The sequence below is a fragment of the Vicugna pacos genome, chromosome 11, assembly GCF_048564905.1.
Source record: "Vicugna pacos chromosome 11, VicPac4, whole genome shotgun sequence".
In the NCBI taxonomy this organism is placed as follows: domain Eukaryota; kingdom Metazoa; phylum Chordata; class Mammalia; order Artiodactyla; family Camelidae; genus Vicugna; species Vicugna pacos.
Genome location: NC_132997.1, coordinates 98350521 through 98494699, shown reverse-complemented (window position 1 = coordinate 98494699; position 144179 = coordinate 98350521). Strand labels below are relative to the sequence as shown.

The 144179-nt window shown below is 47.8% G+C and overlaps 1 long non-coding RNA gene across 1 annotated transcript; it reads right to left on the bottom strand.

Annotated features, from left to right (window-relative positions):
* Positions 1–35863: 35863 nt before the first annotated feature.
* On the bottom strand, positions 35864–93552 carry LOC140699871 (uncharacterized). Its single transcript, XR_012078133.1, has 3 exons — positions 93456–93552; positions 36786–36987; positions 35864–36286 (listed from the first exon to the last, which is right to left on the bottom strand). It is a non-coding gene; the product is annotated as an uncharacterized lncRNA (long non-coding RNA).
* Positions 93553–144179: the final 50627 nt, after the last annotated feature.

Here is a 144179-nt window from a genome sequence, read left to right as displayed (position 1 = left end):
AGCTGAAAAGTCCCGAGGCCCGCTTGCCTGTATCCTGGAACAGAAGGGGAGGGACACGTCTAAACTGGCCCAAGCTTCAGCCATAAAAAATGAGGACTGAAGCATATTCACTGCCTTCAGAACAGCAAAGCCATCACTTCTAAGGGGTCTCCTTGGTTGCACTAAGTTGTCTTTTACTCAGATAAGTCATCTTAAATTAAATATTAAAGATTAATAAATATAATGCCCATAATAAATGACATACACTAATTTAATTAAAAATGGATGGTGAATTTTACAAATGGGGCATTACAGTAATGATATAGAATGGACTTGTTATGCTAAAAATGCGCAGTATTGAAAATGTGCAATCTCCCTGCACATTTCACCCTTATTGTGTCTCATTAAAATTTTAAAAATAGCTATTTTAATTGTCAAGCATTTGACAGACTGCTATAAAAACTTGACACTTAAGTTTCAATTTTACAATATGCATTTTAATGACTCCTTTCGCTGCATGTTCTGTTATCCATAATCCAGTTTTTCAAAAAAAAATTAAAATGTCATTTTCCAGTAGTTTTTAGAGAACAGAGTTAAGCTTGCTGCAGGGCTGCAGGAAAACAAGTTTAAATCTTTATAAATAAATATGAAAATTAGAACTATATTTTATTTCCCCTGCCATCTGTGGTTTCGCAGTTGATTTCAAAGCTTTCAGGGGGACCAGGAAAGGAAGGGGGGGCTCCTGGGAGCTAGAACAGAGCGGGTGGGGGCTGTCAGAGGAGTTTAGCCCCAGCTCTTTGAAAGGATTTCCCATTTCCTCCACTTGGGATGTCAGACAAGGTGACAGATGTGACTCACAGCAGCCATTGCAAGCAGATCTTCGATTAGGAAAAAGGACATGAAGGAGAGGGACCACAGATGCCACTGCAGAGAGCGCCTGGCGTTACCCGCAAGAGCCGCGTGGGTCCTGGAGGGCGTTCAACTCCTGGGCATGTTCCAGGGGGAAGACCCGGGGGTCAGGGCTCATTTGAGAAATGTTTTGTCTCCTAAGCTCTCACCTGATAATATCCTTGCAAACTGTCTGTTGTCCAACCAGAAGTTGCTTTGGATTAAAAAAAAAAGGACAAGCAAAGGAGGAAAATATTCCACGGACGTGGGCACGTGGCTGATACTGATGACAATTTGATTAGTGTCCCGGGGTCCCAGTGGGTCTTCGTGTTCCGTCTCTGTGGATGGCAACTCTGTGCTCACAGAGGTGGAGTGACTCACCCAACGATGATACCCACGTGATGCGCAAGAGGATCCACGTGGGACCAGACCCTCCTCCACCTGGGAGATCTTCTGAAGGTCCGACGGCTTGTGAGCAAAGGTCGAGTCTGTGAGCTTCTTCAGTGAGGTTTTCAGACGCTTGTGTCTCGTTAAGGTCTTGGGGGGGGGGACTTCCCTTTTTCTTTAACTGCTGCCTCACCATATCCCTTTCCCAGCAAAATGACAAGCTCCAACTTACAGCCCCAGCATCCTCCAGGTCTTGGGGTGGATCTGATGCTGGAAGCAGAGCCCAGGCCCAGAAAGGGGTCTGTTGTTTTCACTCACTGGCCACGTGCTGGCTGCCAGGTACCTCCTGCTCTCGTATAAAGGCCAACCAAAGGGGCTTCTCAGAAAGAAAGCATCATCTTAGACCAGCACAGGTCTCACCTGTTTGCAGCCGGACACGGAGGGGACCTTGTGCAGAACTACAATAAAAGGAAGCAGGGGTCATGACGATGAACTCAAGTCAGCTCTGAAGAATTCCTTGCAGGCCTCTGTTTGCAGAGTCTGCTATGAACCGTGAGAGAATCAGGGCTGTTTTGCAGACACTGGGGAGTGTAATGCAATGGCTGGTTTTAGGGGTTCCTGTGTTGAGGTGTCTTCATTCTATGTCGAAGCAGGCGCTACAGAAGGCGCCAAACAGCAAGGTGCTGTGCTCCTGGTGGGGTGTGGGAGGCAGACACCGCCCCGCACAAGAGCCAGCACCACCCTCATCCTTTGTTTCAGGCCATGAGAGGACCGGCCTTGCAAACAGAATGTGCAGTAAGCCAGCCACACAGCCGAGACTGCTCCCCAGGCAAGGAGGTGGCACCACTCAGTGCCGCAGACAAAGGGGGTCCTTCCGACACCGCCATGGTGCCCGGGAGCCCAGGGGCTGCTCCGCACACTGAGATCCAGCCAGCCGCCCAGGGCTGCTCCACTCTGCAACCCAGGGATCCCAGGAGAAAAACAGCTGTCAGACGCTCACCTTGAATGCTCAGGAATGAAGGCAAGGGCCACCGGAGGCGCCAGGACTCCCATCCTTCTGCCTGCGGTCCTTTCCTGGGAAGCGCTCACTCCCTTCCCTCTCAGCCCCCCCGCCCCCCCTCCCGGTGCAGATGCCCCTCCCCGGGAGGCTCTGCTGACAGCCTCACTGGCCCGAATCCTCTGCCGCACTGGCAGGACAAGGCGCCATCTCTCTGTATGGTGCTCATCACAGGGATGGCTTGGTAGGTAGGTAGGCAGGTAGATAGAAGGAGACAGACAGGTAGAAGAAAGACAGACAGACAGAATGATCGGTAACTCTTCATGTCAGCTTGCCTGGTGCCCAGCTCTTTGGGTAAACGTTATTCCGGGTGCATCTGTGAAGGTGTTTCTGGACGTGACTAACCTTTGAATTGGTAGGTCGGGTAAAGCCCTCATTGTAGGTGGGACGCATCCAACCCACTGAAGGTCTGAATAGAAGGAAAAGGCGGAGGAAGAGAGAACGCCCTCTCTGCCTGCCTGTCTCACGGCCAAGATGGTGGTCCTCCCCCGCCTTTGGACTTGGGTTGGACTTGGACTGGAGCCATCTGTGCTCAGGCCTTCACACTCAGAGTGTGTGCTCCACGGGTCTACAGCTTCCCGACTGCAGGTCCCGGGACCTCTGCCAGTTCCCTACCTGCCGTGCGGATGTCCATGACACGTACATTTTATAAACTCTGTGTTAACAGTGGTTTTCGCTTACATTTGTTGGGGTTCTCCAAGTCTGTGCTGTGCCCATCCCGGGCCACGGGACGAGCTTCTCTGAGTTCTGTACAGAAGTGGGCCTTCCTGGCCACCGCCTCCCCTCTGCATGTATCATCAACAGGGCTACCTGCTGCCACATTTTTCTTCCCTGTGGCTGTAACAATTTACACTGCCCCGGGGCCTCCTTCACTCCCTGCCTCCCCAACACTCCGCGCTATGACTCGGTGCCCACAGTGTCTCAGCGTTTCCCTTCGCATCACCCACTTTCCAGCCTAACACCTTCCACAGGTGTGTTCGTGATTTGTATTTCTTTGCAACAAATGATCTCTTCAGGCCACTTGCCCATTTTACGATTGGGTTGTTCATATTTTTGTAATTGTTTTTAGATATTCTTTAAGCATTCTGGTATATACATTACAAGTGTTTGCTCCTAGTCTTTGTCTTAGCTTTTATTTTCTTTATAGTGCAGTATCCTACTCTTTCAAAAACATTGGTCAAATGGATGTGTCAATCGTTGCTTTCTTTCTGGCCTGTGGTTTCCATATTTTGCTTAAGAAATCCTTTCCTGCTCCAAAGCCATGAAAACATGTCCCAAGATTTTCTTCCAGAAGTTACCAAGTTTCAGTTTTTGTATGGGAGTCTTTAATTCTGCTGGAATTTATCTTTGTATGTGTCTAAAGGACGGATCTAATTTCATTTTTGTTTTCCCTGGGAAGAGCCAATGGACACAGCTCCAGGTATGCAGCCATCTCTTTAGCTAGTTCACAGCACCCCACTCCAGTGGAAGGTCCCCAGGACAGGGGGGGCTCTGGGCTCTCCGCACGGACCCTCAGGACCTGCCTCCGAGCCTTAGTTACCAAAACTTCATCAGCAGTCTCAAAGCAGGCAGAGGGAGTCCTACATTGCTCTTCTTCAACACTACCTTGCCGTTTCTCTTTATAAACATTAGGATCAGGTTAACCGGCTCCCACAAACTATCATACCAGAATTTTTCTCAGAAATAATTTGGGTAGACTTGCTGCCTTTAAGATACTGGGTTTTCCCATCTACGAATATGGAATATTTAGTTCTATTTTTATGCCTTCCAATAAGTTTGATTATTTTCTTCATTAAGACTGAGTTTTCTTTTCCTATCAGTTTTATGTCCTTTTCTCTAAGTCTTTCATTTCCAATTTTTCTAAAAATACAGAAAAACTGAAAAAAATAGTATAACGGATACTCACATAGTCTCCACCCAAATTCATCAATTATCAGAATTTGACCATATATTCACTTTTAACGAACAATCAGAAAGCAAGTTGCAGAAATCATGACCCGTCTTTCCCCAGATGATCTGCACTTATTTCCTATGAAAGCGAACCTTCTTCTACATATTCACAGCACTGTTATCAAAACCGAGACATTGAACCTAATTAAATATTACCTGATATGTAGTTCGTGGTGACATTTCTCTATTGTCCACAACACGCCCTCAAGAGCTGCTTTCCTTCATCCTGCATCTAATCAAGTATTACTCATTGCATTTGGGTTAACATGGTATTTGCTTATTTCAAACTACAACGTTCCGGTACTAGTATTTCCCTTTTGCCATTCGTGGCACTAATGCTTTCCGTGTGTCCCCGTCCAGGCCAGTGGTACTGCTGAGTGTCCCACAATCTATGATGATTTCCTCATGATTAGCTTAAACTTTGTTGGCTGGAAAATGACACAGAAAGAGCCACAAAGAGTCAGCCTGCTTTGTTATTAGTGATGCTAAGTTTGACCACTTGTTTAAGTTAGTTTGCTAGTTCTAGTTCTTGGAAAGAAGCGTCGTCCTCTTTTTAATTAGGAAGCAACGTGTGGGATGATATTCTAAGCCACCTGACCGTACACCTGTACCCAAACCCTCTGGTATACGTTCACGGTCTTCGCCCGCGTCGGTTGCATTGGTGGTTGCAAAACACTGTGCTTAGTTTTAAGGTTCTTCCTGCCATTATTAGCTGGCCATCGTTGGTGCTGAGGAACTTGGATCCTTTCCTAACTTGCCTCTTTTTCTTACTTATCATCATGAACACATGAGTTTCTTTTTTGACCCAACTGTTACAATCCATTCCCATCTTTACAAAAAGTAAGTAAAGATGATACTTTTTGAAAGTAAAAATGGCACATTTGGTGACCTTCAAACTGACCCACATTTGTACAACTTTAAATCTAAGCTCCCTCCCATTTCTGCTGATCTGTCCTAATAATTTTGACCATTTATATGATTTCTGACAACAACACACTCTTCTAGGCTTTTCTTGTATTTGTTCTAACCATCTGCTCCTCAGACTAAGAAATGGCAATTTTTCAAAGAAGCCTAGCTCATTTTAGTGGGTAACATTTAATCAATAAGGTTTTTTACTTTTCTGTTCTGCCGACTTCACTATAGTTTTGTGCTATTAATAAATGTTACCTTGAAAATTACATTCTTGGTTGCTTATTGCTGGTGTGTAGGAAAGAACTGATTTATGTACATTGATCTTATTTCTAGTAAATTTGCCATGGTTTTTATTCTAATTATTTGTCTATAGAGTTTTTGGGGTTTCTATGTATACAATCATACCATCTGCAAATAATGACGGTTTTGTTTCTTCCTTTCCGATTCTTATGTCTCCTGGCCTCATACTTTTCTGTTTGATTGTGTTAGTTGCAACGTTTAGTGGAAATTAGGACGGTGGCATGTTTCTCTTACTCGTGTTTCTGAAAGAACGGTTACCTGTTAAACATGAAGTTTACTGTATGATTTTGATAGGTGCCATTTTCTAGTTGAATCCTTTTTTGTTACCAGTTTGATAAAACATCTTTATCATTAGTTTTTATCAAAACGTTCTCTGCATTTATTGAAATTGTTATGCATTCTTACTTTTTAATCTGTCAATATAGGGAAATACACAAATCAGTGTCCTAAAGTCAAAGCATTTTTATAAGGATGTAGTGGAGCAACCTGGATGGTATGTATCCTTTCAACATATCCAAACTAGAAGACTCAGATTTTATTCTTGGAAATGATCAGATCAGTTTAATCAGATTGTCACCTCAAGGCCAATTCTTTTATATTTAAGAACCTTAGAACAGAAAAGGTCCCAGAAACAGAAAATCATCGCAACTAGGCACCTGGAAGATGAAACTCAATTCAGGTAACAGAGGCGCAAACTCTAAAATATACAATTTTATAAAGCATGTTTATAATATTTCTTTTATTTAATCTCAGAAACTTTGCTTAAAAATCACACATGAAAGCAACAACGGAAATCCTTCCCTCGGGAAAAAAAAAAAAAAAAGCCCTAGAAGACTGGGCAAAATGGATGAAACAACTGGTTCAGACCCTGGGTAACAGACGTCTCAGAACCGTGAACCCTGAGAGAAAGGAAGAAGGTAGTCCCCACAAACCCCTGAATTCCTACCTTGAGGCTCTTTTCAGTTTGATATAGAAAAGGGGATGCTAATCAGGGAAGAGCCATCCAAGATCAGAGTCTCATGCGGCTGAGGCAGCTGGCAAGTGTGGGCAAGGAACCAGAGACCAAGGGGCTGAGAAAGCCTCCAGAACTCTGCACAGCAGGGCCCTTGCATGTGTCGCTCCATTAGGTAGGTAGACAGAGAGAGACAGATAGACAGACAGACAGACATATAGCTAGATAGACAGACAGACATATAGCTAGACAGACAGACATACATATAGACAGATAGACAGACAGACAGACAGACAGACAGATTCCACAATGACAGTCAAGGACTGACTGAGAAGCCATGAGCTGAACTGTGCCCAGAACTCACACATGCCTGGCAGATGTTAGAGCTGCAAGGACAGAGATTGGAAAGTCTCAGAGTATTCAGAGAAGACTCCAGAAGCGTCACACCTATGGAGCAGAGATAAGGCAGAACAGACGCTAAAACAACTCTAGTAAAGTTTAGAAACAAGCCTTGTAATAATCAAACTGATTCTTAAGTAACTTAACTTCTTGTGAGAAAAAAAGAAAAAGTTCAAACATTCTTTAAAAGAAGACAACAAAACCCAGTATGCAGCGACACCAAATTTACAGTGAGCAAATGTAAACAAAAGATGGCCAGACTTGGGAAGAAGCAGAGAAATGCAGTCCATGCTCAGAAGAGAAATCAGAAAATGGAAGCAGAGTTAATTAGAGACAAAAATGTTTCTGCCTGTAAAATCACCCAAGCAGATGTTTTTTCAGATCTACTTTAAACTAATAATTCAAATTATTTAATAGCCATAGGTCTATTAAATTATTTTAAGTCAGGGCTGTTATAATGTTTTCTAGGAAATCACTTCTGTTGTCTGGGTTTTCAAATGTATTGCCATGAACTCGTTTAATAATATTTCTCTTTCTTCCTCTTGATACTGTTTTTTGTGCTTTTTCTTTCTTTCAGTCATCAGAATTTTCTCTATTTTGTCTTCTCAAAGAAACAGCTTTGGTTTTTACTAAGCTTCTCTACTTTTCTATTTCTATTTCAGAAGTTTCTATTCCTTACGTTGCTTCTTTCCTTGTATTTTATTTGGATTTATTTGGCTGTTCTTTCCCTAACCTTTTTAAACAGCTTCATTGATATGTCATTGACATAGAATAAGTTGGACATGTTAGAATGTACTGTTTAATAAGTTTTAACACAATGTAAATACTGTGAAGCAATCACCGCAATCAAGATAACATATTTTTCCATCATCCCTAAAAATTTCCCTATGTCCTTTGATCTCCTTTCTCCTAGCTTTTCTCTACTCCATCCTTAGGCAAACTTGATCTACATTCTGTCACTGGAAATTAGTTCCATTTTCTAGAATTTTACACGACTGAAATTGTAGCTTAGGTATACCCTTTTTGTCTGGCCTTTTTTACTCTGCTTGAGTACTTTAAGACTATTCACCCATGTAATTATCAATCTATGTTTTTGCACGTACCAATAACTCTTTCCCTTTTATTTGCCGAGTAGTATCCCATGGTGTGGCGTGTTGCTTTTCCTTTATCCACTCACCTGATGATGAGCATTTTAGTTGTTTCCAGTTTTTGGCTGTCACCACAGAGGTTCTGTGATCATTCACATATGAGTCTTTGTACTGACATGCACTTTTATTTCTGTTAGGTGAATACCAAAGAATTATGTAGAAGGAAGGTATATGTTTAATTTCTAAGCAACTACCAAAATATTTTCCAAGAATTAAACTATTCTTTTATACCAACAGTGTGAGAGTTCCAGTTGCGCCAAACCTTCATCAGTACTGAGTTGGACAGTCTTTTTAATCATAGACATTCTAATAAATACGTAGTACCTCACTGTGGTTTTAATTTACATTTCCCCATTGACTAGTATTGCTGAACATTTTTTTCAAGTGCATTTCAGACATCTGTATATATAATTTGGTGAAGTGTTTGTATGAATCTTTTGCTTATTTGAAAAATTAGGTTGTTTTCTTATCATTAAGTTTTGACAGTTCTTAATATAAAGTACATGACTTTATATTATATGTATATAAATAAAGTATATGACTTGCAAATATTTTTCCCACTTGTGACCTATCTTTTCATCCTATTTTGAAGAGCCAGTGTTCTCAGTATTGAGTCCTATTTATCAGTCATTTTTCTTTAATGGAACATATATCGAAGGAAGCTTGCCCTAACCCAAAATTGCAAAGATGTTTCTCCATGTCATCTTCTAGAATTTTTACAGCTTTAGGTTTTATGTTTAGGCCTATGAGTGCTTTGAGTTAACTTTTGTCTACGTGCGAGGTAGAGATCAAAGTTCCTTCCAAATACTGGTATTTTTGTCTTCTAGTTTTCTGCCAGGGAGTAATAAATTTTATAAAAATTTTCAAAGAACCAACTTGTGGCTTTGTTGTTTCTCTGTCATACTTTGTGTCCTAATCCTTAATTTTGCCTTTAAATTTATTATTTTCCTATTTCCTAATTTCTTTATTTTCCTACTTTCTGTTTCTTTCGTTGGATACTTGGTGGCTCATGGCCAGTTTCTCTTCTTTTATCATACAAGACATTAAGGCTGCAAATTTCCTCCCAATCATGGCTTTGTATGTATCCCACAAGCTTTCATATGTAGATTTTTCATTATTATTTAGTTTGAAATATTTCCTAATTTCTACTGTTATTTTTTTTCTTTGACATATCAGCAGTTTAAAAGCATATCCCTTAATTTGCCAACCCGTGGGGTTTCCTCCAGCCAGAGAACATTCTCTGTCTGAATTTAATCAGCAGACATTTATTGACTTACTTTACTACCCACTATGTAAATTTTAAATGTGCCTTGATTACTTGAAAAGATACGTATTTCGCAGTTCTTCGGCGCAGTGTTACCTATTTATCTGTCTGTCTGACCATCTGTATCTTCATAGAAAATATTTTGAGATTTGTAACTTGAAATACATCAATTAGATCTAATTTACAAATCATGTTATTCAAATCACCAAACTTATTTTTTGTCTATTTACCCAATTATTTACTGAAAAATGTGTGTTAAATCTTCCACTCATTTTACATTTGACTATTTCTCCTTTATGCCAAATTTTGAACTTATTTGATACATACAATTTTTAAATTTTTTATCTTCCTGGCGGAGTGACTCATCTATTATTTCAATTCCCAATTTATCTCTGACAATGCCTTACTATCTACTTTGTCTCCTGTTACCATAACCGCCAGTCTTCTTTGATTTGTATTTTCATTGACTATTTTACCATCAGATTACTTTCCAAATTTCTGTGTCCTTGCATATAAGGGTGTCTCTTCCAAACAGCACATAATTAACAATTTTTTATACAACCTGATAATCTTTGTCTTCAACGAAGAGTATTTAACCCAGTTACATTTAAGCAATTACTGATCTATTGCTTCCGACTATGACATCTTATTACAAGAGTTTTGTTGCCTACATTAGCTCCGACCTTCAATTTTCTTTCCCTTCCTGTCCTGCTTGCTTTGGGATTAAGTATTTTTATTTTTTCATTTGTTCGTTTTTTTCATTCTAGTATTTTGTCAGTTCTCATTCATTCACTGCTCCTTTTTGACACTATGTAGTGGTTACTCTACTACGTGCACCATTGTGTTACTAACACCTCCTTTTCTGGATGAGGAAAGATCTTAATCATTTTGGCTTCATCTACCCTGCTGCCTATGTAACTGGATTTTTAAACAGCACCTGAATGATAACGTACTATGTAACAACACACTCTACACAAAGTTGTTCCCTCCACCCAGGTCTTCTCCGTTTATGATGGATTCCTTCGAGGAACTTACCGTAACTTGTATTCATTTCTTTGCTTACCTGTGAGCCTCTCCCCTCCCCGCTAGAGCACAAGTCCCATGTGGATGAGGACTGCCCGTCTCACTCCCTGCCGGTGCCTGGGACCTAGATCGGCACCTGTGCGCAGCACTTCCCCGTCAGGCTCCTGCTGAAGGTGGAAGAGACTCCGCACTTTCCCCAGGACCCACACCCCCGTCTTCCTCCTGTAACGGTCACTTCCTCCTGCATTCTACCTGGGGCCCCGGCCTCCCGGCCGCAGCCTGCTCTCCCCCGCTTGACCCACACAGGTGTGGTGACCTGGCTGTGCTTGAGCCACTGAGAAGTGAGGGGAGCAGCTTCCTGATGACAGTTTCATAAGGAAATTGCTGCTTGTAATTACTTGCCCTTCTCCTCTTTCCTGGGGCCTGGTGGTAGACACGGTGGGGGATCTGGGTCCCACCTGCAGCCTGGGGCCACACCGTAGGCTAGAGTAGCAGGGTGGAAACACCTGGGACTCTGAACAGCTCACGGAGTGGTACAGCCTGCCCACTCTGGGGCGCCCAGTGACTTTGCACCGTCTTGTGAGAAAGTAATATTCTCTTGCTTGTCTGAGCCATTAAAACTTCAGCCCTCCTCTGTATAGCCCCCATGCCCTAGTTGAACAAGGAAGATAAAGAGCTTTGTCACTGTCCCTTCTTCTGACTGTAGAGTAGTGGTTCTCAGTCAGGGACATTTGGCAATGTCCCTTGGCAATTTCTGGATGTATTTTTGTCATAACTTGGGGGCTGGGGGTTGCCACCAGCATGTCCTACATAGAGGCCTCAGATATGGCAAAACAGCAACACAAAGGACAGCTCTCCCCAGTGCAGATCTCCCCACCCCAGATGCCAGCAGCGCCCAGGCTGAGGACCCCTGCTATAGAGGGCTGGTTACCTTACACTTAACGCTGGAAAGGTAGGTGTTTTCAGTGCTGCCTTTGTGACGGACGGTTCACATATCAGTCAGCACGTATCTCCAGTGACCTCCTTGAGAAAAGAGGTTAATCTTTTCTCTCCAAATCCTCAAACTTATTACCAGGATGTAACACAGAGTAGGTGCATAATGAAAGTCAGTCTCTCATTCCTTTAAACCTGTGAGTCTCTGCCGTGATCACCCTTCAGAGCCGTCTGCACCCGGCCAGCTCCCGGCCTCTGGCAGTCGCCTGCCCTCATGTCTCTCCAGCGGCTTACTAGGTACCACTCCTCTATGCTCCCAGAGCCTTCTGTACCTTCTGCCACCAAGACCCTCATCATGGAGTTTTAGAATTATGTTTGCACAGCTAGTAAGACAGGAAACAAGACTTATTTCATGTCAAATAAATGCAGACATGAATATGTATGATTTTAAAAGAATACATCAAGAAAGAAGCTACAATCTGTTTGCGTAGCCCGTGGATACTGGTGCATTTACTTCTTGCTCCAGGCAGGGCAGCTGCCCCATCACACCTCTTCCTCATCAGGTAAGGCTGACCCTGGAGAGTCAAGTTTGAAGACAGGCTGGCACATGAAAGGGGAGGTGGGGAGTTTGGAACTGGAAGGGAATTAGGATCCTGTGCGGCTAGTGGCAGATGAAAGGACCTAGGACACGGCAGGAGACAGCCAGCTGTCTTTGCAGAAGGACTTGACCCTCTGATTCAGGGAAGCTGGAGGATACACGGAACCCACATTTACCGTTCAAGAATCACGTATCTCTGTGGCCTCACTTGAAAATTCAGGAGACATCCAGCAAGTCTGTAAGAACTAAAACTGACTCGCATCATGAACAGATGTGTCCCCGTTCCTTTAAGCAGACAGCTCTTAGTAATGCTCTTTCCTTCAACACTGAGAATAATTACATTAAGTCAGGGACATCTAGTTTCCAAGTAAACGCACAAGACAAAAACATCAAGCCCCGCAAGGTGCAGAACGGAGGACCTGGCGGCTTTCTGTTGCTGGGGAGCGCAGCACCAGTGTACAACACAACACAACGGATTCTCTTTAAGTTCCAGTCACCTTCTCCGTGAGCTGGAGCAGCAGCCGCAAGCAGAGCCATCAGAACCCCGGCTCCGCCCGCCAGTGGCACGGGGGACCTTCACCAGGCTGGGCTGGCACTGTTAATTGCTTTAGAACTTCTCTAAAACCCCCAACATCCTGGGAGGTGGCTCATTACCAAGATTCCTCTGGAACAGACGATGAGTTCAGAATTTCCAAGCTTCCACAAATCATTTGTTGGTGAACGTGTTATCAAAATATGAGGCAGCCCCTTCAAATATATTCTAAACACTGTTAATGTATTTCCGCATGTCACCGTCTGACAGCTCCACCGTCCTCAACTTTGCCACCGGGGAAATTTACATGCATTTGAATTCACTGGGCCAAGCACGCGCTCCCCGCACTGACAGCCCGTTTAGCTCTGTGATAAGTTAATCTGCGCGGTGTTTGATAGATTTCTGTCTTTTACCCAAAACAGAGTTTGTGAAGATGATTCAGAAGCAAGATTTGCAAAAGAGTTGGGCTCCAGCCTCCAGTCACAGCGGAAGTTGGAACCATTTGGAAACGCCGGATTCTGCGTGGCCCGCGGGCTCCAGCTGGGGGTGACCGCCCTCGGCTGTCCCACAAGCGGTGTTGCAAGCGCCTCACCTTTGTTTATTAAAAACAGCCTTCATGTATCTGTTCAGTTAGTCAACAGTAAGACGGACCGGGCAATGGGTCCAAATGCAATAAAATTTTAAAGAATTAAATACTCTGCTTATTTATTTTATGCTAATGAATCCCATGCTGCTAAACCCCTTGATTTCCCGGCCGTTGTCTCAGTTTCCACCCCAGCACAATGTGGGTGGCTGGAAACAAGAGACACGTGTGCACTCACAGTCTGGAGACCAGAAGTCCAAAATCCAGGTGTGGGCAGTGCTGGCTCCTCCTGGGGCTCGGAGGGAGAAACCTCCCCAGACTTCCTCCCCGCTCCCAGCGGCAGCTGGCCACCCCTGCCGCTCCTGGCTCCATTCCAGCCTCTGCCTGTCTCCCCCGCCACTCCTGCCTCTCTCCATCCCTTTGGTCAGTTTTCCTTCTTCACTTTCTCTAATGGCAAATGAACTGGCAATTCATGAAGCTGATGGGGAATCCGAGGTACCTGGAGAACTTCTACCTGACCAGCTGCAGCCCATCCATCCCTGTGCCCTAGAGACATTCTGTGACTTCTGAAGTTAGGTGATAAAGGGCCGTGCAGCTGCTGCCTTGTTCTTCTGGGACGCCTGCCCTGGGCTACATGGAGGCACTGGTCACAGTCCCCACTAAGCCCAGCCTTCTGCCCATCCCTGCCAAAAAGCCAGGTGTGTGAATGAAACCCTTCTGGACCCTCCAACTGAATATCACTGGGTAACATTGTTCAACACCATAGAAGAGGAGACTCAACTAGCCAATCCCTGCCCAAATTCCTACCCACAAAACCATGGTGGGCAATAGAATGGTTGTCATTTATGCCACAAGCGTTCCTGAGCTGCTCAAAGCCATCCCTCTGCAGGCTTCTAGGAACCTCTGTAGACCTATCACTATGTCACTATTATAGGAACCAGGCTTGTGGCTTTGCCTTGCTCATAGAGAGATGGAGAGGCAGCGAGGGCAGAGGACATGTGCACAGGTCAAACGAAGAACTGTCACCAAATGACCCACTGGGGACAGTGCCCTCCGGAGAGAGGAGAGGAGGAAGAGGCACGAGCCAGGTGGTCGCCCTTCTTCCTTCAGGCGGGGAGCTCATCCACCCTGCCCCCCGCCCAGGCCAACCTCCTGAGGAGCCTCTGGCCTCCAGACAGCCACGCAGCCACCGTTCCCCGCCTGGAATGGTCATGTCCTGCCAGGCCTCACGTGGCACCATGGCCAGGAAGCATTTTCTGACGGCCTCGCTCGAGCACCCCTCCTGCCGAGAGCCCCTGGGCCCCGCTTCCATCGCTGTCAGTGAGCTTGAAGCTCAAGGGCAGAATCTACAGCTGATCAGCTCACCACTGTGCTGCTGCGTCCAGTGTGGCTCTCAGCACACAGTAGGTGCTCAATAAATGAACATTTATTCTATCCTTTGTGGTACCTGATGCACCTAGAAGGACGTCACTGGACTTGTTGAGTGTGTGAACCATCAGGACAAGCTCATGGCGCGCTGAGGCCATCACACCTTCCAGCAGCCCGTGGAACCTCCCTTACCAAAGTGGCCGAAGCTCTGTGCACTAGGGATGGCGTTTCTCTCGTCAGGAAGCCAGACCACGGCCAGCAGCTGCGTGGAGCTCAGGGGTGCCCAGAGGGAACACTGACGGCCAATTAGAGGAGGGGATGCCGCCCCAGGCCCCTGACAGCCCCGTCCAGCGCCTGGGGCCTGATCCAGGTGTGTCGAGCTGGACCGCTGCCCAGGAAACTAGGGCACACAGAGAAACCTTGAGAACTCAGGCATCATCCTTAGAAATATAAGCGGGGCTGCCAGATTTAACAGCAAGCAGAGCAAAGATGTAGGACACACAGAAAACGTGTGGGCGCGCGTGTGGAGAGGACGGTGCTCTAGCCGGTTAGCACCCAGTCCTCCGCCACCTGCGGGGGCCCTCAAGGGACCGAGGCGCACGAAACAGGCCAGCGTGGGTACACCTTCCACAGGGGCCGAGGCTCGGGCTTTAACGGGAGATTTAGACCCTTGGAGTGTCTTGTTGATTATTCCACAAAAGCCAGAAATCTAGATTTAATAGGTGAACCTTCTTAACATCTAATGTCAGTAATGATCGCCAATATTTTTTAAATTATGTCCATGGGCCAGATGTGGCCACAGGCCTGTCTCTCCTCAGCTGTCTGCTCTCTGGACCAGATGCTGCTTGTGGAACGAGCCCTGGCTCCCCATTTTCCACCAGATAAGCCTCCACCAGCAGCAGGCCCACCTGAGTGCCCAAGGGGCGCCATCCCCTCAACGCCTCCAGATTCTGCTCTCCCCTCCCTTCCTGGGACTCCAAGAGCCAAGAGGGCCCAACGTGACAGATCTCCTCCGAGCCCTGTGTAAACACTGAGTGTAGATGGGGTGTCGGCGTCGGTGAGGACAAATGCACGCTGGAAGCAGATCTGTCAGCACAGACCTCCGAACCCCAGCCTCGCCGGCTCATGCCGTGCACACCTGCGGCTTGTTGACGGCACAGAAATGAGAAATTCCGAGGCAACTGAACACCCCGTGAATTCGCACACCCGACCCACACAAAGGTATTTAGCACAGGTGTTTCTGTAATTGTGATGCATTAGGACACTTCCTGGTGTTCAGTGGGCCTCGACTCTCACCCCTCCACCTGCAGGGGAGGCTGGGGGGCAGATTCGGGCCCACGCCGGCGGCCAGACGAGATGCAAGTTTTTGCCAGCAGAGCCCCAACACCCCCACTGGGGCACGTTCTTGCTCGTGTTTCACCTTTGGGGATTCTTGTCAGCCAAACAGCACTTAAATGTCAGCTCAGCAAGCTGCCGGCCTTGCTCCCCCTCAGATGACAGAGGGTCTGCAGAGTGACTTGCTGGAAATGCCCTGGAAGCAACGGCGGCAGACAAGGGAGGCAGGAGAAAAATGATCAAGCTGGCGCGTGGAGCCGTGATAAACTTGGGAGACTTAAAAGGAGGTCAGTCAAGTGAGCTGTCAACTGGTAACAAGGGCCCCGGGGTGGGGAGTTCAAAGTCACGCATCAGCCTGGCCCTGGACTGGGGCGCCAGGGACTGGGAGCCCCGACATAAATGGATGGGGCTGGAGGTGTGAGCAGCAGACAGGAATGGAGCAGAAGAGGCAGGGGGAGAAGGATGAAGCCGGGTGCCGGCGGGAAGGCTCCTCCTCGCGGCACGGAGAGAAGGCCTGGGGTGCTCTCCTGCACCGCAGCCTCCCGCCCAGCGGGTTGTAGCAGGACAGACGACGCGGTGCAGAATGCAGGCGGCAGGGCGGAAAGCCACGCCGGGCGCCTCCTGCTCTAGGCTCTTAAAGGTGGTGCAGTGTGTGTACATTATTTCTCAGGAAACCTGGGGGGAAAACATGGCTCAGAGACTGAAGTCCTCCTGCCCTTCCGCCCTGACACCTGTGTCAGCAAAGAGGGAGTGAGGAGAAACACAGAGCTGACACGAGCCGCCCCTGCACACGCAAACCCGGACCCCGGGAGGCGGGTCGGGCTCTGCAGAGTGGTGATGGGGCAGGGGAACACCCAAGAATGCAGTTCGAGTCCCACGTTCGGTGTGCTCAGGGCCTGTGCACGTGGGGGGTGCCAGCAGCGAGGGGGCACGTGCCACCCAGAACCCCACTTGGCACTTCCTCCAGTTTTTAATTGGTTTGTTCTCCTTCACTGCGTGGTGGACTCTGTCCTCCTGAGAGCGGAAGGCGCACATGGCGTGCTCACCATAACGGGTCAAAGCGTTGCAGAAAAAATGTTACAGCTCAGTATTACAGAGCAGTTGTGGCAGCAACCTGGATCCCGGCGAGAGACCAAGCAGCACTCAGAGTTGGAGAACTCAGGTTCATTATGCCAGCGGGCCCAGAACAGTTAACACTCCAAGCGCTGGACCCCATCTGTAGGTTTACACAGGCTTTTATAAGCTGCCAGTTTACACTTTGCAACATCATTTGCAAATAAGGTGTAACAAAAGTTGACTAATTAGGAACAAGCTTTGTAGAAATGGACCAATCAGGAGTGAAGGAAATAACCAATCAGAAGTGAGCTCAGGGAACCAATAGAATTTTAGGGGTAAGTAAGCCATTTCAGAGGCAAAAAGTGAGACAGAGCCTCTGCGCTAGGGAACCGGATGGTGCCGGCAGGAGAGTAGTGGCCCTGCCTGGGGGTCCTGCCTGTCTTTTTATGGGGCTTCCCACCTCAAAAGCAGGTGATTTCCTAGCATTGGGAGCCCAGTGGCCAGGAGCCACCTTCCCTGGGAAGGACTGGAGCCTGGCTTATGGCTCCAAGGGGGCACCCAGGTGGGCACTGAGGCCCACGGCCACTCACCTGAGAAGCGAGTTGGGATCCCCCAGGCCTCTCCGTGCTAGTGGCCCCTGCTGCTGGCAGTGGTGAAGACAAAAAGGTCTGGCACGGCACAGGCGTACACAGGCACGTGTATGCACTCACATACACGCACACACTCGCACCATCACCCCGAGAGACATACAACATTCTTCTGATTTTCTTCCTTGGTGGGATGGCTTTTGGGGAGGGGGAAATCCACCCAGTTGTTGCAGCAGGAAAGGCGCCCATTTGATTTTTTGGTGGTCGTATTTAACCATTTCCCTATTTCTATTAGTTTTAAATTATGATGACTTTGGATTTTCTAGTTAAATACTTCTGTCATCTACAAACAATCCCCTTCTGTTTGTTTTCTTCCATTTTCACTATTTGTTTCTTACTTTTCATGTCATAAATCTAGGCTGAACTGTCACAGCCGTTTGAAGCATGCAGTTCAGGACGTGTCTGGAAGCCAGAATGGCAGAACCCACCTGCCGTCGTCCAAACTGGGTCCCCCGGATTCCCACACTGAAGCCTCAGCTCCCAAGGTGGCTAGGAGATGGCGTCTCTGGGACGTGACTGGATGTGGATGAGGCGGGGAGGACGGGGCCCTCCTGCTGGGATGGGTGCCCTTATAAGAAGGGACACCAGGCAGCTCAGTCTGTCTCCACGTGAGGACACAGTGAATGTCGGCCTTCTGTGGGCCTGGAGGAGAGAGCTCTCCCCAGAACCTGCCCACGCTGGCACCTCGATCTCAGGCTTCCAGCCTCCAGGACTGTGAGGAGAGGAAGTCTGTTCAAGGCCCCAGCCTGCGGCCCTTTGCTGTGGCAGCCCAACCTGACTATCGCCACACACTCAAGGGTGAAATCTAGAGTTGGCCCATTGTGACATTTAAGAAAGATTACAGGCTGACATCAGGAGGGTTCCCTTCTGCTCCAGGGTGGAAGATGACAGACACTCTTAACAACATCAAATATTCCCTTCTCCAAACTCAGCTATCTGAGCTGACCCCACGTACAGCTGGAACACACCTGCCCAGACACATACCTTCTGCTCCTTCTGGAACCAGGGATGGCGCTGGCCCCCGAAAGAACCCGCACCCAAGTATCAGGACCTGCGACCCGCCCACATCCAACTGAGAAAGACCCCCAAACCGTGAGCCCTGCAGAAGCTGGGAGCCCCAGTCCAGGTCTCGGAAGAAACAACAGAGCAGAGAAGCCTCCAAAAACTAGTTTATTATTATTTATCCCCTCCTTTCATTTCTAACGTGGTGTGTGTTTGCCTCCCTTTCCGCTTTGGCCAGGCTTGCCAGTGATGTGTAAATGCTGTTGTTTTTGCTCTTACTTTCAAAGAACTAGCTCTTGGACGTATTTCTCATTTCTAGCATTTCTGAGTTCTTTTTTTTCCTCTGTCTACTAAAGAATAAGGTCTCTGAAAGCTTCTGTTCTTTGAAGTTCATTTAGATTTTCTTTGGGGCTTTGTTTAGTGTCCATCTGCTTTTATACTTGGATCAAAGGGTAATCTTTTAATTGGATGATTTTACCATTTTTATTTATATCCTCCCTTGTTACAGAAAATTGTTCATACATACGAGTAATTCCTGTTTGGTAAAAGAGGCCTGCATGTCTGTTTGCTCTTATTATTTATTTTAACAACTTTCCCTCTGCCCTCGTTTTATCTGTTTTTCCCACTAATAGTAAATTAATGTCTCTCCTTGTAATTGCGGTTTTTTATTACCCAACCATCTCCACTGCCTTTTTTAAAATAGATTTTATTTAAAATACCCTGATGCTATATTATCTGACCCTGTTCAAGAAGTTTAATTAATGTCATGTATTCATTCTTTTTAATATTTTATCAAGATAAATTGATCTTTTATCTAATTTTTAAAAAATTAAGCATGCTTTATCTGTCTTCCTTGTCTATTTTTAATTCTTTCTTTTTGTATAAGAGGATGTCTAGTAGGCAATGTCTTGTTAGTTTTTAATCCACGCAGGACTTGACTGTTTTGATGGGTGAATTTATTAAACTGCTGTCACTGATGTAATCACGACCACAGTCTGCTGCTGGCCTTTTGAGAAGCTTTATCACTTATGGTTTTTGATGCATTAACCATAATCTACCTGGATCTAACACTAAATTATCTGGAAAGCAAATGTTCCATTCTTACTACTACTGTGATCTCAAAACACCATACGTAGATTTTTAGCCAGTTAACATTTTACTTACTACCATCCCATTGACGCTGTCTTTTTGACTTCTTCATGGAAGACCAGGGTGCTGTTCTCTTCTAGACATCCTTCTTTTCCCTTACTTTAGCCTCAAATCCTGGGAATTTATTTCCGGTGTCTGGTACTTGGCATTGTGACTTTGTTCATCCATTGGGTAAATATGTATTCAGCCGACACTCGGCAAACACTGTTCTAGGCACGGTAGATACAGCCCAGAGAAGAACCCCCGAGTGTCCAGTCTGAGCTCCACTATCCGAGCAGAGGAAGGCAGGCAATAGTGGAGAACAAGAGATGGCAGTGAGTCCCACGGAGAAAAGTAAAGTGGGAGCTGAGGGCAGGAGAGATGCCAGCAGACAGCTGTTTTCTGTGGTGGTCAGGGAAGCTGACGAGTTAAGCTGGCATTTGAAGCAAGACCTGAATGCACAGAGGGAACAAGTCACATGACTAGCTGGCAGGAAGAGAGTTGGGCAGGGCCAGCAGACAGTGCAAAGGCCCTGGGGCACGTGTGGCTTGTCAGGCTCCACAAGGAAGTGAATAGGGCTGGAGAAGGGAGAGAGGGGGGTTGATGAGATCAGTGAGGTCAGGTGTGTGTGTTGGGGAGCAAAAGGGCTGGAAGAGAAAAGGAAGCTTGGAGAAGTTTCTAGAAGTTTTTGAGCAGAGAAGTAATTTGAATTTTAAGTGGTCTGATTAAATTTTTAAAGGATCCCTCTGGCCACTGAGTGGAGGTCAGGCTGCAAGGAGAGCAGGCAGGAGGCTGTGGCTCCGTCCAGGCCCTTTGGCAGCTGGTGGCGCAGGAGGTGGCGAGGCATCGGCAGGCCCTGGAGATGTTTCCAAGCTAGCTTCCAAATTGCTAACAATTTGCTGATGTGCTGGATGTGAGGAGAGAGAAAGATGAAGTTGAGGTACTTGAGTCCTCTTTGGTGGCTCCAGAGACTAACAGTCAGTCAGACATACTGATAAGCCAGCCCCCCATTGAGTGGGTTGTTCACTTTTGCTCTATCGGTAACAGTCGAAGATCTTATTTTTCTCTTAAATTGCTCATTTCACAGGTCAGCAAACGTGTTTTCTCACAATTATTTATTTACTTAAGGTTTCTTTATTTCAGGCATATCTAAGCCTTCTGTCATCTCAGAAGAAAAGATAAGCTGGAGGTAAGTCCTGGGAAGGGCCAGTCTTACGAGGTCCTTCTGCTGCCTTCCCGGGAGAGAGATGGTGTGGCTTATGTCATGGGCTGAATCCTACCCCTCAAATTCACAGGCTGAAGCTCCAACCCACAACACCTCAAAATGTGACTGTATTTGGAGACAAAGCCCAGAAAGAGATGATAAAGTTAAAACAAAGCCACTAGGGTGGACCTTAATCCAACCTGACTGGTGTCCTTGTAAGAAGAGAAAATTTAAACCCGAAGAGACACACCAGGGGTGCATTCAAACAGTGGAAAGGCCATGTGAGGTCACAGGGAGGAGAAGGCCGTGGGCAAGCTAAGGAAGAGGCCTCAGGAGAACCAGTCCTGCGACACTCTGACCTTGGACTTCCAGCCTCCATAACTGCACCAGAGTAAGCATCTGTTATCCCACCAGCCAGCCTGCACTACTGGGTATAATGGCCCCACCAAGCTGCCGCAGTTTACGCCCGTCTTCGTTAAGAATTATGGGACCATTATTTGACTCCCTTCCTTCTTTGTTACAGCTGAGAAGTTGAAATTGGCTTGGTTTTAGTCCCTGTGAATGTGTTCCGTTTTTCCTTTGGAGAACCTGGAGAATTCTTTTTCGTTTTTTTCCTGGCACTTGAAGAATGTTACCGTCATTCAGGATAATCCAGCATATGGCTAGCAAGCCCTTTTCCCCTATCCGCAGCTTTCTGCAAAGTGTAACTGTTGTAAAGGGAAACAGACATGGCCCTGTGGAGAAGCTCATGGTCTGGTGGGGGTCAGATGTGGGAACACACAGTGAGGGAAGCTCCCTCGCAGGGGAAGGTCCCGGTACCCAGGGATGCAGAGACAGAGCTGGGCATCCGACTTAAGGAGTGAGAACCTGGGGAGATCTTTGTCTGGACATACGGGAAGGATTCCCTGGTACCTCCAACAGGGTGGGGTGAGGATAAAGAGGGTGTCTAAGAACAGGAACCTTTCACAAACGCTCAAGTTATGAAAAAAAACAAACCAAAGCGAGGCTTGGCCTAGGCGGGGTCGTGGGACATGGTAGGCCCCGGGCCTGGCCAGGCAGCTAGAGCAGGTTGGCAGCTGGGGTGGACGGTGGTCAGACTTGCATTTCAGACACAGAAACACTGGTCCTGCCAAACACCGGCTGCCGTGGGGAGGAATGGATCGGGAGGGTTTCCTTCTTGGCAGATCTGTAGCCAAGCTCCCCTGGCTTCGGCGAGAAGGAGCTGTGCTTGTGCTGGTGGGGCAGGGCCAGGAGCAGCCTTCTCCCTGTTTACCTCCTCTGCCCTTGGCCCCACCCTCCCCTGGGCGGAGCCTCATGGTTAGGTGAGGAGCTCCAGGCCTGAGGGTCACCTGGCAGACTCCTTTGCCCCATGCCCACTGCTGACCGTGGTCGGAGGTGGAGTGTGCCTTCTGCCTGCAGTCATCCAGGTGGCCCTGGGGGCTGGGCCAGGCGGCTTCCAGCGAAAGCTAAGGACCGCGGGAGCGAGCAGACACCGACCTGCACAGAAGGAGGGAGAACGCCAACATGGAGGTCAGAGGGCAGGGGGAGCACCAGGGTCTTCTGGAGGAGGACCAGTCGGACTCAAGAACATAAAAGACACCGAATCAGCAAGATTTAGAGCAGGTCTCAGGACCTTGGCTGCATTTTTTGTCAGATCTACCTGGATTATTACTCTTTCTTTTTCAAATTTTTCTTTGATGAACAGTTGCTCAGTTTTTATTTTATCTTAGTAAGTTTAGAACTGAATAGTTTCCCCTGATAATAAATTCTTCTCTTTCCTCTCTCCCAGGACATCGGAGTTCTCTTCTCCACGTCTGTATTTTCTCACGTTTTAATCTCTTTGTTCATTCCTTCTGTGTTCTGGAGGCAGAGCCTCCCGCTTGAAGTTTAGAATGACCTGCGTTCAGCCCCAGCCCCACCACTCCCTAGCCTGTGACACTGGCGGTTTATTCAATCTCTCTAAACCTCAGTTTTCTCATCTGTGGAGCTGGGATAATAATGGCATTGACCTTGTAGGGTTGCTGTGAGAACGAAATGAAATAATGTACATAAAATGCCAACAACAGCAGCTGCTTAACGAAACCTCGCCGTCCTCACTTTCAGTTTCACTCGCGTCCGACCCTCACTGCCCGCACGGTTAGGGGTGTTTTGGACCGTCTCCTGCTGGCCAGCACCAGCCAGCCATGACTTCGTGTTCCTGAGCCCAGCAGGACGGCTCCGGCCCGGCAAGTTCTCAACTCTCTCCTCCCTTCCTGGGAGTGGAGCAGAGCCCTTTGCCAAAATCTTCTTAGGCTTCGTAAGGGATATCAATTCTGGGATGAGATCAGCCTTTGCACTTTTTCTGTTTTTTTTTTTTCTTTGAACAAGGAGAGTTTTGCGATTGGATCATCTATTTTTTCCAACTTGTAAGGAAGCAGGTTGTCGGGGGGGGGGGGCTGTGAAGTTTCCTGTTGCTCAGTCAACACGGTGAGCTGCCAAGGAAGGCTCCCCGGTGCAGTGAGGCGGTGACACTGCTGAAGGGACAGTTCCAGGGCTTCTGCGGCCCAAAGAAAGGGCCAGGCGTGATGCCCACATCACCTGGAAGAGGTGCTTTCTCTCCCTAATGCCGCTGGACCAGCCATCCAGCCCCTGGCCAGCAGCCCCCAGAACTGGGCTGGCCCGCGGACCAGGTGCAGATATGCTCCCAGGGACCTGCAACAGCATCATCTCGGAGCAATGCACTCAGTACATTTTTACTGAGCGCCTACTCTCCTGCCCCCATTCTAGGAGCCGGGCTGTCACCAGTGAACAGAGCCCACAAAACCCCCTGCTGTCGCACACCTCCACGTAACTAGCTGGGGTCTCGTGCTGAAGCCACACTGGGATCCAGTGGCTTGCACCCTACGCTGGCCCAAGGCCCACACCTGGCCAGTACCTGGCCATTTGTCCGTATCCAGGACACACCTGTAGTGACACACTTCCCTGGTCACACACTTCTCACGTCACAGCCTGGACCACTGGTTTGCACTAGTGCCAATTCTTCAGCTCAGTCACAGGTATCAAGTCTTTCTGGAATATTCTGGGATCCTAGTTTCTGTAGGAGGCGGCTCTTATTGAGAATTTCTTTTTTTTTTCCCCTGCCCCTGACATGACTTCATGAGTAGTTTAATGGGAAACAGAAACTGGGCCCAGAGGGACAGCTCTAATATTTTTGCCCCCCTCCTCTGTCATCTTCTTGGATGCCTCTCTCCCGTGCTCTTTTAAACTCTCCATTTTCAGTAAATTTAAGGTTGTCCCACTCAGCACCATGTGTCCTTTTAATGACATTTTTTGCTGGATTGTGTGCACAACTTTTTTTATATAAGAGGTGTTCCTTTGAGATGCTGCCAATCTGATCTCATCGGAAGTTTATGAGAAAAGCCAATATGCTCTGGTCCTACTGCCGCGCGGGCGCGAGCCAGCTAGCCAGATTTTCCCGCAGCTCCAGCGCAAACACGGCTGAGCAGCCTCCAGCTCCGGCCTGCGCTGGCTGGCTCCAGAGTGGTCTCTGGGGCTCCTCGCTTCTGCCAGAATGCTCATGACATCACTCATATTATTAATAATTACAGGTTATTCACAGATGGACGGGCAGATGGACACACGGTGACAGAGATTTGTTTAATCTCAGCAAGGCCATTTCCCTACACATTTCCCTTTGCCCACTCTTGCTGCCTCCCTGGAGAAAACGATTAATGAAAAAACGAAATGTCTATGAAAGAAAAATGAAAATCCTGTTGGACGTTTTGTTGTATTTTTCCCCATCAGGCGGAAAAAATGACCCATTTCCCTTCCCTTTCTCGGCCTGGACTGCGTAACCTGCTTCTTTGTGAGTCTTTGAACGGTAAACGTTCCTGAAGAAAGACACATCTCTGTTACTCCTCCGGTGCTCAGATTGCTGCAGGCTTGACCTCGGATCCAAATTCACGGGCGGGAAGGAAGAGCTGGTTTCATATCTATCACTGCCTGGCCCCAGTCACTTCCCAGGTTTTCTGGGAGGAAAATGAGGCTTCGTGCTGCCTCTGGGGCTGGACCCCTGGACACCTCTCCTTGGTCAGCCTTAGAAGTGAACAGCCCCACTTGTTCAAGAGTTGAGGTTATTCAGCCAGACCAAAGGGGTCCTTGGCACAGACTCAAGGAAGCTTGGGTGGGGAGAGCTGCCAACCAACTGACCCTACAAACTCCCGAGGGAGCTCTCGGGCCCATGCGACGGGATGGTCCGCAGCACGGTGCAGCCCTCACCTCGTTACTACTTGTGCTCAGTTTTTAAACTCCAGTTGGGGTCCGTTCTCCTCACTCATTCAGACTCAGTCTAAGGCAGTGCTACCCATCACCCTTCAGTCTCCCCGCTCCTCCCTGCTCCTTCATCTCACCCAACAGCTCCAAACAAGGGGCCTCACCTCCCAGACACTGCCCAGTAGTGAGCCAAGTTCCAGCAAAAAGGTGACAAACTCTTCTCCCTTTGCCTGATAACACGATGTCTCTTCTGCCCAGTTCTGGTTAATCGCTTCACCTAAATATGAAATACTTACATGGTCTTTTCTAGGATCTTAAAGGACAGTCTTAAGACCTTGGTGTGTCACTGAGCCAGGCTTGCATACCCAGACTACTTGTATATGCGGCTGGATTAAGAAACACACCTGGTTTATTTGTAGTTGGAATAAGCAAGACATAATTGTAGCCCCATCCAATTGGAGCAAAGACATTTTCAGGAAACAGCTCACCTTCTGCATATCTCTCTGCACAAAAGGTGCTGAGCCGAGAGTCACTGGCTGTCTTTTAAACACTCAGGCGTTTGACCGCGTCGCCTGCTTTGCGCTGCTTTCCTGCCAAGGCTCTGCGTGTGTGCAGTCACCACCTGGGCTTTGACACAACTTGGGGGAACCGCGTCTAAAACTGCCAAACATTTCTCCATCGCCCAAACTCAGAAGCGTTGTGTCTTCCGTGGGTTCATCACAGTCCCTGAATATCAACCCTGAATCTGTGTTTTTTCTTGGTAAGACCCAACCCATATAAAATGCTGGAAAGGTTGCCAAAGTAACTGTTGTTTTTTTAGATTTTACCAATTTTCAACTGTTGAGGCCTTTATTCACATAGGATGCCTGCTGCATAGTTAACTGCTTAATAAACACATTCCTCTTCAGTAAAAAGCTGCGTAAATATAAAAATGTCCACTCCATCCCCTAAATGAAATCTCCTCCATCCCAGCGCAAAGGGCAGGGTCATTTTGAAATAAGTTAATGGTAGTGAGAGAAAGCCATCAGGCTGTCCTGTTGATACACCCTGCACACAGCTTATTAAATATTGAAACTCTTTAGAAAGGTCTACTGACCACAGAGTCCAAATCATCAGTGGTGAGTGAAAATACATGCTTTCTACAAATCACACCCAGCCACACCTGCCTGCCCCACGAAGGCACCAGCCACCAGCATCGGGTCATTTCTCCGACGGCGCAAACAGATTTATGCCGACGCCTGTCCGCTGTTCTCAACCAGCAGAGACGCACGCACAGGCCAGTCAGCCAGGCCGGGGCTCTAGGCCCAGCTAACTGGCCCACCTGGGGCTCCCACCTTTGACCCCGGCTTCATTAGCACAGTGCTTTCATCCCGAGCCAACTAGGCTGCTGAAATATAAATCAGCTGCCGCCTCCCAACTCCCCATCACGCCAGCAGAGGTGCTAATGAACAGGGCAGTGGCCGAAGAGAGCAGTGGGGGAAGAAATAGATTTGGGGAAGCCACAAATTGGATAATCTACCTCTGGGCAACAGTGAAGTGGATCGTGATGCTTTCTGTGCAAAGCCCGTCGGCCCAACAGGCCCCCTGATCCTCCACCGCCAGCACACCCAGGCTTCTCAGTCTCCGGGGACTTCCTTCACCCCTCTGTCCTCACCTCCACGCCCAGCCCCCCGACGCTACCCTTGTGGGTGCCAGGACCTGAAAACAAGGTAGTGTTCCACCCTTTCCAGATCCCCTTTGCGTTGAAAAAAGAAAAAGTAGAACACACATGTGCGGACATAAAACTTCACGATGCTTCCACATTTCCTAAAACGCATCTAGAAGGATTCATAAGCTCATCAGAGCTGAAGTCTGTCTGCTGCTGTGCCCCCAGCTCTGCGGTGCCTGGAGCCTGGGCCGGTCTGCCCGTGGGTACCTGCACCGCACCCCCAGCTCCGGCCCCACTGGAGAGTGTGCAGAGCCTGCGCTGACCACCTGCTCCTCCCCACTCTGGTCACGTTGCCCCCTCTGCCTGGTCTCTTCCAGTCCCAGAGAAGTCTGATTCCTCTCCATAAACCAGAAATTCTACTCCCTTCTGAAACCTGCATGTGTTTTGGACTCATAACCTTGACCGCCCTTCTTGGAGGGGTATTTTCAACATCACCACGCTGCACACGAGGAGCTTCATTTACCTGGCGATGCTGGGGCTGGCGTGGCAATTCCATTTTTCTCAGCAGCACTGAGCAATCATCATTTATCTTAAAAATTGGCACATTCCTCCAAATACATTCATGAGAAGGTTGGGTGTCTACTCCAATGAGAGTCAGAATCTTAAAGAAAGCATCTCCACCTACTTTTCCACATCCTAAAGCTAATATGGAAAAAAGAAAGATAGGGATGATACAGTCAACAGAAGCAGAGATTTGGGGGAAATAGATATTGAAATGCATGAGGTGAGAGATATCTGAAAATATAAGCTCAAAATTTCATTCCGTAATGAAACAAATACAAGGTAGAGGGAGGAATTCTAATCGCGTACACAGAGGTCAAGAACATATTGCATTTCTATGTAAAGCAAACTGATTTCCCCCAACTCAGGAAGAAATCAGAATTATTCATTCGTAACTTCATACATGAGGCTTCGCCTCCAACATCCCGCTAATCCCTGTTTTCATCACGACTGGGAAGGAAGAAGTCGTCAAGCTTTTTACTTTGGGGACATCTGAGCTCCTCAGAGGGAGGAAAGAGATGGCTTCTGCCTCTTTGCTTTAAGTGTGTCATCAGTAACTCGGGGCTGAGGCTCTGTGCCCCAGGTCCCCCCAGGGAGGCAGTGGGATGGAGGCCCACTGCACCGCTGCCCAGGGCGTCGGGCACACCCGACCCTGCTCCAGAGTGGGAAGGCCCCCGAGGGTGTGAACATCCAGACGGAAGTTGACTCTTGGCTTCAGCCAGTAGACACCTTCTCCAGGATGAGTGGAACTGAACCACACGAGCTGATGGCTCCTGGCTTAGAGAAAATGGTCTGCTCTTCAGACAGTGAGGGCCTGTCCACACTCACTGCCAAAACAAATGCCACCACCTGCAGGAGCACTGGTGGCACGAAGCCGCTGCCTGTTTGTGGGGCTGTCAGAGGTCTCTGTGTCCAGTGCGAAGTGTCAGGAACCCCCTGCCTGGAAGAGCCACCCCCCTGAATCTGTCAAGGAGACATCACTTACCCGAGCTGAGAAAATGCTGTCGGCAGAAGCCCGTGGTCCTGGCGTGATGGTAAATGTGGCTTGTCTAGATCCTCCTATTGCTTCACTTAAGCTTCTGATGCAAGTTTAAATCAGCAAAGACGTTGTGTGTGTGTGCGTGCACGCACACGTGTGTAAACACGCCTGCACGTATGGTCATGTACTTGCATTTGTACGTACATATGCCAGCAGGGAGGAGGTGGTTGAAGACAGTTTTGACTGTCCCGGGATCTTTGCCTGGGTTCTGACCCTGGAAGTACCCATGGCTTCCTCCCCGGGGTGGGGGGGCAGTGGGGAACTCTGGTAGGAGGTGGCTTCTCTCTGAGGTCTCTGCTTCTCTTTACAATTGCTCTAAAATCAACTGGCAAGGCAGGGTTCCGCCATTCCTGGGAGGCAATTCATGGGGTGGTTCTAAATCTAGGGTGTGTGTCACTCAGTCACAAGGACCAGTTTCCTGGAGCGGGAGGACACAGGGAAAGCCGCTGCCCGGGCCTGCTGCTCTTTGTAAGGACCGGGGAGACCCCGCGGATAGGAAATCAGCCGCCTCCTAGTTCAGTGTCCTCAGGAGTCACGACTGTGACCGTTTGTCATGGTCACCCACAAATCACTCTAAAGGAAGGGAAGAGGGAGTCTAGCTCTTACTGGTGCAGTTTCAGACAGTCCTGAAGAAGTCAGCAGGCTTAGAACTGAGTGTCATCTGTAGAGACAAAATTTTCTTAAAAAAAAAAAACCAGGCTCCAACTAGACAGAACTTCCTTTGGGTGTGTCATGGGCTGAATGATGTCCCCCCTAAGTACTAACCCCTAGAATCTACAAATGTGACCTTACTGAGGAAGAGGGTCAAGTGAGGATGAGGTCATTGGATGGGCCCTGACCACTTATGAAGAGGGGAAACATGGACAGAGAAAGAGACGTGCACAGAGGGAAGACAACGTGAAGGCACGGGGAGAAGACAGCCAGCCACACGCCAGGGACCCCGGAGGACCCCAGAAGCCAGGATAGAGGCCTGGGGCAGAGTCTCCCTCAGCGTCAGGAGGAACCCACCCCCTGACATCTTGATTGTGAACTTCTGGCCTCCAGCCAGTGAGACGACACGTTTCGGCTGTGTGAGCCCCCAGTCTGTGGTATTTGTTACGGCAGCTGAGCTGACTAATACAAGGTACTTGAAGGGTCTACCCCCTTGTCACAGCCTCGCCTTTGGCAGGTCCTGGTTGCTTCTATATCCTGTGTGCGGGCCTCTCTCCTGTGTCCTCAAGGCCCCTGAACTTCTGTGGGATAATCATTAGGTGATTAGTCTCAGAAGACTGACTATACAAACAGACAATGGCCAGACCGAGGATGACAGTGGACTCTGACCCACAAGCTCAGCAGTGCCAGCCCAGGAAGTCAAACCACAGCCCCTGCCATAATCAGCCCAGAGCGGTCAGGACGGGCCAGGAGCAGCCAGCTTCCCTCATCTTTGCAGGGCCAACTACAGAAAGCCAAATCGACTCTCTAAACACATCACACCGGATGCTCAGCTTCCAGCCAGCTGCCTCTAGTTTCCCCGGGTCAGCGGCCTCCAATCAGAGCACAGCTGGACCCTCCCCTTTTTCCACCATGAAGCATTCCCACCCCTCTGCCTGCCTTTGAGTCTCTGCCAAATGCAGCTGATGGAGGCCAAGGCCCTCTGCTGGAGCAGCCTCTGAACCAGGAGCCTCCATGTGCTCTCCTTTGGGTGGTCTCCATTTACTTCCACAGTCTGACCCCCACATTAAGTCACATGTTCCACAAGGTGGGGAAGCACGTTATAGGTTTCAGAAAATACTTTTCTGAATGGTTTAAAAAAAAAGAATGAACGTTGTCATGACAACAAATAAATATTTTTAAATGAATGAATGGGTTTTGCACAACTTGTATATCTGGGAGAAGAAAGAATTATTGAAGAATATGAAACACTACCATGAAATGTGTTACTGAGGTTATAGTCGGGAGCTCTGAGCTTTGGTCAAACTGGGGGAAATGGCCAGATTGTGAGTTTCCAGTTTCCAATATAACATGCATTATTTTTTCAGCCTTATTTATTGTGGTATTTTTCAAATTATAATAAATTTGCTTTCTTCTGAATATTCAGATGCTTCAAAAGGTGCCCAAAGGATGCAATTAGCCCCTCGGGAAACACGCTATTATGTGCACATATCATGTTTTCCATAGGCTTTGCATCAGCTACATAATTTATGTGCTTCTGCATAATTTTGCCTCTTTTTATGTTTTCTATGTGTTTGTGAGATAATCTAGAAGTCAGTTTCCTACCATCACACACACACAAAGAACTCAAGTCAGTTTCTTCACCCAGTCTGCTTTACTTCCCATGAACCCACTTGCAGAGCCCTCAGGAGACAGATGCCTTTCATAGGCACCAAACATCACGGCAGGAAAAAAGTGGACGGTTCAGGGAGCTTTCAGGAATGAAACGGAACCTTGTCCATTTTCACATTCTTCTGGGTATTCACTGGGGTCTCAGATGGATGGTGCTAGCCTTTTCAAGCTCTTTAAACTGTTTATAACCCTCACTTTGGTTTTGAAACAGAAAAATAATGCCAAAATTAATGGCTTTTTAAAGATTCTGACGTGAGCTGGTTGCATACAAATGTCCCTAAAACCGAGAAAGCCCCTCATCTAGGGACCAGGTAAGTTGTGTATAGCTCTGGTTGGACTTCAATGGACTTCTCTCTCAGCAGCCTTTTCTATTTTCCGTATGTTTAATTCTCTTTCTCTCGCGCCTTCTTACTGCTCAGATCTCCTTACAGTGCTCTTGTCACACATGGGAGGGAGCTGCCTCGCTGAGCGGTGACCCCAAGCAGAGAGCTGGCTTTGTCAACAGGCAGCCCTCAGCCAGCCTTGCCGGACACACCGCACTCTACCACTTTCCTCTTTTTTATAGATGAAGAAAAGGAAACCAAGAGAGGTATGGGAGGCCTCCCGCCAAGGCCAAGCCGTGGAGCGTGTCAGGATGAGTCCCTGTACCTTCTGCCTCTCTGTCTAGACCCACCTGGGAGCGGGAGGGCCACTGACCCACGCACACCTGGGGCTGGGCTGCGGCACGCACTGCGAGAAAGCAGCCAGCCACGGAAGAGGGCATGCCCCATGGGCTGGAGACGTGAACGTGATGCGTCTATGCACCGCTCGCCAGTCTGGGTTGTGAGGGCCTCTGAGCACTCTGACCCGACCTGAGAGACCACCAGGGCTGCCCCTTGGACCACCCTGCCCTCTCTCTCTCCACGATCCTTGCAAAGGCGCACCCAGCAGCCACCCAGGGAAGGCCAGGCAGACAGCACCAGAAAAACAGCAGATACACAGACTCCAGGACAAGTTTTTATTTTTTCCCCCCAAACATTCTTAGCAAACAAGATTTCCCATTAAAGTGCAATGAATACTTAGCACATTGAATTGGAGCTCACTGGGTTAAAAGAAATGTTGGTTCAAAATTCATAGTTTCTACAGAATAAATATCAACATCTACGAGAGTCAAGAAAACGCTCACGGAACCGACAAGAGTAAGGAGTCCAAGCGGAAAGCACGCCCTCCCCGTCCCGGCGCACAGCGCTGCCCGCCAAGCGCCGAGCAAGGCGGTGGGGGGGGCGCACACGCACGCTGGCATGGCTCGCACTGGGCCCCCGGCAGTCACGCCAGAAACAGGAACCGGGGGTGCGGAGGCGCCCGCCTTCAGAACGGGGAGCTATGGGGTCTTTGTTCCACGCTCCATGCAAAGCCGGCCAGGTACGTGAGCTGGAGGGCCGCTGTTTGCTTTGCAAGCCCTTCCGTGTGGCACTGCCCCCGGACCGCCGTTCACCTGCCACGTGCTGCCGACGGCTTCTGCTCATCGCGTCTCCTGCCCCCTCTCACGTTTCTCCGTCCTCTGGTGGCGCTCTTCCTCTCCAGCTCTCCCAGAATGGCACCTTCATTCTGATAGAAGCTCTTCTCACATAACTTACAGAGCATCCAAGACCCCTTCTAGCCCTAATGCCCAGATCCACGGTCCTTCTTGTATGAGTGAGCAAACCAAGACCCAAGGAGAAGAGATACAGAGCCAGTGCAGGAAGGCGGGGGAGTCAGAGTCCACAGTTAGCTCCGCTACACAACGCCGAGGCATCTCCAGTGGAAGAGCCTTGTCTTTTAGTAACACTGAAGACAGTGCCTGCAGGTCCCCAAGCTTTAAAAACCTCAGCAAACCTCAGTAAAGCAGTGAACTCGGCACAGGTTGTCTAACTACTCATCTCACCAAAACGCTAACAAAAGTACAGAAGGAAACCAAACACAGCTAAGAAAACACTGGGGGGGGTTACCCTCCCACGCCCCCCCGCCCCCGGCCAGGGGGCTCGGGCGCGGACCGCGGGCCCACAGGGAGCGTCCCATCCGGGAGGCGCCTCTCCTCCTGGGAACAAAACTGGAGCGACACCCCCCACTGGAAGGCCCCCTGGTTCATTCAGCCACTCACCAAGCAAGATTCCACGGAGGGGGGGGGCTCCCACCTGAAGTAGCAGGCAGAATGTAAGTGGCACCCTGTCGGCACTGAGGGCATCCTGTTTCCGTCGAGAACTCACACCTTGTCCAGCGGCAGAAGCCAGCGGGGAGGGAAGACCCAGGCCCCGGGGCTGCCCTGCAGCTCTCATGAGGCTGAGCTGGGGAACTGAACTCTGGGGTTAGTTGTGGGTGTTTGTTTCTCCTCCTGTGATACAGGTCCACACGGGCAGGAGCCACAACTGCCTTATTTCCAAGCTCCGCACCACGTGCAGCCGCTGCGCAGAGAGGGTGCAGGGTCCACACTGGTGAGGGCACAGGTACAGGGATGAGCAGCGTGGGGGGATCTGCAAGGGAGGGGCCTGTCCGCCGGGAAGGCCCGCACCCCCCTCCACCCCTCTGGGTGGGGTGCGGACCTCCTAGAACACGGCTGGTCCTCTGATGCTCTGGCCAGCAGATGAGGGGAGCGTCAGTGTCACAGGGAGGGTGGGGGCCCCCAGTCTTTTCACGGCCACGCACCAGCCCTGGAGAGACCTGTCCTCATTCAGTCATAAGAGGGGAGAACAAACCCCAGCGATTTCGTGACATTAAAAAACAAGGAATACTTACAATACAGAAAAAGCGCTTTTGAAAATATGTTTTAAAAAAGTACAAAATAAACTTCAGGAAAGTTGAATAGCATTGATTGGAACCCTCAAAAGCATGTTTAAAAAACAGAAGAACTTTCAGAAACAAGAGATGAAGGGTGAACAAATAACAAACAGGGTGAAAGGCGGTAAAGAATTCAAAGGGAGCCAATGAAGAACAAATTAAAGAAAAAATGAGGTTGACACTGAGTAAAGCAGGGCCGGAGGCTCTAAACGAGGCAAGAGATCCCACGAGAAAACATCAGATCAAGACATGACTCATGACCTTCCAAGGCCTGAGAGGAGGAGAGCAAAACAGTTAACATCCATTGTGAGACAGAACACGACCAGTAAGAGCAGAGAACGAGACTGGGGCACGTAGACGCTCGCTTTCCATGAAGAAGGGCCCAGGATAAATGGAACAGAAGCCAGACACATCTTCCTAAAGATGGAGGAGGCAGGAAACCTTGAGTCTCAAGTCTGAAACGGGCTCAGCACTAGTAAAAACTGGGTTTGCACTAAATAAACCTCATAGACATACACTGACTGACGTCTCAAGTTTTGAGAATTAGTAACAAAAAAATGGCCAGCATCCATGCAGGAAACAAAAACAAAAGCGAAAATGAAAAGAAGTTGCTTACAAAGTCAGGCTGGCTTCAGATTTCTCCTTTGCAACGTTAAATGTCTGTATTTTTTGAGGGGTTTGAAATCCCAGGAGTACAGAAAAGATTCTACAATTAATTGACATCTTATTATTACACAACTGGAAATCAAGAGGCAGTGTTTTATGCTTTAAATATGCATTTTAAAATTAATTAAATTAAATTTAAATTTAAATATAAAAATTTAATTAAACATTTTCATTTGAAATTTGAAAAACATAGCCCCTTCCAGAACCTAAAGTCTATCAGTCAACAGGGAAGGTCCTGTACCAAGGATGGCAGCTGTATTACTGGGACTAGCTCCGACTGAAAACAATAAAAAATGCTTCACAAAGTAGCCATCCCCTTGAAAGAAGAGAAGGATTGAAAAGGTAATGGAGGTCCCAGATCATGTTCTGGAATTACCCAGAGAAGTAGGAATTATGAACCCTGAGGACCTCGGCGGAGCCTGCCCTTCTGGGCGTGGGCTGCTTTTGACGGTGTGAGGCAAACACCAACACAGCCCTTCCCTTCCTCATCTCAGGGGACCACAGAAGAGGCACCCTGGGGACAGGAATAGCGTCCTGTCCCTCAGAGGTTGTGACCCCAGAGCAGCCAAGTGCGTGGCTGTGCCCCAGACCTAGGTGAGACAGGGAAGCTCAGACATGAACGTGGGCCCCAGCTGGCACCTGTCCCAGGAGGGCACGGTCCCACAGACTGCTGAGTAAATGTTCGCGGGCCACACGGGGCATTAGGCAAGAAAGAACAGGGACCATCAACAGCAGAACCCACCCTGGCAGACCTGGCTGTTGAACTTCAGACAGGCACGAGAAATAAGCCACAGGCTTGAAATCTGCAGAGAATGAAAAACAAGAAGAGGTGACGTGGCAGGTTCAAGACAGGACCACAGAGTTTCTAGAAATGGAAGCCACAGTGACTGAAAGTTTAACAAAACCGACGGACACACTTGGCAGAAGAACGGACAATGACCGAGAAAGCCCGTGAGCCAGCAGAAAACGAGACCCCAACGTCCAGAGCTCAGCACAGACCCAGGAAAGACACACAGAGCTCGGAAGGGAGGGTCCGGCGCGTGGGGAACAAAGTTCGACAGCCGCACGTGTATGTGGTCAGAACCCCAGAGAGAGGAGAAGGCAGAGTAGGAAATATTTATTTGACCAGATCATGAGCGAGAATTTTCCAGAACCAGTAGAAACCCTAATCCACAGAGTCAGGAGGTCAAGATAATCCCAAAGAGGTAAAATAAAGAGAAATCTCTAGAAAAGCCAGCAAAACTGCAGGTCTTCAAAGGCACCACACGGAGCCTTTCGCTCCAACAGGCCCTCCGGACAGCTCTCCGAGTGGGTCTAAATGCAGACAAGTAATTAAAACGCTCTTTGGTTAGCCGTCTCCCTCAGGTTTGTTTCAACTGGTTCTCTCAAGTCGACATGCAAAGGTTTGAGAAGGAAAGGATCAGATGCTCTGAAGTCACAGAAGGTGGGCCTGCCAGCGCACGGAGGAAGGAGCTCCAGGGGCTCCTGGCGCAAGGGAGCTGGTGCCCTGGGCCCTGGCAACCCGGCCCGCCCTCCTGCGGCCCTCGTCCCTGGGCTGGGCAGGTGAGTGCCTCCTCTCTTCCAGACAAGCAAGCTCTCTTCCCAAGTACGTCCCTTCCCCTCGACCTCAGCGTTGCCTGGGAATCTGTCTGGGTTCCAGCTGGCCAGGGAGTGGCAGGGACACCCCCATCTCCCCAGACTTCCCAGGACAAAGCGCCACATACTTGGCGGACCTTTCAGAGACAACGCCCCGGCAGGGTCGCCGTGCAGAGCCTGTAATCTGGCCTAGTGGCAGCCAAAACGCTGCAGCCGTTTAAAGGATCAGGTTATTTGCGGGACCTGGGAGGGGACACCTGCTGCTTCTCTTCTCTTCTATTCATCACAGTTAGCATGTTTAACTCATGCGCCTTGCAGATGTGTGAAACAAATAGCTGAGAAAACAATGAGTATGTTTTATTAAAAAGGTCAGATGAAGCTGAAAAAATTAGAGGGTCAACTAATCGCCCTGGTGTCTAGTTACATAAGAGCATGTAGACAGATGCTTGAAATTCAGTTTCAAAACAACCAGCAAAGCATCTAGTTACGATCTACATTTTTCCCGTGGTCTACTTGTGGTTCAACCTGGACAACGCTGTAAGCCAAAAATCAACTTGTTCACAGTTCTCTTTACATATCCTAAAACATAAATGTTATGATCTCTATAAATCTGACATTATTAGAATTGTGCGCAGTGAGATTAATGGTTGAAATAACATTTCTCATAATAGCGTCCAAGGCCGGAGGTTCACAGATGTATTTCAGGGAGTTTTGTAAGTTACTTGAAGATTTTTAATTTTTTTCTGTTGTCATTTGGCTGCAAACCTAAAAAAAATTATTTTTGTAATATAAAAACCTCTCTTTTACCACAAGTTCCCATCAAAAGCCATGTCTATGGAATAAAATTTCAGTTTCTGAGGTGACTGTTTCTCTTACTGAAGCCAGTGGAAACCCCAGGGGGGTCTCAAATATACTTTGGGGATTTTTGCATGGCTCTTTTTCTTAGGGAAACATAATTGGATTCTGATGCCACAACTTAGGGAAATAATGTACTTCAAACCAACAGGCCCTGCATGCAACTGAAATCCTTACATGCCTCTCCTTTTTTGAAGAAAAAAGAGAAGATCTAGACACACACACACATAAAAGCTTATATTGGGTGTTCAGTTTTTGTTTTGTGTTTGTTTGTTTGTTTTTAATGACAACCCTTGGCGTGTGTCTTGGGGCCTGTGGTGGGCAGACTCCACGGTTCTCCCTGATGGTGTTCACACCCTTGTGTAGGACCCCTCCCCACCCCTGGGATGTGGGGGAACCTGTGACTTACTTGCAGCCAGCAGAACACGGCAAAGCGACCGGAAACCTGGGCTTATGAACACACGACTATGTTGCATATCGTTGCAGCCTTGGCCTTGCTGGGACACGCTCTCCCTTGCTGGCTTTGTGAGATGACCTACAGAGAGAGCCACACTGCAAGTCTCCGAGGGTGGTCTCCAGCCAGCCAGAAACTTAGGGTCTCAGTCCTTCCACTGCAAGAGAATGAATGCTACCAACAAACATGATTTTGGAAGCAGAAACGTCCCCAGCTGAGCCTTCGGATGAGAACACAGTCCTGGCACCAACACCCGCAGTAGAGCCCAGCTAAGCTCTGTCTCACTTTGGACGAACAGAACCTGTGAGGTTTAATAAACCATTTTGAGCTGTTAAGATTGTAGTAATACTGTCACACAGCACTAGGTAACGAATACAAGACCCACCCACTCCCACCTTCTCAGCATTGACAGTGGAAACAGATCATCACAACCACCTTTCACTGAGTTTCTTTCCACTTCAAGGCCCTTTCCTGTTCTCGCCACTGGCAGGGCTGAGCCCCGCCTCCTGCTGCTCAGCTCTGCAGCGTCTCCCTGGGCTGCAAGGCAGAGTGTGAACTCCCCCGAGGCTCAGCGCCCGCTGCCCTCTGATCAGGCCTCTTGTTCCCTCCCCATCACGCCAGCCTCATTCCTCCTCCCCCACCCCACCCCCTGCCCGGTGCCCGGGAGGCAGACCAGCCTGGATGCATCCCGGGCTCCTTCAGCTCCTAGTGGGGCTCACCAAGGAGGAGCCCTGCAGGAGACTCAGAGGTGCAGGAGGAGTGGGGCCCCCAGCCTCCCCGCTGTCAGGTCGCCATGGAGGGAGGCCTCCCTCCACCATCAGCCACAGCTTCTGTCGGGCCGCCCTCTCCGTGACACTCTCTCTCCAGTTCTGTTGGCCACTTTCCCTGCACTCCAGTCTAAGGGTGGCCATGGCCCTGGCGACCAGCCCAGAGGTACGTCGCTGTCCCTAGGTTCCCTGATGTCCCACCCACAACAGGCAAACAGTCCCATTGTTAAACTCTGCTCAGTCTCCCCAGACTGAATGTGTCCCCACCAAGCCCCATACGGGGCTCTTGATGGGCCAGCTCAGCATCCCTCTCTTGCCTGGAAGGGTGGCCTGGGTTCCTCAGGGTCTTCCCAGAAAGAGCAGCAGCCCCTTCCACTGGAGCCCTTCCCTCCAGGGTGCTCCCCGTGGTGTCCAGCCCCGGTGCTGCACAACTTGGTACCACCTGCTGCCAGGGCACCTGCATCTTCTCCCGAGCATCGCTGAATGCCTCCCAGTGGTGCAGGACTGCTGTCAGCATGGCTGTATGCCTGTGTGTGCGTGCAGGGCCACCTGCCTCTTCCTCTTCACCATAGAAGCACCGTGTTCTTCTCCTAAATTATGAAAGAGCTGTTTCATGCATTACTGTCTGCCGAAGTACACTTAACATAATTCCAGCGGATCCCTGGAAATGCGCCCTTGAAGAAGAGCTTGCACAGTAATTAAATGTTGTATTGAGAACATTGTTAAAGTCAATGACCCAGTCCATTAGCAGTTTAAACACATTCTACCTTACGTGATTATGTTCAATGGAATTCGGATGATGTTAGACAAGTAGGAACACAGACAGAGTCAGGTAGCGCTGTGGTACTTGCCGTCTCAGCCGTAATCAGTCGGCTGGGCGATGTCACACGGGGGGCCGTTGGCGGACCTCCAGAGGCAAGCCACAGGCAGCAAGACCCCAAGCCCAGCTGCGTCCCCATGCATGCAACCAATATTTTAAAATAAACCCAAGTAGATTCAACAAATACAGTGATTCCTGTTGCTCTGTAAAGACACCTGTTCATGGAATCACTGGATAGAAAGTCAAGCACTGATGACTGTCAGCTAGTATGAGAAGAAGTTTGTACTCCACGAAGTGGATTTATGGTCAAGTGGCTCCTCTGACAGGCCAGATGGGCTCTGGTGTGGACCACGGGGAGTGGCTGGAGTCGGCGACATGGTGCTGAGTCCCTGCAGATTCCAGGAGCCCTACACCAGCCCTGCACACTGGCATTGGCAGGGGTGACCACAGGATCGAGGAGGCGTCGCCCTCTGCTTGCCCGGATGTGGATGAGGCGCCCCAGAGGGCAGAGGTGGCGCTCAGTCTCTGGGGGTGCATTTGCTCTTGGGAAGTGATGACCGCTTCATGTGGAATGTGGCTTTCGTGAGCAGACACATGGCCTGGTTCCAACGGGAACGTGCTCATCCTAATCTCGGCAGCATTCTTGATGATTCCATGTTCTGTCTGTCTGCCGTGAATGGTCCAGCTCACTATTTTCCTAGACAAGCAGGGAAGAAAGAAATGATTCCAGAATAGCCTGTGACTTTGATGAAGCCCTTTCGGTCCAGGTGCCCCTCACAAGGCTCCAATATTGCCCCTTCTTTGGCACATTTGAGGCTACATTTCCCGGCCCCTCTTACACGTCGGTGCAGCCATGTGACTCTGTGTCTGCTGTGGAACATGAGCCCAGCGGGCGACATCTGGGCTTGGCAATAAACCTGTGTTCTGTGTTCCTCTGCGCTTGGCTCCTTCCGGTCGGATGTGACCTCCGTGCCCAGACATGGAGCTGCCGAGGTACAGCCCTCCCCTAGAGGTCACATCTGGCTATCCAGGGCACCCTCTCAGGACTGTCACATGGGCAAGAAGCCAACTTCCACTGTCATGAGCTGATCAGTTTCAGCTATTTGTCACTCCGAACTAGCTCACTGGCCCAATGCAGCTTCCTTCACTCAAGACTGAGATTAAGGAGCTCAGGTGTTTAACTGAATGCATCTCTGGAGGGGTGGGGGGGTCTCAAGTTCAGCCCATCTCCCCTGGCAGCACATCCTCTTACCCACTGAGCTCTCAGAGCTCATGCTGGCCACAAAATCTGCCGAAAGTCTGACAGGGCAGGGACAAGGGGACACATAAGACCAGCTGTGACCCTCAGGGCCCCTCCCCACTTGAAAGTGCACTGTGATCTGGGGTCATTTTTCCTGCCACCCTTCGCCCTGCAGGAGGCTGGCTTTATTGTCTTAAGCGTCTGCTCTTGGGACCCAGTGCCCCACAGGCACTCGAGCAAAGGTGTTCTGGCAAGAGATATCATTTCACCAGGAAACACGTCAGTCATTCCTAAATAACTGTCCTCTTGGACCCAGCACACCTCAGCAAGGCGAGCCTCCTTTCCTCGTTTGTAGATGAACAAATAGCCTTTACAGTTCAAGCCACGGAGATGTGGGCCGGCCCGTCACTGCAGCGCAAGCCGGCCCAGCCCAGCACAACCCTACGCTCCAGAGGCCGTTTTCCCCGCCTCTGCACCTCCCGCCTGAGTCAGTTTGCTTCCCCTTTTATTTCCGGAGCATTTTACGCACACTTACGAATCGCACACTAAGCACTCATGTGTCCGCCTCACTTGCTGTTAGTCCCCCTCTTTATCCGCAGGACCTAGTTCTGAGGACAGGCCCTAACAGCCACCAGCGGAATCCATCTCTGCTCCCACACAACGCGGGCCCTCAGGTACCGCAGACGCCACCTGCTAAGATATCCGAACGGGCTGTCTTGTTCCCTGGCATGAGCCTCGGGGACACGCTGGAACAAAATGTCAAGGTGTTTGTGATTCAAGTTACAGGTCTTCCCTTCTTCTGTCTGTGCCACGAGCACAATGGAAATGGAGACCCCGGGGTAACAAAGGCCTACCCAGGGAGAAGGGGTGGGACCGGCAGGAGCCAGGCTCTGAAACGCCGGGCGGGCTCCTGGCTCTGCCCGGGGCGGTGTGCTGTGCCGTGACATTATTCTCTGTGACGGGGACACTGAGGGATGAGGAACGCCTCCCACACAGAAGCCTGTGTGACTGGAAAAGGTTATGAGCAGCTCTGAGCATCAGGCAAAGGTGCCAGTGAGACCGCCGGCCCTGCCCTCAGAAAACCAAAGCCTAAATGCAGAGGCCGCGTCCATCCGGGATCCAGGTCTCCCTCCAGACCTACGGGAACCACACACAGCCCTTGTGGACAGCGGGTCCGCTCATCCACACCTGGGACGGTCCAGTGCGGTCGGGGACCCAGACCTTGCCGCGCCCAGCCAGCCCAGCTCCAGGCAGAGTCAGGCATGAACCACTGCTCACTTCGCTGGGCTCCGACAGGCCACGGCCAGGCCTGCAGGATTCACAGCTTCCAGGCCCCAGGCCCAGGTGACAACCACTAATTCAAACTTCTTTTTTTCCTTTTTGGTCAGGGGCGAAGTGTCGCAGGTAATTCCTTGCTAACAGTAGTGTCCCAGGGTGAGAGCCGTATGATCACGGGCACTAGAAGGCATCTGTGAGTCCCTGTGGGCGGAGTCGGAGGCTCCGGGGAGGCTGGGTGGGGAGAGTGAGCAGAGATGAGGGGAAAGGAGGTGCAGATGGAGACAGCTGTGTGCAGGATAGTGACCCCGTCCAAACCAGAGTGACTCAGGGAGGGCAGAAGCAAGAACTGGGAGGGGTGGCCAACAGAGCTGGCCTCGAGCCCCCAGCCCTGATGTGCTGTCCTCCTGGAGGGGTTCAGACTTCCAGCAAGCATGGGGTGGAGGAGTGTTTGGGCCAGAAGTACTGATACCGCTTTGGGTTCCAGCGACACCCCACCCCCGCTGCTGATTCTAGATTCCAAGAGTTAATGGAAGACAGTGTGTGGCTTCTGTTGTTTAAGTCAGTTAGAAACAGGTCAAGTTTCAGCTTGCCCTGGAGGGGTTTCTGGCTGATGATGTCCGGGGTGAGGGTGGTGGTGGGTGTACTTGGTGAGGGCTGAGTTAAAACACTATTGACACAAGTTAACCTTCTAGGAAGGAATGTGGACACGTCGCTCCCCGAGCAAGCGGTTCTGTGCCCGGAGCCTGGACCGGGTCTCCAACAGGATGAAACATCAACTTCTTTAAAAACACAGGCCCCTCAGACAGACCTGAGCAAAAAGTCAAAGAGGGTAGGTACCTAACTCACACTCTTTTTGAGCCAGGAACATTCAAAGAAAACTAAGTCATCATCGGAAAAGAAAAAAATAATGTCAAAAGCGAAAAGGAAGCTCTTAGTATCGCTGATGTTCTGCCCTTAGATGAAGTCCGCTCATTCCTTGTAAAAGGCTCGCAGACCGTTCTTGTTCTCTGGCTTTCGTCTACTGGAACCAGCACGGGTCTGAGGACAGGTGGCGGCTACCCCCCAGCTTGCCTTGGATCCACAGATGGGTTTGCTGCATGTGGTCAGACACACGGGGCATCCGACAGGGGCTGTCTAAGGAGAAACCTCAAATTAAAGGGATGAGGGCTCAGCTGACTCCTGGCTGATGGGCACATGAAACTCCCACTGGGCAGAGTTTGTCAACTTCTTTCTTTAGAAAAAAAATACGAAGCTGAGCCAGTTTCATCATCCTGAGGCAAGCAGGCCCGCCAACAAATTCCAGCGGCTCCGCCCTCTGAGGCGCTCGCCTTTGCAGCTCGGGTTCTGGAGCCACACACCCCTCGAAGGGATGTTCAGGATTATTCGGCTCTCCCCTGGGTCCCCTCAACCAGACTTCACTTCATGACCAACTCAGTGAACTCTGAATCGCACATCCCCTCAACAGGCCTGATGCAGGTTGCACACACCTGGTGAAGCTTATTCCTGCCGCCTACAGAAAGGCAATCACCGTGACCGCCAACTCCCCTCCTCAGAAAGAGGGGCTGCACACACATCACTCTTCCCAGGGTTCCAAGTCCTGCCATCCATCCTCCCAAGGCACCTTCTTCAGTGGCATTATCCTCAGGGCTCCCCGGGGATCTTACTGATAGCAGGTAATGATGCAGTAGGTCAGGGTGGAGCCTGATACGTAGCATCTATGAGGAGCTTCCTGACAATGTTCAACACCTAAGGTTGGAGCACACCCCCCTACATCAGAGATAGCTTCCATCCCAAGTTTATCTTATGCCAAAGACTTCTGTGAATGGCTCTGCTGGCCCAACCTGACCTCAGGCTGCACCTGTTAAGATACCCAACAGGACCAGACAGTATTTTGATCCTATTTCCTATTTGCCTTACATGCAACTAGGATCAGGTGTATATCACAAGGACCATCAGCTACGGTGCCTACCTTCTGTCTAAGAAAAATCTAGCAGCTGTTAATAAGGACAGACCTGAAAATAACAGAGGACTTGATATCTTTTACACTGCCCAGTATAATGAGAACTTTGTGAAGAGTATTTTACTTTCTGCATGCATGTTTAAAATGTTATGTTATCACACACACACACACACACACACAAATACACACCTATAGACCGTGTGCTCACTGTGGAAATTTTTTAAAGTACAGAATGGTCTAAAGAATAAGAATCATCTGTGATTTCACCACTCTTCTCTCTTCCATGCACATGTATCTTGAGGTTACAGTACACAGAGTTGTATACTCTTCCTTTTTAACTTAACGTTTTATCAGTACAGTACCATTGGAAATTGTATCAGCCCCACTAGAAACTCAGTATGGATCTTTTTCATGACTGCATAATACTCCATTATCATGTAGTGATTCCCCTTTTACTGAACACTTAGGTTGCTTCCTTTGGCAGGGGTTAATGCATATATATATATATATATATATATGTATATATGTATGTATATATATATATATAAAACAATTATGTAACATATATATAATTCTTTACATTTTCATTCAGTTCACTGAGTTTGAGACTCTAGAATGTGCTAGGTGCTGCGCATTTTCTTAGGACAGCTTTCTAGAACAGGAAATATTGAGTTAAACATTAAAGAGGTGCATATACCAAATTATGTCCAGAAGGTCCGTGACAATGTTACACTCCCAACAGTAGCTCAGAGAACCTGGCTCAACCCTAAGCCTTCATCAGCATTAAGTTTTATGAGTTTCTACATTTTTGAAACCATTCTCCCAACAGATATTCAAGAACCTTGTCAATGGCTGTGTTCACCCGGAGCTCAGCTAATAATGATTCACAAATCCTTCACCCTGTCCTCTGAAGCAGAAAGGCTCTCGTGCTCTCACCCTGGCACCACCAGAAGCAAGGTCTTGAGCCAGTAATAAATGAGTGAGGGGAGAAAAACCCAGAATCTTGTAATTGATTATTTAGTGCAAAAGAGGAAGAAAATGATCACAGGTGGTGACAGCAGATGTGACAGCCCAGGATACTTGGCAAAGTGTGGCACACATTTGATTACCCACACAATGGCTCAAGGTATTCAATGTCCAAGTGAAACCCTTGTCCCTCCATAGCAATGAGGTATGTATATTTTTATTTTCTTCACTTATGTTCCGCTCTCGTTTCTAAATACTTGAATCGATGACATCAATAACAGATGTTGTGTGAAATTAGAGGCCCAAGTGAGGCTACAAAAATCTCTCAATAAAAAATGTCAGCAATTAATGTTTCAAAACAGAGCACCACTGTCATCTCTCAAAATGGATGCATGACAATCTGAAGACGGCAGCCAGAGATACCAGGTTTGGCAAGGGGCCCACCTTAACTCTCATTCTAGGCACAAATTCAAAATGTTATTATTATTATTCTCAATTAGTGCATACTAATTGTTTTCTAACTTTCTCTCTGCTTTTAAAAAAAAAAATCCCTTCTCTTCTGTCCTGGAGTTTCACAGACACTGGCTGACAGTCTAATTTGGTAACAAACGCACCCTCGTAGAAACGGCGTCCCGCCCACCAGCCAGGCCCCTGCACGGCCCGCACCACTCCTGAGCCCGTCTTCCTGGTACTGGGGTTTGGGGAGACCCTGGCTCCGGGAGAGAACGGCACCAGTGGCTACAAGGCCTCTGATGCACCAGGGACGACTTCATTTGCATTTCGCCACCACGAGGAGGTTGAACAGGCAAATGGAGCATCACCTGCAGCCCAACTGAGTTGAAAGGCAGATCAACATTCCACACTGAAGCAGGAAGATGGACTGGGGTGCTCCAGCTAGGAGGCCAGACCATCCGCACCTGCGCAAGGCTGACTGGATGGCAGCAAAGTGTGTGCACTGAAAGCGCAGCCCTCAGTCGTATTGTTAACACTTTCCTAATGATGAAATTTCTGAAAAAGAAATAAATAAATTGATCCCACTTACAATAGCTCAAAAGCAGTAAGATACTTAGGAATAAGCCTAAAGAGGTGAAAGATCTGTCCGCTGGAAACCGCAAGACACTGATGAAAGGTACCGAGGAAGGCACACAGAGATGGAAAGGCAGCTTCTGTTCATGGATTGGGGGAATTTACTTTGTCAGAAAGTCAACGTTATCAAAAGCCATCTATAGATTTGATGCAATCCCTATCAAGATCCCAGCGGCATTTTTTACCGAAACGGAAAAACTGTCCCTCTAATGTGTGTGGAACCACAATCGATTCCGAATAGCTGAAGAAATCCTTCCAAAGAAGAACAAAGCAAGAAGCATCCCGCCTGCCGATGGCAGGCTGCACCACAAAGCTGCAGGCACAGGACAGTGTGGAAGCGGCATGAAAACAGACAGACAGGCCAGCGGAACAGAAGAGAGCCCAGAAATAGCCCCAAACATACACGGCCAACCAGCACGTGACAAAGGAGCCAAGCATGCTCCACGGAGGAAGGACAGCCTCTTCAGTAACCGGAGCTGGGGTAATCGGATATTCACATGTCAAAGAATTAAGCTGGACCCGTATTGTACAGCACTCACTAAAACTAATTCAGAATGGGTGAAGACTTACGTGTAAGACCCCAAACCATGAAATTCCTAAAAGGAAACCTAGGAGCAGAGCTCCTTGACCTGGGTCCTGGCAGTGACTTCCTGGCGATGACACCTAAGGCACAAGCCACAAAAGCAACAGTAAACACAATGGACGACAGCAAAGCAAACCATCAGCAAAGTGAAAGGAGCCCACAGAGTGGGAAAGAGATTTGTAGACCACATATCCAACTGGGGTCAATATTCAACACAACTCGTATAAAGAACCCATACACTTCAATAGCGAAAAAACAACAAAAACCCCCAAACTCCAATTGAAAAACAGGCAATGGACCTGAGAAGACATCTCTCCACACAGGATATAGCGAAGGCCAACAGGTACCTGAAAAGATGCTCAGCATCACTAGTCATTAGGGAAACGCACATCAAAACCACAGTGAGATGGCACTTCACACCTCTCAGAATGGCTGTTATCAAAAAGGTAAGTCTTGGCAGGGATGTGGAGGAAGGGAACTCTGGTACACTGTTTGTGGGAATGTAAATTGGTGCAGCCACTGCGGAAAGTGTGGAAGGTCCTCAGAAACTTAGAAGTAGAACCACCATATGACCCAGCATCTTCACTTCTGGGAATGCATCCAAAGACAGTGTAACACTAACTCAAGAAGACATCTGCACCCCTATGTTCACAGCAGCGTTACTAATAGCCAAGACATGGGGGCAACCTAAGTGTCCGTCAGTGGGTGAATGGACCAAGAGCTGTAGTGTCAGTATACAATAGGATATTATTCAGCCATAAAAATGAGGAAATCCTGCCATTTGCACCAACACGGATGGACCTTGAAGGCATTCTGCTAAGTGAAATAAGCCAGACAAAGAAAGACAAACACTGTATGATTCTATTTATATGTAGAGTCTTGAAACAAAACTCATAGAGAAAGAGATCAATCTTACGGGTACTGAAGGCAGGGCACTGGGGGCAAGAGGGAATTGGAGAAAGGTGGTCAAAAGGTACAAACTTCTAGCTAGAAGATAAATGAGTGCTACGGATGGAATGCACCACGGGATGACATGGTTAGCACCGCTGTATGGTACATAGGGAGGTTAGTAAACCCTAAGTGTTCTGATCACAGGGAGAAATTTTTTCCTTAATTCGTTTCCTTTTCTTTTCTTTTTATTGTACGTATGTGAGAAGATGGATGTTAGCTATTGTGGTAATCATTTCACAATATACGTAAATCAAACCATCATGCTGTACACCTTTAACTTATATAGTGATGGATGTCAATTATTTCTCAATAAAACTGGAAAAAAAGACTTTTCTCTCACCCAGGAAGCCTGTGACTCACCACGGAGGTATCTTTATCCCCAGCAAACTCTTAAAGATCTAAGAAGTTGGGGGAAATGAAACTGCATCAGCCCCTCTAGCAAAGTCAACTACAGGCAAGAGAGAGAATCAGAATGATGATAAAAGTACAAACAAAATAAAGCAGAACCACACGGCAAAGAAGCGGCACGAGGGGGCCCCCTGCAAACCGCGCTGTGGGGCGGGAGACCTGCTTTGCGCTCATGGCAGACAGAGACCGTGTTTAACTTGAATTCTCACAATCCTCAAATCTTCACGATAAGGTCATTACTGTCCATTTTCTGGTGAAAGAACTGACTGAGGTCTGGGAGCTCACAGAACTGGGAAGAACCTGAGCCTTGCTCTTTCTCATTTAAACGCGGAGCCTTGTTCACCTGGACCACGCCCTGCCTCTTTGCACGCTTGCCCTTCACCCTTCGCATGCTGCCCTGGCTCTGTCTGGCCTCATGCTCAGTGCAGGCTGTGTTCTTTAAAGCCAGCCTCCAATATGAGAGTTTGGAGGTGCTGACTGGTTAGAATATCATGTGACCAAAGCCTTGCCTTCCCTCACATGGTCTTTATTCTTGTCTGTGGCCACAGCCAAACTCCTTCACAAGTGTGTCATCACCGACCTGCAAGTGGAGGAGTGGGTATAAACCAAAACCGCTAACCTCCATCCAGGGCAACCCCATCCACTGGTAGGAGGGAGGAGCATACCTTTTGTACCCGATGTTTAATTAAGATCATAAAATATGGGAAATAGAAGATACAGTGATCAACTACTGACTGCCCAGCTTCCAGCTGTGTCTGCCTTAGTGACGGCGCTTCTGACTGCAAGCAAGAGAACACAAAATGCACACTGGCTTAGGCTAAACAAAGGAGGGTGCAGGGGTACATGTGGCTGGCCCAGGGCTTGGCTGATGCCACCAGGATACCTCGCTCAGTCCTACTTCCCTGGGTTGACTGGATTCTCAGCTTCCCCACAGGGTCCCTGTCAGCTTCGGGACCACATCCTCAGAAAGCGGGACACCCTGGTGTCTGCCAGTACCTTAGCCAGGGTCCCATGAGTAAGTCTTGTTGGTCCTCTCCATCCTGACTGTGTCATAAGCCTATTCCTAAATGAATTCCTTGCATCCAGGGAGAGGAGATGTGCTGCCTGGCTTAGCCCAGGGCAGGTGTCTCACCCAAATAGATTGGCTGAGCGCTTTGGTCGGTGGATCCACCCAAAAGAGAGTTTGAGATGTGGTGACTAGAGAGAGGATAAGGGTTTGCTGGGAGGCAAGCTTGACAGGTCTCGAGAAGCATGTTTGTGGTTGCTGGTCACACAGAGCTGGAGCTGAAGCAGGAATCCAAGTTACAATAACAAATCATCACAAGTCACGGCCACGCCTTTGCTTTTTGCACAGAGACAATGGTGAGCATGTGTGTCACATAAAACCAGGATCACTGAAATTCCGTGCTGTGGCTCACATGGCCAATCTAGCAGACAGTCTAGAGACATCCAGTGGCCAAAAGGGCTGGGGCTGCTGGCTTTGAAGAGCCATCACCAAATAAGAAGCCACTGTCTGAGCAGTGCCCACGCCGGCCGCCTTTCTCTGCTCTGCAGAGGCATCAGGGCTACACTCGCCAAGCCTTACATTCACAGGTCATTTCTAATAGATTCATTTTTAAACTTTCTGAAGAACTATGTGAGCTATCTTGACATTTTTGTTATAATTTGTCATCTCCAAAGGCATGTATTTCCAGACTGTGTGTTTCCCATTCAAGGCCCGTCTCCCCCCGATGCCACTCCTCCATCTCCATTCAGCAGTTGCTCCTGTCTCATCTGCTATACGCCGGGTGCTGTGCTAAGAACTGGGGATCCAGAGAGAGGAAGACCAACGCCAGCCTTCAAGGAAGCCGTGCTCTGGTGCAGGAGCTCCCCGTCAGCTGCTGAATGACTTGGGGCACGCGGGACATCTGTTTGTACTTCCCAGTCCTAACTGACTTGGGTAGAAATCAACTAACAAGTTTTATAAAGGTAAACAGAAACGAAACACTCCACAGCTCAGTGTCATTCCACAGGGACAGGGTCTACAGTGTTGGGTGGTCACATGTTTTACAAGAAGCTCTAATGGAAAATGAGTGCCTTTGTGCAAACCCATGCACTGAGAATCTTTCTTCTGGCTCCCGGATGCTGTCCACTCCCACCTTCTCCCACCCTAGCTTGGCCCAAGGAGACAGACTTAGGTTGGTCTACATAAACGGGCATCCTTACCTTTGGCATCTGGTTGCGTTCATCCGTGAGATCACTGGAAGCAAATCAGAGGAACTGAGGAAAGAGGGTGAAGCTGGGACCTGTTCTGCCCCACCTCCCTCCTGGTGGATTTCATGGGTCAGCTGACCTCCACAGAGGACCACACTTTCTGTTACAATGTGCTTTCCATCCAACTGTCTTCTTTGAAATCAAGCAACTGCTCCCTTCCTTATGCCTGCAGACCCACAATGGTGGTACATTAGTGTCTGTGATTTCCCTACACCATCTTCACATCTCCCCAAATAATCCCTTTGTCATGTTTTCCTTGAATTATTCAATTTGAATGGGTAATCTGTTTTCTACCGGGACCCTGTCTGATAAACCCTATTTAACCAAAATTTCTCTAAATATCTTCTATACATATTTGGTTACCTTCTGAAGGTTTCCAAAACAGTGCGTGAAAACTCCTCACCTCACTGTCCTCCAGGATTGCCTCATCCCCTGATCTTACTCTCCAGATGAGCTATGACACTCAGCCACCTCCGCCTTCCAGATCTCAGCCCTAAACTCTGACTACTGTTCCTGAGACACAGGCCCAAGGAGTCAGGGCACCCAGTATAGTCTCAACACTTAGTGTCTCATTCCCCCTAGTTGCCCTGGAAACACACACACACACACCCCAACATTGAATTAAATGTGAGACAAAGCCAAGTGTTGACAAGGATGCAGAACAGCTGAAGCTATCGATGCAGTGCTCCTGGGAGTGCAAATCAGTGCAGCCACTTTCAGAGAAAGGTTTGGCAGAATCTACTCAAACTAAAACACATCCAGCCTATGACATGGCAACTCTGTTCCCAGGTATATCCAAGAGAAGTGAATGCATATGTCCAAAAAAGACGTGTACAAGAATCTTCAGAGCAGCTCTGCATACAATAGCCCCAAACTAGGAACAATCCAAGTGTCCATCAACAGACTTATAAATAAACAAATTGTGGAATTCAACAAAGAATAAGCTACTGATACATGCAACAAGGCGCAATCTCAGATATTACGTTTAGAGAAAAAAGCCAAGCACAAAAAAGTACACAGCACGTGATTCTATTTATATAAGTGTCAAGAACAAGAAAAGCTAATGGCTAGCGAAAGACTTCAGGATAGAGATTCCTTCGGGGAAGGATATATTGAGTAGAAATAGCGTTACGGAAACAACAGGCCAGCCAAGAAATAAGCACCACTCGGAGGGCTGGAGAGCTCAGATGTATTACACCGTTGGGCTCAGAGGGGCTTCTGCTCCGAAGCTCTGAGCACCTCCAAGATGTGCGCGTGAGGTTTTATAGGGTAAAGTACAAGCTTGGGGTATTCGGCCAATAGGCATGGAACAGCTTTAGTAGCATCATTATCACAAAAGTGGAGGCAGGGAGGCAGCAAACCAACATTCCAAAGCCAGATATGTCTCTCTGAAAATCCAGCTGGCTAGCAAAAAAACATGAACAGCAAATCAACACTAATTAACTTAGATTTACAAGTTAGTCCAGCAGAACTCAGATCAGTATTCCGATACTTAGATTTGTGAGTTATCTTGTTAGCCCAGCCCAGCCTCTCTTTCACATTCCTAGACTTGTGAGTTATCTTGTTAAACCAGCCCGGCTTTTCCTTCACAATAGGAGTGAAGGAAGCCTCTGAGGGCTGGAAGTGTCTGGGAGGAGACATGTAAAAATCCATCAGACTGTACATTAAAGATTATCAGAACATTTTATACATTCTGTTGCATATGTTATGTCTCCATAACAAACTAAAATTTAAAATGAGATTTGAGGATTATAAATACATTAGATATAAATGTTTATTGAAATTAGATGTCTGAGTGATTCCAAATATGGTTGTTTATCAATGTGTTTTTCCAAAACCAAAATGACAAATGGCTAATATTTCTTCCCAGAAGCAGCGCTGGCATGTAACAGGTAACCAAGGAACACTCAGTGAGATGGTTGTAAGAATTTGCACTTTATTTGCTGCATTTTTATTTCTAGCCCAGGCTCTTTTTCAGGGTAACTCCTACAGCTGTCCAGGATCATGAACGCAAATCCCAGGGAAACAAGCCTTTGCAGACCCCTGGGCACATCACTGGGAAGGTCCAGTGGCCTCCTTCATGGAAGTGTTTAGTTTAGATGTGGATACACAGGTTTGAGTGAAAAAGCAGTAGGGGCTCACAGTACGTGAGCGTCCCTGGGAGACGACGGGGCGTCTAGAGAGAGTTTCTCACAGTATCTCTGGTGTAACTGCCTGCCTCTGACAAGTGAAGAGGAGACCCAGGCAAAGCCCTGTGGTGGCCCCTAAGCTGCGCCACCTGCACTGAAAGCAAGCGGTCTCGGCGGTCACCTGCGAGGCATTTCAAGTTGTCTGCAGCGTGGCCTGGAGGGTGTGACGCTGGCTGTGTGCCAGCAACGCCAGGCCACCATCACAAGTGAAAAACCGATCTCGAGGTCCAGGCCTCCGTGCTGCCCGAGTTCCTTCCCCGAGGACCACCCAGGCACCTCCCACGTGGGTTCAGGGAAAGTGTTTTGGGTCAAGATATAAACGTCAGAAGCCCATGCTCTGATGAGAAGGGTGCTTCCCGCCGCGCTTACCCTGCAAGGTCACGAAGCCCCACCGCCTTCTCCACCCTCACTGGTCCCTCAGCCCCTGGCTCCACGCTGTCTGAGGGCCTGTCCCCACCTCCTGGCCCTCATGTCTCCCCCTCTCTCGGCAGGAAAGCACTTCTTCTCACCCTTTACAGGCACCACCTCACCATCACCATCGGGGCTCAGCCTAACTCGTCTTCAGAGGAGCCTTCTCTGAAATCCCATCCGGAGCAGGTCTGCCTTGGTGTATCTTCATGTAACATGGGCTTCCCTTTGCGGAACCCAGCATGATCTGTGGCTGTGTAAGTATTTATGTGCTTGCCTTCCTCCGCTCTGACTCTTCTCCTAGACTGGACCCGCGAAGGAAAGAACTTCATCTGTATTTCCCACCTAAGTACACTCAAAGCTGAGTACCACACGGTGCCAAATGCCAACAGAAACAGACAGTTATGGATGGGGGGGTGGTAAATACACAAGGGTCATGGCTCCACTCAGCCCCTGAGCAAGGAAGTACTCGTTGAAAGGATAGGCATAAAAATCAAACAGAAAATAAGTTTTCATCCTGAAACCCGGTGCTGGCGAGGCTGCAGGAAAAGAGAAGTTCATCTATTGCTGGTACTGGCAGCCAGCAGCAGCAGAACCGAGTTACCTCTCAGCCAGTAACAAATACTTGGTGTCAGGAAATGATTCAAAATGAGAAAAACTGCTTTTCCAAAGACATAGCATTCCCCACCTTTCATAATAATTAAAAGATTAGAAGTAACCCAAAATATCCACCAAAGCGGGAACGGTTAAATACACAGTATGTCAAGTGGAGAGAAGTTTTGCACCTGAAATTACGTGTGTGTATTATCATCACAGCAATTTTTTTAATAATGGTCTCATGTTAAATAAGAAAGCATAATAAACATTGTCTACAAAACACTTATGCACCCTGCAAAGGTACGAATGAAGAATAGAAGGAAACACCCCAAACGAACATCTTTGTGTGAAAGAACGGAAAAATACGTGTTTTAGTTATCCTCGAGTGTTACTGTAAAAAGCGAGCTGAACAATGACAGCTCTGCCTGCATCCCAGTGCCCACGTGTGGCTGTCACTGCTGGCCACAGATGCTCATAGCCCTGGACTCAGCCCCCTCCCCGCACCTGCCCAGCCTCCCGCCTTCGCTCAGCTTCCCTGCACTTCCATGCCTGCCGCCCCCTCTGCGTTGTCCCGCTCCCAGAGACAGAAGCGCTGCTTGTAAGGGGGCACAGACCCTCTCGATACTTTGTCCTGGGACGTGGGGGGCTTCTCCTCTGCTGTGAGGCCTGTCTGAGCCAGCGGCCCCCCACGTGGGACTCCGCACAGCTTGCAAAGAAGGACTTGTACAGAGGTCTTTCAAGAGCGCCTGGGAAGAGAGCTCCTGCTACCCGCCCGGCGCCAGGCTCCCCGGGCCCCGCCCAGGCTGAGGCTGGCTGACTGTCCCCTCCACAGCAGAGGCGAGGACCCCAGGGCTTGGCTCTGAGGCTGAGCCCACGTTTAACAACCAAGAACAGTTCATTTTTTGCTATCCTCCCAAACGACCAACTGACCCCCCCAGAGTGGGTCAGAAGACGGCCCTGACGTTCTGCGTTTGACTTGTTCACCAAAGAGCTCAGTGGTTCAGCCAGCTGTCCACACGCAGATGATCGTTACGGGTACGAAATGGACATAAAGGAAGCGAAGAAATCACAGACACACAAGCAATAGAAAATGAGTGGTTCTTCTGTGTTGTGCCCTTGGGGATCTTTTTACAAAGAGCTGAGTAGATGAACCAACTACTTAAGAACTGTCCAGGTTGTCCTGTGTCTGCACTGGTGAGTCCTTAAAGTTTGACCAGAAACTTGGCCACTCGGGTTTCCGTGTGTACTCGTGGGCTCTGGGAGGGACTGGCAGGCGCGGACAGGTCCTCCCCGAGCTGCACATCCCGCCCCACACGCTGCCGTTCCTGGGGCACGCATCACTCCTGCTGGGAGCCGGGCCCTCATCACTCTGAAGCTTCCCGAAGGCTCATTTAGGCTTTGGCAGGGCGCTGGGTACAGAGCAGCTGCTCACTATGACTCTTTCCCATCATTTGACCGGTTTTTAATCCGCAACAATGCTTCCAAAATTGAAAACGGAACCAGGCTGGATTCCCGACCGGGGCTGACCAAGCGCAGGGCTGGCGGGGCGATCACAGCAGGTGCCAGAATGAAGATGAATCTCCGTGACCGCCTGGACTCCTGGCGAGACAGAAGCCCGGCTGCCAGGTGCCCTCCGTGTGCGGGCGCACGGCCACCAGCCAGCACGGGCACATCCTGGGCAGGGCCCAGGGACACTCTGTCCTGACAAACCCAGACGTCCCATGACCCTGGTCAAGATCTCCTGGGTTCTCTCCCGGTCGTGAACAGACAATCTGGGAGCTTTTATTAATAACTGACATACGAGACAAATTTTCATTAGGATGTAGCAACGACCTGCCATTCTCGAACTCATCCTAATTCATATTCATTTACAGTATTTCTTCTGAGGATTACTTCTAGGCATCCAGGTGTCTTTTCTTTTTAATTGTGGTAAAATACAAAAACATAAAGTTTTCCACCATAACCATTTTTAAGTGCACAGTTGACTACGTTGTTCTGCACCGTCACCACCCTCCATCTCCGAAAGTCTTTTCATTTTGCAAAGCGGAAACTGTACCCAGTAAACAATAGCTCCCTAACCCCCTCCTCCACAGCCCTCGGCAACCACCATTCTGCTTTGTCTCTAAGGATCTGACTACTCGAGGGACCTCGTATCAGTGGCATCGTAGAGTATTTGTCCTTTTATATCTGGCTTGCTTCACTTAGCATAATGCCTTCAGGTTTCATCCATGTTGCAGCATTTGTAAAATTTCTTTCCTTTTTAAGTCTGAATAATACTCCATTTTATGTGGACCACATTACGTTTATCCATTCATCCACTGAAGGACACTTGGGTTGCTTCCATCTTTTGGCTACTGTGAACAGTGCTGCTATGAACACAGTTGTACAAATATCTGTTCAAATCCCTGCTTTCGGTTCTTTTGGGGACATACCCAGAAGTCCATTGCTTCATCACGTAGTAATTCTATTTTTAAATTTTTGAGGAGCTGCCATGCCGTTTTCCACAGCAACTGTACCATCTTACAATCCCATCACCAGTGCACAAGGATTTCAATTTCTCCACATCCCCAACACTTACTATTCTGTTCTGTTGATGGTAGCCATAGTAATGGATGTGAGGCGGTATCTCATTGTGGCCAGACTCCTTTGGAAGGATAAAAATATACATGTATGGTTTCACATTCCTAAGATTCCCAGAGGTGAATTCCATTCATCTAATGATGACACAAACCACACAGCACCCTCGATAACTCTACTGCTCCTCACAGCACGTCTTTGGGTCCGGCACTGGAGTGGGCGTTTTGTATGGATGCCTTTGTGTCCCAAGAGCGAGGTGATGACTTGGCGACAGATGGAAACCTTGGCCGTGACACGGTTAGAAGGTGAGTGGACGGAAGAACAAGCAGTCTCTCAGTAAGACACAGGGAAAGAGGAAGTGAAAGAGGCCTTGGAAAGAGCCAGGCCATGGGAGAGATGCGCCGAGACCCCGGCGTCCCCCTGTGTGAGCGCGTGGAGGGCGCGCCCTGCTAATTAGCGTCTGCGCGCACGCGGGACTCGGGGAGGACGCTCCGCTCGCCCAGCCAAGCTGCTAACTCAGCAAGTCGTCCGGAGCAGAACCCAGCTCTGCAAAGGCTCACGCTGGGAGTGGGTCATGGATCACCTTTTGCTAAATAAGAACTGAAGAAAGTGTCCTATTAATGAGATGCCACCCCGTGACAGACACTGTGCGATTAAACCAGAAGAGGCCCAAACACAGTAATTAAAGAGAACAGAGGGACACGGGTGACGGAGGGAGAGAGGCATCGGAAAGCGGCACAGCCAAACTCCTGAAAGACTGAGAACATGCTCGGGTCCCCTGAAAGGGCTAAAGGCCATGCCCACTCCACATGGCTTCTCCACGATTTTCTTTCACTTGGTTTTTTCTCTCCCAGCAGCCACGAGTGCCCCCCGCACCCAGCTCCGCCCCGTGCAGCTGGATTTGCACTACTTTCCGTATTCCCTGCACTGTCCCGCCCTCCCCTGCATTCCCGGCATTTGGATTGATCGGAGCACATGACACACCTTCCCCTAAGTGGGTGTGGCAGCGACCACAGACCACACACACACACACAGAGCCGGGAGCCGTGGCCCTGGCCCTGACAAGCCATCCAACCTTGACCAGCACTGCCTCCACTTTGTCCCCAGCCAGGAGGGGCCACGTCTACATCAGGCAGCATTCAGCTCCAGCTCTTTTCGTGTTAAGTCCACGTCTGGCCCCTTCACTCCCTGCTGAGAGATGGAAGCCCTTTGACCTCCAACTCACCCTCCAGGAATTAGGGCCACTGTATAGGCCCCTGTTCCTTAGAAATCCCTCGCACTTAGTTCAATGCTCTGCTGTTGCTGCCTTGTCATTTTTTATAATTATTTAACAAAGTGATCTTGCCAAGCTTTCTGACATTTTCCAAAATAATCTGAGCCCTAGGTGCACACAATCTCACCAGCTCTCGAGTGTTATCTTTCCACTTGTCCACTGTTTCCCGCCAGCCTCACCCCCGCTTCTTACACAGCCCCGTGTCTCAGGGTGTAGACCACGGGACAACTCAAAAACAGATTAAGTATATTTACCCCTCTCTTTATCTCTTAGGTATCTCTATTTTCAGACCAGAATTTCCATGTAGAAAGGAAGAGATCTAGGTATTTAAATACACAGCAAAAAAATAAAAGTTTATCTCTAATAAAACATCCATCTGAGAGACCAGAAACAGCTTCAAAATAAGACATGGCAGCCCAAGTCCACGGCAAGACAGACTTGTGAGGGTGACCAGCTTGGAAGCGAACAATCTGCCACATTCGGGTCACTCTCCCACTGGCTCTCAGACTGACCCCATGCTTCAATCTATTTTTAAAAGTAACTTTCATTTTTTTAAGTTCATTGTAAAAAGTAAATTAAATATATACAAAAAATAAATGAAAAGAACTCACACAATCCTCCCACTGAGAGACGAGCACTGTGGGTGCGCCGCATTTACTGCGTGATCCTTCCTGAGGCCCCTCTGGGTGCTGACGCCGCTCACACCGCAGGGGCACAGCAGAGCAGCCACACTGTGTCTCCTGGAGCTTCCTTTCCAGCGTGGGAGCTCGAAGCCGGGACACTAGGTCTCACCGCAGTACCCCCCAAACTCACTGCAGAAAGAGAGTCGAGAGAGAGCGAGCTGAAGGGTAGCACCATTAGACTGGGGGCCGGGGAAGGGGTCTCTGATAAGGTGACTCTGAACAGAACACTGAGGTGACAAGCAAGGAACAGCAGGTGCAAAGGGCCTGAGGCAGAACACACCAGGCTGTCTGAGGGTAAGCCGGATCCAGAGGGTCAGAGCAGCGTGAGCACAACAGGAACATGGCAGGAGGTAAGGTCGAGGGGCAGCAGGGCCAGGTCACAGAGAGCCTCATGGGCTGTGCAGGGGGCCGCCCTCTATTCCGAGGGAGATGGGAAAGTTCTGCAGTAGTTTGTGCAGAGGAAGGACAGGATCTGACATAAAAAGCAGAGGGACAGAAACAGTGATAGTTAGCCATGCAGAGTGCTTACTATGTGCCAGGAGCTACAGCACAGGATTAAATGTATATTTAAAGAACTTATGAAATCCTACCCGTTGTCACAATTTTCTCATTCCTCAGATCTACATATAAACAAACACACATTTACACATACATAAATGAATGTATTTTAATATACCCCCAAAATATCCAATGATTTTATATGTATTTTATATATATCTAATCACAGATTTCTTAATACAATATATAAGACCAGATTTATCTGTATATTTATACATAAGTATTATGTGTACCTATATGTGGAATCCTATATACATAGGGTTGAATGAGTTTTTATAAATATGTATATAATGAGGATTATAAATCTGTAACAAATACACTTTTAAAAATGTATAGTAATGAGTATATATAAATATACACACATATAATGTGCATCACACACACACACTCACACACACACATTTAATATCTACGGCATTAACTGAGCTGACTCATTTAATCCTCACAGCTGAACTATAAAATAGGAGCTATTATCAGCCTCATTTACAGATGAGGAAACTGAGGCACAGAGCAGCTTGCTGAGCTGCACAGACAGTGGGTGGAGCTGGAGTCCAGCCTCGAGCTGCAGGGCTGGGAGCCCCGGCTTTGAGCCACGTGCCATGGGCCCCCAGCCGCGGTGCTAGGGGTGCGTGCCAGGGCTGGGGGTGCGGGCATGCAGAGGTGGGAGGCCTGTCCAGAGGGACAGCGCTTACAGGCACTCTGACAGCTGATCGGGCGGGGCGTCCTCTCACAGTCTTCAAAACAGAACTGCACCTGAGACAGCTTTCCATGCAACTCAAAATCTCTCTGCAACTGTGGATTTAAACCTTCTCTCTCCCTCTCTCTCTCTCTCTCTCTCTCTCTCTCTCTCTCTCTCTCTATATATATATATATTTTATGGAAGTATAGTCAGTTTACAATGTTGTGCCAATTTCTGGTGCACAGCACAATGCTTCAGTCATATAGGAACATATGTATATTCGTTGTCATATTCTTTTTCACCGTAAGTTACTACAAGATATTGAATAGAGTTCCCTGTGCTGTACCGTATGAACTTGTCGTTTATCTATTTTATATATATTAGTTAGTATCTGTAAATCTCGATTTAAACCTTTTTAAAGTGAGGAAGGTTTTGTTCAAATTAATCCTTTCACATTTGTAAAAACAAGTCAAGAAGATCGCCGCACAGGTGCTCTCCTGCGGTCCTTGAAGGGGTTCTCCAGGGAACCCCCCAAAGTTGCCAGGAACACGGATTGAAAATCACTGATCCAGGCAATAGGGTATTTACTTTAACATGAGCATGACATTGGTTATGTAACTAATCCTATGGTTTTGAACAAATAAGTGGTTTTCGATGCTTCATTATCAAATATTGAAACACACACCTCTGTGCCTGTTTAAAGATAATCTTCAAGCAGAGCAAATCCTTTGTCCATTATTACACATGGAATTACCTGACCAAGTGAAGTCCATCTGAAGGTATTTGCAACATATTGTCAAAGTCATCCCCCAGAAATTAATTAACATTTCTACCAGCTCTTTGAGATGAGCGATTTCTCTGAACTCTCTCTCTCTCACACACACACACACGTGCAATCTTTATTCAGTTTAAAAATGAAAAATCTTGCTGTAGTATAATATTTAAGTATTTGTTCTCATGCACTGGCCATGTGATTTTTATTTTCGCTATTACCTGTTCGACACCTATTTTTCTATGAGCATTTTTGTATTTTTCTTTTTAATTTGTCAATTTAAGAAAGTATTTGTTAAGTACATGAAACTTCCAGTGTTCATACAGATCGCTCACATTCCCCCAGGTTCTCACGTGTTCTGCAGCTTCCGTGTTTAAGATGGCATCTGGGGGAGGATGCTTAATATTTAGTCAAGTCTACGAACAGGAGCTTTAGGACAGCTGCCTTTGGTGTGTTGCATAGAAGATTTGTCCTCATTCTCAGGTTGTATAAAACACTTTCTTTACTCTCTTCTAGCCCCTTTTGGGATTTAAATTTTTACATTTAATCTTTAACCCGCCTCTTTAGTTGATTCTCTGGTGTGCTTGGACATGGGGGCAACGGGTCCCTGAAAGATTCTGTGACTTCTCACCTTCCTGATCTTTCACGTTTAGTGCGCTGTTTGCTGTGGGGTTTACTATAGGGTTTTTATCATGTTTATGTAGTCTCCTTCTATTTTTATTTTGCAGAAGGTTTAATCACGAAAGTGTTTAATTCCATCCAGTGCCTTTTCTGCATCGATTGAGATGATCATGTGGGGTTTTTTCTTCATTCTGTTAAGGTGGCAAATTGCATTAATTGATTTTCATCTGTTGAACCATCCTTGCACTCCAGAAATAAATCTTATTTGGTCATGGTGTATAGGCCTTTTATCATGCTGCTGAATTTGGTTTGCCAATATTTTGTCGAGAGTTTTTGCATCAATTTTCTTAAGGTGTATTAGTCTGTGGTTTTCTTTTCTTGTGGTGTTTTTTCCTGGCTTTAGTATCAGGGCAATGCTGGCCTCACACACAAAGTTAAAAACAGTTTCCTTCTCTTCCAGTTTTGGGAAAGTTTGAGAAGAACTGGTATTAGTTCTTCTTTAAATGTTTGGTAAAGTTTACCAGTGAAGCCACCGTCAGGTCCAGGGTTTTTCTTCGTTGGAAATTTTTAGCTACTGATTCAGTCTCTTTACTAGTTATGGGTATATTTTAACTTCCTATTTCTTTATGACTTAATCTTGATAGGTTTTGTTTTTCTAGGAATCTGTCCATTTCATCCACCTCATCCAGTTTGTTGGTGCACATCATTCACAGTCCTCTCTTATAATCCTTTTTATTTCTGAAGAATCAGTAGTTATGTCCCATCTTCATTTCTGATTTAAAATTTTTGAGTCTTCTCTCTTTTTTCCTTAGTCCACCTAGATAAAGTTTTGTCAATTTTGATTATCTTTTCAAAGATTCAACTTTTTGTTTTACTAATTTCTCTGTTCTTTTTCTAGTCTCTATTTTGTTTTTCTCTGCTCTAATCTTCACTATTTCCTTTCTTGTGTTAACAATGGTTTTGCTAAGCTTTTTCACTCATGTGAATATTTCTGACATATTTTTAAATCTTCCTGTAGAACTACCTTGCAAATATTTTATTTTACTGTCTTGGAGTTAACATGCAGCCTCATTGTCAAATTCACCTTCCTCCTAAGCTGCAAATATATCCTCTTATAAATGCAAACTTAAAAGACGCTGCTGTCTCCAGCTTGCATCAAATTACTTCATTTGAAGAACACTTTCAAAGCAAACAAAGCACCTGGCTCATTTTGAGTTTTGTTCTTTCCTTTTCAGTCCTCTTATTTAAGTGAGTAGATGCCAGCAAGCTTATTCTCGGGACTCTCACCCACCCTCCTTGATTGTCATCCCAAGTTCAATGGGTTTTGCCCCCACCAATGGGATCTGAGGAAGCAACCTTTCTCTGCAGATTAGTGTTCAGTCTCACTCGACAGGCAAACATTTCGAAATGGAATGTGTGTGATCTGGAGACTGTTTTAGTCTCTGCAGATCTGGGCTTGTCTTCAGGGGTGCGTGCCTTGATCAGAAGTGTGCAGTGTATGGGCTGTTGCAGTTCCCAATATCCAGAAATTATACATGATTATCCCAGAATGGAAACAGTGTTTTATCTGGCTCAATATCAGCTTCATTCCCCTGGTGGCAGAAGGATAAAATGAGTCCAAAGGGCAGACTTCTCAGCGCCCAGCCAGCCCCACCCAGCCACACACCATCCACAAACAGGCAACCCAAGATGCTGTAACTGACATTGCATGTCTGCGTGCAGCCCAGTGGCTGAAGCCCAGCAGCCAGACTATTTTAGTAACTTGCCCTCTCACTGCTTCCAGATTGTCGACCAGCTCCCCAAAGTATAAACTTTTCAGCATGCCTGCTGCTCTATGGACCTATTTCAAAGAAGCAACAAGGCCAGGTCAAACCCTTTTAGTAATAAGGTAAAAATTATTGCTTTTGCTAAGGCTCTATGCCTTCTTTCTGCCACCAACATCGGGAGGGGGGGTGGGGGTGGGGGCAAATGAGACAACATGTTTATTTCCACGAGCCAGACTTACACGCTGCTACTTCTGCCCAGGTCTGCGTCTGCAGGATGAGCCCCTTGTCTGGGGAATTCTGGGGGAGGTCAGCAATCCCCACACCCTGCCGACTGAGCACCTCTCCCATCCAGACACCTGTAAGAGGGCACTGAAGGGCTGTGATGTGACTGCACAGGACCCTGTGAGGGCTGACACTTCCTAGCACGAATGTGTATTTAATTTATTATGTGACCACTTCAAATGGATTGCAGATACTGCCTGAATGGCTGGCTGTATTTGCATACCTTATATTTACAACTGGCAGATAAAAAACTCCTCTGAGGTAGGGACTGCAGGCGCATCTATTAATAAATCACTAGCAGGAGAAGGAAAAACCAGAAAGGGTTTCAAGCCTCATATTAGAAATAATTAGGTTCAGCGATATAAACACACAGTTGTAGGAGGAGATAGGCACACAGAAGGAGGTCCTGGTTCTCCTCTTGTGTGAGGGTAGGGGCCCTCCCCAGCCCTACCTCCTCAAGGGGATGGTGGCTGGGCAGAGTGGTGCCCTGTGACACACCATGTGAAGGATATGCAGAGAGCAGCCCCCAAGAGGTGGATAATCTCATCCAAAAGGCTGCTGGGCACCCAGTGGGTGGTGTCCTGTACATGCACATGGCACCTGCTGGCCTGGCCCCTCTCGACGGCCCCAGACGACTTCAGGAGGATGGGCAAGGGAAGATGTGCTTGTGGTTAATGTCTCTCGTAGCCCTGAAATGAGGCTACGGAACAGTCGGCCCTGCACCATACTAGAGCCAAGCCCGGCTTGAGGCCGGGAGGCAGATGGCCACGGAAACTACAGCCAAGTGTCCTTTTTATGGCACAGTGCGCCCCTGCCCACCCCCAGTCAGACGTCCCCCTCTTGGGAAGTTTGGGGAGAGGCATGACTGGCAATGGGCTGAATAATAAGAAGCCTCCATCCATGACGTTCCCTGTCCTTCAGGATGAGCCTCTGTGGCCCCCGGTGCCCTGAAGGTTTGGGACTACGCGTCAGAGCTGGAAGTGGAGCGGATGACGTCAGTGCCTGGCCTCAGTCCCTCCTCGCAGGCTGGGAGGGGCCCAGCTCAGCAGTGCTTCCTCCACACTCTGGCTCTTCTTACAAGATGGTCCCTCCCTACAATCCCCCCCCACCCCACGGCAGACTTCTTCCTACACTGAAGACCCCAGTTTCATTTTCATTGTGACAGTGCTGGTGAACTGATGGGCCAAATGTGGTTGAAAGAAAAGTAAATGAAACATCAAGGGTGAATTATCCAGCCTAGAAGTTATCCAGAATTTTGGGCTAGAATTAGCCAGCCTAAAATTCTGAAATGATCATTGTTTAGTTCTAACATCAAGGGATTTTTTCCCCCAATATAGTTTTTATCAGGTATCTTCCAAATGGATTGGACATGTACCATGAATTCCTGTATCCTCTTTTTGGGGAGAAGGAGAGGGACTCCTCTACAGTGAGTAGGGCACAGTCCCTGCCCCGACTCCGCCCTGCAGCCATCATTCTCTGTCCCAGCACCCTGCTCCATGCCTCAGGGCACCTCCCAGTGGTACCCGTTTCCTTGCGGCTGCTTCCTGTGGGTGCCCGGCCGGGAGGGTGCATGCAGAGGGCACACGTGCTTGGGCCCAGTCACACCCAGCTCCCTACACAGGGCTTCCTACCGGTGACACTCCTGGGAGAGCGCCTGACAGGTAGGACGCACCTGTAAGCCTCTGCTATTAGAAGGCGAGGAGGTCCATAGGTACATCTGAACAAACGCTTGTGGAAAGCAGGAGGACTAGAAGTCAGCTCCTGTTGCTGACTCCAGGAAGCGGCACAGAGAAATAAATGCCGGAGAGGCAGAAAGAGCCTCTGCCGGGGGCCTTCCTAGACCCACACTCAGAAAGCTTGCAGTCGGGTGAGACATTTGCCTGCATTGTGAGTACCAGGGCACTGGCTTGGTCCTAACCGGCTCTGCACCCCGTGCCATGTCTCCAAAGACTTGCCCGGCTTGGCCAAGGCCGACGGCCACCTGCTCACTCTCACTAGCCTCAGGTGCAGATGGAGGAGGAAAGACCCCGTCTCTGAGCCGGTCCGAAGGCACTTGCTCACCTGCCCACAGCTGCATGTATGTTTCCTCCAGACTGTTCCATTTCAGACCATGAACTGACGGACTGCTCCAGTCTGCGTGTCCAATAAATCCAAGAATATGAGGCCAAGTTATAACTTTCACATTATCAAAGGGCCCAAAAGGATGTTTGTTCTCAGACTTCCTGTATGAAAATTGCAACATTATCACTTTAAGCCTCTGTTTAAAGCATTCTCATACTCGCAAGAGAGAGACAGAGAGAACTTCTGCACAATGGAAAATCTGTAAGACTTTTTTTCTTAAAAAGTGACAACGTACAAAAAGGAAACCATCAACCAACTAATTTGCAAGCAGGATGAGCTGAGTGTTCATGAACATCAGCCCCCTCCTCAGAGTCATCTCCGTACCCTGCTCCTCCTGACCCCTCCCCACAGCCAACTCCTCTCTGAGGAGAAAGACAGAAATTGACATCAAATCCATTTGGAAGCTACTACTTAAAAATACACCTTCAAAAAAACCCTCCACATTAGAAATAAACTGATTATTTCAAGTTTCTTTCCAGGCTAGGAAGTTCACCCTTGTTTCATTTGTTTTTCTTTCAGCCACTTTTGAGATGTTAGGGCACCAGAACTATCAGACTTAAAACAAAACAAAACTCCCGTGTGCAAGAATGGCTGTTCTCAGAAGAAGCTTAAGGCGTCCTTGCCATCACCGAAGGCGGGTCCCAGAGAGACAACAGCGCAGCGGGGGAGGCAGAGCAGCCCGCAGTGGGGGAACCTAAGTGTCCTTCTACCTCCCACGAGCGTGTGTTCAAGGAGTACTTCCGTCGCGTGGCCTTCTCGGGTTGGCAGGCAGAGCCGACAGCCAGCACTTCACGGAGCACATCAGAGAGAAGCAAATTGCCCTTGGGAATACAGACACAAGCAGAGACCGGGGGTCCTAGATCACCAACAGGAGCAAGAGGTCTGAAGCACGAGGCAAACATCGCAGGCACGCCCCCCACACGGGGCTGTCCCCGCGTGGTCCCCGAAGCGGGAGGGGGAAGAATCCTTGGCCAGAGGAAACCTGAGCGGGAGGAAGATGCCCTGGGGGCACTAGTCACAGGTCTTCTCGCTTCCAGGTGAAGAGGAACCGGGGGCGAAGAGCAGCGTCTTCTGCTCGGCACTTACAGCTCATCGTCTGCAAGGACTCGGAGTACCACTGCGGTGCTCACAAAAAGCAACACGCGTCCTCCTCAAAGGTAGGTAACAATAAGCCACTTTTTACTTTGCTTTTCTGGTTTTGTCCAAACCAGTTTTAAGCACGAATGCCAAACTTCCTGAAGGAGCAGGGCCCCTGACCCAGGATCACAGGGGCAGCGGACGTGCGAATTTCCAAAGCCGGCTGCCCGAGGGACCCCTGCCCGGGCAGGGACTGCGACCCAGAGAGCGCCTACCTCGGCCCAGGGCCAGCGACCATGCCAGGGAGGCCGCTGTGGGTGCTCAGGCTGAGGTCTTGCAGCCACAAGACGATGGGGCCGCAGGCCCAGCACCTTGAATTCTGGGCGACAGTGTCCCCATCACAGTGTCCCTCGTTGAGCAGGATGTTCTAAGCAGGTATCCCCACCAGGTATAAACAGAATACTTAATTTTCTTTTTTAATCATCAGTTCTGAGCTGGAGGCGGTCACGTTTCCACGCACTCAGTCACGGAAAGATTTTGAAGACAAGGCTTGAGGCGTTGAAGAGCTTTTCAAAATTAAGTCTTTTCATTTTCCTTCCGTCATCCTTACCTGGGGTTTCCTGTCACCGCTGATCCATGGGAAACTGGGAAACTGTCGGCGTGCATGAAACACCCCAAACGCTCATTCATTATCCTGAAGAATGTGGCGGACGGTGAAGGGGCTCCTGTAATCTGCGGAGTGGCCATGGGTAGGAAATCTGGAGACAAATCCATTTTTTACAGAATCCTCTCCCTTAAATGAGTTGGAAATATCGAATATTTAAGCTGAGGGAACACTGATCCCAGTGAAGCAGAGCAGTGATGCTGACGCGGACGGCACTGCAAACAGCCGCGCTCACGTTCTTTTTCGAGCTGGGTTTTGACTCTGCCTCCCGACTCATCTGATCCCTCCACCCCAGCGGCCAGCGCGCGGCTCCTCATTTGTTGCAACATAAAAATCCCCTTAATATTTTGTATCATTTCATATCACAGGCAGGTAATGACACCCTCAGGAACAACCTGTCCACCGTGTATGCTTTCAGCATTGCCGGCGTCTCCTGCAATTTCGTGAAGCTTGAAATGAGCCTTCGAGGTGCTGGGGGAAGGTGACAAAGTGCTGGTTTCAGGGCGCGCTGGTTTCACCCCCATCTGGCCCCACTGGTCCCGATAGCCTTTCACAGCTCGGCCTCTGTGATGGGGTCAGGCCGGCCTGACCGCTGGCCGGCACCTCCCCGTCACAGGCCCGGGGCTGAGCACCAGCCTGGGGGTCTCTGTTGTGTCAAGAGTGGGAGCCCGCAGCCCCCCCCCACCCATAAGTCTTCCAAGTAGGGGGTCTTTGGAAGGATTGCTTCCTGCCAGAAGGACCATCCACCACTCATCCTAGGGAAAAAGCAGAATAAAACCAAGATTCCAGCAGCGATTTCCAGCCATTTTCGTAGATACCCCTGCAGAGGACTTGGGGTTTTTTTGTTTGTTTGTTTTTTGGGTTTTTTTAAGCCCATTTTGCTTAAAGTAACAAAAATGCCGGGGCTCTCCCGGAACTTTGACACTAAGTGGTTCTGCGATGCTGCTGCAGACTCTATGAGTGTTTTGTCAGCTAGTCTGGGGCACGTAAAGTGTGTCACAAATGATGCACTTTTACACTCGTCACCATGAGACAAACCCGCTCCAGCTCATCTCCTGCTCTGTAATTTTCCGTAAGTGCTGGATGCGGGCCACCTCTCAGGCCAGGGGACAGGCAGCCTCCGGGTCACCGAAGTGGTTCTCCTCCCCGACGCTTCCTGTGTCCTCCAGTTCCCATTCGGGCAAAGAATTTCAACAGGGCTGAGTGGCCCTCTGAATCCACAGATCAGTCCTTTCCCGTTAGGGGCTCCTGTCTCCAGCTGACCCTGAGTCCGCCTGCTCATCAGACACATGCAAGTGTCACACACCACCATCCATGGCTCTGCTCCAGGGACACGGACGCCAAGGGCAGCATCCGACTCAGTCCTTGGTGAAGAAGAGGACAGACCCATGCATTTGTCTGGGGAAAAGCTGGGGAGAAGAGAGAACAGCACGCAGAAATGGGACATGTCAGGACCGGGAATAACGACTCCTACGTCTGAAAGGCAACAATTTCTGAGAATAGAGAAGAAGAAGAGATGCTGCCGGGAGCCCAGTGTCAACACGATAGGAAATCTTATCAAATAGCAGGATAAATGGGGGAAGGGGGAGACAGAGAGACAGAAAAGTGTCACAATCAACCAAACAGCATAGAAACAGCTGGGTTCTCTGCCCTCCCCTGCCACGCCCTCCCGCCCAAGACCTACCAAACTCGCTATTGAAAAGGGGTGAAAAAGCAGGAAAAGAAGACAAGACCCTGACACGGAGAAACACATAAAGCACACGAGATCGCAAGCACAGAACACACATGAGAATAAACCTGTCAGGTCACTGTATTCACCCCCTGTCCCTCTCTGCCGGCTGGCCGCGTCATAAATCTCCCGCGCAGGGAGAGAAGGTGGCGAGCGCAGGTAACATATCCTGAGATTTCAAACATAAATATGGAGGTGGGGTGGAAGGCAGGCTGCCTATAATGCGCCCGCCTCTTTGATAGGTTAATACGTCCTCATAGCATGAGGCCAAGGCGAGCCTGACACTTGAATCATTTATGGCTGGGGAGGGGGGGGATGGCAGCGGCCTTATTTTTTTTTTTTTGGAAAAGAACCCACACGTCTTTATAAGCAGCGGGAGTGTCACTGACGGCGCTTGGGAGCATTTCAGCCATAAACCATGTGTTTGGGAGCCAAGCCATGTCTGTCCAGGAGTGATTATTCCAGCTCCAACTGGAGAGTGCCTGCCGTCCCGGGACGGGCCCCGCGGCGGGCCTCTCTGCCCGTGGCCCCGCGCAGAGTTCAGCCCAGCACAGTGCCTGGGAAGCTCGGTGGCACGTGTGCTGTCGAAATCCCTTTCCTCCCAGCAGCTGGGTGCAGTCTTGGCTGGGCAGCAGAGCCACTGAGACGCCTGGGCGGTGGGTTCCACATGAAGAGCTGTGATGGGAACAAAACCCTCTCTGCACTGGTTTCCTGCGAAGTCTCCCACTTCGGTTTGGTTAATTCCAGCCATAAAAGCTTGAAGTAGGCCCCAACTCTGGATCTAAACTGTGTGTTTGAGATGTGGCCAACCTCAGCGCGTTGCAGCACAAACCACTGAACGCTCAAGTGCACTAGCCACTGCGGCCCCAGTACTTACTTCCACCCTCCCTCTGGCGTGTATGGAGCACTTGGATGTGGGCGGGCCCGGTCCCCGCCCTCGGGAGGCATGCCCTTTCTCTGCGCAGCGCCGCTGCACGGTCTGAACATCACGGCAACAGCAGTGCGATTGGCGTCGGGTTGGTGAGGGCCATGGAGGTGGAGAGGCTGGAGGAGCAATGGGTGAGGCTGGGGCCGGTCCTCTCGATCCTGAATTGCTGCCCCAGAACCAGGCCTGGCCCCAGGTTTCAGGACGCCCAAGCCCAAGCCATTTGCTACTTCGTGTCACAAAGGAAGAAGAAGACCAGAGGGGGCTACCAGGACCAGCACCCCAGCTCTCACCGGGGGTCTTTTTCTCCTCCTAAGTCTCACACCCCAGATCCACCTGCTTCTCCAGGAGCAGCGGGGGCCCACCACGTTCCTCCACATCCTCCCAGTAGTTCACCTTCTCCATCACCCCATGTATGTCCCCAAAGTCTTCCCACCATGCTGTCACCCAGTCCGAGGACGTCCTCTTCCAGGGTCTGGGGAAGCCACCTCCTCACCTGCCTTCCCTCTGCTCTCAGCTTCTCACCCTGAGCTCCGGCAAACACCTCAGTGCTGCCCGGTGCTCCTCCCGCCCAAGGCGTCCCGGACCTCCCATGGCCAGATCGCCCCTCCCCTCGAACACTTCTGGATGTTTCCAGGCTGCACAATACACGTCTCTGCCAAGCTTCACAGCCAAGCTTCATTAAAAGCAAGAGAGCCCAGCCCACCTTAGCACCAGCCCCTGCGCTCCGGGCCCTCCCTCTTGCCCTGGGCATCGACGGCTTGCCCACCGCAGCTCGGGGGACGCTGCCCAGCTCTCCCCCTCCCCCTCCCATGTGCTGGGCTCCAACGGCACGACCACCCTCCTGCTGGGCCTTCCCCTTTGGCTTCAAGTCAGGGCTCTCCTGACAGGACCTCTCCGGCTCCTGCTCAGTCTCCTCACAGCCTGCCCAGCTCTTTGGGGCCTCGCTTCTCCAAGTGCCTCCACGCGCCAACAGGAGCCGCAGGAAATGCAGACTCTGGGGCCCCACCCTGGACATACGGAGTCCACGTCTGCATTTCAGCAGGACCCCCCAGGTGACCTGAACATACACCAAACTCTGCGAGGCTGTCCCAGAGCAGCATCTCCACTCTCAGGCAATCATAGAAGTCCCCGGGACGTCGAGAGGTGCCCCCCTTGTGATCCCTCTCCCCGGCACCACTGGGGTTTCTCGCCCCCTCCTTCCTACACAGCCTGCTCGCACAGCCCCAGGGCCTCGCCAGCACCTCTGCTGCTGACTCTCAGACCGTATCTCCAGCTTGGACTTCTCTCCCAAATTCCACGCACCCGCCTTATTAGTGTCCTGCAGCTGCTGGGACAAGGACCACAAACTGGATGGCTGAAAACAGCAGGAACTCATCTCACAGCTCTGAGGCCTGAAGTCACAAATCACCATGTTGGGGGGCTTGGTTCCTTCTCTCCCAGCTGCTGGCCGCTGCCGACAACCCTTGACATCACTCCAATCTCTGCCTCTAAGACCACTCGGCGTTCTCCCTGTGTCCTCTGGGTCTGTGTGTTCAGATCCTCTCTTCTTTCTCTTATGAAGACACCATCACTAGATTAGCACCCCCAAACCCAGGAGGACCTCATTATAACTTGATTGCATCTGCAAAGACCCTACTTGCAAATAAGATCACACTCAGAAGCACCAGGGATTAGGAGCTGAACGTAGCATTTAGGGGGAAGCAGTTCATCCCACACCACCATCCACCTCCCTGAAGGCTGCTTTTGGGTGGTCCCGTGAACCGCTTAAATTCAGCTTGTCCAGAGCTGAGCCCATCGCTCCCTCTCTGGGACCCGCTCAAGTTTCTGTCTTCCCATCCCAGCAAAAGGACCTGCCATCCACCAAGACCTGGGCACCACGTCTGATTCCTACCTCCCCCCTGCACGGAGCTGCCAAGGCACTTTGCATCCCTCGCTCTCTGCATCCCGCCGCCCCACCTTGAGTGAGCTCCCCATCATCTCGGGCCTGAGCCACTGTACCGACTTCCCCTCTGGTCTCCTCACCTCCAGGCCAACTCCCCTGCCATCACCGTAGCCAGAATTCTCTCACTAAACACAAATCTGACCGGGGCACATCCCTGAAAACTGTCTTCCATGCTTCTGATGGAAGACCAGACTCCTCTGTGGGGTCCCCCAAGTCCGAGACGTCCCACCCAGCCGGCTTCTGCTCCAGACTTGCCTCTCCCGGCTTCTCCTCTTCATACGCTACTCCTTCCCCAGCTGCGCAGCCGGTGCCAGCTCCCCAGGCGGGCACTGCCTTCTCAGGGCCAGCGGGGCCTGGTCTGCTAGGCGTCAGCTGAAACCCCACCTCCCCTGGGAACCTATCTCTGAGACTCCAGGGGAGCCTGGGCAGCTTTGCTTCCAAGAGCCGAGTGTTCCCTCCCGACACGAGCGTTAGCCCACCGCACTGGAGCCCCCTGCTCACTGCTTGTCTCACCATGTTACAGGCTGCAGAGCAGCGGGGAGCGACGGTCCTGGGCCACAGGGAAACTCGCGCCCGGACAGTGCCTGACGTGAGGGCTGCTCGGGAGAAGTTTGTAACTGAATCAAACAGAAAGAAGCAAAGAGTGTCTCTCCTCGCGTTCATAGTCAAGTCGCAGACTCAGCAGACTGATGAGGCTTCTCAGGGAATACGGACTTCCCGGCTGAAATCAGTGCCTTGATAGTTAACTGCCTTGTAAACTGTTTTCTGAAGTGTGCAGCCTGGGAAATGTGCTTAACTACCCTGTTCACCATCTCCCCACCAACCCCAGGGGAGAGGTGACACAGGGCCGTCCCAGTAAGCAGCACTGGAAATCCGGATGATCCTCAAGCTTGCTTTGTTACTTTTTAGCAAAGCAAATTATTTTATCTGGTCCTTGGCCTTGTGATTGGAAGAGATAAACCAGCCAGTCTGTCATACGTTCTTCTTCGAATTATTTAAGAGAAAGCAAAGAACATGTTTTTTGATTCGCTCTACCCCCAAGGAGCCCTTTACCTAATTAATCCCCATAAAACCACTGTGAGTTAGGTGAAATGAGTTAAATGTCAGACCTAATTCACTGGAAGCCAGGGGACCACATCTCAAAAACCACCCTCCCAAATGGAGTCAAATCAGGGTCTCCACAGAGAGCTTCGCTGCTGAATGGGGCATGGAGGTGTGACTCCTCCCCTCCCCCGTGGCCCCTCCACAGCTCCGCCATCACAGTGACTGATCTGATTTGTCTTCACGGCTGCCCCCAACCCCAGCCCGCCACCCTGGCATCCCCACAGTCGAGCCCACGCCTGTGGCCTGGGGTGGGGGCGAAGGGGAAAGTCTCTGCCCGGGTGAGCAGAGTGTTGTAAGTGGCAATGATTGGCTGGTGGAACCAGTAGACTTCTCCATCTTGAAGTTGTCCTGAAGCTCACATCTATGTCCCACATCTCCACAGTCTCTGGGCCTGCACCCCAGGGCGTCTACCCTCGGGCCTGAGGGAAAGGAGAGCCCGCACGTCCCCGACAGCGCAGCACCTCCTGAGCTGGCGGCGCGCGTGCCCTTCGCATTCAGAACCCCCGTCAGATCACACTCACCGACCAAACAGGCCGCAGCGGGTGATTCGCAGTAATGAACGCAGCACACGGCTCACGGCAGGGAGAGGTCGGCCTCGCACACCCTCGCAAGGACGTCTGCACGGAAGAGGTGGCGAACAAAGCGAGCCCCACGCAGCAACACGGGAAGGAAAATGGATTTGAAAGATGAAGAGAAACCCCTAGAAGGGCAGAGCCACAGTGTAGGTCTCCAGGCTGCGGGATCCAGAAAGAAACAGAACCAACAGAAGTCCACAAAGAGGTGGCCTGGCCAGGTCACGCGGGGCCTCCCTGAGACAGTGAGACCCCTGCGTCTCCAGGAAAGCACAGGACAATCTCGTGTCGGCTCAGGCCCACGGGCAGGCCCAGCGCTCTCTACATCTATCTGCAAACCCTCCCCAGTGCCACCCTGCTCCCCAGCCCCTGAAAAGGGGCCTCAGAAGCAGGGAAACAAGAGGGATGCCTTGCCAAGGACAGGCTTGGACTGCGTGCAGTCACGAGCAGGTGTAGGAGCAGTGACAAGGAGCTGGCTGGACAGCCTGCAGTCCGTCATGGCCCACCGCGGAGCACCGACGCTGTGGCGAGGGCCACCAAGCCTGAGTGCACAGCAGGCTAACAACTTAAACAGCAACGTCCCACTCCAGGGAAGGAGATGGCGTCCATCCCCACAGTAACAGAACACAAGCAAGCAAACCAACATACCCCCCCTCCTTGCTTCTTCATTTAAAATTTTTAACCACGTGCAACCAAGTGATGTGGTCTGTGGCAGACACGGAATGTATCTCTCACATCCCCCGTCAAGAAAGGCCCTTCCGCTCAACTAGAGGAAGGAGGTCAGAAGACAGTCTCCACTTGCTAATTCCTCCCTGACCGCCTCAGTCTGGGGCCAACATCAAGCTCTCTTGAGACTGGCCTTCAGCTAGTGATGTAGCAGAGATGGCAGCTGGAATCAAGGTCTGCTCGGAGCGACCCCCAGGTAACGCCCAGCTAAGGCAGCAGCGCTGGGGCGGGGCGTTTGCACACTGCTCCTGCTTGGTTGACACAGACGCTCACTCTGCACCCCAGGCTGACAGCTTTCTGCACCTAGGGCTTCTTCATGCATTCACTCAGGTGTTCCACAAACACAGAGCACCCAGCACCTCTCGGACACAATGCTTGGCACAGGAGACAGATCTGGAAGAAGACAAGCCCCAGGCTTCAAGCTGCTCATGGTATAGCTGGGGAAAGACAAATGAATTATCACTGTATGCTGGGCACTGCATAGCAGCCACATCTAGTCACATCTGCTCTTCTGGAACACTCCTCCCCTGGCTCACCAGTGTCCTCAGTGCCAGATCCAGCACCGTCCTCCCTCTTCTTCTGCTCCAAGTAGCAGCCGAGTTCTACACTGGAAGCTAACCTCCCCCCGGGCCCCATCCCTACCCTGTGTTTTCCAGCTCCCCAACCTCTTGGGGAGTGCATCCAACCCTGTCACCCTCAACTGCCAGTCTGTGTGTAGAGTCTGTATGGAGAAGTCGTCACATCTGAGTCTCACCCGGCCCCTTCTGCTGCGTACAAGTCCTGCTTACAGCTGCAGCAGGGGGATGACCAACTGGCCCCTCAAACTCAGCATGCCCAAAAGCAAAGTTGTGATCTTCCCTAAAGTGGGGAAACCCACAGAAATGATCCTAGATCCGTCCTCCTCTCTCACCTACTTCACAGGACTCCATCATCACCAGCTAATGGTGGTGTTGCTAGCTCCAAAATGCCCTGCAAATGTGGCAACTTTCCACTTCAACTTCCCACATGCAACTAGTTTGGATGATAATTAACACCAGTCAAAGTGATTCTGATGGATCCCTCCAGCCTCTCCCTCCTCCAGTCCATTCTATCCCAGATTCATCCTTTCAAAACACCGCTCACCTTCCTCCTCACACGAAGATGCAAAGGTAGTGTATAACTCCCTGTTGCATGGAGAACCACAGCCCACAGCCTGTGTCATGGAACTCGGTATACTGCACAGTTCGCCTGCTTCTCTTTCAACCGCTTGGCCCCCACTCGGCACAGGGTGACATTTAATAAACGTCACCCAGGCGTCACTGCTGTTGCTATGGTTAGTATTGCTATCGATCTTATTGCCTTCACACATACGCATTTTGCTGGAGCAAAATCCAGTCATTCGTTTATTCATTTACTCCAAACAATGATTGGGCACTTGTTGTGTTCCAGACAAACTGAGACACTGGAGGTTCACGAGCAAATAGCACAGACTACGCCCGGCCCTCGTGGAAGTGGCATTCTAGTCGGAGGAGACAGTCAGTAACAAATTAAAGGCAAGCGTATATTATTTCAAGACAAGAACAGAAAGGCAGGGGAGGAGGAGAGGGGGTCAACGGCTTACTGTTTTATGTAGGGTGGCCAGGGAAGACGTTTCTGACCAAGTGACATTTGATGAGACACATAAAGAAAGTGAGACAACAGGCCAGCCGTGGGACCACATGAGGGAGGAGCACTCCAGGCAGAAGAAGCAGCTGCTGCAAAGGCCCTGGGGTGGGAACACAGTGGGGGTTTCTGACGAGGAACAGCAAAGAGGCCACTGTGCTGAAATCAGAGAAGCAGAGAGGACACATAGAAGGTCAAGCCAGGGAGGGTCAGAGAACCAGACCCTCCTAGGCCACGCAGGGTTTATCACCTTTTCTTCTGGGGAAGGATTCCAATGTCAAATATGTTTGGAAAGTTCTAAGAAAACTGAAGGATTTCTTGTTTCTTCCTGACGCTAATGTCAAGGGGGAGCACCCACCAGCTCCAAACCTGCCTTCCTCGCACAGCTCTTTGGTCACAGGACCCTCCATCCACAGCTGTGTGTGGAAACCAGCGTGGGAGTGCAAACTAGAGACATATCACTAACTCGCCTAATAGCACCTGAAGTTGTTAGCCACCAAGGAATTCTGTTCCGATTGTACATAGAAATGTTTTTTCCTTTTAGTTTAATGTTTGCTTTCTACAGCAAACTTTGGAGCTTATAAATAGAAGGCGACCTTAATGTACGTATGCATGCATGCACGACTGTTTAAGACAGTAAGTCTGTTCTTGTTTTATGAGTCACTAGTCCGGGTAGGCGGGGGGCTCTCAGCCTTCTCATGCTTGCTTTCCTAAGGTCTAAGTGCTGCAGAGGCATTCAAAGTCCCTTCCCGTATTTCTCAGAAAGCTTTCATTTTAAAGTTATGGAAATTCTATATACAATATGGCACAGCATAATCTACAAAACCTGCGACTCCAAATTTCAAAAAAATTAGCAAAAAACCCCAGAATTACTTTCTTAATCTACAGTAATTTTTTGCTACCACTCACTGATTAAAAACAGATACTTTGGGAAGTACAGAAAGAATATGGAAAATGTTTTTTGATATTATTTGAAAATAATGAAAACAAAAGAAAAATCTCCAGACTTCGATTCAAGCTGATTTCCATCATTCTCACTGGGTGATGTCTTACATCATATGTATCTTTATGTGCTTGTGACAGATTTCCTAAGACTCAACAGAATCTTCATCAGCACTCTGGGCTCGTTCCACATAGAATAAGAGCAGTTTCCATGCCCATCCCTCACAGCCATCTTAATTAGGTCAAATACCCAGCATGGAAACAGCCAGCTGAGTTCCTGCAAACATGTCAGTAAGCAGTTACTAACCCCTCGCTCTCAAAATAGCTGATAATTAAAGTACATTCTACCCTGCACTGTGCACAATAAATTTGATGTCCACAGAGAATGGACATGAGCAACTGCACTTTTAAAAAATTTTCCAGAAAATATGGCTCATAGTCCCTAGACAGAATGAGGCGGCCTAGTGGAAAGCAAAGAGACGATTCTTCCACTTTTTTCTTGATTTGCATAGAAAGTTAAAATAGCCAAAAAGCTGTTTGAATTGGTCATTTTTTTACTCAGGAAACCTAAAATAATAAACATATCATAAAGATATCATCACTTCCCATTTCATACTTAAAGGCAGCAAAATTATTAAGATTGAGAAGACTGTTTAATAGCAACTGTGTGATAAAGTATTTAACGCTAAAGCAAAGACAACAGAACAACGACTACTTGCTTTATAGTTTCCCTATCCTATTTCCATGATAATAGAAAGAGAAAGTAAAAACCAAAATTCTTAAAATTATATATCCGTAGAATACTTTAACCCACAAAGGAGCTAATAAAAATTTTAAGACACTGGTATATAAAGTTTAGTAATAGATTAAAGAAATAGAATATTATGACTTAGGAATTTTTGTTTAAGAAAGCAAGTTGGTGGGGGAAGGGGGGGTACCTCAGTGGTAGAGTGCGTGCTTAGAATGCACTAGGTCCCAGGTTCAATCCCCGGTACCTCCATTAAATGAATGGATAGATAGATAAAAATTTTAAAAGCATAGTTCTTTAAAAAAGGGGAAGGAGAGTTCATCATAAATAATCAGTTCAATATACCCTAAAATATTTTCTATGAAAAATTCTGATGTATGAAAACATCACTTATTACAAAAGCATCTTGCTTATTAACATGATAGAAGGTGGTCATCTCAAACCAACATTAAATATTACACTTATTAGTGAAATGCTAGGGTTGTTCTAATTAACACTAGGAGTCAAGTTTTAATGCTTATTATCAACCTTATTAATTATCATTGTTCTGGAAGCTCAGGCCATGCAAATACAATGAAAGGGAAGAATTAAATGATATCAGAAAGGTATGTTGAAAAAAATTCATTATGTAGTTTATTTACAAAAATTTTCATTATGAAAATTACTTACAAAATAAAAAAGCAGTCATTAGAAAATAGACTATGATTAATAAAACAGTCTAATCAATTAGCTGGATTCCAGATAAACATGAAAAATAATATTATACCTGAATACTGCCCCCCAAATAGTTACATATAAATTTTTAAAGATACGATTTCCACTTCCAGCCGAGATGGAATAATAAGGACTTGACTTGCCCTCACCTGCAAACCATCAAAAAAATCAAACAAAATAGATGAAAAAAGAAGTGTTTTCAAAACATTAGTCATCAGGCATAAAGGACAGTGATCCGTGAGGGACAGAAAACTAATGATGTTCACCACACACCTGCTTCGGCTAACGTGAGAGAATCTAACGTGAGAGAATCTAACGTGAGAGAATCTAATGTGAGAGAATCTGCAGGCAGGGAAGCTCGGGTGGAGGCCTGCAGGTACGCCGCACTACAACCAGGAAGCTGAGGTCCAGGGAAAGAGGACAGTAAACTTCTCAAACACGGTGCCAGAGAGGAGAGATCTGTGCAGAGACAGAATTCAGCAGAGTGCTGGGTCTGGCGCGCGTGTGAGGAAGCTGCTGGAGGCTGGAGGGAAAAACCACTGCGAGGATTAGAGGGAGAGATGCCCCGCAATCACACAGGCCAAGAGTCCCACCTGATCCCACCAGTCAGACTGCAAACTTTATGATCCACAAGTCACTGCGTAAAGTAGTCAGAAAGTCTTGCCTTGGGAGCAAGGAACAATTACATCTTCACGAAATGCTGTTCTGGTTTATAAAGATCAGAACAGAAATCAATGACATAGGAAAAGAAATAGGAAAAAAAGCTGATTCTTTGAGATCTGTAAAACCGATTAATCTCTAGACAGACTGATGAGAAAAAAAGACAGAAGAAAGCAAAGACTGAGAGGTGACATCATTACCTATTATAAAGATACTAAAAGAATATTATAAAACTCTTATGTTTTATAATATTTGACAGGATAAGATGGACAAATTCCTTGAAAGACACAAACTTCCAATGTTCACTCAAGAGGGAATAGATAACCTGAATTTTTAGTTAAAAAATTTTCAACAAAAAATATTACAGACCCAACTATCTTCACTGATGAATCCTATCAGATATTAAAGAAAGGAATAATACCAGTTCTACACATATTCTTCTGGAAATAGAAGAACAGTAGCAATTTTAATGAGGTCAGCTTCACCCTAAGACCAAAATAAGTGAATAGGCCAATGCTTCCCAAATTTATCCTTAGATGTAACACAAATCCAATCCAATTGAAATCTAAGCCAAAGGGTTTTCAGAAATTAAGAAGCTGATTCCCAAAATTAAATGGAAATATAAAGACTGAGAATACCCACAACAAATTAGAAAAAAATTCAAGGGCAAAGAACTCACACTGCTGATCTCAAGACTTATTACACAGCATCAGGAAACAATACAGTGTGGTAGTGGTGTAGGAATAGACATAGAGCAGTCAGAAAGACTAGAGTTTAGAAACTGTCCTAAACATACCTAATCAATGAATATGAGACAAAAGCTACCAAGGTAATTCAATGGACAGCCTATGAGAGAAATGAACCTTAATCCTTATACAGTGCAATACAGAAAAATTAACTCAAAATTGATCATAGATCTATGCATAAAACTAAAACTATAAAATTTCTATTAAAAATTAAGAGAAAGCCTTGTGACTTTGGGGTAGGCAAATATTTTTTAAACAGGAAAAAATCCTGAATAATAAGCAAAACGTGATTAATTGGACTTCATCAACATTAAAACTTTTCTTTCAATGGTTCTGTAGTTTTCAAAATACAAGGTTTGCACTTCTCAGTAAAATTCATTCCAAATTATTTTTGATGATACTGTAAACAGAACTGTTTTCTTAATTTCATTTTTGGGTTGTTCATTGTTAAATGTATAGATACACAATTGATTTTTATATATTAATTTTATATCTTAAAACCTTGCTGAATTTGTTGACTAGTTCTAATAGATTTTTAATGGATTCCTTAGGAATTTATATGTACAAGATTACATCACCTGTGAGTAGAGATAATTTTCCTACTCCTTTCCAATCTGGATGTGTTTCACTTCTTTTTCTTGCCTAAGTGCAGTATCTAGAACCTCTCGTACAATATTAAGTAGAAGGGGCAAGAGTGGACGTGTTTGCCTTATTTCTGATCTTAGGGGGGAAAGCATTCAGACATTCACCTTTAAAAATGATGTCAGTTGTGACTGTACAACAGGTAACTTTTATCTGATTGAGGAAGTTTTTCTCTATTCTAAAAAAAAAATGGAATACATCCCTTGTTCATAAGTCAGAAAATGTAATATCATTACAATGGCAGTATTTCCCAGGTTGATCTAGAGGTTCAAGGTAATTCCTATCAAAACCACAGCTGGAGTCTTTGTAGAATTTGCAAGCTGATCTTAAAATTCATATGGAATTGCAAGGGACCCAGAATAGCCAAAATAATCTTGACAAAGAACAAAATTGGAGAATTCACATTTCTCAACTTCAAAATGTAATGCAAAGCAACAGTAATAAAGACAGAATGGTACTGGCATAATGATGGGCACAAAGATCAATTAAATAGAAATAAAATAGACTTATGGTCAATTTATTTTTGACAGTTTTGCCAAGATCATTCACCGGAGAAAGAATAGTTTTTTCAATAAATGGTGTGGGGACAACTGGATTTTGCCACATGCAAAGGAATAATATTGGATTCTACAAAAATTAATTCAAAATGGATCAAGACTAATTCAAATGTAGCAGCTAAAACTAAAAAAAATCTTAGAAAACACTTTAAGAAAGTAAAAAGACAAACCATAGAATGGGAGAAAATATTGGCAAATCACGTATCTGGCAGAGAGCTTGTATCTAGAATATATAAAAAACACAACTCAATAATAAAAAGACAAATAAAACAAGTTTAATATGGATGAATGACTTATATAGACATTTCTTCGAAGAAGATATACTAATAACCACATCAGCATGAAAAGATGTTCATCATTTGCCATCAGGCAAATGCAAATCAAAACCATAATGAGATACCACTTCACACTCAATAGGATAACTATAATTAAAAAGTCAGCTGCTAAGCGCTGGCAAACATATGGAGAAATCATAACCACCATACACCTGAAATGTAAAATGGTAAATTTGAAAATGTAAAAAATTACAGTGGCATTATTTATCATAACCAAGAGGTGGAAACAACCCAAATGTCCCAAATATATTGAACAGTAGATAAGCAAAATGAAGGTTATCCATACAATGGAAAATTACTCAACCGCAAAAAAAGCAATAATGTTTTGATACATGTTGTAATAGAGATGATCCTTGAAATCACTATGCTAAGTAAGAGAAGTTAGTGACAGAAGACCACATCTTATATGGTTCCATGTATATGAAATGTCCAGAACAGGAAAATTTATATAGAGGCTAGATTAGTGGTTACTTAGAGCTGGGAGTGAAACTTGTGGGGATGGGGTGCGTAGTTAAATTATATGGAGTTCTTTCATAGTGAAGAAAATGTTCTAAAACAGACTGGTGATGGTTGTATACATCTGTGAATGTATCAAAACTACTGAATATTTCAATTTAAAAGGGTAAATTTATGGTATGTATATTATTTCTCAATAAAATTGTTATAAGAATTAAAAATTATGTTCATTGATAGAAAAACAAAAAGGCTAACCATTAATAGGAGAAAGAATAAATGATTTTCAAAACACATATATAATAGAGGACTTACAGCCAGAATATACAAAGAATTCTTTCAACTGTATAATAAAAAGATAGGTTGATTTAAAAAAAAAAAAAGCTAGGCCAAAGATTGAAGATTTGATCAGAAGAAAGATATACAAAAGCAAATAAACCCATTAAAAATGTAAAACACTATTAATCACTGAGGAAATTTAAAGCAATCCTACTCCTTAGTACTTACTGAAGAGAAATAAAATGTACCCAAACAAAAGAACTTGCAGACAAATGTTAATTGATTTATATTCATAAATCAGCACTGAAAACTGGTAACATTCAAATATCTATCAACAGACAGATGATAAACTAATTGTGGTACATCCACCCAGAGGAGTACTACTGAGCAATAAAAACTAAAACAAATAAGGATGTGTTCCATAGACGGCATAATGCTAAGTGACTGAAGTCAGACAGAATAACACATATTATCTGATTCCATTTAAATGAAACTTCAGGAAATGCAAAACTCAAATGCTAAAAAGCATAATAAAAACATTGAAGTGGTTGTTCAGACCACTGTTTAGACCACATTATTTAGAGCCTATCTGGGGAGAGGATTAACTGAAAATGAGCACATTTTCAGGTTAATGGAAATTCTCTATATCTTGGTTGTGTGTATATATGTACATATATATGAATATTTATGGGGTACAAATATATATAATGTATATGTGTTAAAACCCATTTAACTGTACAATGAAATAAGTAAATTTTATTAGCTTTAAACTACTCAGGACTTCAAATGCACTCCCTGTGAAAGTGGGAAGGGAGTGATAGTATCAACCTCAAGAAAAAAAATTAAATGAGATAGTAGAAGACAATCTGTCAATAAATATCCATTACTATTATCAGCTGCCCCATGTAATAAAACAGTATGAATAGTAACATGCCTGCTCATTTAGTATTGTTTATATTGATTGTACTACATGCCTGACTTACCTTAAGTACTTTACAAATGTTGAGGAGGGTACCATTATAGTTCCCATTTATAGATAAGAAAACTGAGGCAACAGGATACATAGCATACACAGAATCTGACAGCTGGTAGGTGGGCAGAGCATGTGACTCAAGTCTGCATCCTTACTGACTCTCACAAATAAGGGATAAGAGAATATGACATGTGTGGTTCCTTCTGTATTTCAAAGGACATTTATATATGTAAATTTTATTTACATATGGATGATATAAATTAAAGTTGTATTTGGTTTGTTAAACTGGCCCATTGTTCCAAGGCACAAGAGAAGGCCTCCTACTCAATTTTATTTTTAATAATTAATTTAGTGTACCTATCTTATTATGATAAGTTTTCTAGTTCTAGGAAGAAACAAAGAGTACAGGAGACTGTTCAACACTAATTCAGTTCTTCTGAGAAGTTTATATCAAATTATCATCTTTTTTTCTTTCAAGCCATTTAGGAAGATGTCATCTAACCCCAACTTTACTTTAGCTTAATCAATCCAATTCAGTTATTTAAGTCAGCATCAAGAATATCTGGAACATATTAGAATCTCAGTGAGTGTTAACTGAATTAATGCATGAGCAAGTAATTTCCCATATAATTTAACACATGGAGACATATAACCAAACTACTTTCTGTTAATGCATCTGCTTAAGTGCAAATAAAATAATTCTATATGAAAAACGCCACAGTCTGTAAGCATAAGCTTTTGGTAAACATCCTGCCAGAAGTATCTTCCTACAAATATTTGCTACTCTTTCAGATATATAATATTGAAATTAGTTGGTATTAATCTAAACTAGGTTGTTGTAAATTAAAATGTTAATTTTAACCCCTAGGATAACTACTAAGAAAATAACTCAGAAAATACAGTAAAAGAAACAATAAAGGACTTCAATTAAAAAAAATACCCAAAATAATAAGAATAAAAAAGAAACAATAGTAAGCCAGAAAGAGAGAGAAAAGTACCATATGAGATCACTCATATGTGGAATCTAAAAAAACAAACAAACAAACAAAACATAAATACAAAACAGAAACAGACTCATAGACAGAATACAAACTTGTGGTTGCCAAGGGGGTAGGGGGTGGGAAGGGACAGATTGGGATTTTAAAATGCAGAATAGATAAATGAGATTATACTGTATAGCACAGGGAAATATATACAAGACCTTGTGGTAGCTCACAGCAAAAAAAAAATATATGACAATGAATATATGTATGTTCATGTATAACTGAAAAATTGTGCTCTACACTGGAATTTGACACAACATTGTAAAATTACTATCACTCAATAAAAAAAAGTTAAAAAAAAGAAACAATAAAGGAATTAAAATGATACACTACAAAATATCTATTTAACACAGAAGTCAATAATGGAGGAATACCAGAACAGTAAAGACATAAGACATACATGAAACAACTATCAAAATGGCAGACATAAATCATACCTAATTAGTAATTGTATTACATGTAAATGGGTTAAGAGCCTCAATTAAGACGCAGATATTGGCAGAATGGATTTAAAAAAAAACATGATCAAACTATGTGCCATTTATAAGGGACATAATTTAGATTCAAAGACACAAATAAGCTGAAAGTAAAAGGATGAAAAAGATATGCCATAAAAATAGTAAACAAAAGAGAGGTGGAGTGTCTACACTAATATTATACAAATGTACCTGAAGACAAAAATTGTTACTAGAAACAAAGAATAACATTTTATAATGATTAAAGTATCCATATATCAAGAATATATAATTATAAACATATACACACCTAAAAAGAGACCAAAAGTACATGAAGCAAAAATTGACAGACTTAAAGAGAGAAACAGACAAATTAGCAATGAGGTTGGAGTCTTTGATATACCACTTTCCATAATGAATAAGACAACTAGACAGGAAATGAACACGAAAGTAAATACAAAATTCAAACAACAGTGTGAAACAACGAGATCTAAGCGATGTCTATAGAACATTCCTCACAACAAGAGCAGAATACATATTCTTCTTAGGTGCATATATAACACTCTTCAGGACAGACCATATGTTAGACCATATAGAAACATCTCAATAAATTTTCAATTATTAAAATTATACAATGGAATGAAATTCACAATAACAGGAGAGAATTTGGGAAATTCACAAATATATCAAAATTAAACAATGCATTCCTAAATGACCAATGCATCAAAGAATAAATGACTAGGAAAATGTAACAATACTTTGAAGCAATGAAAATGAAAACATACCATACTAAAACTTTTGAGGTGCAGCTGAAGCATTCCTTGAAGGGAAATTTATAGCTGTGAATGCCTATATTCAAAAAAGAAGAAAGTTCTCAAATTAATTACCTAAATTTCCAACCTAAGAAAGAAGAAAAAGAAGAGCCAACTAAACTGAAAGCAAACATAAAGAATGAAATAATAAAGATTAGAGCAGAAATAAATAGAATAGAGAGTAGAAGAATAGACAAAGTCAAAGAAAAAGACAAAAGAAAAGACATCTCATCTGGGAAGGAAGAAGTAAAATGATCTCTATTTGTAGATGATATGATTTTATATATAGGAAATCCTAAGGAATTTTTAAAAACCTATTAGATCTAATAGGAAAATTCAGCCAGGATACAGCATACAACACCAATACTCAAGTCAGTCAGATTTTTATTCACTAGCAACAAAGAAGTCAAAAATGAGATTAAGAAAACAATTCCATTTGCAATAGTATCAAAAGATAATTTTGAAAGTATAAAAGAATAAAATACACAGGAATAAATTTAAGAAAAGTACTGCCAGACTTGTACACTGAAGCCATAAAACGTCACTGAAAGAAATTAAAGGAGCTCTGAATAAATGAAAGACATCCCATGTTCATGGATTGATAAACTATTGTTAAGATGACAATATGCCCCAAACTGATATACAGATTCAATGCAATTCCTATCAGAATTCTAGCTGGGGTTTTTCTTCAGACATTGATCATCTGATCCTAAAATTCATATAGGAGCCAGAATAGCTAAAATAATCTTGAAATTGAAGAATAAAAGTTGGAGGACTCATGTTTCCTGATTTCAAAACTTACTACAAAACAACAGTAATCAAAACAGTATGGTACTGGCATAATGGGACACATATATATCAGTAAAATTGAATTGAGAGTCCATAAATAAACCCACACACTTACTGTTAATAGATTTTTGATAAGGATACAAAGACAATTAAATGGGGAAAGAATAGTATTTTCAGCAAATGGTGCTGGGACAGCTAGATATCAACATGTAAAAGAATCAAATTGGACCCAGTTTTATACTATATACAAAATTTAATTCAAAACAGACCCAAGACCTACACATAAGAGCTAAAACTATAAAGAAAAGGAAAGAAAATAATAGGAAAATCACTTTCTATTCATAAAAATCAGCTCATAGAAGAAACAGACAAAAAGGGTGAGGCTTGTGGCCCAGAGCGAAAGGGAGGGACGTGGATGGCGGGTGTCCTGCTCCCGGCGCCTGGTGTGTGCTTCCAGGAGGAGGCGCCCAGGGAGAAGGCAGCCGGCCTCCTGACCCGCCCCGGCCCGCTGCCCTCCTCACGCTGTCTAAAGCTACAGGACCTGACAGCTTGATTGGAGCCTCCATGTTCGCTGCTCAGATTTTCCGATGCTCATTCCCTTGCAGTGGCCTTTGTGAAGCTGACAGTGTCTACCTTTCATAAAAAATGGTGGCGATTCTCGAGGCAGGATGCGCCCTCATCATCTGCAGCTGAGTCAAGCCCCACGCCCCTCTCGAGCGTGCTCCCGTCTTGCTCCTCCTCTGGCTCTTACCTGCTGTCACTCGGTCGCACCTAATTGCTCCTGCTTCGTGCCTGTTGAGAGGTGTGTCCCGTTCCACCACTCGCTTCCCGGACGCACATCTGATGAGATGTGCCGTGCCCCGCCCCCCGCCCCCGCTAGGCTGAGGGGGACAAGGAGATGTTCATTTGGACCACCAATTTCCACCCAGGCTTTACAAAATCTTCAAGTCGTGTCTTTTCTGGGACTTGGTATCTACTCCCTTCGTGGTTGAAATGTTTCCGATAAAAGTAGTACACTCCTTCTCATTTCTTGGAGAAAACTTAAATCATCCCAGCGCAGCAGGGAGGGTCGCTGTTGTGCCCAGTATGTTGTACGCCCAAGGCAAGGGGGCCGAGTCTCGCTAACGCTGTACAGATCTCCTGAAGACGTTTGCCTTTGGCTGTGGAAAAAGAGGATGTCATCCCTTTAGACAAAATATGCTTGTTTCTTCACTGATAACTCGTTTTCTGGGGCAACTTTCCAGGTTGAATCCATGGGCTTTTGATCTGTAAACTCAGAAGACATGCTTCAGAATTCCAATTTCTTGAGAAGCCTGAACACCAAGGAAGAATATGTGATTACACCTCCTTCTCTCCACCTGCCTGTCTGGGGCGTTTCACAAACCTCCGTCCATTCACACACTGTCCAAACGCCCCTCCTGTCTCAGACACAGGTCACTCGTGTGCTCGTCACGGCTCAGCCCCTGGACGGCACTGCTCCGTCTGTGTCTTACAGGCTTGGGGATGCACGTCTGTAATTCTTCCCCATCTCGGGGCACCCATACCTGCCCCTTAATTCCAGCTTCCCATTAGCACCTGGAATTAAGCTTCAGATGGAAGTAACTCTTTCAGCAGCCTTATTTTCAACTCGGATCAGTCTCCCCAGTTGCCTGATGTACATTAACTGATATCACACATGGCATTCATCCATTTCGGAACAATGATTCGAATTGAAAGCTTTCACCTCAAACATAAACAACCATAGAATATGTTTCCATGCAAGTCTTCTGAGACATTATCTGATTTTTGCAGCAGCAGCCATTGATTTAAAATAACACTGGTGCAAAACACAACCAATCAGTAGACTCTTCTGACATAAGTTAAACATCTTTGCTCCCTAAAATAGAATTATGTGTGCCGCGGAAATGTATTGGAGCAAAATTATTCCTGAATGTAACAATGACAATGCAATTTCCTGGATTTATGATGGGCACTTTGGGAAATGCATAAGTAACCTAAAAGAGTTAATGTCCCTCCCACAGTGCTTTATTTTAATGTGGAGGAAGTTTATAATCTAGTATACGACACTGCCTCACAGAAAGACCGTGTCACTACAAGCCTCCATCCACATGAAAATATTTGCTTTCACGGATGAAGATACTCTCTTGACAAAAGTATTAAATGAAGCAAGTTTGGTACTTCCTAAATCCAATCACTTTAAAAATTTGCAGTTCTCACATAAGCACAATAATAAAAATAACATATGTAGGCTTCCACTGCCATTCTGGCCAACGGGGCATTGCAACGGTTGGCCGAACAAGGAGCGGTCCCATTTCTCATTCAGCCGAGGGGCTTTCTCTGCCATTTGCTGCCTTTTCCTGCATGGTGTCAATATCAATCTACCACCAGCAAAACGCAGGGAAACGAGAAAAATAAGAAAGATAAATGGCAGGAAGGATGAAAAATTGTCCGTGACAAACACTAGGAACAAAGATAGGGCCTTAAGTGAGGAGCAGCCCCGCCACACAGGCATGCTCAGCCATCCAGGCCAAGCGTCAGAGCCGGAAAGGTCAGGAGAAAAAAAGATTCTGACAAAAATTTGGGGAAAACAGTCTGAGAGCACAGAGGTGGCCTAAACTGGACACATGAAACAGGATTCCTGCTACCTTCTTCTGAATGAAAAGAGGCTACTTTTCCAGAAGGAAGAAGAACAAATCCATGTTTAAACGATGCTCATAATCTCTCGCCTAACCAGGCTCCCATAAACCACCCCCCGCCATGTGCAGCGCACCCTCTGAAGCCAGCGAAGGTGTTACGGGAGCCACACGCTTCCACTCCTCCCCTCTGGCACGTTAAATACAACCCATTATCAGCCAGCAACAGCGGTTCCAAATCTGAGGCCCCAGAAGCTGGAGCCCGCACTGAGTGCAGAGCGGGATCCAAGCTCAGACATTCCTCGGAAAGTCTGACTCCAGCTCTCCTGACTCCTTCATGCTGCCAACTTGAAATGAAAACCTCTTGAGAACATGTTTTCTTACAAAATTTACAAAGAGCTTTGCTGCGGAGCCAACAGCTGGAAATGCCGCGCAAGCAGTTGCTCTCCGTGATCTGATTTCTTACAGCATTTTGGCACTTCTGGTTCAGCTCCTGGCGGGCAACCAGAAGCCAGAGAGGTAATAAAACATGGTCTGCTCCCAGGCCAGCTCTGGGCCAGGCTTCTTCCCGGAGAAGGGATGACTAATGCCGGAGAGAGGCTGGACCGCATGCTTTTGCTGCTCTCATAGAAGGGACACAGGGAATGTCTCCAGAGGGGCTCCTGGCTGCATGGCTTTCCCAGGGTCAGCACCAGGGTGGCAAGGCCAGTTGATGGGCATTGGGTTTCAGGATGGCCCTAACCCCAACCAAATTTAGAAGCACAAATGATAGTAGAGGCAGCCACTGCAAATCAAAGCTTTTAATGTGCCAGATTCAACCCTAAAGCAACTTGTAACAAGTATGTCTATCCCCTAATCATTTTTCAAATAACTGGGGAAAACAAAACTCAGCCAGCTGGATTTGGCTGCCTCAGGTTCCTCCTGCACTTACAGTCCCTTATTCTTAGCCACTTTAGTCTGCCCTTCTTTTATCATTTCCACTCTGCAGAAGAAAGGGGGAGCCGCTAAGGTCTACAAACCTGAGGAAGGTGATCCTGTTGACTCTGTTGGCACAGACTCTGTCTTTCCCCCTCCAGGGTGTGTGCATAAGGGGGAGTATTTGAAGGCCCTTCGAGAAGGAGGCAGAGTGAACGCCATTCACAGAGGAAGAACAGCCTCCTGTTCCAGGGGCCGGCATTCTAGTCACAAAACAACCACAACTTCACCTCTTTTTCATCAACTTCTTAATTATTCTCTCTGCTTATGAGTGGCTGTTAAATTTTAGATTACAGAGAGGAATGGCCAAACTTTAATTTTCTGACAGCCAGTTTATGGCTACCCATCAGCAGCGCCCAAATAGATCCAGCAGGGGATGACAGCGCTCAGATGCCATGGTCCTGGCTGGCCATCCATTTGGGGATGGAGTATGAAGACCCCAGTGCAGACAAAGTAACTAAGGCCAAGGTAAGGCAGGAGGCCATGTGGGCACTTGGTCCACTGAAAGCATTGGGGTAGGGTTGCCAGATACAATACAGGTTGCCCAGTTAAATTTGAATTTCAGATAAACAATGAATAGTCTTTAGTAGAAATATATCCCATGCAATGTTCAGGATATACTTAAACTAAAAGTTTACTAATTCATCTAAGATCAAATTTAGCTAGGCATTCTGTGTTTTTATTTTCTAAATCTGGCAATCCTAACTTGAGGTTTCTGTTGATAAAAAGGCAGCCAAGTTCATTCATGCCCAGAACAATCAGACTAAATTAGGAGCCAACGCAGGCCCCTTTAGGACTGAGCAGAGCACGGGAGGAGTAGCAGAAATTCCACATCCAGCTCCTTCCTCATTCACATTGACTTCAAGGATCGAAGTGAGATGCCTGGGACTCGAAAACAGCTCTCTCAGGAAATTAAGCCAGGATGCTAGAAGCCTGAGAAGGAAAATGCATCCAATTCCAAAAGATCAAGTCACACATTAAATAAGGAAATGTTAACTGAAATCAGAGAAACTGGAAACCATCACCTTTTCAGAGGGAAGTAAGTGTCTGGTATTAGACAGACAGACAGACAGAGACAGAGAGACTGTGCCTAAAGCCGTCCTCTCTAATCCCTGGGCTTCACTGGGCAGAGGAAGACTGTTCGATGTGCATCAGACAACAAGACCAGTGCTGTTTCCCTTATGGAGCTTTTAAAACTCTTTTATTATAATTATTATTATGATTTGTGTCTAAGTAACACAGTGGCATTGCATAAATTTTGAGAACTCCAGAAAAGGATAAAGAAGAGAATAAAAAAAGTTTACACTCCCAGGAATTGAAGATAACCACTGTATTTCCTTCCATCATTTATTTAGGCGTATGTGTGTTTTTACAACATTGGAATTATAAAGCATATAACATTTTGCAACCTACTTTTATCATTTAATATATTGTGAATGTTATTGCACATGCTTCGTTTCTGAGAACATGGTTTTTAATGACTACTTAGTATTCCATTGCTTTTAATGGACTGCAATTTATATAACCTGTTTCCCCTCATCGGATATTTACGCGGTTTCCTGCTTTGCACTATTATAGACAGCCCCACCCAGAGTGTTCTTTGTACACACAGCTCTCTGTGATTCTTTAATTGTTTACATGGGACAAATACCTGGAAGTCAATCCAGGTACTAGACCACAAAGTGTGAATAATGCTTAAGTTTTATTTTACTGCCATTTTTTTCCTCCAGGAAATATCATGTACAATACGTAGTAATTGCTGTTTTTCCATAACCATGCCAACACTGAGCATTACGTCTTTCAAAAATCTTCACTAATTTGATCAGCCACAAATATATCTTTTACTTAAAACTGCATTTTCTTCATTCCTAATGTGACAAACATTTCTTCAAATGTTTAGTGAGCATTTGGAGTTGTTATTTAATGAATGCCTTTTCAAGTTTTTAGGCGTTTTTCCCAAGACTTTTACTGAATTATAAGAGTTCTTTATGTATTAGAGGTGATAATCCTTTATTTAACAATATGCTACAGTATGTTCCCGTGTGTGTAAAGACTGGTTAGTGTGTAATTTGGTGTTTCCCATACGTTTTTTCCCTTGTTCTTCCTCCCGTACCTGGAAACCAGACATGTGTGCCGCCCTCGTGCTTCAGGTCCATCCAATTCTCTTGTACTTGACCTCTGTTACCCACTGAAATGAATTTTCATCTAAGGGCGAAGAAGGGATTCTTTTCCAAGTACTTAAGCTGCTCTCTCAACATCATTCACTGAATAATCCAAACGTTCCCCCACATACTTGAACTGCCACACTTACCATGTGCTGCACCAGTGGGCTCCCATCTGCCTGTCTGGCCCCGCACCCACACCCCACCATGGAACCATCAAAGCTGTAGAGCGCACCACTTAATTGCTCTCTAGTCTTCAATATTTTGACTATTCTTCTAGAATGAATTAATCAACCTTAAATTTCAATTTTGATAGGAATTACTCTAAAAGTATAAGCTAAATTGGGGGAATTTGGCCTCTTTGCACTGTCCAGAACCAAGGGCTAGTCTGTATTTACTGAAGATGTCTTTGACACCTCTCCAAACCTCTTGTCCTTTTCTTCACATGGACCGCTTGCACATCTCACCAGGTTTATTCCTAGGATTTAGAACATTACATGGTCTTGGGGACTGGAAATCTCTTATCTTTTTACTTTCCAGCTAATCATTAATGGAATCCAGGAAAGTTACAGATTTGTGCCTGCTACCAACAAAAGAATCTCTGTTGACTACTCTCCTTAAAATATTCTTAGAATTTCTAGATATATAATCATACCACATGCAGATTTAGGTCTGTTCCTTTCTAATAGTTGATCTTCCTTTATCTGCTTCCCATTTTATTACCTGCATTAGAACTTGGAGAACAATGTTCATAATGGTGGGGCTGCAGCATCCTGCTCCAGACTCTGAGGGACCTAGAGAAGGTCCTCATTAAATGTTATCTAGCTGCTGATTTCATAGTGTCTTTTCATGTCAAGGAATCATTTTCCTATTCCTGGCTTATTAAGTTTTTATTAGAAATTGATGTTGAATTTTATCAAATGTCCTCAGGGAATTTGTTGAAATTTTTCCTCTTTTAATCTACTGATGTGATATATTTTATTAATAGATTTCTGAATTTTAAAACATTATTGCATTCCTGGAATAGACCTATATGGGATATAAAACTGTTGTTTTCAACTTGCTATATATTATTTAGGACTTTTTGTTCTTTGATTCAATGAGTCCAGTCTGCATCTTGCAGGTTCCAGCCCGATCCACTTTTTAAGCTTTACCTTCAGTGAGATAGGTCTGGAAGTTTCTTAGCCTTTTCAGGTTTTAGACTTAAGCCTCAGCCTCTCTCTGCAAAATACACCTGGAAACATCTCCTCCCACTACTTTGCAATCTTGCATTTAAGAGAGGAATAATGTGTTCTGCACTCCCTCAGCCTCACACTCTAAAGAATTCTAAAATTATTCTAAAAGAATGACCAAATACTGAATAATAACAAAGAGGAAATGACAGAGATTCATTTAAAAATACTACAATGCTATAATAATTAAACCACAAACAACTTTTGAAATTTCTCTCCAAGGTTATTAGCCTGTAGAAGTGTTCTTTTTCATTCCAACTTGAAGATTTCTATTTTCCTCAGAAAAATCTTTCACTCATTGAGTGGAAAACTGAACAATTTATAGTATTTCCTTATATCTATTATCTATTAATTACCATTGAGTCCTTCAGAGTATCTTACGTTTGTTTCCTCAATCATATTCACTATTATTAATTACATGTTATATAATAAATATATATATTTTCCTTTTTTCCTAAATCAGATTTGCCAGTAGCTAATGTACTTTAATGTGTATCTGTTTATTTCTCAACTTAACTGTTTTTCTATGTTCTACTTGATAAAATCTATATTTATTTTCTTTTTTCAACATTTTTTGAACTTAATATCCTGGATTTTAAAAAAATCCTAAATTAAATGCTTATCAGTTTTTTGCTGTTGTTTATTCTTGTTTCATAACAAACACATTCAATGCATTTGTCCTTGAATTAACTTCAGGCTCCATCCCCTAAATTTTTATGTGTTCTTGTTTTTTAAATATTCTAGAATTATAGACTTAGCTCCTCTTTTATCTGATAGTCACTGGGAGAGTATCATTTTAATTTTTTAAGCATATTGTAGTTTGTGTTTCTTTTTTAAATTAAAATTTGTATATATTTTGTGATCAGTACAGTTTGTTCTTTAAGAGAATTCATTACACTTTTCTTTGTGATTAAGCTTTTTTAGTGACCAGCTTATACAAATATATCATGGGCCATATCATCTTTCTTTGTATGGTACAAGTTTCATTACAACTTATCAAATATTGAATAAGCTCCATTTATTATATTTGTCTAATTCTTTATCTCTTTATTTTTGTCAACTTGTCCAATACTGATGATTGCTTATTAAAGTCACTCAGTAAATTAATTGTTTTTGTCAATTTCTTCTTGTATTTTCATTTACTTTATATATACTAAATATTGTATTTTACACATAAGTATTTGTCATTTGTTACAGCTTTACGGTAAATTTACCTTTTATCAATATAAAAATAACTCACCTGAAACTATTTAAAGTCTAATTTTTTATTTTTCAATCGTCCCATTTAAAAAAATTATTGAAATATAATTGATTCACAGTGTGTTAGTTTCCAGTGTACAGAAAAGTGATTCACTTATACATATATACTCTTTTTCAGTACAGTTTATTTCAGGACATGAATATAGTTCCCTGTGTTACATAGCAGGATCTTGTTGTTCATCTATTTTATATGTAGTAGCTTGTCTCTGCTAATCCCAAACTCCTAATTTATCCCTCCCCACCCCCTTTGTAACCGTAAGTTTGTTTTCTACATCTGTAAATCTGTTTTTGTTTTGTAAACAAGTTCACTTGTATCATATTTTAGATTCCACATATAAGTGATAGCATATGTTTCCATATTTTTTTAATTTTAGATGTGTCTCTTGTCAGCAGATTTTAATTTGATTCTGTTTCTGAATTAAGTCTGAAGGTCTGCCATTTGGGTAGTTTGGCCTATTCATATTTATCTCTGGACTTATTTCTGCTTTGCTTTATTTTTTAAATATTTCCTTCTTGCTTCTTTTTATTCATCTTTTTCTAACAAGATACTTTTCATAGTTTTTTTCTTTAGTAATTTGTAAAGTGTGAATCTTGGTTTTATTCCACATGCGGTTCTTTTCGCATTTCTTTTTAAGAAGTCACATATTTTCCTCTGGTTTCCATTAACACTGAGATATTATCCAGTATCTCTTCCCAAGTAAAACAGAAATTTAACACTTTTTTTTCCCTGCTCCGTCTGATTTCCCAATTTTTTGCCATAAGGGAAGAGCTTAAACCAAATAATCTTAAATTATCTAAGCTATGCTTTTTCGCTTTCAATAAGTATCTTTATATGAGTTGCTTTTAGTCATATGAGCCAGAGTTATTTAAACTGTACACGTTTTGCTGAATCTGTTGTTTCTCTCTCTAACGCTGTGATTTTTGTCTCCGGCAAAATGCATTAACAATTCCCGGGAAATAAAAACAGAACCTGGGTAATAAAGCAAAGTCTAACCTTTTTTTTTGTTTTTTCTTTTCCTTCGGGCTTAGTCTGGTCTCCCTCCCTCACGGGCGCCCCCGCAGAGGCCTGACACGCAGCCCTCAGGCCAGCTCTCCCGCCACGAAACGGCTGCGTAGACGCCTCAGCGCAGCGCGGCAGAAGCCCCGCCCACCGCACCCGATCGCGCCTGCAAATGCTCGCGAGAGCCCCGCCCCCTCCCCGCGGGAGCCCTGTGGGGCAGCCCCGCCCACAGCCTACCCGGAGCAGGTGCCCTAGTGCGCAGGCTCCTGCCTCTCAGGTCCTGCGTCCAAGATTAAAGCTTCCCTTCTGAGCTGAGCTCAGTCTCCTTCTATTGGCTCAAACTGCGCTGGGAAGGAGGACCCTTGCTAGGGCCAGACTCAGAAGGATTGCAGTGAATATACGACTTCCATAGTTGGCCGCAGTGTGGCTCCAAGTACATTTTTCAGGAAGGAGACATGAGTGGTATATTTTTCAATTTCTTTGCATATCTGAGAACATTTTTCTCTATTTCTAACTCAAATCAACACACACGCCATGATCACCTAGCTAGATCCAGGGGAGAGAGAAGGAGATGGCACAAATCTTTGCGATTCACACCTTAAAGAGCTTACAGGCTAAACCAGATGCACCCATATAGGGCACAGTTGGTAGAGGATACTTGGGTCAAACTATTTGTCTATAAAACCTTTATAAGTATTGACGCGTTGCTGTCTTGTCTTTATTATTGCAGCAAAATCTATCAGCTTATCCAATTTATCCCAAGGAACAAATTATGGTGGGAGATGGGGGAGTATTGGAATTGAATTTTTTTTCAGGTAAACTGTTCAGGTAAATAACTAACAAAGTAAACAAAACCATTGGAAATCTTGAGCAGAACTGCATAAAAGCTGTGAGTTCGAATAAAAGTGACATTGACTTGGACTTTTGGTAAGCAAAAGAGACTAATTGCAGTGTGAGTCTTATTTCTATGGAGGTAAGTGTTTTTCAGCCTGGATGTATGTTTTCTTTTACCTTGAAATTAAGGTTCCATTAATTGTGCCTGGTATTCATGAGCTCTTTGGATACCCCAGTGATGATTTTGGCTTCTCTGCTCACACTACTCTCTCCTTCAGGAATTCCCATTATACGTATATTGGATCTGTTACCTTTGCAGGTCTCTCACTTTCTCCTTTATGACTTTATTTATTTATACTTTCTCTCTGAACTTCCCTGAGGTCTCAAGTTCATCTTCAACTCACTGAATCAATTTTCCATAATTACCTGTGAAACTACAGTTTAAAATTCTGCAATGACTTATTTGTATGTAGCCTTTGCAGGGGGGACGGTCTTGCTTTTTGCCATCTTCAAACATGCCTGTTCTGATTTCATTGGGACAATGTCACCCTACATCTTGTTAAAAACAGAAACTTGTACATTTCTGGAATTTTTCTATTCCTTGCTGTTACTTATATCATAGAAGGATATTTGCTCAGAACTTCTGGTTTTTGATCATGAGTCATTGTTCTCTGCTTATCCTTGTGGAGGCAGGTTTCTTTTTTGCCCACTTTTACATTGTTATGGCTTCTGTCACCACACAGTTCAGGCACAGACTAAAGAACATAGGGAAAGTTGAGTGACCCACCTGGCAGTGAGTCTCATAAGGAAGCAGAGCGGGATGCCTTCCCCTGTGAGAACTCACCCTGAAGAGTGCCTACCCTGAGTGTGGGGACCCCACACTTCCAGGAGCAGAGCTCTGGTTCTCCGCCTGAAACGGCTGCTGTCGGCATCCAGACATGCTCTCCTGACACCGAGACTCCTCGGTTCCCCAGCCCAACCTCTCCCCCGTAGAGAATAATAGTACAGCTAGATTGGGATCTTTTCCAGATTGTTCTCAAAGGAGTATTCCTTCCTTTAGGAAAAGATGTGATTCAGGTCAGCCTTTCATTCCCTATGGCCCCATATACAGAAAACATAGGTAAATATTTTGAATTTTCTAGTCTGAAGACACTACCGTAGTCTCTGGCTCTGCCCTGGATTTTTCCCTACTTTCACAGTTTTCTGGTCCTTCCCATGGGTAGTAAGGGTGGGTCAAAAGATGCAGGCATGAGGGTACCAAAGGCAGTGCCCATCCCACCTGAGAATGAGGAACCTTGCTGCCCACTGGCCCCTTCCCCCAACAGCTGCTCCTCACCTTGTGAGGCTCTGGACCCCTCCCAGCCCACCAGAGGGGAAGAATGGCCCAGTGGCAACCTGACCTAGCTCTCAGGACACAATGCTGGCCTGCAAGTCCAAGAAGACAGCTGACTGGGCCACCGTAAGGCTTCTCCTGCCTCCAGCACCCACTGGGGCTGGATTCTCGGACTCAGAAAGGAGAGCTGGTGTTACCAGGCTCTCTGGCATCACCTTCTGGAGAGAAGCAGGACTCCAGGCACCACTGCCGGCTGCTTCCCCAGTCCTCCACTTTCCGGAGGGCTCCACCGGCAACTGCGTACAGAATCAGCCCCGCTGCCCCTGACTCTGGGCAGAGCCCGCCCTTCTTTCGTTAGGAAACATTTTTATTTAGCCCGCCTGACACCAGGAGCATCGGGAGGCAAAGATGTGCAATTTTCACATCACGGTGAAAATAAAACTTCCTCTAGACAGTCAACAGCATCCTGAGACCGAGACGGTAAATATGTACTCTCCCCCCATCCTTCATCATTTTTTCCCTTTTTTAAAGCCCCCCTGTTCCACGTGGCTGACAGGCAGGCGGGGCGTGGGAAGGCTGTTCATCTGCAGTAACCGGAGATGGCGAGGTGCAGCCGCACGCTGTACCCTGCTCCGTATCGATCGCCTCTAATGAGCACCAGTGCAGCTGCGGCTAATGGTGGTACGCCTGGTGTTAAGGGCAAACGTGGGAGAAGATTATCAACCCAAGGGGCTTAACAGTTGCTGGACGGCCTGGAGCCCTCGGGGCGATGATGCACTTGAGAGGTCACTGAATCAAATGAGGGGAGAGGTTCAGTGCCTGCCGCCAGAAGAAATGCAGCAGGAGTGGGGGTTTTTTCCAGCAGAGTACAGGCACCAACAACCCCGCTCCCTTCTGCTAGTCATTAGTCCCCGACCCTTTGCCCGATGAGATGGCTCCTACTGGAGCCGCCTCGTCCTAATTATGACTCATCAGAGGGCAGCAGTCCTACCCAGTTAGTGGGGCTTAAGTGCGGGCCGCTTGGCGGGACGCGGGTGCACGCCCGTGTGAGCCAGGGAAGGACCGCGCCTGCTCAAACCCGCTCCCGGCCGCAGCCTGCTGCTTACCTGGGGGGCCAGGCTGCCATTTGATCTGATTTGCTTGATATTTAATTCACTGTGTTGCCTGCCGCCCCCCTCGGAGATCTGAGAGGGGCTCGACCAGTGGCTGTAAGAGGTGCGAGGCCAGTGGCCTTGGAGGGACAGCTAACTAGCAGATTCTCTGGAAGGCTCGCAGTCAAATGTTAGCACAGAAAGGGAGCTACAGGTATTAGAAAAGATAAAAAAATGAGTGGCAAATGCCTTCGGGGTCAGGCATGTTGCACATTTTGAACTTTAATAGCATAATGGAGAAATTGCAGCTGGGGAGAGAGCCCAGAGCCGGCAGGAAGGAAGGGTGTCCTGAAGCTGGGGGGGCGGGGGGGCGGGCAGCGGGGGAGGGAATCACCACGTGTGTTCCCTGCTTCGCCAAAATGCCCAAACCACTATTTATTTTAATGCTGTAAACAAGCAATCTAAATATTATCCCAGTTCCATAATAAGTAACATGGTAACGTGATACCCTGCGGGTACAACAAATTATTTATTAGGTTTTTTAAAATTCTAAGGCAGTGTCTTTGTAACCAGTAGATTTCTGTTGGGTCAGATCATTAAAAATATGGGTGGGGGTCTGCCCCCGCCGAGTCTGGGGACGTTATCTCTGAAACACAACCGACAGCCACATTTTCTTTGTCGCTTTTTTCCTACGGCCAGAGGAAGGTCTTTAAAGGGGTTACCCCATGAAAAGGTCACACGCCCCCCCAAACCCATTCTGTCTGCTTCCAGCGCCTCGTCTCACATCTGCCAGAGGGAGAGGAAGGAGAAGATCCGTAAGACTAAGACTGATTGCCCAAGAAACCCCTCGGGTTGTGAGCCTGCTCTGGGCCGGTTAAAAAGAACGGTTCCATGTGGCAGATGGGTTGGAAAGATGTGTTTCCAGCCCTCCTGAAACACCTGCTGAGGGCGCCGAGTTTGGTAAAGGCCATGGTCAACTTTCCCAAGAATAAAAATCATGACGTGCATTAACTGTTACCAATAAAGCAGAAAAGACGGTGGTATCTGAGACTGCAATTATTAATGAAGATACAATACTTTTATGACTATATTCGTTTACATTTTTTATTCATCAATAACATCCCCATGTATCTTGTTAAAGAATCACTTTTCTAGCCCAACATGAGATGATGTTGGGTGTAGGAGAAATAGAAGTATGCACTCCTGGCCGCAGAGGTTTGGACAAAGTCAGAGAAAAGTACAAGCCAGGATGTCTGCGGTTAGAAACCCAACACGAGGCACAGACAGGGCTCTGGGTCTCAGAGGAGGAGCCCTGAGCGCTGGGTGGTCAGCGGAGAAAGTCTGCAAGGAGCACACCGACTGGAGCAGAGCAGCCTTAGAGGAGGCGCTTGGGATGGGAAAGGATAGGAAGTGGAGACGCAGGAGGAGCGAAGGTGCAGGGCAGGAGCATTGAAGGAGGACCCTAACCAGTGCACAAAGGATGCTCGCAGATGCATGAACAAGAACCACATACCCCGGGGTCACAGGGACCGCAGATGGAAAGACAACCATGTGGGTGACTTCTGCATTCCGTGCACTTCTTTTATTTTCAAATATTCAATAATGAGCAGACCTTGTTTTCAGAATCAGAAACACAAATTCATACTGAAAAACAGCACCTTCTGTGAATGGCCACGTCCAGCTGAGCGGAAGTTGCACTTCAGGGACAAACGTGGGGGAGAAAGAGGCTGGTTGAGGCCAGAAACCCAGAGCATCCAACTCTCAGAAATGAGGAAACGTGTGCTTGCCACGCCCCAGCTGGTTCCAGGAGCCAGGCAAGCCCCCTTGTGCATCCACAGCTGTGACACAAAAACCCAGTGGGCCAGTAGATTTTCATCTGCTGAAGTTCAAAGTTGCCCAGGGCTGCATCCACTTGTTAGCTCCCATGGGATGACAGGCTATATGTACCCCTCTCTACACAGGGAAACTTCATCCCCAATGCGGCGCTGGGAGGCTCCCGGGTCCACAGAAGGGGCACGTCATCCGGCCTGTGGTGGATTCACAGCTTGGGGTCACACGCCGAACATCACAAGGCTAATCAGAGGACATGATCTGTGCAAAGCCGTCCCCGCAAAGTGAGAGACACTTGGTGGCCAATGGTGATGGCAGACGCTCTGGGTCTTGCAGAGGGAGCGACCCCCACTCACAACTCAGCAGGACATCCATGGGGCCCCCCAGGACTGCGAGCCTCACATCCCCGCCCCGCTTCAGGTGGGGAAGACAGAACTAGCACTGAAGGGGCTGCAGCAGCTCCTGCAGGTACTGACCGGCCCCCGCCGGGGTGCTGGCTCCCTGCTCCTACATATGCATTGCTGGCCTGGGGCACCGCTCAGGTGACTATTGGCCATCGTCAAAATGCAGGCTTGGTCTTATAGCCTTAGATTCTGAAGGAAGGACACGCAGATGAACAGACATGGTCGTGGAATAGGAGCCTGAGAAGGCCACAGCAAGACAGTGACAGAAGAGATTCTGAGAATCTTGCATCCTAGTCCCAAGCCTGGTCAAAGAAGCCTCGTCCTGGACCTGCCACACACCAGTCCCCAGGACAGGCTACCATGTTGCCACCAAGCCTACCTGGGCCACATCCAGCCAAAGCTCAGTTCAAAGGGTTGTCTTGAGAAGGGCCCAAAACAGGGGGACGGACACCCCAAGAGAGAGTGCCCCAGTCCATGCACAGTACGAACACACATCGTAACCAAAGACTGTCCCTTTTCAACTAGGAGAAATGGATCGGATGACACAGGGGCCAGGAATTCCCAAACACACTTCCCCACCTCATGTGGAGAATGGTAACCTTCCTTCAGATTTCCCATCTATGTGAGTCCCCAGCCCTACCTCTATGACAAATTAATTAGGGGTTGACAGAATCCAGGAAGCTGTAATCAAGGAGGATTTGTCTTGGCCGAGGAGACAGCTCGATTTCAGGACCCTTGGTGGGTCCCGTTGTGCGCGGCAGTCTCTGGCACAGGATAAAATGTTCACAGCTACAGAACACACTGCTATCCTAAAGTGATTTTCATTTTATGATATTGTAAAAACCATTGAGAATTAATGAATCCTCACTCTGCATGGAGTTTTAGAAGCTAGCAGACCAGTGTCTTTCATTCACAAGATGACTTGCCCAAGGATCCACTGCTGGTTGGAGGTTGAGGGGGCCTAGAGTCAGCCCCTTGGCGTCTGGAGCTGGAATCCTCGCCGCACAAGCAGGAGGGCTCTGAGCTACCCCGGACCTTATAACTGAAGGAGACCCATGAGGTCTTGGTACCAAACCCAGTCCATCTGGGTGCCAGATCTCAGCTCTGCAGGTGGACCCTCTGCCACCCAGAACTCAGCCCGTGGTGGACAGTGCGGCTTTAGGAGGTGGTCTGGCTGTGGGGCTCTGGTCCCTCTAACCTACCCCTGCATCCCACTCCACTCTTCTGTCCCCAGCTGTCTCTGATCCACACGAGACTTCCTGAGCCGTCCAGTTCTCTCTAGTTTCTGGACCTTGCTTACACAATCTCAGCCTCAAATGCCTTTCTGTCTCTTCAGAGCCTGGGTCCTTCAAAATCTGTTCCCAGAGCCTAAGTCAAGTACCACCTACTCAAGAAAGACTTTCCCTGGCTTCTGGCAAGCCTGGCCTCCCTGTAGAGAAATGATTATCGCAGCACTGAACACACTCTATTATAACTGCTGGAGCCGCCCATTCTCCTGAGGGCAGAGGTAGCTTTTATTTTCTCTCTATTCTTACCATCCAGCAAGTGCCTGGCCTGTGGAAGGCGCTACATAATTGACAAATGACTAAAAGGAACCAGAATTAAGAGCCTATTCTACTCCCATTAATTCATTCAATCTTTATAATAATAATATAAGGTATGTATAATTTTACATTAAAAAAAAACTGGAACTCAGGAAGCTGAGGCACATTGTGTGGAGTGTGCAGAGCTGGTCCATGAGGAGCTAAGATTCAGATGACTATGGGGTACAAAGAAGGAGACTTTAGAACAGAGTTCCAGAAAGGTAGGTCACAGAACCTGGTGGGGCTTCCTTATTACAGATGCACTGATTTTTTAAGAATCCCTAAATAAATCCACTTTCTTTTTTAAATGATACTTTATACTGACAATATGGCCAGGGAGTGGCACAGACTGAAAATGACTACATTCTGTGGAGCGGTTGGGTGCATGCAGGAGAAAATCAATAGTTTCAAAGAATTTTCATTATTTTCCATTATTTCTATACATCAAGTTAAGTAAACGTGAGAAGGCTGCGGCCAAATGAGCTGACGGGCGCGGAGCATGGTGGAAGGGAAAGGAACTGGCATTTCAGCATGAAGACTCGTGGTTTCATTTCAGGATCATGACTGGTGAGCAGGAAGATCAGTGCAGAGAAATCCAAGGGACGGTTCCTCCCAGAGAGGGCGTCCTTCAGCATCCGTCTCAAGGAGCCTCATTGTGGAAACCATGAGCAAGTCTGCAGCATGTGGTCCACGCGGAGCTGAACAAACACTAGCACCCGAAATCCTATTTTCCCATCATCTTTCATGAAAAAGTTGGGCTCCAGACAATAAAAAAAAAATCACACTTAAGACCACAACAAAAATCACAGATTTAAATTTTTAGATATGGAGGAACCCTCCGGTGGTGGAGCTGTCCTGTATCTTGACTGTGGTGGTGATCGCTCAAATCTATAAAGTCGCAGAGCTAAACACACGCACGCACAAATCAGTGCATGTCAGACTAGTGAAACACGAATCACGTCGGTGACCTATATCGACACGTGTCCTGACTATGACATCGGACTGCAGTTATGGAAGACGGCACCACTGGGGGAAACAGAGTGAAGGGTACACAGAAGCTCTCCAAATCATTTCCTACAACTGGTACAAATCTACAATGATCTCACAATGAAATAGAGTTTTCTGAAGAGCTAGCCGTCACACCAGGTTAAGATTCTGGGCATCGCAGAAACCATTATAAGAGGTGACCAGCTGGCTAAGGCTTTTACCTGTGGCATTTGCAACTTTATAGCCAAAGAATTGCTTTGTTGTCCTTTCTGTTTGGGTCCTTGTCTGCACTCTCCTGAGCCTCTCCGGCCACGACACCGCTCAGTTATTAGATGCGGTTGCTCTGCAGAGACAGCCAGGAGGGCAAGCCAAGGCTGAAACAGCCGGGCCGTGCTTAGAATCAGGGCAGCCTGTGACTTAACAGTCAGGCACAGTGGAAGTCAACAGACTCTTATACTGGTGTTTTCAGTTTTAAAAAGCAAGAATCTTAGGAGTAGAAGGTTGTTGTTTTTCACCTCAGACATGGAACCAGCTCAGGCCTGTCTTTCGCCATCCTCCTTTCTGTGCCATCCATGTTCCTTCCTCTCCGTTACAGAAAGGACCCTGCTCTGGGCAGTCCTTTTTCTCCCAGCCTGTGACAGGCAAGACCAAATCTAGAAGTTGGGATAAAACAGATGTCAATGTGCAAATGCTTTGGAAGGCTGCCAGAGGTTAGTATTTCTATCATTTGCGGGTGGTGCAGGCCACGTGTAGCCCCGGCTTCACGAATCCTGATAGCGGGAGATCCCACGTTGCAAGGACTCAAGGAAACTTATTTAGAAGCCAAATGACAAATCCAGCCCAACTCAAGACTGTGACTTCCAGTTGTCCAGCAGCTTTTTACAGCTTCAGGATTTCACTCACTAAATGTCTGCTTTAGTTAACCTGACTCCAATTCACAATCCACTTATCATTTTCACTGCAAGTTTTAAACGGTTTGTTTATTTTGCAGTCTTCAGAGTCCCCAAATATTATTGATGCTTCTGGAACAAAACTGACCCTACTGTTTGAGTGTGCCACTTACTGATGAGCAATAAAAAAAAAAACAATAAAGGCATGCGGTGTATCCTACACCCAGCAAGAAATGAGCGACTCGACCCCGTGATTCAAACAAGCAAACACGGTGTCCTAGACCAGCTCAGACACACAGATAGCACGCTTAGGAATTCTAACAGAAGTCACATAAAAACTAAAGTGGTTCCTAATTTCTACCCTATAACAGTGTAGTCGCCAGTTTGTTTGGGTCAAAAGTAACAGAAACACAATCAAACTAGCTTAAGTGAAAAAGATAAACCATTTCCTCAAATATCGCAGAAAGTCCATGGGTAGAGTCAGGATCCTTTTCCTACGTGACTGGAGCCCAAGGTTCAACCAGGTCAGGTGGACACCTCGGTCCTCCAGCCCTGCTTCCCTCTGCTTGGTTGTAGCCTCAGGCAGATTCTCTCCGCAGCTCCAGACTTTGGCCCTTAAAGTTCCTGATCCCGGAGAAAGTGAGCTTCCTTCTTGAAAGCTCCAGCACAAGCCCAGAGAAGGGCTTTCTGTGACCCAAAGAGGTCCTGAGCCAGTTGTCAAGGCAACCGCGAATGCTGCAGAGATGAGGTTCTCTAACTGGGCATCAGGGACCGGGGTCCACCCTAGCGCTCCCCAGGCTGGAAGGCAGATGGAGGGGGCGCCAGCTTGACCTCAGAATCTGGGCAAGACCATTTTAGAATGTAAAAGGACTCGTTCTTCAAAGAAAAGGACTTTGAACAGACCAAAAAATACAGGTCTACTAAGGATAATTTCAACTACTATGGTTGGTCAGAAGGTAGACTTTTGTAGCAATCTCAGATGCAATTCTGTTCTTAAACTTAAAATCATCTAATTTGCAGTTTAGGTTCAGATTGCATAGAAAAAAAAATACAGTTAAAGAGAATTTAATTTGCAAAACAGTTTTGAAAGATAAGAAAATTGTAAGTGAGACCCCAAACTACATGCTGCAAGCTTTGGATTGATAATTCTGAACTTGATGGTGGCTTTATTAGTTTTTTAACTCTGCTTCATTGTCTGTTATAGTGAAAAAGTACTGCCTTGAAAACAAAGATTTCAGTACTGCAATTACGGGGGAAAAAGATTATTTTTTGCTCCCAACCCCATTCACATTATTCATAAAAGAAGCCACACTAAAACACAGGTGTGATTGCCTCTAATGTTTAAGAAGCTCCGTGTTTATCTGAAAATAAAGGATTGCAGGGGAATTTGCTTAAAGATCACTGATTAATGCAAATTGTCTCTTGTTTGCCAAGAACCACATATACATTGGAAAATGAATAATTCAAAGGAACAATTGTTTAAATATTTTGAAAAAACAGTCTTATGCAAATTGCTTAGCAAGACCACATGGCATCTACAGAAATTCCTTATCTTCTCCACCATGGAAGTCCCGTTTTTAAGAATAATACTCTGAAAAGTAAGGACTCACTTAAAAATTTAGACTTTCAAAACTCCTATGGAATTCTGAGATTTTTTTTTGTTCATCAAGGCTCTTTTGGTAGCAGAAACGTAACTCAAACAGGCTGGGGAGAAAGGAGGATGCCTGAGGCACACAGCCAGGCATTCTGGGGTGGAAATGGGGGATGGTGGCTGGAACTAAGAACTGGACGGAGCCAGGTCCCTCCCGTGCCCTCTGCCACTCCGCTTGGCTTTATTCTCCCAGCTGACTCCCAGCTGAGCTTCTCTTTGAGGGCAAAAGCAGGGTTTCTGGAAGCTTCTAGGCTCATATCATCCCAGTTTCACAACCCAGAAATAAAAAAGATTTTTTGTAACTCTCCCAGCTTTGATTAGACTTAGACTTTGCCACGTGACCACATCCAGACCAGTCACAGGACCATAAAACGGGGCACTGGGATTAACTCAGCCTCAGTTCCAGCCCCAGCGCCTCATCACTGGCGGAATGGGGCAGGAGTGGTTTGCAGTATCGCCTTCAGATCCAGGCAAGCAGGCGAGGCTCATTGTTAGACCAGCGCCACCCAGAGTCTGGTCTGAGGAGCAGTGACGTCCACAAGCTCTCTGATGCAGGTCCCTGCCAAGATGTGCAGCAGGACGCTGGTTCCTTTATAGAGAAAGTCTTGCTATCCAATAATAGTCAGTTGGACTCAGTTGGACTAAACAGTGTCTTCAGTGGCACACTTGGCTTCCCGTGTTTGAACAATGCCTCTGCGAGGTCCCCTGGCACATAGTGAAGATGCAAAGGTGAACAAAAACACATGCTATTTCCTACCGTCTGGGAGGGAGCCGGGCATAAGCATGAATGAAACAGCTCAGTGAGGACTGGCGAGCCTTGGGCCAGGTTGATAACGACAAGCCCCCCAGTGAAGGGTCTTTGTTCTCATTCAAGGAGGAGATCAGCTCAATGGAGCCGTCCACACAGCAGACAACTTACAGAGCAGGACGGCACGCCTAGAGATGCCCATGTCACTCTCTGCGAGTGACAGCCCTTCCGGAACCCGTGTGCTCCCCTGGCCTGGGCCCCAGCAGCACTTCCGCCCTGCAGCCTGAACGCCCTCTGCTGCTGTAGCCCAGCCTGCATCCTCGCGGCACCATCCCAGCTTCAGATTCGAACCGGCCTTCGTTGCTGAAGCGCAGGATCTCACCTTGAGCTCTCCTCTGCTTTCAAATATGAAAACCCCTCATGGACCATTCCGGAGCCATGCCAGAAAATTACCCTTGCTAATTACAATGAAATAAAGAGTACGTCTGCACCATGCAGCAGCCTGCACTATCTCTACAGCAACTGTCAGGGAGAAAGCAATCCAGCGTCGCATTAAAAGAGAGAACTGAAAGTCCGTGCTCTCCCAGGATATTGAAAGGAAATTCACATCTTTACTTTTGTCTGCCAGCAGATGTCTTTACTGTAAGGCTGCCCTTTCCACCTGCAGATGGGTCAGGTATCAGAGGGCTGGTTGCAGCCAACAAACCCACTTGAATTCTCTGATTCTTCCATCTCTCTGAAGAATACTTAATCTTAATGATATTTCTTGCAGGTACGCATTAATTCTACATTGTTCCAGTCACAGAAAATGCCATCTTCTTGGACCACGTATTAAACATTCATATCCAATCTCTCTGTTTCCAACACTGAGTCTTTCCTCTGTCAGGACACAGCTGTGTTGCCGCTGCCCCAGGTCTCCTGTTTCTGGTCTCTCCTGGGTCCCTGAGTTCATCACTCCTGCCTCACCCATGGACCTACAGGGGCCTTGGTAATGCCTCGACATGCCAACAGCTGGCCCCAAACTGTATTGGGGCCCCTCAGAATGGTCCTTTGCAACAGTGAGCGACAATTTCAACATTTTTGTGCCTTTCTGATGAGTAGCAGCAGACAGAGCAAGAAACACAGAGAGAGAGAGACAGAGAAAGAGAAGTATCACAACAAACCAAACAGAATTCTAAGACCTGCCGGGAGATACTCCAAACCTTCCCTAACCAGTTCTCCATTCTCCCTTTCCTGTTGTCTTAACTGCTTCAGGCTTTTCTCTCCATCAGGGAGCTGTTCGGCGCAAAACAAAACAAAAAAATCACCAGGAACGCATCAGTAACAGTGAAACACAAAACAGCAGTCAATGAACGCAATTCGTGTAAAGTTCTCTCTGATTAAGGAAGCAATACTGCGTTTCCTTAATTTCACAAAAATCACTTGGGGTAGAAAGATGCGTGGAAAAGAAAATCAAGTGCTGAATCAGGAAAAGACGGCGGATCAAGGGCTTTCATCTAGGAAATCTTTAGCTAAAAAAAAAAGAAAGAAAAAAACCAGAGAGGGAGAACATCAATCAGATATTATTTCCAATTATTTTTCAAATTGGAACAGAGAAAGAAAACACACACACATAAGCTTGACATGCTGTTACTCAAGTTTGTTGCTGGAAGGAAAGTCCTTGCTTATATTGAAGTAAAGTTCTGAAAATAAGCAAAGAACAGATTCATTGATTTTTGGGGGAGCCTGGGTGTAAAAAAGAGAAAGAATAAAGAAGTGCTCTTTGCCCGCTCTGTCCAAATGACATCCCCAGTGGCCTCCCTAATGGTGGGGGAGGGGAGGGGGCAGGTGCCTGCCCGGGCACATGGACAGAACTGCCCTAAGGCTAGGGCTAATGGTATTGGCTGAGTCTGCTGTAAGCCTCTCTTTTCTAATAGCCAACTTTCTATGTGCGAGAAGACAGACAGATATTGATTGGTCCAAATGCCCTTGAGTTGACAACATCTGAAATGAAAATCCACAAGGCTAGCACAAACTTTCTGCAAGTTCAATTTCTGGAATCTGATTATGACACTGGGCTGCGGAGCCATTCACACATGTAAAAGGCTTCTCTCTTCTGTACCCCCATTTGGCACCAGTAATTGGACGGAGTTAAGTGGCTTCATCAAACTTGTTATTCAAATGTCGAGTAGAAAGAAGCAAAGGCAGGTTAATCTTGGGGCGATTAAAAGGGGAGATGTTCTCTCGCTGGTACAGGGCTGAAGTTGGAAATAAGGTGCACAGAGCCTTGGCGTCCCTCCCCACCTGGCACAGTCGTTACGCACAGCCTCAACGCGCAGTCTCCAAAAAGCTAACGCATGCGCTGCCCTCTCAAAGGTGCTCCCGAACACATGTGGAGACGCTGCTTGGGTTCGTGACTTGGGTGTTTGGTGCGTGGCAGAGCTCCCATTTTGCTACATCCATTACTCAATCACAATTACTTTTCTTCTCCTTTTCCTTCGTCTCCCAAATAAGATGCTGAAGTTGCAGTTCACACTTGTGAGAAGTCCTGGGAATAGCAGGTTTGCGGTACTCTGTCCAGCTCTTACTAAACACGCCTGGGCATTCTACAAGTTCCTCTTGATCGATACATCGATTGCGGTGTAAACCTTAGACAAAGTACTATTAAACTGGAAGCGCTCACTGCTGTTGTCTTAGGAGGTTATTCAGGAGCATAAAAAGGCCAAACCTTTCGGAATTGGCATCTGGATGTTTGTGCCAAAGAAACTGCAGATGGAATACACTTTCAATTTATTCAGTCATTGATTGGAAACGCTGATCCTTTATGGCTTCATGTTTCTTTCCTCATTAATCTTAGTTAACCCTCTCAAAACAAGGCCCGCTTTGTGGCTCCAAATATCGAAAACCCACCATGCCGAGAAGGCAGCTTTGTAAGACAGGTTTGATTCCCAGCATCAGGAGATCAGTCAACAAATCCCTGTCTTAGTAGAGGCCACTGATTTCTTTTTTAAAAATATTAAAATGAGGAAGAAATAGTCTTCTGCAAGACAGGCTGGGGAGAGGTGGGAGGCAGGAGGAGGTGGGGACGGGCTCTAAGTGACGAGCGGCTCCCGCGGAGGAGGGACCCCATGGCGGGATGTCTTGGGCGCTTGTTACCTCGGCACCAGCCACAGTGAGTTGCTGTCAGCAGGAGCCCAGGGTCCTGCTCTCGTTACCTGGTGTCCCCCACAGGTTTCGCATCACTCCCTCCTTGTCCAAGGCATAGCAGGGTCCTTGGCAATGCCTTGTCATGAAAACAGCTGGCTCCAAACAGCTTTGGTGCCCCTAGAAATGGGCCACAACGGCCCCATTCTTCCTAAGGGGCCTTTGCAACAGTGAGCACCAGCTCCAACTGTTCTGTGCTTTTACCACTAGTTCCTTCTAATGAGAGGCAGAGAGACATAGAGACAGCAAGAGGAAGAGACAAAGGCAGTGAGAGAGAGACAGAGAAGGAAAAAGAGCAGGAGGAGAAGGAAAACTAGCACAAAAGCCTGAACCCCAAACTCTAAAATTGTCTAATTCTAAAAGAAATAGAAAACTAGAAAGAAAGACTAACAAACAAGATCCACTACAGCCCAAACGACAAAAATTTCATGGCGGACTCCAGACCCTCCCTGCTGCCATGAAGCTCTGCACTCCGTGCATCAAAACCTCATGAACAGAGTCTGGGAGGTAAAAACCTTCCCTGAATTCATGAAAAGATCAACATCTGAATATATATTAAAGATAAAGTCCAAATAATTCAAAAGAGGCAGAGAAACCCCAGCCTAATTTCTGAGCGGGTGTGGGGCCACTGCCCCCGATGGGGAAGCAGACCCCCGGGAAGCGTGTGCTGACACACTCTGCTCCCATTGCATCCGAACAAGCATTGTTCTAAATGGCAGGCTGTTTTATTGGAAGAAAAACATACATCTCTCAACTCAGAAAAATATGTGCTCTCAGCACAAAAGGAGGAAAATAGCCCGTATCTAATGCCAAAACTTTCAGATGAGACGTGAGAAAGTCCAGCATTCCTCCCATAATGCATCCTCCCACATCCAAAGGTTTGGAGCACCTGTTAGCATCATTCCAGAGCGATGTGATTTGGAAATACCCCACATGCCCAGAACCAGCCTTGGGCAGAGGACAGGAGCAGCATTCACATGGGACTTTGCTAGAACACAGAACCGTGTCCTTACAGGTCGTCACCAGCATGGGGCCATCTTGTCCAGTATGCCAGCTCCACTCCAGCCGGAGCCGGACTGCGGGGCCGTGAACACGGGGACTCAGCTGTTCTCTGCCCAGGAGAGCATGGCTATGTCTCTGTCCCCTCGGCTCACAGACACAGAGGCTGTTTCCTGCCCAGCGTGCTCTAAAACGGCACAGCTGCCTCCCATGCAGGTCCCTTGTCACACTCGGCTCTGATGACTTTGCCGATTTCCAAGGAGAAAATCTGCCTTCTTCTAAGGATAAGATTGGCCATTTCAGATAATTGGATGAATGACCATCAGCTTGGAAGGCTGTCCCAAAAGTCGAGTTTCAATGTATTTTTGAACAATGCTCCACTTTGACGGGGTCACACGGCCTCCCAAAGTGCCCCTGGGGAGGGCTGCGGAGGTGGGAGAGCCCGGCCTGGCTGCCTGCCACCCGCTCTCTGCCTTGACCTGAGAGTCAGACCTTTCCAGAAACACCCGCACATCTAAAGAATTCTCTTTTTCTCCCATCTCAGGTCAACTCACCACCAAATGAGTGTGCCCAGAGAGAGCAGAATCCAATTAAAACTGTTTAGCTGTCCCCCAGCAAGGTCCCAGCTCCGTGGGTCAGTGTGTGCCTGGCTCATGACACCATTTAAGGAAGGCCCCGCCCTGGCCTGGGTCTTAACTAGCGACATGCGCCCTTCACACACTCCCATGGCATCTGGCCGACCCAGGACCCCTGGGAGCGGGACTTTCCCATCTAACCCAGCCGGCGACCCCACATCAGTTGCGTCTTGTCGCTGGGAGGGCCAGGGCTCTGCGCAGCCCCTCACCCAGAATCTCACCCAGCCGGGAGTGGGCGCGAGGTGTCCTCCTCGGCTGAGTGCGAGGGAGTGGCCGTGTCACTGCTGCTCACAGAGGCAGGTCCCATCGGACCCTCCGCACGAGGCCAGTTTAACACCAGGGACCAGACAGAGCCTGTGCTTTGCTTTTTGCAGAGGAGGAAAACGTTTTTTTGATTGAGGACAAAGGATTCACAGGAAAGTCGTCCCCTGGTTTCACATCCAGAAAACGTCTAACACAGTGAGCTTCGGGGAATAAAGCTGAACTCCAGGGCACAGCCTGTCTGCGTCCCCTGCCTCCACGACACCTTTCTTTCTGGCTTGTCTTTTACAAAAATAAAAAATTGTTTTTCCAATTTCATGGCAAAACATGCTTTTGTAGAAAATTCATAAAATGCAAGGAAAAAAGAGAATTTTAAAACATCTATTTTTGTTTGGGGTTTTTTTGGGGGGGGGTTGGGGGCTAGATCTATAATTCTCCTCCCAACGTCTGTAATTTTAATTTTACTTCCCAGAGTAAGCATGGTTTTGGTATATTATCCTAATTTTTTTCCAGTGGACATATGTATCTTTTTAAAACAATGTAATTATACTCTATGTGCTATTTTATAATCTGCTTTTTTTTTCACTTATCGACGTAACCTGAAAAATTGTCAAATCCCTAAATATTTTCTTTCCTTCGTTGAAGGGATGCAGAGTCCAGCCACCCTCTTGCCTCCCAGTGCACTGCTGTCCCGCATTTGGATAAACCACATTCTGAGGCGTATCTTCCAGGCGAAAGCTTTGTGCAGGGACATGATTATTTCTTTAGGATAAACAAAGAGGGATAAATGCAGACAGAACTGGTTTAGTTCAAATGACAAGCCTTTTTTATGTAGAGCAGGGAATGCTTTTAAATAATAAGCGTATAAAACAAATAGCAACTTCATACTTTAATTAATTGCCAAATCGTTTTTCGGAGCCCTTGGCCCACATGAGCTCCTTGTCCACGTCACTGTGCCATTAACGTACCTCTTCCTGTCACCATAGGGAGAGCCAGCACCTTCCCAGAGGCCTCCACATCGCTCACGGCCTCCCCCCTCCTCTCCCAGGGCCAAGAGGACAGGCTACACCGCCTGGACAGGAAGAGACACCTCACCCAGTTGACCCTGCCCAGTCCAGGGCCATCCTCCTCTACTCTCTGAGAATCCGCCTGCCAAGGTCACCCTGCTGTCTGGGGTGGATATCGACCTGAGGCTAGGGCCTGCCACCCTGGACCACGCAGACAGAGAACACCATCACCACGTTCTGTTGATGGCCCTGCTTTAAATCCAGAGAACATCGTTCATTCAGCCGAAGAACCATGATCTCTCGCCACGTGGCTTCTCCCACATCTGAGGAATCTGGGAAGATAAAAATGAATCAGTTCTCAGAATCAAACCCCATAGTCAGTTTGTCCGTGTATTGGATTGATTTGGCTCCTGAACCATTCCAGCAGCTCTTGGATAATAAACACTCCGAGTGCACCACGCTGCTTGCCCCTCAGCCGGCCTGATGGCAAACCCCTATTTCCTAGTGTGTGTGTTTCTAACGGGAGCCCCCCACCTGCTTGATGCTCAAAACGGGGTCTGTCCTTGCAGCCCAGGGGTGCATCTTCCTTTGTCACCCCAGCGGAGTTCCTGACATCCAGAGACCCTCCCCTATACACTGTGCAGCCGGACTGAAGAGCTCACCATGCACACCCCCATCCTTCTCCATCAAACAGCCCTGATAGCCTTGTGGAAACCAGTCCCCGGGGCCAGGCACGGCCCAGTGTGGCACACGTGGTCACGCAGTCCATGTGATCTGAGAGATCTCGCCCACCTGGCACGCCTGAAATCTCATACAAGTCGGCCCCTCTTGTTAAGACATGAAAGGATCTAACTAATACAAAAGGGAAGAAAAAGTTATCCAGGAGGGGAAACAAGCCAACAATCGCCAGGCATTAATGCCTAATCACCAATTAGCGCACGAGCCTTCGGTGTGGACGTGGAGCGGAGCAGCAAGCGGCTGGAGCTGGGCGAGCCTGGTGAGGGGGAGCGGGGGACAGAGGCGAGGATAAAAGGCGAAGGCGGCGGACTCAGCAGCCCGCCCTGCTCCAAGTTTGCCCAAGGCCCACCCTGCTCTTCCAAACACACTGGCCGGCTCTGCAAACAACTTGCACGCCGAACATTTCCAACATCAAAATATTCATAACGAGGCACCTTCGCCAGGTTCTCCGGGGAGATCTGCCTTTGGGTAAGGAACTCCGAGCCCGGGAAAGCAGTGGGAGACCCTGCAGTAAGAGGGCTTGTTAAGATCAGTTGGCAGCGTCCCAGCAGGCTTCTCAACACTCGATGAGAATTACTAAGCATCATCGCGTGGAGCGCTGCTATTCCACGAACCAAAAAGAAAAGGAACAGGAAGCTAATTGGCACCGTGCGAGTCAAGACGGAACCCGGGACTTAGCGCGGAGCGTCGCTGGCTGGCCGGAGGGCCTGGCGGAAGTCTGAGAGAGGCAGCCCGGCTGCAACTACCGGCTCAGCGCGGCCGCCGGGGGCCCCGGGCTCCCTCCGCGATCACGGGGAGAGGGTGGCTCCCGTCCGCGGCTCTTCCATAGCTCCTCTCTGTGGGCATCCGGGAGGCCTTTGGAGACCACGTCAAATGCATTATCGGAGAGGACAGCACGGGGAGGTGGGCGTGAGGACAACATTCACATTCAAAGCCGCCCTCTGCGTGCTTCCCAGGGGAGAAGCAGGTGCTGGGGGGAGGGGGGCTGCAGCCACCACTGGGGGGAGCGGCGGATTGGGAGGCGATGCGGGAAGAACTTTCGGGAACCTCTGATCCACTCATGCTTTTGCACCTGGACCTGCCTCCCTGGAGAGGACAGACCAGCTGAGCAGAGATGTCTTAGTTATAAGAGAACCTGCAGCGGCCTCCTCATTTCTCTCTGACGACACCTGCTCTCTGGGGCAGCATCTCCTTCCCTCACGGGATGCGCAGCCGCGCCGTCTATAGAGCTCAGCTCTGTACCGTGGTGGCCGTTCTAGACTCTGCTTCCCTGGGTTAGCACATCCCTGCCGTGCCTGCCGAGGAGAGGGCTCCGCCGGTGATGCGGGAGTCCCTCTGACCTGCACGGGCCTCCCACCTCACTCACTCCTGCTTTGTCACTCACGCGCGGCCCCTGCAGTTGAAGTGCACGGGGCAGATGAGCTTGTGCGTTTATCGGCGTCCCTCCTTGACTCCACGTGAAGCAGCATTTGTTTTTTCAGTGAAATACAGTCAGTTTCAGTATTGTGTCAGTTTCTGGTGTGCAGCATAGTGATTCAGGTATACATAGGTATATATATCCCTTTTCATATTCTTTTTCATCATAAGCTATTATGTGATACTGAATAGAGCTCCCTGCGCTATACACTGGACCGTGTTGTTTACCTATTTTATATATAGTAGTGTGTCTCTGCATTTGGTTTTGATTCACCACAGTAAATCGCCAGTCGTTTCTGGAGGGGTGGGGGTGGTTCACTACTGAAAACAGAACAAAACCCCAAATGAACGTGTCCCTTGGGGATAGGGCTGACTGCAAAGTGATTCATTTTAATTTCTTAGGACCTCATATTACACAAGCGGTCCTGGCTGAGGAGTGGCTGCCTTGTCCCTTGTGCCCCCTGAAGCACTAGGAACACCACTTCCATTCTGCTCCCACTGACTCAGGGATGGGAAATGATCATCAGAAAAAGCCCTGACCCTGAGACCCTGCAGTGCGCACCGGCCCCTGCCCAGCTGTGGGGCCCAGTACCTGCATGCCATTGATTTCTTCCCCAAATACCAAGCCAGGCAGACCTCAGTGGGCCCCAGGATGCTAACATGGCTGGCTTTTACATTTGCAGGAAGGTGACCCCCTCCGTGAAGCACAGCCAGCCCCGGGCCCGAGTAGCCACAGGCTGTCCCGCCCGGTGACCGCCAAGGCTGCCGGCTGCTCGCTGCTTCTCGCCGCTGATCGGCTGGCCCCCAAGGCCATGGCTTAACAAGCCCCAGCAGAAGTGGATGGGAGGAGGTTTTCTCTTCCCTCTGTGAAGAACGCAAAATTGATATAAACAATCCTGAGAAGTCAGTCGCCCCCACCCCACACCCAGTGTCACACAGGCATAAATTGGTAAAGGACCATAATCCACATAAAGGATCATAGTCTGACCCCCACCACCACACAAGGCCCCCCCGGAGGGGGTACCTGCTCCCTGAAGCACCACCTGGTTCTGAGACCATCTTCACCCTCACTCTTTCAACTCTAAGTCCCTGAAATTATAATCAACCAAAGAGGAACCTATCGGTAGGTTCTAAGGATGTATAATTGTATCCTACAGGGAGACAAACTGAAATTATCCTCTAAACTAAAAACACTCCAGGAAGACAAATGCATATTATATCTTTTGGACTTCAGGGTAATGGCTGGAATTATAGTTTAGGTTAGATTCATGTGTAATCTCTAAAAAGAGGGCTTTCTTTAAATCCTTAATCTGGGATGAATTGGAAAGTAAAAATTTTCTGGAGGTAAGGATTAATTTCTTGATCCTAAGGGGAAGGAAGACCCGGAGGGGAGGCAGCCTTGGTGCAGACAGAGCTGGGCCGCGGGGACTGCTCCCTCCCCTCACTCAGCTGTCCACCCCGAGGGCTGGGAATTCCCAGCACCCAGAAGGCAGACACAAACGGGTGGACAGACCCCAGCTCTCACAGGGCTTACCGTCTCCCTGGGGAAACAGAAAATGACTAAGAAAGTGACTAAGAAAGACACGTACAGCTGATGGCAAAGAGTGTAGGGAAGTGACAGCCAGCAGGGAAGGGGGGTTACCTGGGGCAAGGGGGTACGGTTTTAATTGTGGTGATCAGTGGCTGAAAGGCCCTCGATATCTCACATCCTCTATAAATACTCTCATGTTAGTCTCCGTGTGTTGGGGCCGCAGGCAGGGGATGGAGGGGGGCGCCAGAGTGGTTGGAAGAGCAGGGGTCTTGGGTGTCACTGGTGCTCAGCTGGGGAGAGAACTTCAGTAGGATAATGACTAGGATATTCTGATCTACCAAAGGGTCCAGAATGTGTCTCGAAATGGCTCACTGCTGTCTTTTTCTCGCCTATACTCTTTGCCATCAGATGTACGTGACTTTCTTATTCACCTGCTTGTTTTCTGTTTCCCCAGGGAGATGGTAAGCCCCGTGAGAGCTGAGGTCTGTCCCCCTCTCCCTCTGCCCCATCCCACGCAACCCCCACAACCAACTCCCTAGAAATCAAAGAGCCTTAAGATGCCCATGATACGATGTTGCAGCTGAAGGTCCTGGCTCACGTGTTGAAGTGATCGGCCTGTTAGTGAAGCAGGGCACCAGCTCTTTGTCCTAAAGATGTTCTTTAAACACCACTGGTGCAAGTCAGGGGACAGCAGGTCCAAATCCCTGCCCATGCTCTGCTGGAGGTATTGGGGCACGCAGTCAAATGCAACACGATGGTCAGTGGGCACAGGAAGCACAGTGTGGCCAACAAAGTCCACGCTCTCTCTGCCTAGGGTGTCCAGGGAAGGTTTCAAAAAGAGGTGATACTGGACTTGGGTTTTAGAGAATGAATAAGCATTTTTCAGGTAAGAATAGATGGAAAACGTTCCAGGCAGGGAGAGCAGCAGATGCAGAGTCACAGAGGCGGGGCAGACCCAGAAGGTCTGAGAACGGCCAAGCTGTTCCGTGTGGCCAGGACACAGGAATGTGGGCAGGAGGGACAGAAGACAAAGCTTGAGAAGGATGTTGGAGCTGGTTTGTGATTATGAGAGTCCGTAGTGCCCCCTGGGGGCCTGCCGGGGCCAGTCCTAGTGTTGAAAAGACCCTCTGGCAGGGAGATGAGTGGGAGGCCGTTGCAATCACCCAGAGGCAAGATGTGAGGTCTAACGTGAGGCAGGGCAGTGCGGTAGGAGAAGACAATTGGGGCAGGGCAGGCTGGGGCAGCAGGAAGGAGAACTCAGAGACGGCTGCCTTACATGGGGAACATGTTAATCTTCTCTTGCTACAACTCCACATCACCATTAAGCTAGCAACTTAAAAATACACACAGCTACCATCTCACAGCTTCAGTGGGTCAGGAGTCCAGACATACTTAACCAGGTCCTTAGCATGAGTCTCACAAGGCTACAGGCAAGGCATCGTCTCATGCAGAGTTCTCATCTGGTGGTTTGACTGGGGAAGGCTCCACTTCCTTGCTTGTGTGGTTGTTGGCAAAATTCAGCTCCTTGTGGCTGTAAAACAGAGAGCTTTGGGTTTGAGGAGGCTGCCCTCAGTTTCTGGAAGTCCATAGTGTTATGTAAGAATCCCCAGTGGGACCACTTGCTTCCTCATCGACAGTGGGTGGGAGAAACTCCAGCAAGACTGGTGCTGCAATCACAGGCCACAGAACCACAGACCTCTCATCACCTCTGCTGTAATCCAGGGTCAGAAGCAAGTCACAGCCTCACTCACATCGCAGGAACGGGGGCCAGGGACCGCGGGGCCACCTGAGAGCCTGCCCCCCGGGGGGGAGCTCCGTTTCAGGCATTGTGCATCACCAGCCTCGTATGCTCAGTAGTGAGAGGGAGAACAGAGACACGTAGGGGTACAGGACCCACAGATGGTGGAGGCGGGTGGCCACTGGAGGAGCAAATGTGCAGCCACGGCCGGCCAGGGCAAAAGCAGCTCGCCTGACCCGAGATACTTTCCAACCACAAATACAAATTGTTTCCTGCCAGGAAACAGGAGGGAGAGTAATCAATATGCCGTCTGAAAAAGACTGCAGATTGCATGATTCCACTGATGTGTAATGTCCAGAAAAGGCAAATCTAGGGAGACAGAAAGCAGCTGAGTGTCAGCCGGGGCTGGAGTGGAAGTGGGGGTCTCTGCAGAGGGGCATGGGGGACCTCTGGGGGTGGATGGAAATGTCCTGGATTTGGATTGTGGTGACGGCTGCACAACTCCATAAGTTTACTAAAAATCACTGACAGGTACGCACTGAAAATGTATGCAGTTTACAGTGTGGAATTTGTGCCTCAATCCAGCTGTTGAAAAAACACAGCTGGTAGAAAACCCTGCATGTAGTTGGGGCAGGTGACACACAGCAGCTGTACATACAGGTGGGTGACACTCTGCTCACAGTGACAAAGGCTCAGGAGACGCTGAGAGAATGAGGCTTATACACTCACACTGTCGGGGGATGGACAAACCCCCTGGGACCCCTCTTTCAGGAAGAGACATGCTGGACAAAGTGCCCACAGAGCAGCTGTGCCCCCTCCCACTCATTTAAGGAATAGCACCTGGGAATCCACAGGTGTCCACGTAGTCCCTGCCCTGGGGGAGCCACACGCACCCAGAGTCCCTGGCAAGAACACGACATCCCCCGTGGAGACGTGTGCATGGGCAATGAAGACCTGCAGGAACGCCAGCCCTGACCCTGGCCACCCCAGTGCATGGGCAAAGGTGTCGTGTCCTTGGTGCTGTTTGCACTCACCAACATCCTGTGTTAGAACCGTGGTGACTGAATACCAAACCAATGACCAGCCCAGCTTGTCCCCAGATTAAATGCCCAGGAGGTGGGGCCACATCTTCCCCGTCCCTGCTGCCTCCTCATCGCCTCCCTCCCTGTAAGGAGTCTTTGCCCTGCCTGGACCAGTGTCCCAGCTCCACCAGGAGAACCAGGTCACCAGAGCCTTGAGATAAGAAACTTCACCTTCCTCCAAATTCAAGGAAAAGTCATGACCAGAGGGAAGCGACTGAAGACAATTAGCGACTGAACGTCAATGCTGCACTGTGGTCATGACGACACCTAACACTCTGGTCACCTTCATCAGTGCCGCCATCACTCCGGGCACTTTGCATATCTTGGTGAAGCACATTTCTACCCTTGCTCCTCCTCACCAGCCTGACGGGGACTCCTGTGCCCACTTTACAGATGAGAAAATCCAGGTTCAGAGTCCAGCCCCTCCTGACCCTAACCCACAAAGCAACCCCCAGCCCGTGTCTCCCCAGGGCCCTGCACGTCCCTGTCCAGGGGCACATCTCTGCAGGGGGCACCGTGTGAAACTTCTTCACCATCCCTGGGCGACATCTCCAGGTCACACCAATGTGCCAATTAGGTCACCACAATCAGCGCAGAAAGCGTTTCGACCTCTCATGGTAAAAGGTTTTTAATGTGCTCAACTCACCTGTTCCTTTGATTAGAAACAAGTCACAGAAAGTTGCGAAGCCAACTGAGGGGGGTTTTAAAGCCACACACTCCAGCTGAGCGTCTTAAGTGTGGCCCAGCACTCTGCATCCCGGTTGCAGATCAGGGCAGCTGGGGACTGACGGGAGGCAGATAGAATTACACACTCCCCGACCTGGAAGGAGCCTGGCCCAGCTAATCCAAGGCCCTAATTAGTGAGATGAGAGGCCTGCAGCCCCAGAAGTGGCGTGACCTGCCCACGGTGAGTCTGGGAGGCCACGGAGGGCCCCGTGCCTGCGTTCCGCCCGCTGCTCTGTGTCTGATTAACTCGTAGCTAAAGGCGGAGCTGTTTCGCAGACACCTGACAAAAGTCGTTTCCAGCAAAAGGTTCTATTTAGTCCTTACACATGACCTGCGTATTTTCTCTCCTGGAATTTGATATCTTGGGAAACCTGCCAAGGCCGATTCACCAGGGAGAGGGCGTTTGTAAAATGGAAAAAGGCAAATCAGAGCGGGAAGGTGCAGGCGCTCACTGCAGGCCATGTGACCGGCTCCCCCAGCACTGGGGACAGGGCTCCCACGTCCCTCGGTGTCTGCGCACCGCCCAGGGCATCACTCCGCAGTATTTGCAGGGCCCAGCCAGTCCGGGGGGCAGCGGGCTCTGAGCGTGCATTGTGCTGGCTTCGCTGAGGGGGCTCCGGTCCAGCCTCACAGAGGCCATTTCTGGCCCTGCAGACACCTCTGCGGGCGTGGCCACATCGCCCGCTGGCCAAACCATGGGCGGTTTCTCCTGTTGTTTCAGAAACAAATTTTCTAAACCCATCAATCAGTAAACCAGAGTGATATTAACAGCAATTATCATTGTCAAGCCTCTTTAATTTTTTTCTGAAGGATGGCTTCATCTATTACACCGGGATGGATCCGGTGAGGTCACTTACCAGGCCTGGAAACCACAGGACACGTGAAACAACAATACGATGGGAGAGGAGGCATCGCCCGGACTTGTAAGACCTAAAGGTTACAGCCTGCCTTTCTTCCTTTCTAGTTTGTTCCTTCATTCGTTCCACACACATCCCCTGGGGGCCTTGCAAGGGCTGGACGCGGGGAGGCGGTGCCTGGGGGAGCCGCAGAGGCCTGCGCTGGTCCCCAGGGGGTCAGATTCAGGAATCAGTGTTGGTCACAGTGCGTGCCAGGTGATCTCCAGCTATCCACAGACCCTCCAAGAGAAACTTCAGAAAATGCAGGTGGAGCTGCCTCGGAAGACAGAAAGGGACACTGGCCCTGGGAGCAGCAGGAGGGAGGCCCCAGCAGGAGGTCGCAAGAGGCCTGGCTGGAGGAAAGGGAAGAGTCTCTGAGAAGAAGATGGTGTGGACTCAGGAGCAGAGAGGAGGGGAGGAAACAACCCAGAGGCAGGTGGGAAGACCCTCCAGCGTCCAGCTCGGCAGAGGCCAGCTCCAGCCTCGAGGGCCCAGCCAGCAGGGCCTTGCAGGCAAAAGACAGGGCAGCCTCCGGGGCCCCAGGAGTCAGCCACGCGTCCTGGCTTGGCGTCTGCTGGCCAGAAGGGGAGGATGGCCAGGGAGGGCCTGCCCAGCAGAGAGGGAGAACAGGGCAACAGTGCGGACAATGGGCTGTCCCTGCGCTGACTTGCCAACTCCTCCATTGTCCTGTGTCTTGCTTCCTTGAGTAAACGTTCCCAGCAGAAATAGAACCATCATAAAGTCATCTCTACCATGGAGTTTATTTAACCTGGTCCAGCCCAGGCTTAAAACCCAGGGAGACCATTCCCTGAGCCTCAGCTCAGACCCAGGGCGTGGGCAGGAGCACAGACCCCATCCTCCCCGACCTTCCTGAATTAATTTATTCCACATACAATCTTCTCCTGGCCTAGAGGGAACATGGTTTCATGGAGGTCCTCTGAGCAGGGGATTTATCAAACCAGAGTATATGCATGGTATGAACATCAGATCCATTATCTAAGCTGTTGGTTTTAGTCGAAATGTCAAGAAATGATTTAGTGTAAAATCCGCCACAAAAGCATTTATTAAAAAATCTTTCGCTGCTCTTCATCTACAAACATTTACTACCCTGCATACAAATGTCAGCGGTTCAACCTAATATACTTCTTCATTTATTTACTGTTCATTCCTGCTGGATAAAAGCCAAAAATGACGTCCCCTGGCAGACCGTGGCACGTCGCGGACTAGAGAGTACTTCTCGCCACCCTGATGTCAACTAATCCATCTTACTGGGGTGCTGTTTGAGAACGGTTAACCTCATTAAGGTCGTGCCTTCTTTGGGCAGTGGAGTCCTCTTCACACAGAGGTTTTATTTAAAGACGGAGGTTTAGCCACGTATTAGCAGGACTTTCCAGAGGAAGTAAATAAATTAAACGTGGACTTGACAGCTAAGTAGACCGAAGTGTGTCAGATGCGCTTTCCTGCAAACAGGTAAAAAAAAGTTAACGCGCTGATTCCCCGCCTCCTGTTCGCAGACCCTGGAGGGTCTCTCATGATCGCATTTTTTTTTTAATTGAGGTATAGTCAGTTACCATGTGTCAGTTCCTCATGATCTCGTTTTGTGTTCACCGTATTCTCTAAGCAAAGCGAGCTCCCACGGAACCACACAATTCTGCATTCGGGAGCGACTCCCTCCCCTGCAGACGCGAAAGCCAGGACTTGCCAGAGGACTGAGTAGCTGTGGAGGTCACACAGCTGCTTGGTGACAGCCGCAGCCCTAGAACTTGGATTCATGGTTTTAGATTAAACGTGTGTCATTTGGCCCTGTTACAGGGAAGGAGAGGGGATTCCAACCGCAGAGAGGGCGGCCAAAATAAGCAAACAAATACAGGCCATTGAAACTCAGGGGGAGCTTGGATTTCAGAGCCTCAACTGTAAGCGTCGAAAACCACATTTCACCTCCAAGTAACCCTCATCTGCTTTCTATCTTCCCAATCTGCGCCCGTCACGTCATCCTTACCGCGGGTTATCGATGCCTCCGGCACAGGACCTGTGTATTCTAAATTGGCAAGGCAAACATCCAGCTGTTAAAAACACTCCGAAGAAGAATGGATTGTGAGCAAGGAAGGCCAGGGGAGCTGTCCAGATGCCTTGGCCAGGGGGACTCTGGCCTCCATGTAAATGCACCCCAAGGGCCGGCTCTGAAATCCAACGATAAACACGCACACTTGTGCTCACTGCATTTGGGGTGCCTCCTGCCCTTGACTTGCGCAGACTGCAGCAGCCCTCACTCCCTGCCGGTCCCTCGCCAGCAGGGAGGTGCTCATGCCAGAGTCTGCAAAAGTTCTGCAGATAAAGCAGGGAGACGGAGGAGCTGCAAGGGCCAGTGGGGTCCAAGCCATGTCTCTAGCCCCCAAGAGCTTCCTTGACACTTCCTGGGATGAGCTGGGCTGGGGGTTGGTGGCTGGGTTCGAGGCAGGTAACATGTGCCTGCATCTTGGTGGTACAAACCCAGAACCCCCATCTCCCCTCACGAGCTCTGTTTGTTTCTAATTAATTCTCTGTTCCTAATTTCCTATTTTCCTCTCTCTCTCCTCCCCCCCCTTAAGTGATGAAGACGAGGCTGATGGTAACAGGTAACAGCAATATGAACAGCCATCATATTAGAACAACTACAGGAGAAAAGTCGGCATTCACTGAGCAGCTCTGGCCGCTTCGCTGTGCTAACTTACTCAGTGCCCTCACGGACCCCAGGAGCAGACGCGCTTGTTAGATACACGTGCTCTTTCTCCCCGGCACTTCTCCAAGTTGAAGGCTTCTGCAGATTTGTTGGCTCTGTGCCGTCTGCCTCCAGCACCAGTCCCACAGGCTCAGAGAGGCAAGACTCTCTACCGTGTACACTGTTGTGTCCAGTGCCAAGGACAGTCCAAAAATGCAACTGAAGGAGCAAATGAAGTCCCATCTTACGGATGGAAAACTGAGGCTCTGAGACATTGTGGATCCCCAGTCAACCCAGGCAGGAAATAGGAGTCAGCACCAAACTGTGGTGAAGTCAGAAGCGGTGACTGCCAACTTTTTCTGCTCCTCTGAGAAACCAGGGTGTCCCCTGGCTGTCTCCTTGGCCTCTCAAATGCCACCTCCAAGGGCAAGCCCCTCATTTTCCTTCATGTCAATGCAGTAATTTGAAGAGTCTCCACCTCTGATCATGGATTGGGTGCCTGCCTCTCTCAGCTTTTTCTGGATCAAAAGATGTCTGGGGTCAGGGGCCACCCCGGCCCTACCCCCGCTGGCGGGCATGGCCTCCGGCTGCCCCCGGCCCACCTCTGAGGGGCTCGGGGTCTCAGTCCCTTCTGGAGCCGCCCCACTCACGGCAGTTATTCCTAGTGTGAAATACATTTGTAGCACTTCGAGAGAGCAAGCTCAGTTATTTAACTCTACCTAGATTTTGTTCAAATATAAGAGTTCCAGTGTACATCTGAGACTTCTGGGAAACTGATTTTTCTGCTTAAGATCATTTCATAGGGTTTAGCGTTTAAACCAAATCGGGCGCAAACTGATCTCTTCGTAGAGACTGGGCTAGTTTTCTTTGTCTGAAGACCAGAGGAAGCGAGAGAGCCCTGCTCCCCGCCCCTACGCTTGCCATCCGTATTTGACGATTTTAGCAGAACACAGTGGCCCACCGAAAGTCATCTTTAGAGCAGCCAACTCCATCTCCCCTCATCCCGGAGCTGTCGGAGCCGCTGTGCCAAGGGAGGACCCGGGAGCCGGGAACAGCATTTAGCACTCAGCTGACCTCCCATCCACCTTTCCAGGACGCCTGCTGGAGCCAAGAGGGTTTGGGGATTTTTTCTGTTTCTCAACCATTTTCAAGTGATTTCTTTAATTTCCTCCCGAGAGTAAAGCACTGATTGACCAGGGATTTTAAACTGGAACCTCTCACCAGAAAATACCACTGACAGTTGCAGTGATGGGAAAACGTCCCTGAAGCTTATCTTGAAGTCTGCAATTAAATTAGCTGCTGGTAGTCACGATGCTCTAATATTTAATGTAAACCGTTTGCACGTTCCTCGGAGGAGAAAGAAACGGTGTGATCATGTGAAGACAAACGGTCTTCCACAACTTTCCAAAAGATGACAGCTTAAAAATGGAAATGATGAGATTCAAAATTAAGAGAATCTGCAAGTCCTAACTAAAAAGCAAAAGGTCGTGGAGGGGTCAACACCCAGTCACTGAGCCCCCGTCCCGTTTTACCGCAAATCATCCGTGAGTAAGTTTAAATGGGTGGGAAAAAGTATGTATGTTAAGGTCAGGCTAAAACGTCATAATTCTTCCAATAAAAGAGGAAACATGAGACTAGGATGAATGCTTGGGAAATGAATTTTAAAGACAGAATTCAATCAGAATCTGCCCCGTGGTGACCTGAGGACGGGCTGGGGTGGAGCGCTGCTCCCAGCCAGAGGTAAACGAAGCCGAGCTAGCGCCCACATCCTGGTGGGAGGTGAAGGCTGGCCCGCTGTCTGGCACACACTGGCCTGAGCAATCTCACACATCAGTATCCAATAAATGATAGTTACTATTATTTAATGTTGCTATTGTTAGTATGTATAAAGTGTGCAGTACCACAACTGGCATATTTAAGGAATAAAAAGGCACAAAGAGTTCCTTGTCCTTCCCTGTCTCCTCCCATAGGTCAAATGGGATCCAAAGGCCTTGTCCGTAAAGGCCTCCCATGACCCAATGACCAGCAAAAGCCTTCACCTCATGGGTGGCCATATAGATGGGCTCAAGGGCAAAGTGGGGACGGGGGACCCTGAGGTCTCGATGGCACCGTTCATCTGACCCAGGCAAGGGGGCCGTGCTCGGAGACCTGCCCCTTAGAACAATGGTGTCCAGCAGAAATTTCTGTGATGACACAGACGTCCTCTACCTGTGCTGCCAGAGCTGGCGGCCACCAGCCACGCGTGACTGCTGAGCCCTCGAAATGTGGTGAGTGCGGCTGGGGAGCTGAGTGTTTACATTTCCTCTCGATTAATGTGTTGGATTGATAATTAAGCAACTAACTGTGCTTAAACAGCTACCTGTGGCTGATGGCTGCCATCCTGGAACCACCCTGGACTGATCCCTGCCAGGTGGGCTGGAGGCCCAGGGCGGGTCTGAAGATGTGTCGTGGGCACCAGGCAGGAGGCCACTCCTCTCCCCGCTCCCCGCCCTGAACGCCCACACACAGAGCTGCTACAGACACTGCGCTTCCAGCCCCTCCTGCCAGGGGGCCCAGAGGCAGCCAAGCTTGGCACAGCCTTGATGCTACCAATCACAGGGCCTGGCTGGGCCACACAGGCCACCCCGGAGACACCTCAGGGTGGTTCCCACACACCCAAGGTGGGCGGGCAAGGCGAGGTGCAGCCCCACTGCGGGCCCGCCCACATCTCAGCCCTGTCAGTCCTGCTGCCCTCCTGGGCCTCCACGTGGGCACTGGGGGCAGAGGCAGGCCAGCGCGTCTGCCAAGCCTGATCCTTCACAAACCTGCCAACACACACACACACACAGGCCCGCATGCACACACACGTGCATGGACGTGCACCAGCTCGTGTGTGCACACAGGCGCACGCATGAACACACATTCACACAAGCACACCCGCTCACTCACGGCTCCTAGGAGAAAGCCGACTCCTCCAGTAGCAGCAAAGCGAGACCCATGTTATCCTATCTAAGCCTCCACTGCCTCATCTGAAAAATGGGATAAAGTAGATTTTTTGAAATAATAATAGTATTAACTTTGCTAGGTCGTTGTGAGCCTTAAATAAGATCACGATTTCCCAGTGCAGATAAAAGTCCTTCGTACACTGTTCCTTCGTCTCTTCAGGGTGTGATAGCACTGTATCTCAGAAACAATGGATATACCTTAACTTAAAAATCCTTTATTGCTAAAAAATGCCAAGCATCGTCTGAGCCTTCAGCAAGTAGTAATCTTTCCGCTGGTGGAGGAAATCCGCGTATTTCGAGGATTACCAAAACGTGACACAGCGACACAAGGCGAGCAAATGCTGTTGGAAAAATGGCACCAATCGACGTGCTCAGAGCCGGGCTGCCGCAGACCTTCAATTTGTAAAAGTCACGATATCTGTGAAACGTAATAGTGTGAAACACGATAAAACAAGGTACTCCTGTGCAGAAGAAATATTCTGGCAAATCATTTGGGGCGGAGAGGTGAGACCCCCAAAGAGCAAGTTCACGTAATGAAGGATGAACAGCTGTGAGGAAGAGCGGGTCTGGCATGGGGTTGGGGGGGCCCTTCCTTGAGCTGAGTGCTGGGCAGCATCTGCAAGCTTTAGGGGCAAGAATCGGGCTGAGCTGATGTAGGTGCAGCTAATTTCCAAGAGGAACCCCAAAGAGGAGCAGGAGAAGCATATACATGGGGGGAGCACAGATGAGTCCACGGCTGGTGTGGCAGGAGGACCCCGGAGGGTGTGAAGTCGTTCCCTGAGCGAGCAAGGCAGCCCCCCACTGAAATCTCTACCAGCATGTGCATGCTCTGCCGCAGGCTGGGTGGGGACAGATTCTTCTGGAGGCTTTGCAGCAGCGGTAAACACCACAACTGGATTTTGTAACAAGGAAAAATCGAGGACAATTCTAGGCCACCAGAGCCACGTGTGAAGAAACAGCTGGCACCTGGGTCCCAATTCTAACGTCTGTTTACTCAGCCTTCTGTCTGTTGTGGGTTAAATTGTATCTCCCAGAAAAAGAGATTTTCCCCTCCTAACACTGGGGCCTGTGAATGTGACCTTTCTTGGAAATAGCCTTTGTAGCCATAATTGAGTTAAGATGAGGTCATACTGGGGTAGGGTGGGCCCTGGTCCAATGACTGTTTTCCTTATGGGAGGAGAATTTGGATTCAGAGACACACACAGGGAGAATGCCACGTAAAGAGGGAGGCAGAGTTTGGAGTGATGTGTCTGCAAGCCAAGGAACGCCAGCAACACCAGAAACTCAGAGAGAGACCTGGAACACACAGCAAGGTTTCTGCTGGTCTGGGGCAGGAGCCACACGGGCCCACAGGGCTGCAAGCACAGCCCGAGCAGTGGCCACGCTGAGCTCCATGCTTTTACTTTTCCAGGGTCTGGCACTGACCTGGCACATGGTAGGTGCTCAGTTAATATTTGTGGAAAGGATATGTGGAAGTGTGTGATCTTATAGAAAAACTTGGGGTTAAGAGATGCTCGGAAGGGCTGGCAGCAGGAAGTCTGTTCCTTAGTTCCTGGGCCTGGAAGAAGAACCTCCCCCACCCCTGTCTGCCTCCCTCCCCTCCTCCTCCCCGTCCAATCACAGTCCTTCCCGGCAGCTGCGCAGAGGGGATAGTCCAAATTCACTTGTATTCCTCAGTTTAAATCCAGGATTCATTTAACCTTTTAACTCTTTAGAGTCACCCCACTAGCTGAAACCATATAATTTAGACCCCTAGATGGAATCATACTAACAGGAGACTGAATTTTGCAGACTGAGGTAGGCAGACTTCAAAGAACACCCAAGGACCCACGCCCTTCTGTAAATCCCCTCCCTTTGAGTGAGAGAATAGATCTTAAAAGTTCCCATCACGACAAAAACAGTTTGTAACTATGGGAGGTGATGTGTATTTGCTAAACTTAGCGTGGTGGTCACTTTGCAACATGTCCTTAATCACATCATTACCTTGTGTACCGCGGATGTTTACAATACTATATGTGAATGGTATCTCAGTAAAACTGGGGGTTAGAAAAGCAGATACAAATCGGTAAAAAAGGCATTATTCACTCTCTCCTACAAGAGCAGAAAGGGGGTGAGAGCAGCTGGAAGGACCTACGTTAAGCTCTCAAGCAGACGGGCCAAGCTACAGCCTGTGGGCCAAAGCTGGGCACTGTCCTCTTCTGTATGGCCCACAAACTAAGAATGGTTATTACATTTGTAAATGGTTGAAAAAAATAAAAAGAAGAATAATATTTCATGACACATGAAAATTATATGAAAGTCACATTTCAGTACCCATAAATAAAGTTTTATTGGAACGCAGCCACGCACATTCATTTACATACTGTTCACAGCTACTTTAGAGCTGCAGTGGCAGGATGGAGTCATTTCAATAGAGACAGGATGGCCTGCAAACCTAAAATACTTCTCATCTGGCCCTTTACGGAAAACGTTTGCCCTTCCCTGCTCTAGACTCTTGAAAGAATTCCTCAAGGTACCATCGTGGACCCAGCCACGCTCACCGTCCACAGATGGGGACAGAGTCATCTTCAGGGGAGCAAGGAAGACACAGACTTTTTCAGGAACATTCTAACATCTTCTTGTACCATATACTGTTAAGAAAGTTAAATAATTTTCACACACACACTAACTTCTATAAAAGAAAGTAAAAACTATTTATTGTCTTCCAAAATATAAATAATGCTTAGCAATTATTTAGAAAAAAAACTAGCACCTAATATTTGGTGCTCTGTAAATAGTTATCTCTGTGATGGAGAGGTTTCTCCCTCCATTCAGAGGATTTTGGGGGGGAGGGGACACCATGTGACAACGGCCCCCAAATCATTCTGGGCAAAAGACCCAGGAGGCTGCCTGAGAAAGACCTACGGCCAGTGGGGTCTCCTCCGAGACCAGAGGGACCCCTGCAGCTTCACGTTTGGCACAACCATGGACTCCCACAAAAGCAGCATTAGGCAGGAAACAAACATTTTAAAAACAGAAGATGAGGTTTTCACCAAAGAGCTTAGTCTTATGGAGGTCCAGGCAGTGTTTCTTTAAAGTCTTTATACTTCGAGCACTGTAATTGGGGTGTCAATATTGGAACGTCAAAATAGAAAACCCTGGAGTCAAATCAGGCAGAGAGTAGATCAGGTGTCATTTTCTTTTGCAATCTGAACAAAAGACATTTTCTAACCAAGCCAAATATGGGGGAAAGGAGTTATGGAGATAGCTAGAGAAACGCACACATCAATGTGCTTCCTGCAAAATTTCAAACGGCTTGGTGACAGCTCGGAGAGCCTGTCTAGGGATAATTTTATGGAAAAGCAGTCAGAATGAAATCAATTAGAAAAGCAGGAAGGATGTATGTTCTGTCGTTTTTAGGGGGAAAATGGCTGCTTGATTTTCCTTGGCGTGCTCCCTCATAACCACTTTGAAGGCCTCTCAGCTGAGAAGGGGAATCCACACCCTGAAGGTTCCCGCGTGTTCTCCCATCAGTTACAAGTTCATCTTTCATCCGTCTAAGCGGGGCGCTCGGAGCCCATGTCGGTGCCACGTGGGGCGTGGAAAGGCTTGCAGCCCTGCCTCCCCCACAGCTCTCAGGACATCTCTGAGCCAGGGACGTCATCTCTTTCCTTGGGCCTCAGTGTTCCCATCTATGTCACGGGAATAAAGCCCAGCCTTGCCTCCTCATCTCAGGCTGTCAAGAGTATCTACTGAGACCGAAGAAGTGAAGATTGCTCGAAAGATGGAGAGCATTCTTATAGTCATCTCTGAGCTGTAACAAAATAAAGGTCAGAGCAGGTTGGAAAGCACTTCTGAGTGTTTTAGACACAATAGCTTATAGTCTTCCTCCTCAATCTAAATGGGGAATGCATTTGCCAAGTCAAAACAGGCGGGCTGACTGCTAAACATATAAATGGAGTGTAACTTCTAACCACTCTCTATTCTCCAGGAAAGTGTGAAGGGCCTGGAATCTGTCAGATTCTGTTTTTCTGCTGCCTCCAACCATAAAATGCTCACAAAACCACAAGAAAACTATATTGACACAATCCCCAGGATAGATCAGAACAGGAGAGAGATTTTGATGGGTAGACAAGAGCAGAAAGCTGAACCTTCTTAATGGTGAGGATTTATATCAACCCAGAGTATCTTAAACATATCAGCTCCAGAAAACGCCAGATAAAAAGGCAGGCCAAGTCCTTGGATTTGTGGGGGCACAGGAGGGCTTGGTCTGGGCCAAGTTCAGCTGAGAAGAGCAGAACAGCAGTCTCGCTGGCACGTGCTGTTGTGCGCTTGCATGAGCTAATATATCACATGAATAGAGATGTTTTAAATGTATTAAACATTGGTCCTTTTTTTAAAGAAATTACACTGACAGAGGCTTCCTTAAACATTATTTGAATAAAGCCTCATTTCTCACAGTCCAAAGAAGTTCATTAGGAGGAGATCGCTTTGGAAAGGCATCAAGAAGCTAGCCTTTCTTCTCAGCAGTGAATTACATCAGCTACTTCCTAGTTATTTAAATCTTGAAATAAAAGATGTAAACGCTACAGTGACATCTTAAGATCATTGGAAAGACAGGTCTTGCATGCACAAAAATGCCCAGCTGGTCTGCAGATAAAACAGATTGATAATTAGTTGCAAAATGTAACATTTCATCAAGAATATTTTGAATAATCCAATTTATCTTTGTCAGATATGCAGCACATATTTTTCCGGCGAGCAGCTTTGTTCTTTAACATAATATTATAATTTCAGGCTGCTAATGAAGGCGCCCGCCGGCCGGCCGGGCCTTGATGTGCGGCGTGGCGGGGAGCGCGCCGCGGCCCGGGGACCCGAGCGCCCGAGCGCGCCGCGCCCCGCTGCCGCCACCTGCCCGCCGCCGTGCGGGCTGCGGGCCCCGGGCCGCGGGCGATCAAAGGGCCGGCGGGCGGCGGGGAGGGCGCCCCTGGCGGGCGGAGCGCGGGCCGGCGGGCGGGGGCTCCGCCGACTCCGGCTTCTAATTAACCGGTGGAAGCGCGCGCTCGCTGCCCCCGACGGTGCCGGCGATGGTGAAGGCGAAAGCGAAGGCGAAGGCAGGCGGGAGCGCGTGCGGGCTCGCGGCGCGGCTGCTGGGCCGCCGGGCCTCCCCCGGGGCGCGCCCGGGTCGCACCCTGCGTGGCCCTCGCGGGAGTGGCAGGAAGGCAAGGAGGGCCGAGGACCCACCGATGGTTCGCAAGAGCTGCGAACTCATCCTCCGCGGACCCCTGGTGCCAGAAGACAGTTAGGGCGCACGTGCTGGTCGAGCCTTTCCGGGGGCAATTTATCACTTCACGTAAGCCCTGCTGGAAATGCCAGGACGCCCGTGTTTACACGGATGAGCGGGAGCTGCTTAGCATTCGTCTGGAGAGCCCGGCGCCGGCCCAGGAGGCAGCCTCCTCTTAAGAACAAGAGGCCGGAGCGCTCTGGAAGAGACTCGACTGAGATGCGCCCCAACTGCAATTCCCTCCAGTGGCCCTGGGGCGCACGGCCACCGCACCCCCAGGTCCCCCGCAGTCCAGGAAGCAGCGCCAGGGGAGAGCAGGTGGCAGCGGGGAGCGGAAGTGCTGGCCACGCTTCGAAATTAACTCGCCCTTCCCGGAAGGGGCACAGAGTTTGGCAAAGCAGAGAAACCGCCAATGCAAAGAATATCCTTCCATTTCGTCTGCGGGCAAACAGCCACCGGACGCGTGCTGTACGTGCAAAGCGTTTCTTTTAAAGTTACCATTTCAGCCATGTGTTTGCAAACCTTACACTCCTCCCCCCAACCCCCGGTTATATCCATGCTGGCGTTGTTTGGTAATATTTGGTATTTGCAAAAACAAACTCAATTCTTACACCGAGATTAGAGTTCTGTATCCCTTAGGTCAGAATCATGATCAGTAAGAGATGGAGACCACTTTCCTCACTGTCAGCGTGTGAAAGGACAGTGCGACCTGTGTCCTAAAATCCTGCAGGACTGACTTGCTGAGCCCCAAGGGTCCAGGAGGCAGACTTCATTATGAGGCTACCTGATAATAAAGAATAGTAAACTTGAGTGGGTTCAGCAAGTTCAGAATCCTGGGAAAAATGGATATGCTCGCAAGACCAAGAATTGCTCACTTGGAAGATGGGTTCTTCTCTTTATTTGGTTGTTTTCACTCACACAATCGGGAGTGTTTCAAATACTTCGCCGTCTCCGGGACCACGGTCAATGCAGTAGGCTGAGTCTGTTGGTTTGAACTTCTCCCAGTACGTACAGCTCTTCAAACACACCGTGAGCATCATTCAGCCTGGAGAGGACCGGACCAACTAAGCTGTCCCCCTGTGCTTGTATTTCTTCCAGACTGGTTGTGTTGCAAGCCTTCCTGAATAACTACTTACCTTATGCAGACTCAAAGGTCAGTCCAACGTCATCTCTTTTCCCGGGTATATTCCGACTGTTTAGATGTTCTCTAGGATTCTGACCATCCAATGATCCCCATGGATTTCACATTTTTCTTCTCTATTCCCCCTTCTCCAAAGCCAACCCAGCAACTCTAGAGGATGGCCGGGAAGCCAGTGTCACTCAGGCTCCTCTGCCTGTCCCCAGTGACCCTGCCCAGCCACCATTCCACTCCTTGCCCCAGTAGAGGCTCCCCTGAGTACTATGGCAGATGAAGGGACAAGTGCTTGTCTTGATCACTGTCACCCTCTGTTGGTTTCTGGAGGTGAGCTGGTGCTCGCTCCTCTATGGGACGCCATTCCTGGCACAGAGGCATCGGATGACCGCCCCGCCCCAGGCCACATGGGCAGCTGTCTGTGTGTCTCAGGAGTCCCCTGCCCTGAGCTGCTTTCAAAAGCCCATCAGAACGGCTGGGGAAACCCACTCACTTTATTCCTCTGTTACTCAGGTCATCAGCACTTGTCTAGGTGCCGAGGGTTGCTTTAGCAAACCCATGAGAGGGTACTTGAAAGCCAGATTCAAACTCTCATCTTCCCCACACCTGCGCCTCTCGCCATCCTGGTGCTGCCTCGGCACCTGGCACGTGGCTCACCACTGTGGACCTCCCTCACTGGCCTGCGGGCTCCTTTCGCCAGCAAGTGGACCTTGCACCTCCGGCACCACTATCTGTGCACAGTAGGTAGTCTGTACCCATCGGGGGGAGGGGGGTGGTTGGACGGCCGGAAGCTGGCCACCTGCAGTGTAGACCCCAGGAAGTGCTGCGCACAGCTGGGCACCTGGCGGGTCCTGGTTTGGAAGCCCAGCTCACGGACCTTTCTTTCTCTGAATGTACAAGTGCCTAAGAGACCCCGTGGCCCATTTTTGTCCCTCTTCTTTTTTTATGTCAATTGTGTCCTGAAATCAAAGATTTTGCCTGAAACCCTCTTCTCAGAGCCCTGATGGCCCCTGTTTCCTACCTCCTCCTTTTTTTCTCCAGTCCTGGGGATGAATAAGGTATGGTTCCAGAAAGAGGGCCGTGTCCCCAGCAAGGCACTGGGGCCTTCCCAACTTGGCCAAAGCCATCTTTTGAGCCTCCTCTGAAGATCAGCCTCCTGGCCTGGCCTTGGCCATGCTGGGTTCAGTGCAGTGCTGCACCCTTCCCTGCCTCTGCCCACATGGCCTTTGCCCCAGATGTCATCTTTCCTCCTTTCTCTGCCTCTCAATGTCCTCTAGAGTCTGCAGGCATCGCTGGGAGGCCCCCAAGCGGCACAGCAGGAGTGTTCTCTCCAGCCAACCATCCTTGTCAGTGCATGGCTGTTAGAACCCACGTCGTCTTATTTCTCACCATGGATGTTTGTGGGATGTTCTCACTCCTCCACTAGACTGTCAGCTCCGTGAAGACGGGGACTAGGTGCCCTGTTTACTTAGCATATCCTCAGCTTCAATTAAAAATTTTCTGGGTAAAGAAATAAGTGCATCTAATGAATAACAGCCTTCAAACAGGCACCCTGGAAAGGTATCTGGTATATTAGGTTTGTGTCAAAGAATGAATCTCTAGACACTAGCTAAGCAAGAAGAATGAAAAACATTTCAATTAATCACAGAAACGGTCACTCACATGAGTTTTGGTGTAAAGGTGAACGAAGGTGAAAATCATTTTTTCTGGGATGTCAAGCAAGTCCTCCCGCAGCTCTCCTTGATGAGCCCGATGTGAATACTCTAAATAATGCAAAGCAGTACAAGCGTTAGCAACGGGTTCAGTGTTTTCTCTTTTAGGCACAAATTTGCTCAAGACGACAGGATGGAAATGCTTCCCTGTCATCCCAGGTCCCACAAACCTTTACTGAGCGAGTGGCAGTCCCCGCCGCGGGTCTCTGCCAGGCACAGGCACGACTCGCCATGCCTCGTCCAGGGACACCCACCCACACGTGGCAGTGCCAGGTCCACCATGGTCACTTGCTCCAAGACAGCATCCCGGCCTTCTCCTAGCATCATGGTCACCTTGTGGGCAAGACCCAGAAGATCCCCGAGGGCACTGACATTTATTTATCGAGGTTTCATCGAGCCAACTGCAGCAGCAGGGCTCTTGGAGTGATGCAAAGGCCGGCTTAGTTTTGAAAGCTCTGGGAAAATTCCAGAAAGGTTCAACAGTAAGGGCTGCTCAGCAAATCACCCTGGGAGACCTGGGCAAGGGGCTTCCCTTTCGACATGTCCCAGCCATGCTCCCTCCTCTGCCTCTGCGGAGCCCTCCTCCCCAGGCTCCTTCTGGTAAAATCCCTCTCGGTCTTCAAGGCCTAAGTCAGATACCACCACTGCTGGGAGGCTCCCAGAGCTCTCCAGTCGCCCTTCCCTCTGCACTCCCGAAGGAAGTTGCACCAGTGCCTCACCTGTGCACAGACGTGAGTCGGCAAGGCTTCTCCCGGAGGCCGACGTGTGTGTAGCCGTCCCACAGGCCAGGTGGTGCTTCATGAAGACAGAGGAGCCGCATCTCCGTCACAGCATCACCAGGGCCTGGCAGCATCTGAGCAGGACCAAGCACTAACAAGTGCTCGGTGAAAACGAGGAGGGGAGGGGTAAGGACTCAAGGGTCACTCCTGATAGAGTCTCCCTGTTCCTAGGTGGTCTGTCGTTCTTGTATGTCTGTGTTTATCTCTAGGGTTTTTGTTTGTTTGTTTTGGGGGGATTTGTTTATTTTTATTGAAGTGTAATTGATTTGCAATGTTGTGCTGGTTTCAGACATACAACATGGTGATTCAGATTTATATGCATATATAGATACACTATATATACATTACTTTTCAGACTCTTTTTCATTTAGGTTATTACAAGCTATTAAATATAGTTCCCTGTGCCAGACAGTTAGTCTCTGTTGCTTATCTATTTTCTATATAGTAGTGTGTATCTGTTAATCTGAAATTCCTAATTTATGCCCTCCCCTTTCCCCATCTGATACCCATAGGTTTGTTTTCTATGTCTCTGAGTCCGTTTCTGTCTTGTAAGTAAGTTCATGTGTGTCATTTTTTAGATTCCACATATAAGTGATATCATATGATGTTTGTCTTTGTCTGACTTACTTCACTTAGTATGATCATCTCGAGGTCCATCCATGTTGCTGCAAATGACTTTATTTCATTCTTCTTATGGCTGAGCACTATTCCATTGTGTACATACACCACATCTTCTTTATCCAGTCCTCTGTCGATGGGCACTTAGGTTGCTCCATGTCTTGGCGATTGTAGGTAGTGTTTCTGTGAGCCTTGAGGTGCATGTGTCTTTTCAAATTAGAGTTTTTCTCTTTTCCAGGAGGGGGACTGCTGGACCATATAGTAAGTCTATTTTTAGTTTTCTAAGGAACCTCCATACTGTTTTCCACAGCGGCTGCACCAAACTGCATCCCCACCAGCAGTGCAGGAGGGCTCCCTTTTCTCCACACCCTCGCCAGCGTTTATTACTTGTAGACTTTTTAATGAGGCCCATTCTGACTGTTCTGAGGTGATTCCTCATTGTAGTGTCCCTGAGTTTTTTCATCTTAATTTTTTTATTTCTTAATTTTACCAGAAACAACCAAAAAGTCATAAAATTCAAGAGTTTTTTGCTTTTTAAATTGAGATATAATTGACATATACCACTATATAAGTTCCAGGTGTACAATAGGGTGGGTCAATATCTGTGTGCACTGGAAAACGGTCACCACGGTTAAGTCTAGTTCACATCCCTCCCCACACACAAGTACACATGTTTTTTCAGGCTTTTAAATATGTTTATAAGGCTATTTTCTAAATTGAAGTATAGTTGATTTACAATATTATGTCAGTTTCAGGTGTACAGGGCAGTGATTCGGTTATACATGTGGACGTATACATCTGTATTCTTAAAAATTCTTTTCCATTATAGCTTATTACAAGATGTTAAAAATAGTCCCCTGTGCTGCACAGTAGATCATTGCTGTTCATCTGTCTTAGACAAGGTGGTGTGCGTCTGTTAATCTCATCCTCCCAATTTATCCCTCCCGCCTCGTACTCTCCTTTACAACTCCTTGTATCCTTTTCTTTCCATGCGCCTACACAGCTGGTAATTATGTATGCAAGCATCTGTTTGCCTGTTCTATTTTCTCTCTCTCACCCGACTGTGAATTCCAAGGGGGCGGAGGCGACACCTGTCTCACCCACCCCTGTCTCCAGGACACACTGCTCTGCACACAGTAGGTGCTCAGGGAACATTCACTGAACAGTGATAGGTCTTCCCTGGAACTGGCGTCTCGTTCTGCCAGAGACGGAAAGGAGGCCCCAGGGAAGCCGAAACACTGTCAGGGCTGGGGCGATGCCTCTGTCACTCCAAGAAAACACCTTCCGTGGAGCAAGGTCACCACCCTCACAATGCAGACGATTGCAGCAAACCGTCAAAACATAATTTTCAGAACACAAATCAGTATGGCCAGTGACAGTGATTCCATCATTTCTCACGTAGATCACTTTACTCTTCGCAGAGTTTCACAAATGCCCAGGAAGGCGTCCATGTAGGTTGCAGATCCCCTGCGGGGTGACTGTGTGCAGAGATTATCAGCGGTGCAGGCCCTCTGGGCTGGAGGGAAATTATCCTGATTGCCCGGAAAAGTTAGGCCAGCGCAAATCTCTGCTCATGTACACAACGGGAATATGCATAAACAATACAGAGACAGGCCCAAACTCCGAAATTAAAGAACTGTTTCTTTCCAACAATTTGTCTGCAGCTCTGACTATTGTCTGGGGATAAATCAATTTGCAGCGGCTGTAGACAGCCATTTCCGTGAGAGTCCTGCATAGCTTAACTGGAGAAGCGTGTTAAAAGTTAAAGAACCTTCATCACATTAAGAACATGAATTTTTCTAACCGTAAATTTATTTCACTGAATTCCTGAGCTATAAAGTCACCCTCCGCTCTTCCTTGTAAATCAGAGGGGGTGTACCCACTTCCTGATGTTTGCCAATTTGCGATTTTTCCTGTAATTAGGGAAAAATGCAATTCACTCGAGTTACAAGCCCAGAAGAGATGTCAGGCTTGAGTTGAGTTGTTTAATATCTGCCTGGACTCGATGCTTTGTGAAGAAGGCGGGTAAAAGGGCAAAAAGAAATCATTACCTAAACATAGGATGATAAGACCTAACATCGGACGTGGCCGTCAGGCCCCTCAGAGTGGCTTGGCTGCCTCCACAGAAATGCACGGGGCCATCGATTTGGGCACCTGGAGGCGGAAGGATGCAGGGCTGGGAAAGTGAAAGCTAACGGAAAATGAAAATTAAAAGTACTGGGGAGATCTGTCTGCTTCTGGGGACGTGGAAAGATCCCACACTGGGACGACCAGTCGGCGTGCACACCCAGACCACCAAACCTGCCTCCGTCAGAAATGCCGTCTGTTAAACCATCGTGTCCTAGATTGAAGGAATTACGTCGCAGAGTTGACAGTAGGCCCCGGGGCAGCTGGTTCCTGCGTCTCCAACAGTGACTAGAAGAAGGATCCTTTACTCTCATGTTTATCTTCAGAACGAGAGTGGTTTTCTCACGTCGGGTTTTCCTTTCTTTCAGTGCGCCTCCTGAATTCTCGTTTGTGGTGAAGACTGGCATCAATCTTGGGAAACGCACCTTCACCAAAATCAGCTCCCTCCGCAGGGCGTTGTTACAGATCACGTCAACACAGGCCGGTCGCTTCAGACCTGGGTTGTCCCCACGGACGCTACTTTGTAAGACCTGCTTTCATTGTCTCCAAAAAACACATGGGTGTCCATTATCAAGATAAATATTAAAGGAAATGTCAAAAACAATAAGTGCTTGTGTAGCCAAAAGAGCCCTTTGACCAGGTCTGGTACATGGCAGGTACTCAATACGGATTTGAAGAATTAATTTTCAATGAATTAATCACAGACTTTTTCTTTAAAGCGATGTCATTCTATTCCTGCATTTAGTGGAAAACACCTCCATTTCCATTCAGTCCTAAAACAAAAGCAAAAAAGCCCAATAATTCCCCTTAATTTTAATCAAGAGACAGCAAAAAAAAAAAAAAAAAGCAAATAACACAACAACAACAACAAAAAGAGCCGTTTTTGTGGAGAGCGTTTCCCGGGACAGGACGTGCTCTGCCTCCTTGGCTCCCACTCCGGTTTCCGTCCCCCAGTAATTCTAGAGGTGAGCAAAATGGACCTTATGTCTAATCATCCTAATGACCCTGGTCTTCATATTTAAAATGTCATTCAGAGATAGTTTCGGGTTGGCAGCTGCTGACGGAAAAGAGCAATAAATAATGCCACTTCCATTTGCTCACAAGCTCTGCGTGCAGAAGCCGCTCGAAACGCGTTTCCAGCCGAACACCTTGGGACCCACTATTGGAATGCCACCCCATTTGATGCCAGGCACCCCGCACATCAGCTTTTAGGGGGGGAGTGAGGAGCAGCTTGCCCAATTGGAGTTACAAGGGAATTTAGGAAGACAGAATGTAATTACCTGAACTGGAATCCAGCCAAGGTACTGGGGCTGCTTAAAAAAAAAGACAGAAAGTCAAGGAAAAAAAATAACCTTAATTCTCGTAGCTGATAAAAGCCAAACGCGGGCTTCTTTCTGCTTATGATTTGGCAGCATAAGGTGTTTAATCATCACCAAACAATAAATAAAAATAAAACTTTGCAATTTCTGGCAGGCCCCTCTCTCTCTCACACACACACACACACACACACACACACACACACAACTGCTCGCTGCAGATTCCTTTGTCCGCGCGCCGTGGGTGACGCGGCCGCTGAACCTCCTGGTTCATTTCCTTTCACTTCCCAGCTCCGCGCTCAGTTTGCACTGGAGATGAACGGACGGCGGCTTCTGCCCACGGGCCAGCCGTGCCACACTCTCCCAAAAGCAGGACCCCTACCCAAGGCCACTGAGAGGAGGTCAGACGTCCCTCTCTTTGCAGAGCTGGTTTTTCTCTTTTCAACCTGGGCTTAATTCTGATGAAACGAAGTGAATAGAATAATGACATTGCACCAGGGATATGAAACTCTATAGAGGTCTGTAGCTGGAGAGTTTCTCTCTCTCTTTTTTTTCCCAAGAAGGAAAGATGTGGAAAAAGATGGTGAGAGAGAAATTTGCCTCCAAAGGCCTGGAGGTCATCTACATGCTTAAAATATTAATCCGTTAAATACAGAACCCGCTCCAACGTGGTGCCGTAGCATCCACAGTGTGTGAGGAGGGTTTCCTCGGGAAAACGTGTCCTCTTCACTTCACAAAAAGCAGAGGCATTATTGCTGCCATTCCGAAGACCCGCAGGGCTGTTCACTCCTCCCTCCCAGCCAGAACCGTCAACTGCTAATGATCTGTTCCCATCACGGTTGCAGGAAGTTGTCAACACGAAAATTCCAGTTACACTTATAGTTCATGGTTTTCCCAGGAGGGTTAAACAAAGGAGTCCAATATGACACTTCAAACTTGCGGGGCACTGGGGTGGAGGGGACTCGTTTGTATGGTCCAGTAGACCAGTTATCCTTGTAAAACCTATTGAACAGAGAAGTCCAGTTGACTGATTCATTTTTAAACCGGAAGGGCCATTTCATTTATATCCTGAAACCAGTGAACACCAATAAACTAAAGTGGAAACTCACCCTTGCATCTGACTAACACCGCCGGAATGGCGAAGATCTCCATCATTACAGACGTAGTTTTTGACTGTTTTCCAGCAAGCAAAGGCATCTGCACGTATTTTTTAAAGAGAAAAGATATGGAATCCATAAATGTGAAGTGTGAAATGAGCGGGGGAGGAAGGAACAAAAGCAGACAAACTGGGGACTGTCGAAGGCATTGCTGTGAAAGCATGCCTGGCACCCTTCCAAGGGCGAGGAACGCTCGGAACAACTGGATTAACCCCCGAGTCTCACTGTTCAGGTTTGCAAAACTATAAGCATTTCTATGATCCTTGATTGAATTAGTTCAAAATTTTAAAGTGAAATGTCCTTCCTGGGCATGTTTCTATTTCTACAAATCTGTGCTTCTGAAAACAGAAAAAGGCAGACTTCACTCTCAGCTTGGAATCCGATTGCTAACCTGTTTAGGGGACATTGCATTTTGGCAAGATTCCGTGGACTCTTACGGCCACTCGGTAAACACAGCTCAGATCCGTCGGGAAGGAAATCGTGTGGTTCCTCCTGCTGGTGATACAGGCAAGGCGAGGGTCAGAGGACGCCAAAAAGCAGCTTCCAAGTTTTCTCTGATGACTCTGACCAACTGCTGCTCCCTGAGCCTTGGATCTTTCGGAAAGCTTGAACTCACCCCCAAACGCCATGCCCATCTGGTTTCCGACCGGAATAGAAAGCACCAAAACCAGTGCCACCAAAACCAGCACCACCTCTTCTCCTCCACTGTGTGTTCTTAGTGTCTGGGGCACGTCTTCTCTCCCAGACACGTGGGCCCCCACACGTAGGCCACCCTGACCTTCCCACCTGCATGAAATGAGCAGTAAATGAATGTAGCAGACACCCAACCCACACCCACTCCCCCACCCACAAAATCAGGGCGGGAAGGACGCTCAGGGTGGAGAGAGATTCTTATTAATAATTCATCCCCAGCAGCCCCTGGAGCAGTTTCACTATGATGCGCCGTGCAGGATGCTTCCACACGCTAATTAATATTTTCAAAGTGCTCCGTGGCCCCTTTTAAAAGCGCTTTTGCCATCCATTGAATGCTCCGCATTATAAGGAAAAGATCAGTCCTGTCCCCCAGTCCCACTGATGGGCTGTCTCGCCAACGCAGGGAATCAGGAGTCAACAGGATTTTTTTTCTCCCTTTAATATCACTTCCCAAGAATGGGGCTGGGGACTGGCTTCTCCTCTGAGACCAGCTGTTCCTCCCAGTAGTTACAGGCAGGCACAGGCAGGCAGGGGAGTCACAGATGCGAGCTGCTCTGCGCTTGCTACCGTCCCTGCCTCACACCACCTAGTCTGATGCCCAAATGGAGACCCCCAAAGGGAGGGTTGCCGTTCCCGCCACGGTGAGCATCCCCAGGTGTGGGGGCAGGAAAATCCCTCTGAAAGGACCTTGGCCGACAGCTCCTCCTCGCAGGGGAGCTGCTGATGGATGAAGCCCAGCAAGAGATGTGGGTCTGCCAGGGCGCTCGGGGGGTGGGGGCCAGCCGCTGTGCGGGGACTCCTCCTCCAGCACCAGCCCGGCGCGGGGAGGACACAGACCCTCCTCCCAGCACGGTTCTAGGGCACAGCCCTCTGACTGGCTTCACACAGTCCAGTCGGAAGCAGCCAGGCCCCAAAGGACCCTGCACCTTGGGCCTCCCTTCCTCTAACTGCAGGGCCAGCTGCGGTGGCCGGAATCCCGGAGACGTCCCCTCGGAGACGTCACTCTCAGTGTGCCGATCTCAGTCATTCTTCCTAAACATTACCTGGAGACTACTTCTCAATTCAAATCAATTGTGCCTATTGATCCTGACAATTGAAAGAACAGGGAAGGTGGGACTTTTGCCCTTCGCTCTCTTGCCTTCAAGACAGTGATTTACAGAGTCAAACGGGTCCACTTGGAAATAACTGCTTTACATGGGGAGGAAGCCTTTTCTCCTGGGAGGCCGGGAAGACCGTCCCTGAGGTAAGGCTGGGGACAGGGCTTCTCAGGAACGCCTGAACACGTGGGGCCCACCCGCAGGCTGTTGGCCACGCTGCCTCCTTTCCCAGCGGATAAACAGTGCTCACCCCAAAATGGTGTGAACCAGGATTTTTTCTCTTTTTTGTTGTGAAATTCATGTAACATAAAATTAAGCATTTTAAAGTACATTGTAAAGTACAGTCAATAAATGGCACTGATCACCTTCACAGTGATGCACAACAATCACCGCTATCTGATTCCAAAACAAATTCTTCACCCCCAAATGAAACCTGGTACCCATTAGCAGCCACACTCCATTCTCCCCAGCCCCTGGTCCCTGGCAACCACCAAGCTACTTTCTGTCTCCATGGAGTCACCTCATCTGGACCTTCCCTGTAAGTGTGATCACACAGCATGGGGTCCTTTCTTGTCTGGCGTGTTTTCAGGGCTCATCCATGTGGTACCCCATGTCAGAGTTTCACTCTTTTTGTGGCCAAATAATATTCCACTGCATGAATATCTCACGTGTTATTTATCCATTCATCGGTTGATGGATATTTGGGTTGTGTCTACCTTTGGGCTACTGTGAATAGTGCTGCTGTAAAAACCTGGGTCAAAATACTTGTTTTGGTCCCTGTTTTCAGTTCTTTAGGGGATAAACCTCAGAGTGCAACTGCATATGGCATTTTGATGTTTAACTTTTGGGGAGATTGATGGGGGTTTTGAGATAGCTCTGCTCAAGGAGGAAGCGCCAGGTGGACGGGTGGAGCTTGCCACGGGCAGCGAGGTGGGGCATGGGCTTCTGTGCTTCTTGTATGCCATTTAAACTTCCACAGGTGATTCTCTCACTGAATGAATAACGGTTCGCCCCATGCTTCTACCTCCAGGTAAATACCACCGCCAACCACATAACCCACGTAACTTTGTTCTAATAAATCTGGGAAGAAGAGAGAAATTCTTGTAACTCTTCTGGCTTAAAGTCTATGTTATTTTATACAAACTCCTCACCCTGTGTCAGTAGAACTTATTCAGCCGTCAGATTTCTTCCTTCTAGACCATGCCCAGCATTCCTGCCCCCACTAGACTTAACCATTCACAGATCCCTAATCCTCTTTTCTCTGACCTGTGTGACCTTTGTACATGTTCCAAAATGTTTTTCCCCATTCCAAAATGTTTTTCCCCTCTCTGCCCCAAACTCATAGCTTGAAAACTCCTACACATCCTTCAAAACCCAAGTCAGATATTTCCTTGTCCCTAAAGCCCTCCCTGGCTCTCCAGGCAGAGTTAACTTCTCCCCACTCTGTGGTCCAGAACCTCACTCACATATCTATCATGACCCTGATGCCTAAGAGAATACACACCAAAGAATCACAAGAACCAAGGTCTTCATTCAGTCCCTGCATCTGTAAAATGCATAATAATATAAACCACAGACTAACCATCCCAGCTTGGAGAGGATTGTTGTGAGCATTTAACAAAAGAAGAAAATTTAAAATGCAAGTCACCTAGCACCAAGCTTGGAACATAGGCACAGTGACTGAGGACTAAGTTCAGCAGGACGTTTGCCGCGTGGTGTTCTAATGCATTTGTTTGTCATGGCTGCTGGCTGTGGTGTCTTCACTACTTGATCACAAGCATCCATCCCCAAAACAAGGACTAAGCCTTTGCCTCTTCCCCTTGTATCACGAGTGCACAGCACATGAAAGATGCTCAAATAACTGTATTTGTGGAACAAATTAATGAGTCAATTAATTTACAGAATTGTTTAATGTGAACCCATACATCCCAAAGACTACAGTTGTCACCAATTCTTTCTTTATGCTGCCGTGGCTTCGACAGCTCCAAGGCAACTGCTCAGTTCTCACAGGCATGATGGAGAAGCAATACCGTTAACGCCGGTTCCCTAAGCCATGCGTGGACAGCCGTGTCCCCGGAGTCCCCAGGCACACACCTCAGAACACAGCAGGGGAGAGGGCAAGACGGCATCACACGCCAAGGGTGCCAGGGCTGCCCTCTGTCCTTCAAACTTCTCACTACGAGCACGAAGGGGGAGTTCCAGGATCACACTGCACACACCAGTAGAATTGGGGTGACTTTTTATGTTGGAAAAGTACAAATGAGTCAACTCAGGCAGGAGGAAGAAGTGTGAGCAGGGGTGATGGGCAGACAGAAAGAGCCCAGGACAAGGCAGAGGAAGACTATTTAGGTAAAACTGAGCTGCCACTCGCAGTGTCGGGTGAAATGTCCCCACCCCACCTTACGAACCGAGGCCAGATGCACCACCCCATTCTCGTCATCTGCCTTCACCCACCCATCCCCCCTGGGGGGCCGCTACTCAAGGCTCTTCCCCATTAGCCAAATACAGCACCTTGTAACATCCATCCAAGGTCCAGCTTCATCCATTCAACCCCCCGACCAGCCCAGACCACCATCCTTCTCTCTCTAGACTTCTTACCTGAGCTTCCCATGGGTGACCTTGAATCCCCAGGAACCCCTTGGCATGTCCTGCCGCCCCAAGGTGAGTTGAACCTTTCCGAGGGCAGAGGCCATGTCTGATACCCTTGGTACTCCCACGAGACATGGGTGTGAGCTATATAAGGTAAGACATACTCCATCAGTATCGTCTACACTGCAAATGCCCGGGGCTTTCCTCTCAATTGACTGTTTAGGAGAAAGAATCAGAATAAAAATTAAAGAACAGCAGAGCTTGAAAAGGACCTTAAAGATGATGCCCTTCAACGCTGTGTTGCAGCAGCAACGGGACTCACAACCCCCTCGCAGGGCAGAGGCAGAGCTGGCCAAGTCCGGACCTGCAAACTGCCCCCCACCCGATGATCTGCATAGATAAGGCCCTGAGAAGGTCTGCACTAATGAAATCAGTTCAAATGCATTTGACTTGTTCCTCCCAAACATACTGGATTATAGAACACTCCTCCCACTTCCCCGCAACACATCTTCTAATATGCCGTGGAGATAATGTTCTGCAGACACAATTAAGGCAACGCTAGTTACAATGTTATCTGTAATAATATAGAACAAAGTAATAGAACCAGGAGGTAAAATTATGCAGTTTGACAAGAATGCATTTGGGCTGAATATCAATTCTTAGTTGGTCCAGTGAAGTTGATTATAGAACTAATAGGAAACTCCTGGGAGATAATTGCATGACATTCTTGAAGGTTAAAAAGTTCCCACTTGGAGCAAAAACAGGGCTATGGGATTCCAAGCCAGGATGCTGATCGTCCAACCGAAGCCTTTGTGAATTGAATTGTTAGGAATCAGGGTCTGATTCAAGGTAAAGCTGAGAACTGTGCATCTTGGACCTGGGTAGGGGAGGCGGGTCATTCAGACCCAAGTCCAAGGGATGGGAAAGTGAATGAATATTGAGCCCTAGCCAGACTCAAGGGGCCTCGAGGTGATCCATGTGGCTTCTTTG